Source organism: Eschrichtius robustus, chromosome 12 (assembly GCF_028021215.1).
Source record: "Eschrichtius robustus isolate mEscRob2 chromosome 12, mEscRob2.pri, whole genome shotgun sequence".
Lineage (NCBI taxonomy): Eukaryota > Metazoa > Chordata > Mammalia > Artiodactyla > Eschrichtiidae > Eschrichtius > Eschrichtius robustus.
The window spans coordinates 94,259,248-94,381,143 of NC_090835.1; the positions used below are offsets into that span (position 1 = coordinate 94,259,248).

Consider the following 121,896-nt stretch of genomic DNA (forward strand, 5'->3'; position numbering starts at 1 on the left):
GAGAGATTTTGTTATCTCTTTGCACCAAAAAAGTCATCTCTCATAGCTTTTAACAGAAGGCCCAGCCAGCTTTTTCTCCTTCTTCTCCCCCATCCCATCTTTTTCTCTCTGGTCTATGCAACTGACCACACTCTGAAATGCACCTACTATGCTTTCCTTTCCTCTATACCCCTCAGCAACCACACTTTTAAGTTTAGAGGATCTTTCTTTCTGACCCTAAACTCAATTATGACGTTCTCCTCCATCCCTATACATACATGCTTAACAAAAATCAAGCTAGCCACCATGTAAGTACCAGAATTATAGCTCTTTACACTAATTTATAATTGACAAAGTGTTCCCATCCAACAGGTAACGGGAGGAAAATGAGATGCAGTAAATTACTGAGGTCACAGGACTAACTGGCAGCAGGATTCAGACCCAAATACAGACCCCTGGCTCCCAGCAACCCAAGGACTGTTCTGAAAACTACGGAAGAAGAACCTGAAGACCAGAATGACACTGCCATGGAAATGCCCTAAGGCCCCACACCTACACCTCCAGGCCCACAGACCTCCCATGGGGACCAAAGGCAAATCATATCTACAGCCAGCACTGGTGCCCTCACTTTCACTGGGGTTGGGGGAAGGAGATGGAAGATAGAAGTACTGTACTATGTCAGGCCCCGAGATAGCCCCTGATTTAAGGGGACCTTAAATACTTAAGACACATCCCACCCTGAGCAGAACAGGACCCAGAGTACCATTTCCACATCCAGATTCAACCTTGAAAAACCATGAGATAGGGGAAGAAAGAAGAGCTCTAGAAAGCAAAAAATTGGGGCAGTAAAACCATGTTCTTGATTCCAGATTTCTTAATCCTCCCTGAGGACAGCTCACGCAAAAGAGCATTCTAGGCTGTTGTGAAAGAAGGGGAACCACCACATTATTTTCGGGTTTTTCACTGAAATCCCCTACTATGATTTAACCATACACCCACCAACATCCATTCCTCCCATTAGACCATCCCTACTAGGGCTTCCTCTTTGGCCCACAACAGAGCTGCCTTGCCCGTCCTGGGCCAGCCCCTCCTCACACCACACAGTAAAGCCTTTGTAAGAGCTGGCACTCCTTCCCGGCTGGGGAGAGCCCAAGACCTGGGAAGAGATTCTCTGCCCTAAACCAAGAAGGAAACACCTGAACACCTTTCAGCCCTGAGTGCTTCACCATGGAGGAGGAGGTGGTAAAGGGGAATAGGAGAATTGGAAAGAGTTATTGAGAAGGGCCACCCATTTCTGAGAGTGCAGTCCTGTCAGTGGCTCCTCTTAAAACTCTTTTCCAGGGGCTTCCCTGGTGGCGCAGTGGTTGAGAATCTACCTGCTAATGCAGGGGACACGGGTTCGAGCTCTGATCTGGGAAGATCCCACATGCCGTGGAGCAACTAGGCCCGTGAGCCACAACTACTGAGCCTGCGCCATCTGGAGCCTGTGCTCCGCAACAGGAGACGCCGCGACAGTGAGAGGCCCGCGCACCGCGATGAAGAGTGGCCCCCACTTGCCACAATTAGAGAAAGCCCTCGCACAGAAATTAAGACCCAACACAGCCAAAAATAAATAAAAATTAAAAAAAAAAAAAGTAAAATCAATCTCCAAAATATTAAAGAAAAAAAAAAAAAAAAAACTCTTCCACATCCATGTGAAATGCTTTCATCTGACATCTGGGCAAGTGGCCCCAGCTCTCTAGGGCACCCCCGTGCCCACACTACCCTCCCCTGTTATACTGCATACCTAGAGATAACTTCCACACAGGCATCCAAAGGCAGAAAAAGAAGCAGGCCCGAAGCTTATTCAATTAAGATCATATCCAGAAGCCTTGTCAGCACAAAGGTGAGGTTGTGGTCGCTGCTGCCCTGGGACAACAGCTGCGCTTTAGCGGTTTCTTTCTGCATGGCCTACCGCTGCCTTGGCATAACCTTGCTTCCAAAGGCCCGTATAGGCACCGGATAGACATATATGTACCCATGTACACCGGTATACATATATTTATATACATTTCTGTGTATATATTCACATATATACATACAGCGTCGGCTCTCGGTATCCTCTGGGGACTGGTTCCAGGACACACACGAATACGAACTCGTGGACGCACAAGTCCCTTACATAAAATGACCGTGGACGCACAAGTCCCTTACATAAAATGACCGTACCGTCTCCCGGTTCCGCCCCCGAGGGTTCCGCCCCCGCGGGTTCCGCCTCCCACTGATCCGAAATTGACGCGTAATCCTTCAAGTGTGTGACTAAATGGGACTACAAAGGAAAAGAAAAATAACAATACACTATACTTCTGTTAAACTTTCTACCTTTATCAAAAACTTTTACACCTATTACGGTATTGTTTCATTCCTAACTCATGAGGTAGATTGGACAGATGTTATTAGGAACCGTATTTCACAGATAAGAAGATTAAACTTCAAATACAGTATGTTAGTTTGAGTCATAACTAGAATCCAGGTTGAATGACATCCATGTCAGCCTGCACCAAACAGATATTGCTTAGTAACTGTACAATTAAATATGGTGCAGTTTGAGATATAAAATTCCATGTTTTATTGATATAAACCCATTTTAAGAATTATTGTTGCTGATAATACCCCCTGCAGATCACTTTTTATCTCTAGAATTAAAATTGGAGTAGAAGTGAGCAAAAATTATTTGGATACTACCTATCCTAAAAGAGCCATTTGATCTATTACTCTTAACCCTACCTGCATGTTAGGAATCAACTAAGGATCTTTTTAAAAATATCAGTGCCTGGGCTTCACAACACTGAGCATTTGAAGTAGACTATCTGGGGATGGACAGAGCAAAGCAAGTTTTTAAAGCTCCTTGTTGGAAGTTAATATGCAACCACAAACTTAGTTGGCACAGGAGTACACAATGGCAACCAACGCCAGATCATTTTGTACATTTTGTGCATGTACATGTCCCAGGTCTATAATCCAAATGTCCCCAGGTTTACCGGCTATTCAGAGTCACCCTTTTCGTCAATACTCAAATAAAATGACTCGAGCTACCATCTAACATAGGCTGAGAAATCCAATCACCTCCCTGATATTTTTAAGGAGTCTAGGAACCATGTTCTCTTGGTTCATATCACTACAAATTCCTGCTGTTGCTGGTTTCTCAGTCCTACTTACCATCTTGCTTTCTGAAAATGCTGACCTTTTTCCTCATTCTATCCCCTCACCTTTGGCCACCACCTTCCTGCCTCCTTTCAACACCCAAAGCAACTGTATCGCTACTACTTCATGGAACAAGCCTTTACTAAAAGCTTAGTTTCAATAGAAGAACACTACCAATCCTAAAGAAAAACATATCACCGGGTATTAGGCATTACAGTTCTTGAAGTTTCTCCATCCTGTCACAGGGGATTCCTGCTGGCTGGATTTTTTCCCTTAGCCAACAACAATTTATTATGTTACCATATTCAACCAGACTTTTCTATCATCCTTTGTCTTCTCTCAGTCCCAGGGGTTCTCACCATTTTTCTACCAAGCTACCACCCAAGCAAGCTCACATTCACTTAATTATTTTTAAATTTTAACCGAAATGATCCATCCAGTATTTTTTTTTAATTTATTTATTTTATTTATTTATTCTTGGCTGCATTGGGTCTTCGCCACTGCGCGTGGTCTCTTCTCTAGTTGCAGCGAGCAGGGGCCACTCCTCGCCGCGGTGCACGGGCCTCCCATTGCGGTGGCCTTTCTTGCTGCAGAGCACGGGCTCGAGGCGCACGGGCCTCAGTAGTTGTGGCACGTGGGCTCAGTAGTTGTGGCTCGCGGGCTCTAGAGCGCAGGCTCAGTAGTTGTGGCACACGGGCCTAGCCGCTCTGCGGCATGCGGGATCCTCCCGGATCAGGGCTCAAACCCAGGTCTCCCGCATTGGCAGGCGCACTCCCAATCACTGCGCCACCAGGGAAGCCCTATCCAGTATTTTCCTAAACAAAAAATTCATTACAGGGCTTCCCTGGTGGCGCAGTGGTTAAGAATCTGCCTGCCAATGCAGGGCACACGGGTTCAACCCCTGGTTTGGGAAGATCCCACATGCCGCGGAGCAACTAAGCCCGTGAGCCACAATTACTGAGCCTGCGCGTCTGGAGCCTGTGCTCTGCAACGGGAGAGGCAGCGACAGTGAGAGGCCCGCGCACTGCAATGAAGAGCGGCCCCGGGGTTCCCCGGTGGCGCAGTGGTTGAGAATCTGCCTGCCAATGCAGGGCACACGGGTTCGAGCCCTGGTCTGGGAAGTTCCCACATGCCGCGGAGCAACTGGGCCCGTGAGCCACAACTACTGAGCCTGCGCGTCTGGAGCCTGTGCTCTGCAACAAGAGAGTCCGTGGTAATGAGAGGCCCGCGCACCGCGATGAAGAGTGGCCCCCACTTGCCGCAACTAGAGAAAGCCCTCACACAGAAACGAAGACCCAATACAGCCATAAAAAAATAAATAAAATAAATTAAAAAAAAAAAAAAAAAAGAATGGCCCCAGCTCGCCGCAACTAGAGAAAGCCCTCGCACAGAAGCGAAGACCTAACACAGCCAAAAAATAAGTAAATAAAAAATTAATTAATTAATTAATTATTTAAAAAAAAAAAAAATTCATTACCTTTAACACCTGGCAGAAGCTTTGAAGTTACTGTTTTTCTTTGATTTGTCACAGACTGAGTTTGTAGACTGTGATCCCTTCCCTCACCACTTTCTTATGTATATATTTATATATGTAATTTATAGGTGTGTGTGTGTGTATATATATATGCATATATATATACACATATATATGGGTATATATATATGCATATATATGTATGTGTGTATATGTATATATATGTATATGCATATATATGTGTGTATGTATATGCATATATATATACGTATATATGGGTGTATATATGTGTATATGTGTGTGTGTATATATATATATATATATGTGGCAGGCAATCATTGGCTGTCATGTGGAAGACTGGTTAGAACCTTAGGAAACAAGGGACATGACAGGCAAGTTTTGGAGAGTCCATAGGGAAGAGACAACTCTAAAACATGTGGAGACATCTTGAGAGAATTAGGCAATTTCAAGGAGCAGCCAGAAAAGGCTAACTGGTGGGCCAAAGGTGAAGTGCTTGAGCGCTGAACCATCAGAGAATGTCCCAAGGCCAATTTCATTTAAGGCAACCTAAGAGCTTTCCTCAAGCAATCAAAAATATTTACCAGGAGGGGATCTACACTCCCAGGGAAGCTGTGCAGTGCCAGACAATGAGCTGGGTACTTTTATCACAAGCCTTCAAGATAGGGTATGATGGAATTCTTTGGCCAAGTTGCCTTCCAGACATCCCATCTATCTCCAAATTACAAAATCTTCCTCATCGGTTTTTGGTAACGAAGGAAGGCAGCCTCCTACTCATGACCTGCAGGGTATTAACTAGCAAACCTGGCAATTCTGGACTGTATGTAGTAATATCTATTGCACCGTTTGGCAGAGTACATAACCAAATCAGGACGATTTCAGAAACAGGGTATCTTGCCATGAGGGATGACCTAGAATTGGGGAACTACAAGAGAACTAAAAAAGTAATCTAATTCACCTCTTCACGACATAAAGGAACTTGGGTCTTTTGGATGCTCTTGGATTCTTAGTTGCAGAGTTGAGGCAACTTGTCTCCTGGTTTCCTGTTGTGGGATATTTTGTGAACATACAAGCTGTCATAAAGTGTATCTTTAATTAACCTTTATTCTCCGTAATAGTAGAAGAAGCCTTAAGATGTGAAATGAACTATATTTCAATAACAAAATCATGATGGAAAAGAAGTATGTTTCCTGACACAAGTGCCATTTCCTTTCTGGCTACGCTGCCATCTTCTTCTCTCTTTCTCCCTGATACCACATCCATCTACCCACCCCCACCCTACCCAATATATATCGCAATGCCTGAAAACAGAGCCTCTCTTCTGACAACTGCCCGTGAAAACTGCCTAGAAAAAGGCAATGATTCAGTCTGACCCCAGGATGAATTAATAACAAAACACAGAGCCCTGAACAAAACATGGCCTTAGTTTTGTTGACTTAAGAGATTTTATCCCAGCATATTTTCTAAACTTTATCACCTCTAGATCTGCTACTTGCTCTGCTAAAAATGTGAAAAAAGGTAAATCAGTGCCAACCTTACCTATTAAACCATAAACATAAAATTTCCAGCATTTTGATAAAATACTAGGCAATCCTCCAAGGAAGTTTATCTCAAACACACACACACACACACACACGCGCACGCACGCACACACAAAAAAGTATAAACTTTCCAAGCTGGGCACAGTGAAAACTGACAGTGAATTGAGTGGGAGTCAGGAGGCCTAGATATAGTGTCAGCTCTTTTGCTGACTGACATAAGACACCATCCCAGTGGGCCTTGCTTTCCTTACCTGAGATCAAGAACCAGAACAAGAATCCCTAAAGTTCCTCCATCCACAAGTTTCTTTGACTCCATATAATCATACAGATATCCTCTGTGATATCCTGAGTGATGTGACTTAGGTTGGGTCATCAAAAAGGATGGACATGCCTCCCTGGGTTACCTTGGCAAAGCATATTAAGAAACTGAATGTTGATAAGAAAAACTAATGTTGAAAATTAGGGTCACCCTACTTGCCCAGGAGCCTGCTTTACTTGGAAGGAAAACCTCAGAAGCTCAGTGGCCGTGGGTCATTACTGAGGCTGTGGGATTCTTTCCTCACAACCCAAGTGTTGTCTTGCCCAGCACATCAGGGGCCTCTTCTAATACTGGCTCAGAGGGCACTAACCCCCTACACTCTGTTTTCCTTAAAATTTTCTTTATAAACATTTAATTACATCCCACCCCTGCTTATCTTAAATGAATGTACCAGGCATGGCTCCTCTTGGTCCATAGCCAGAAAAATAAGGAGACAAACAATTCATGGCTACTTTATGTCTTTCTGAGCAAGGAAGAAGCGGCAGAAGAGAAGACTCAAATAGGAAGATGGCATTGGAAATAATGGAAGAACCAAAGGGGGGAAAAAAGTACTCATAACTTCTGGCTATTCCTAAGTCAGGAATAGGTCGTCAATTGGGAAGGAACCAAGCAGTGGCCTCTCTACTATTTATATGTCAGATTAATTAGGGAAGCTGATGGGTAAGTTGTATGATTTGCCTAATAGAGTATACACTTCTCAAGTGCATGCATTCAAGAGGCCCTAATACTCAACACATAAATTGGTGCGTGGCATTCTGGCAGCCTTCCAACATGCCTCAACTTCAGATATGACAAAAATGTTGAAATCAGTGAGGCCTTAAAGAAGTGACCACATCACTGATAGTAGAATATTTAGGATGCATTCTTGCTATAACAAAGCTCAAAGGTGGCAGAGGAGGCCGAAGTTCTGTTGTGTTTTTCCCTTTCTCCCTTTCATCTCAGAACTTGAGCATACAGAGTGTTGTGGACAGAATGTTTGTGTCCCCCGCCCCGTAAATTTATATGTTGAAGCCATAACTCCCAATGTGATGTTATTTGGAGGTGGGGTATTTGGGAGATACTTAGGTTTAGATGAGGGCACGAGGATGGGGCTCCCATGATGGGATTAATGTCCTTATAAGAAAGGGAAAAGAGATCAGCACTCTCTCAAAGAGGTCATGTGAGTGACAGCAGCCTACAAGCCAAGAGAAGAGGCCACAGAATGAAACTTACTTTGCCAAGACCTTGATCTTGGACTTCCCAGCCTCCAGGACTATGAGAAATACATTTCTAGTGTTTGACCCCCCCCGAGTCTGTGGTATTTCTTTATGGGAGCCCAAGCTGACAAATACACCAAGACCCAGAAGTCACAGGCCTTCAATTAAATTCTTTACCAAGGCTTTGGTGCATGACATAGTGCATGGGATGTCTTGAAGCCTGAGTTTAATCAACACCACAAATCAGGTCAAATAAATCCCAAGGGTTGCAGGTTACTGAGTAGAGTTTTCCAGAAAAACAGACCTCTGCTGCCTCCTCATTCCTCTGTCTAATTTCCAACGTGGAGTTTCCTTCACAGACCATGAGGCAGATCTGGATTCCTCTGACGAATCTGACCATTTGGCTTTTCTGTAGCATTCCATTCAGCACTGAGTTACACACCATCATGGACTTTTCATGTTTTTGTTTTGTGCCTTAAATGTCTCTTCTCCCTGAAGATCAATTATAAGCACCTAAGTGCAGAGACCACATCTCATTTGGTTTCAGCCTCCACAAAGTCCAGCACGATACTTAGTATGTAATAGGGAATCAGTATGTCTTGGATTTATTGGTCAAATAAAGAGTAACAATTTTTGTGGTCAGGCAAAGAGCAGTAATTTGCTACAGGCCTCACCTGTGTCAAGAAAAGCCCTGCCGGGGCTTCCCTGGTGGTGCAGTGGTTAAGAATCCACCTGCCAATGCAGGGGACATGGGTTCAAGCCCTGGTCCAGGAAGATCCCACATGCCGCAGAACAACGAAGCCTGTGCGCCACAACTACTGAGCCTGTGCTCTAGAGCCCGCAAGCCACAACTACTGAGCCCACGTGCCACAACTACTGAAGCCCATGCGCCTGGAGCCTATGCTCCTCAACAAGAGAAGCCAAAGCAATGAGAAGCCCGCGCACCGCAACAAAGAGTAGCTCCCGCTCACCACAAGTAGAGAAAGCCCGCGTGCAGCAACGAAGACCCAACGCAGCCAGAAATAAATAAATTAAATAAATAAATAAATTTATAACAACAAAAAAAGAAAAGACCTGCCATCTTTTACAGACAAGATACAGAGCTTTGCTCTTACTCAGCATCGCACCTAATAGCAATAATTGCTCATATTTGCCTGGCACTTCATAGCATACAAAGTGCCTTCAAAAAGATTGATTCCTACAGGTTTCTTCCCACAAACCTGGCAAACATGATCCTCATATCAGAGCCTCTCCTGTCAGGGTGAATGGAATTGTAAAATCCATCTCATTAAATACCACCTATCTCTCTCCAATCCTCTCAACCAAATCTAGCAATATTTCCATGATTAAAGTAAAAGCGTGAGGCTTTAAAAGTTCTATTTACTCACAGATAGGAGTCATGAGAGAAAGTCTCTATACATGACCTGGACAAGGAAAATAATTTAAAAAGCAGACATAATCAGTTTCCTCACGCTCAAAACTCCCTCTTGATTGAGGGCTGACTGGAGCCCTTTGTCCCTAGGAAGGTAGAAGAAGCAGAATCTACCCTGCCGTGGAACCCTACACATGAGTGAAAGGTTCTTGGAGATAGGTAAATGGTTTACCTATTTCTTTTATGAACAATAGAACCAGACAGCCTTTAGGGGAAAAATAAATCATAAAAGGGTAACATTGTATTTTTAGCCAGAGGGGTGTATGCAAAAGAGGAAAGACTTGCCAAAATTCCTTTGTCCAATGTTACAAACAAATCTCCAATTTGTTACCCCCAATGAGTGCTTTCACTAAGCAGGCCACCCCCAAATTGGAGATTCAGGATCAGCATTTTTTTTTTTAAACTAAACAAATAGAACAGATTACTTCAACAGAAAACAGAGCACCTCACAGTCAGAAAGTAAGAATTGCTTCAGAAAACTTTTGAACTTTTATATGTAAAACTGCACTAGATCTTCTTGTCAAATATATTTCTTACTACAGTGCTGAACAAAAAAATGTTTGAAAGTTTTGCCCTAGCTGTAGCAAGGTTGCTGGTGGAGTAGTACTGTTTGCGCTCTCTTTTTTCCTGGTATTAGCCCAATAAAAGAACAGTATTGTTTGTTTTCTGATAGAGGAGCACTTGCCCTGGGAGCAGCCGGGCAGGGTGGCGTAAGCCCTGGATTCTGGCCTATGAATCATGGCTGCATCATTGCCCAGTAGATAGGCCTTAGGCAAGTTACTTCACCTCTCAGAGTCTTTCTTCATCATTCTATAGGGATACCTGCTATTTCCTTCAAGAGTCTCAAAAAGTAATGAATATATTGCCTACAAAGTACCTAGCAAAGTACCTACAAAGATATTCAATAAATGTGACTTCCTGCCCTGTCCACTCTTCCCACCCCACCCCACCCCTTCTGTAGTGCTGTAGGGATGGCCTCTGCGTTTCCCCACTTTTCTTAGGCGGGGCTCTGTTGATCCTGAAAAGTGCTACCAAACAATCCAACCGAGTCATCTCCAGAAGCAGTCACTGACTCAAAATGAGGCGAACGCATAATTCACTCAAAGTGTTCGGAAACACATGTCTCAAAGAATATGTGAAACAAGACCTCCAGAAGGACTGTTATTTGTCTTGGCTTGCACAGAGTAAAGGTCTAAGAGAACTGTTTTGTTAGATGAATGGTTTCAGTGCCTTCAGGGGCTCTGAAAAACATCAGTTTCATATTCTAAGCAATAAAAACGACTTCTGTATCTCCTCCAACTGACTCCACATTCCTTGTAATCAGGTGGTTTCCACAGCACCCAGGAAGGACTCTCAATTAATATTAACTAGGGAAGAACAGACCAGGAAAAACTCTACTCTTCTCCTTTTCTGGCTTAGCCATTTCACTCTGAAAGGTCAGAGGCCTCATCTGTTCCTATGGAAACCCCCCAGTGAGAATCCAACCCGATTTAGCCTCTTTCCAACACTCAGTGAGATGTTAACTTTTCCTAACTATGAAAGATTAACTGTCCCAAATTCCAATACCTTGAGGGAAGCAAGTTAATCATAGGTGGCCTCCTGCTGTGTCACCCATCCCAACAGAGTTTTCGCAGCTGTATTTCCTCTCAGAACCTTCTAGTTGCTCCTCAGCAAGAACACTGTCTGTTCTCACCGCCGCTGTCTTTCCCTGGCTCTCTCTCCCCATGTCAGTTCTTTCCTGAAACCTTCCCCAGGTCTCTTGTCAGAATACTTCTACTTGTCTTTGCATCGCTTTGCTAGTTTGTTTATACCTTCCCCAGATCCCTTACTACATTGGGATGTGTGTTACAATGACTTGAAAAGATGCCCATCCTCCCCCATAGACACTGAGCACCTTCAGAACGTGGACTGTGTCTCAACTGTTATCACCCCTCCCCTGAGCTCCATTCATAACACAGTGCCTGACCCATCATGCACATTCATCGCAGGTTGTTGAACTGGCTTGACCAGAGTTCTCTGTACCGCTTCAGTTGCTCATTTGTGCCTAAAACCAAGTCCTGGGGACTTCTTTCTTCTCCGTAATATCAGGAGAGAACATTTTAAGACATGAAAGAAACAGAAGGGCCAGAGAAGAAAGGAAGCTAGAGACAAAACCAAAAAAACTTCCTTCTGTAACATTCATAGCTGTACTTCACGGCTCTGTCTGCCACATCTGCCCATTTGCCCATTCACCACCTCCTCAACTATGCTTGAGAGACTGGCTTTACCTGAAAATCAGCTCCCTCACACTGGAGCTTTCAAAGGCTTCCTGGATTGCTAATGAGAATAACACTGCATTTCAATTTAGGGTCCTTTTTACCATAATCTCAAAGCATTTTCTAGCTAAAGAACCAAACTTGATTAAATCACACGTTCAATTTGCCTCCCAGCCACATTCCTAACATTCAGGTCTTTGGAGGCAGGCTAAGCTGAGACCCTGCAGAAGGAGAGGGTGTCCTGCAAAATCGTGACTGCCCGCTCGGCTCTCTCCGTGCATCTACCCTTCCTCTGGTCACTCACAGGCTGGCCTTGCAGCTGCTACTGTCACCAATGTAATGCATGATGTTGCCCGGGAAGCAATGCTGGGAACCTTTTTGCAGCGGCTGGAACAATGTTTCTGACATATGTTCCCATGGCCATAACAATGACAAGGCTCCTTACAACTCGCTTTCTTCCCTTGCAGGTTTGGAGAATGCTCTTTGTGAGGCCTGGCTGAGTCACAGATGGACACAGGGCTCAGGACTGCCCCCCTCCCATCCCTCCCCACCAGGATGCCTAAGGCATTTGCATATGGTGAATCCTCCTGCCAGGCTCTTTACAAAAGCAAAAGAAAGGCATTGTTTTCCTTTCAGGGCCAGGTGGCTTTGACGATTAGTTTGTTCCATTAACAAGAGCAGCCCGAGGAGATTAGACAGAAAGGCCAGTTTCCCTCCACAATGATTTCACCCAGTGCTTATTTGAAGAGGCTCAGTAGCCCAGGGGCTCTGTGGCTACATCCGATTTCAATCTGGCCAGCACTCTGCACTTCTCAAAGGAGGTAGGAACCAAGGCTTTAAACTAGTTATAGACCTTTGCAGAGATCCCACCCTGGCTTGTGCAGCTAGGATAATATCTGGGGATTGTCACCTCTATTAGGGTTAATATATCTGGAAAAATACACAATACAGCCCAGACCCCCACATACAAGTCCTCAAAAACCAAGGCACAGGGATATGTTTATTCATATCCATCATGGTTATGGCCCAGCTACTGAACTAGAAGCCCAGAAGTCATTCTGGCTGCTTCACTTTTCCCCATATCTAGTGGGTGAACTCTATCTAAATGGCTCTCTTCCTCTTCCTCTCTTCTCCAACCTGTTGTTGCTAAGCTCTATGCAGCTGGTTGCATTAAGTTTGTTGCTTTTCTTCCTGCCTCTCCCTGAACCTCCTTCCACAAATCTGTCAGAATAATTTTTCTAACGTTCAAGTCCAATTCCATCACTCCCTTGCTCAAAATTCTTCAGCAATGCCCATTTGACTTGGAGATAAAAGCTGACTGCTTCAGGTGGCTTCAGGATTTGGTTCTTCCCTACTTGTTCATCCACCCTTATATCCCAGCTTCTCCCTAGACTCCAGTGACTCTAAATGGCTTTGGGCTCAGCATCCCTGCTAGGCTCTTACATACCTCCAAAGGTGCTCTTTTCCCTAGAATGCATCTACTCTCTGGTTTGTTCCCAGTGCTCAAGACCGTCAAATATTCCATTAACTTACCTAATTTCATTCTGCTCCCCATGACCAAACCAGGACACGTTAGTCCATTCTTATCTATGTTGTTTCCTTAATCGGTCAAGGTTAGCAGAAGTTTGAGAAGTTCATTTTGCCCACTCCACCATCCCCAAACAAGAAAACCTTAAGGGATATCCCACAGGGTGGAATCTAAGAGTAAAGATGACCAGGTGGCAGGCAGAACAGAGGCAAAGAGGAACTGGGTCCTTGGTAACTTTGAGTGACTGAGTAAAGCCTGTCTGGAGCCTACTTCATATCTGGACTTTTCAAGTTCGTCAGCCAGTAAATTCCCTGTATTGTTTAAGACTGTTTGAAGGCTGTTCCATCTATTACAATGCAGAGAACCTTATCTGATACAGCAGAAATGAAGAGTATTATCTTTGAAAGAAGCAGCTTTCCTTAGAATAAATGATAAAATAATATGAAACCAAGGGAGTTCAGCAAATGCAGCATTGAATAGAGTCAAGAAGCTTGAATTCTGGACTTCCCTGGTGGTTCAGTTAAGACTCCATGCTCCCAATGCAGGGGGCAGGGGTTTGATCCCTGGTCTGGGAACTAAGATCCAGCATGCTGCATGGTGCGGCCAAAAAAAAAAAAAATCTTGAATTCTAAATAAAAATTTGCCCACAACTTCTAGGGGCCCTAATTTCTTATGCTTTATTCTTCTATCTATAAATTGAGTCTATTCCTACCAACTCTTTCCTTATTTTATAACACAGTTGATACTAATGAAGCCTTGGAAGATGTTTTAGTCTGTTCTGGCTGCTATAACAAAATACCATAGATTGGGTGACTTATAAACAACAGAAATTTATTTCTCAACATTCCTCAGGCTGGAGGTCCTAGATCAGGGTACCAACATGGTAGGGTTCTGGTGAAAGCTCTCTTCCATGTTGCAGACTGCCAACTTCTAGCTGTGACTTCACATGGTAGTGTGGGGGTGGGGGGGATCAGGCTAACTCTCTGAGGTCTCTTTTATAAGGGCACTAATCCCATTCATGAGGGCTCCACCCTCATGACCTAATCACTTTCCAAAGGCCCCACCTCCAAATACCTTCACCTTGGGCGTTAGGTTTCCAACATATGAATTTCAATACATGAATTCAGACCATAGTGAAAGAGTTCTTCTGTTCCTTTGTATATACATTTAGTCATTAAAAAAAAAAAGACAAAAAAATCTTTTAGTGGGTACTTACTATTTGCTTGGCAGTAGGTATTTATATACGTAGAAAAACCTGAGACATCCTCTAGGCTAGGGTTTGGCAAACTCCAGCTCACAGGATAAATCTGGCCCCACTTGCTGTTTTTGTAAATAAAGTTTTATTGGAACACAGCTGCACCTATGTGTTTACATAATGTCTGTGGCTACTTTCACACTGCAACAGCAGAGTCGAGAAGTTGCCACAGAGAACATAGACCTGCAAAGCCTAAAATATTTACTATCTGGCTCTTGACAGAAAAAGTTTGCCAACCTCTGCTCCAGGCTATTCACCACTGCTAAAACTCTGGTTACAATAAACCTCCCTTTTCTGAAGAGCCATAGTGAAGTATACTCCACCAACTTTTGTGTAACACAGTCCCAAATATCAAATTACACTCCTCCCAAAAAAAGCATGGGGGAGAAAGAAAAAAATGTTTTTAAACATACATTCAGTTGAATGCATTTTGAGTTTCCAGAATTAATTGGTACCGCAAATGAGATGCAGACCCCGTGAATCATCATTAGGATCCTCCTTGAGAGATGGGCAAAAACCACCCCAGCTGGTGTCAATGAAAAACCAAGTGTAGACAATATGACTCAGTAACAAAGAAGAGAGGTTTGTTTCTCCTCCATCCTTTCCCCTGGTGTAGTTTACTTCTCAGAACAATGATTTGATTTCAAGGAACTAGCCCAAGACTAGAAAAGAAATGTAAACCCCAGTCCATTTCTGAGTATGAATGCAAAAGCTGAAATCTAGAAATTAGGCCCCTGGTTTAATTTTTTCTGTATTGGTCTATGGTGACCCACAGGTAAGCTTCTAGCCTAAATATCCCCCTTTTCATTATGCAATAGAGGCTTTTTCCAAGCTCTTTTCAGATGCTAGAGGGATTAACCACATAATCACTAACATTGTTATACAGTGGAATAGAAATAGCAGACTACTGAATCCAACAAATACCTGTATGAATTTGTTTTGGCACTTATAATGTATGCAATATAGAAGAATATATTCCTCTTCTCTGAACCGTGATTGCCTCAACAGTATGCAGACACTAACTCGCAGAACTGTTAGAGAACACGTGTGTGGTCACACATGAAAGTATCTAACACAGTTGCAGGCACAGAGCTGTTTTCCAATAAATGTGGCTTTCTTTCCTCTTCCTTTCAACCTTCTATACCTCAGAAAATAAAAAGCATACCCTAATTTGAACAACAGAATCACAACCTCCTACTATTTTGAGTCTTTCCTGTGTTAAAGGAAAAACAGAAGTTAAAAGTTGAGAGATATAAAGAGATTTAATTGTGTTCTGGGATTTTCTCGCCCTAACCCCACCATTACCTCCTCTCCCAACCCCAAGATTAAACATGAGAATAGGTTTCTATTTCTAAATGAACAGAATGCTGCAGGCATCAATCAGTAGTAACCACTAATGGAAACTTGGTCACTAGTACCTACTCCAAGGCTGACAGGTTTGGATCTAATTGGCAGTCTGCTTTAGAGTAGCCAAAGAATATACACATCTGTGTGTGTCATACACATCACAGATCAAAGTAGAGGCAAACTTGCTAGTGGCCACGGGGCTTTGATTGCCAAAATTAGGTAGGCAGATCTGTGGGTTTTGTTTAGGGACAGGTAAATGCTCACTAGCTTATTTAGAGAAAACCTCTAGAAGACCCTGATTCAGCTAGTATGGACCCGAAACATGAAGGTACAAGAAAAAGCATTCAGAGTAGCTGGCCACTTGGGTGGTCAGAAGGAGAGACCAGCTTATGTTCATCCTGCCACCACGTACGTTGGAAATTAATATTCTCTTCTGGGCTTCCATGTAATGAGTGACTTAGGCTTTTCAGTAAGAAATATGCCTCAGTCTCAAGCTCAGAAATGTCAACTATACCTAAAAACACTCAAATCCATTATTTGTAGGAGAAAACAAAATTTCTCCTTTTACTAAAAACCAACAAAAAGAATGCTTTTTTCTAATTCCAGCATTATGCAGAAATACCTATCCACCAGAATTTAAATGATAAATGCTCCCATTGAATATTGTTAATCTTTTTAGTGTCATAGCCTCCTAAAAATTATGGAAACCTCTTTCCAGAAAAATATATATGCAACACAATTTTACACACAATTTCAGTACTGACAGACTTCCTGAGGACCTCCCAGGGACCCTCTTGGGCTCTATACTTCCTAGATTAAAGATTACTGTATTAAATCTATTAAACAGAAGAACAAAACCATTTGCCAAATGATAGTTTACCACTATAGGTCTGTCATTACTTCTAAGTTATGACAGTCATAGCCAATTGCCCATTCCTACAAGGACCTCCAGCTCACCAATCAAAAATTACTGCCTATCTAATATCATCCACTGTGAGAACCCATAGGAATATCTGATCATTTAATTCACTCATCTAAATATGAACAGACTACTAAGAAACATCAAACATTTGAGAGAAGTCTGCAGCACAAAAGAAGTAAACTATGGTAAACTTTTTTAAAAGTACAGTTCTGACTAGTATCCTTAGAGAGATTAGAATAGATATTACATCTATAACAGGATGTTCTGCAAAAGGAGAATATGAACATAAAAAATAATTACTGGAGATTAAAAATATGATTGCTAAGATACACAATAAAATAGAACAGTTGAATAGAACAGTTGAACGGAAGTCTCCCATAAAGGAGAACAAAAAGATGGAAAACATGAGAGGAAAGGTAAAACATGCAGGATTAAAACAGAGGATTTAATATATAATAGGAGTTTAATAAGAGAAAATGGAGGCAAAGAAATAACAGAAGGAAATTTCCTAGGGCTTAAGAAGAAAACATGTCTTCACATTGAAAAGATTTACCAACTAAGAAGGAGGAAGGAAAAGGACTCATAACTCTAAACATTACTGTGAAAGTTAAGAACGGCGAAAGATAAATCCCCTACAGATTAAGATATGGAATTAATATCTTTAGAATTCTGAGGGAAAAGCATTTACAATCTAAAATTCAATACTCAGCCAAACTCTCTATTGTGAGGGAAGACTAAAAAAATTTCAGACAAGGAAGGACTAAGTAAGTTTGCCTCCCACACATTTTAGTTGAAGATTTACTCCAGCAAAACAAAGGGATTAACCAAGAAAAAGAAGACAAGAGACCCAGGAAATAGTAGATCAGAACCAGGAATAACAAAAGATGTCTCAGCATGACAGCTATGGAGCTGGCCTAAAAGTATAAGTTGAGGCAGGAAGAAGTGGTGATCTGGGAGGGAAGTCACTGAGGGAAGAGTACACACCATAGAATAGACAGGATTTGAGAAGAGGAAGTACCTGAATATACGATAAAATTCACAAGTGCAATAAAAAACATACAAAATATACTCAGGGAAAAGCAGAAAGTTATATAACAAAGTCATGCACCAATAGAAAGGAAATTAACCAGTTAGAACAGTACCTTGATGGATTCTGTAACAAAGAACAGAATAAGTCTCAAGTAAAATACAGAATGATTTAAATGACTCTTAAATGAATGATTTAAATGAATGACTCTTAAATGAATGAATTAACCAGTTAGAACAGTACCTTGATGGATTCTGTAACAAAGAACAGAATAAGTCTCAAGTAAAATACAGAATGATTTAAATGACTCTTAATGACTCTTAAAAGTGATAATGATCTAATGATAGATACATGTTTCTTTTATCAATTAGAGAAAGAAAAGGCAATCAGAAACTCCAGGATAAACAAAAACTATGCAAAAAAGGTATGGAAAATGTAGGATTTTTAACAATTAGTGAGTATAGGAAAGAACAATCCATTTGAGCATTCTCCTTTAAGTGGTTCTTTTATTAAGGAAATATAATCATACCACACAGCTTGACTCTATAAAGAAAATAAGTATTTATAAAAATGAAAATATTTACTAGGTTTCAATTTTTAGAAACAATCTCTTGAAAGTGTAAACATAAAAGACAAAATAAAAAATAAATGTCTTGAAATGTATTGATAATAATAAAAATAACAGTAACAACAAATATTTAATGAGAATTTACTATGTATCAGATACTGAACTTAGAATCAGCCTCTATTCCTATCTTTTAGGTAGAAAAAGTAAGGCATAGTGAGGTTGTATCACTTGCCCAAGGTCATGCAGATAGTAATGTGTGGGTCAAACCTCCAGATACTCTGGCTTTAGAGGCAGAGTTCTTGCCACGATACTATCCTTTCTCCTTTGTTTTTACTAAAAACATTAAAAGTACCACTGATAGATTTTACAAATTAAAACTGGGAGAGGGTGAGGAGAAAAGGAGGAAGGAAGGATTAAGGATGTTAACAGCCTTTTTTACAAAGTAGGGAGTCAAGATACAGTCTAGTGGATGGGAAAGGAAATGGAGGTTTTAATTCTTAAGCTTGTAAAGGTAACCAAGAAAGGAATTAAAAGTAATGATGTAACAATATTGGGAGGAGGTAGGAAGGATAGGAGGGAGTTTGTGTAAGTGAGCTAAATCCTCATAACTAGTAGCAAGAAATCAATTCATATTGTGGTTATATTAAAAGGAACTTCCCAAACAAGAATTTGTGGTGTATACATACTATTTAGACTTATAGAGGCACCACTAGATGAACACAGAACCAAACTGATTAAAGGTTGCCTGGGGAGTGGACTAAAGATGGAAAGAGGTCAGAGGCTCTGTTGTTATTACGCTATTGTATTTTTAAATTTTATGTTAATAATATATGCTAACATGTATTAAAATATGAATCTTATTTTGACTTAAATAAAATAGTTTTAAAAACACATAAGCAAAAGCCACCAGAAATACAAGGGAATTGATAAAAATGAGAGCATGGGGGAGAGGGAAACGAATACCTTCCTCTCATGTAGATAAAGTAGACTAATAGCAAACAAAGATAAAACAGAATTGTATAATAGCATTAATAAGCAAGATTTGATATTTATATATCAAACTTTGTACCCTTCAGAAGAAGAAGATGGTGACATAGGAGGCTCCTGAACCTACTTCCTTTCACAGACACAGCAAATGTACAACTACACACAGAGCAATTCCCTCTGAAAGAAATCTAGAAATGAGCTGATCAACTCCTGTGCACCCGGCAAACAAGAAAACACCCACACGGAAATGGGTAGGAAAGGCTGAGATATATTCTCACCGTAAACCCCACCCCTGGCATAGTGACATACAATTGAGGAGGAATGCACAACTCCCAGCTTCTCTCTGAGGAATCAGTTTGGACCAAACATCTAGCACCTCAACTTTTAGAACTAGGACTTTCACCTGAAGGATGACCCCCAAAATACCTAGCTCTGAGAGCCAGTGAGGTTTGTGTCCACAAGACCCACAAGACTATAGTAAACAAAGAAATAGGTTTTTTTGCTTTTGTTTTTGGCAGCGCCATGAGGCATGTGGGATCTTAGTTCCCCAATCACGGATTGGACCTGCACCCCCTGCATTGGAAGCACAGAGTCTTAACCACTGGACCACCAGGGAAGTCCCCAAAGAAATAGTTCTTAAGTGGCATTTATTAAAATATTTTGGATGCTATCAAAGTTGTATTGAAAGGAAAAATCATACCTTTAAATGCTTTTATAGCTAAACAAGAAAGAACGAAAATAAGTGAAGCATTTAACACAAGAAGTAAATAAAATTAAAAAATTAAGTAGAGAAAATATAATAAATATTTAAAATAAATTAATGAATTAGAAAGCAAAATAAAATTAATAAATCCAATAGCTGTTTGAAAAAACTAAGAAAACAGACAAATATCTGGCTATTAAGAAAAAGCAAACAAACAAAAAACCCCCCAAAAAACAAAAACAAACAAACAAAAAGAAACAACTGAGAGGAAACCAGATAAAAGCATCATTCTGAGAATCAGAGATTGTTTTTAATTATAAAAGATGTCTCTATATCACTCAATTCTTCACCCTCTCAATACAACAAAACTATTAACAATTGATTTACATATACCAATGTCTATGGAAGAAATTAGGAAAACTGTCCAAGCATACCTCCAAGTTTTACTTTTCCTTCCCGAGCATCAGTTGATCAGCATGCAAGAACTATGGGGGGACTGCTGAGCCTGCGCTCTAGAGCCCGCGAGCCACAACTACTGAGCCCACGTGCCACAACTACTGAAGCCTGGGCGCCTAGAGCCTGTGCTCCACAACAAGAGAAGCCACCGCAATGAGAAGCCTGTGCACCGCAGGGAAGAGTAGACCCCACTAGCTGCAACTAGAGAAAGCCCACGCACAGCAACGGAGACCCAATGCAGCCAAAAATAAATAAATAAATTTATAAAAAAAAAAAAAAGAACGATGGGGGTGGGGGTGGGTGGCGGAGGCTGAGCTCTCCTGCTATTTGTTATAGGGATGGCCATGTTGGTCTCTGATCATTATATGCAGCTGTTCCTTTTTTTCCTCCTGAAATAATGGGTATTGATTAACAAACCACCAAACTGGCCAGATTTCAGTGTTCTTCCCCTCTCCTCCCTGGCGTCTGTGTTCAGCTGTAGTAAGCAGAGCTCCAACAGCTACTGTGTTCGATGTACAGAGAGCAAAAGATTTCCATGGGCAAAGGGCAAAAGAATATTCTAATGAGAATGGGTTAATCATCCTTTGTAAAATAGAATCACTGAGCTAAGTGATATTGCTACAAGCTTTAGTCCTTCACATACAATAAATACTAAAGTATATAACATAAGATTACATCAGTTTATCTTATTATCAGACAGAGCGGCAGCTAAGAAAGGGGAAAGACACACCTCACTGCACTTTCAAAGGGAATTCCTTTCCAAGTAAATGAAAACAACATGGTCAATTAACTTCCTCAAAGGACTTTCAGAACTCAGCTCCATTTCCGGTCTTTGTCAAGCTGGTTGTGTACTTTGTGTTTCCAGCTTTCCCTAAAAAAGGAGAAGGTAGTTTGGTTGAAAGCATTTCTTAAACCCTAATGAATTCATTAATGTAAGAAACTCTCCTGTGCTCTCTACTTTCTAATGAATTACCTAAAGTTATAAAACCAAGTAGAAACATATCCCCCATACAATTTTTCTACATTCGGTCTGGCTCTCTCATCATGCCCTATGAGTAATTTTATTTATTCTCCGTTTTATTTCAAAAACGATTTAAGGGAAAATCCTATGAGTAAGCCTCACATTAATATAACCTTTTCTAAACTGGCTCTAGGTAAAAACTGATAGCAATTGTACGGAGGCTTTAAGATTCAATGTAGTAATAATGTTCAACTAAGAAAATGATAGTGTAATACTTTTTAAAAGTACTTATTTTGTAGGTGATATAACCACCAAAATGCTACCGTTATATTTATATATATATATATAAACATATATATATATATGTATATATATATATATAAAACAAACTGCCATATATGTGTGTGTATAGACATTTTTCTCATTTGTTTTTTTTTCCTTTCTCTGAACCAGGTCTTCATTAAATGAAAACTCTAGACTAGTGCAGTGTCCCCCTAACTAATCATGCTACTTCCAGCTTTCCCCCTTGGAATTCAACCAGCACAGTGCTGTTAGATTAACCTGCTAAAGTGTACCTTTGCACATATCACCCTTCAAGCTCAGAACTGTTACTCAGCTCCCCAATGTGATAAGAACCCACCAACTCCTGAGCCTGGCACCCAAGAGTCCCTTTTTCCTCGTCATTTTCTGGCTTTCCTCTGTTCTACAAGTGCTTTGTTTCAGCTTAATTAGGCTAGTTATCAATCCTCAAGCCACCTTGTTCTCATCATGCCCCCTCTCCGTAATGCCCTTGTCTGCTTCTTTGCAATCACAATCCTAACAACCTTTCAAAGCCCTGATCCAGTACTGTATCTGTAAAGCTCTAACCAAAAAGTTTCAGCAATATCTATCCTCCTCCACATGCTCCTAACACATACCTCAGCCACTCACCTGGCATCTATCAGGCATGACCTGATATGGTTATTCATCTTTCTATAGCCCGATGTGTTCTTTCTCCTAAACCAGACTAAGTCACTTTAGGCAACTAATTTCCACACATGTGTTTGTACAAAGACGGCACTGAATACTTGCTTCATAATGAGAATGGTAACCTAATAGACTTGCCTTCTTCAGTGTGTTCAGCTACAGATGGGCCATGTCCTGGAGGAAACAAGGCAAAGGTGAAGCATCTTTAAGAAGTGAATTTTACTTAGGTAATTTACAATGTTATCTTTAAAATGAAATCAAAATAATAAGGACCAGATTATAATTTTAGATGAATGTTAAAGACAAAATTAAAAAACAAAACAGGAGATGTCAAAAAGTTTCTAGTCCTCAGCAGTTCACTTGGGGCAATGCTTTCAGGTCATTCTCTTCCTTCCAAGGGTGATTTCATGTTCTTATATCAGTTGAGGATGTTTATGTGGAAACATTCGAGAAATACCCTGTAGATTATAAATGAGCAGTAAGGAAAGAATACAATCATTTCCCTTTACTTCCCCATTTTTATTTTAAGATGCAATCAACACACATTTTTGTTTTCATTAAAATGGGTAATAGAAATTAAACCTGAAGATTTGTTTAAGTCTTTATTTTACTTGCTTGGTTATGATATATTTGTGACATCAGATTTAAATATTAGAAATGAGTTTTAGTGTGACCATTCTTTTTTTTTTTTTTAATGTTTTGCTTATCTCTTAAATTTTTATTTATTTATTTATTTATTTATTTATTTATGGCTGTGTTGGGTCTTCGTTTCTGTGCGAGGGCTTTCTCCAGTTGTGGCAAGTGGGGGCCACTCTTCATCGCAGTGCGCGGGCCTCTCACTATCACGGCCTCTCTTTGTTGCGGAGCACAGGCTCCAGACGCGCAGGCTCAGTAATTGTGGCTCACGGGCCCAGCTGCTCCGCGGCATGTGGGATCTTCCGGGACCAGGGCTCGAACCCGTGTCCCCTGCATTGGCAGGCGGATTCTCAACCACTGCACCACCAGGGAAGCCCCAGTGTGACCATTCTTAAAATTAAATCTCAAATGTTTAAAAGTCAAAATTTTAAAGCATTTTTTGAATATTGATTTAGCTTTTGATTTTTAGTTTACTGTTTTTGAAATCCAGAAGTAGTTTTGTGTTCTACTTTTGAAAATAAAATTTATTAAGTCTGAATAAAAATTTCTTTGTTCCTAAGTAGATGTGCCCATCCATCCACCTATCTGTCTACTACACGCACACACACACACACACACACACACACACACACACACTAGATATATAGATAGGTAAATATACTATCATATAAACTATCCTATAACACATCCATTAACACATGTACATATGTGCCGTAAATTTAATTCAATTCACAGAACATGCCATGTGTACAGGAAACATAGAGATAAATTAATCAATACCAAGCAACTGAATGTTAAAAAGACTCCTCAGACTGATGCACTCAGAATAAATAGTCCATTGTGTGTTTAAAATAAGGATACTGAGGTTCTGATGTTTTTAATATAAGTACTAGAGGAAACACATCCCTGAAAATTCCCCAAACAACTTTTGCTGTCTTTTCAGCCATCAAGAGCTGTAAACAAACCAAAGTTCAACCATTGTTCTTTGAATTTTCTTATTTTAAATAAACTTGTAGTGTATTTCACATGCTTCTGGAATTATCTATAATTTTGTGCCTGGAAGCTTCTTCCAGTAATTACCAGTTCCTTGTCTAATAAGGAGAATTTCCCTTTTGTGTACTATTCTCATGTATATGAGGCTCACAATGGGTGCTAGTAATCTTTTCCATCTTACACAAAAGGTTAGATTTGAAGTGGACCTAGAAAATAATCACTTCCAATTTTCAAGATGAGGAAACTGAGGCCAAGATAAATTGTAAAATGTCCAAAGCCAAAAGGAACTAGTAGAGGTCTCACACCTCCCTCTAGTCTTCCATTTCTAGTCAGAAAAATGGCCATTCTACTTTAAAACATCTAAAGTGTCTGGTCAGGGTCTGTATTCCTGCATTGGGGCAGGAAAATGGAAGAGGTGATGACCTTGACTTTCAGGGCAGGTCCTTCAACAACATGCAGCAACTGGTTAACTGAAATCCAGTGCTTTATTGGTCTGACCTGGGTGGAAACACCATCCTGTACTTTAAGTCAACTCTTGAAAGGAGTTGTCCTTCCTGAATCCAACACAAGATTCAGTCCAATCCTGAATCTTCTGAAGGTTTTTCAGAAAGATGAGATCAGGTTTTCTTCTAAGCCCATGTGGAAAAATCTGTCTCACGTAAAGACCAAGCAGACCTCTCAAGGACGCCAGCCAGAAGCAGGGTTACTGTTAAAACCTTGGCCATGCTAGGCTTAACTGAAAATTCAGATCAGCAGTTCCCTTGTAGAAAGCTAGATATTGCTTTCAACTCTTCCCTGAGTTTGTGATTTCTTCTAGTTGATACTATCACGTCTGCAAACTGCTTGGCTTCAAGGGGCAGGGAAACAGAAGGGCAAAAAGTTAAATTTCCTACTGAAAATGACAAACATGTTCCCATTGGCCACTTTATAATTTAAAATTATGGAAGTCAGAAAGATGCAGCCGAAGAGGATGTCAAAGAGATCTGAATTATAAGAAGGACTCGATGTGGCCTGAAGATGGAGGGCACCACACAGAAGGCATGAGAACGAACTGAATTCTGCCAACAACCAGTGAGCCTGGAAGAGAACCCCGAGCCCTAAATTAAAATACACTTGGGCCAACACCTTGATCTTTAGCCCAGTGACAGCCTGAGCTGAGAACCCAACTACATCATGCCAAACTTCTGATGTACAGAAACTGAGATTAATGAATGTGTTGCTTTAAGCCACTATTTTAAAGATTAAAATAATGCTAAGAGGCCCTTAGCTGGCTCATGCAAGATGTGGGTTCAAATTCTAGCTTTGCCACCAACCCGCTTTATGAACTTGTGCCATGTCACCTAGCCCCTGAGTCTCAGCTCCCATCTGTAAATCGGGGGAGGGGCATATTAATAGCTACTTCCCAGAATAGTATGAAGAGCCAATGGAAATGTGATTCAAAGTACTTTGCACACCATAAGAAATCTTGTAAATGCAAGTTTTTACCATAAACCTCCCCCAAGAAAAATTTTTGTGCTTTTATGAACGCATTTCTTTCTCCACATATCCTCCATTTTAATGGAGCATAAAATTAGCTACATGCTTGTGAAATATTTGTGAAAAAGTGACATGAAGGAATATTTTAAATCTAAAAAGACAACATATTTACTGAGGAGGTCATTCCTACCTCACACACATTCACAAGCTTGAAATATATTTTGGGGACCCCCCCCCGTTAGTTTTCTTTTCTCCTTTGGAAAGAGTGTCTGACTACAAACCCATCACCCACACTCACAGCCACAGCACACACAGTACAATGGCTCCCCCTCCTCTCCCCTCCTAACAAAGAACACTTAGAAGCACTTTGACATTCATGATCTCATCCTATCCTCCTAAGCCTGAGTTAAAATGCACAAAATGACACCATGTGATAAATGGCTGGCCCCAAACCACACCAGCAGTCACAAGCAAAGCCAGGCCTGGAACTGAAGCCATTTATTACAAGCTGGCTGTCTGTCCCCCAACCCCACACCACCTGGATTAGCAGAAGGCAGGGAGAACAGAGGACGTCGCCTGCTGGTTCTGTGCCTGGGGTGACACAGATTTACCAACACTCTCCCAACTTTGCTCACGTGCCCTTGTGGTGCCAAAGTCCTAGGGCCAGGCTGGAATTTGGGACACACCATGCAGGGCAGTGTGTGGATTTCTGGACTTGTTTGCTTTTAGTGAAGCAAACTGGCTTGACTTCAAAAAAATCAGTCCAGGCTGATGAATAATCAGATGTCTCACAACTCACCTCGAGAAAATCTTCATGTTTGTTTTATCTAAATATGTTCAATAGCATTAATGTCAACCACCCATCCACTCCCCCCAAAAGAAAATATACCCCCTCAAATCATGACAGGTCAGTAAGGAACCACAGGATACAATGGCTAACATTAGACTTAATCTGCTTCTCATCAAAAGCCTGAATCCTAGTTTTAACACACAGAAAAAGGAAAGCTCATAAAACTGAAAGACAAAGTTTATGCAGAAAATGGAATTCAAAGCACGTCTTTATACAGATCAGAAATTCATTAATTTCATTATTTAGAGCCTCTTTTCTTGCTTTTGAAACTGCCAATCGACTGATTTAATTCTAGGCCACAAATACACTTTAGAGTACAAGTTAGTAATGTTAATAGGGAAGAATTTGGATCTGAGTTAATCACATTGAGTCTTGATTGTAAACATTAAAAGGAACTGATGACAATGGACCTCGTATTTGTGGGGAAGAGGTAAACACTTTGGCTTTTGGAGTAAGTACATGGACGCAGCTATAATTCTAGTTCCAATATTAGCAAATCAGATACACACCCCTGCATTACTTCTCTAAGGAATCACCGTCTCCTGTCTCCTGCCCTTCTCTAGATGAACCCCAAGGAGTGACTGGGGTCGATCTCAGGGGGTGGCCCTTTGCCCTAGGCATGTTGTCAGACACACCAAAACACAGACTCTAAATGATTATTTGAAATAACACATTCTCTTATACATACCTTCATTGATGCAGGCAATTGGAAGAGGAGGACATTTTCTTGGGACTCACAGACCTGAGAGTAAAGGCAAGCTCAGAATTACTAGCTGGTGTTTTTTTTTTTGGCCACGCTGCTTGTAGGATCTCAGTTGCCTGACCAGGGATTAAACCCGAGCCACAGCAGTAAAAAGCCCACAATCCTAACCACTAGGTCACCAGGGAACTCCTGTGGCATTCTTTTTCTATCTGTCACTTATAAATAGTATGACCCCTGGCAGGACATGTACACAAAACTATTGCTTTCTCTATGAAGTAGATCCAATATCTGCCCCACTTATTTCATAATATTGTTCTCAAAAGTTCTTTAAAAAGCATACACAAAAATATATAAATAAAACATACTATAGTTACTATTAAATTATTCAAAGAAATTCATTTCTTTCTCATAATGTAGAGCTGGATACTATCTTTAGGGTCTAAAAAAAACCTAGATTTATTATCTAACAAATGAAAATAATTGAATTACAGGAAAACCTAATTATAATTCCCTCCAAACTCACTAGATTCATAATTTACATTGCAATGAGTTTGTTGGTTAGGGGATTAATTAAAATCACTGCTGTATAAAATGGTTCATTCAATAATTCTTTGGAAATGCAAATTCAAGTTCAGCAAATAATAAGCACACTTTAAAAATGAAATAATGTTGACATTCTAGGAGACGATTAAGCAAATTAAGAAATGATAACCCAAAAATGTTTTTAAATGATCTTATTGATTTCCTCCAAACTGAATGCTTAGAAAATGAAATTTGAATTATAAGTCAATTGTAAACCTTTGTGCTCAGGTATCATATTAGAAGCAAATAACATTCAGCAAAAAGGCATCAACACCAGTATAGGAATGTGAGTTTCCAGTTTTGCAGAGACACAAGTCCTAGTTGTTAACCAACTTCTGGCACTCAACTTCAGGCGTGTCCTGCCTTGAATACTAATCAAATGGAAATGACCTGAAGTTAACCCTCTACCTGTAAATCCTTTCTTTAAAAATCATAACAAGGAAACACATTCCTCTAACACACTTTTGGGAGGTTAAAACTGACCTTAGAGCGCACGGAGCTCAACACGTATTTTACAGAACTGATAGCTCTGATGCCTGGCAGCATTTTTTACTAGGATGACCAAAGACCTAAATTATTGGTTATTTTTCTGGATAATGATCAATGCCTGTGCATTGGCAGTGTGAAGTATCACACACACAACAGAAAGTCTGCAACAAGTGAAGGCATCACACTTGCTCCTATTTCTTCTAAGAAACAAGGTAGCAAGAGTTACTTCCATATATGGTATTGCAGATTAGGTTACTTTTTTGTCAGTTCCGAACCTAAGATTTAATAATGACTTGGTTGGCTCCTGGATGATAAAATTGAACATGTCTAAAAACATGCAGCATAACAAAAAATAACACACTTGATTTCCTGCTCCACATTTATTGGGGCCAGAGAGACGAAAACAGCTATTTTCCTCTCAAATACTTGGAAAAATATAATACTACAGCAATTTCTTAAATACATAACAAAACTTTCTGGATCATGAATCAACATGAGATGTAACAGCCTATAGATATCAACAGTAACAGCTTTATAAAATGTCATTCATCGAAGGCATTCTGAAACTATCTTTAAAGCTACACATATACACAAATTCTATACACATAAAGGCATCCATTCATGAACAGAAAGTCTTTTAGAAGCACTGCGTAGGGAAGGCTAAAGTAATACATATCTAGATTCTGTATAGTTTTTAAGAGACAATTGGGGTTCTAAGAAATGGTGATTTACATTCAAATAAACATGTAGATTTTCAAACCTGAATAGGTGAGATTTTTGTGATGCCAGCGACAAGAAAATCCACACTGTGCATTGTTGGTTTTTCAAAGGCCTCTTTCAAACTAGAGATTTCAAGTCAGGAGCAAACATCCATGGCATGAACAAATAGGATGCCTAAGATTCTAAAACTTGTTTCCATGTGGTTTTCCTCTTCACCTCCCTGCCTAATAACAATGGGAAAAATCCCTAGAAGGGGCAACAGCTAAACGTTATGGAATTACATCCAATAGCTTTTCTGGATGGTGAGTTATCCCATCCAGATTACAATGTGGCGAAGGATTTATTTAATTTCTATTTCAAATGGACTACACTACTTCAAACAAAACGATCTTCTGCCACAACATCCAAAGATAATTACATAGACCCATATTTCTTCCTAGGACGGACAGAGAATCACTAGGGAAGGACAGAGCTGACAAAGAGAGGAAGGCGACAAGGGTAAACCCTTTCTCTGGCCAGTTATACAAAATGAAAACATCAGTCTCTGTTATCAAAGTTGCCAGCTTTCCCCATTATAAACACAATCTCTAGACTGGCTTGCATCTCACCCTTTGATGCACTGGAAATATATGTGGGTTTTAACCAACCAACCTGCTCCTGTTGATTCCGACAATCTCACACAGGCCAAATCGTTGAGCGCTTTAAGGAAGAAGTCACCAGTTTTCAGGCACTTTTCAACATTTAAAAACTTAAATCCAGTTATTTTCAGCTATTCTCTACTTCAGTTCTTTTTTAAAATTATTTTACGTTATATATATTTTTTGGCTGTACTGCATGGCTTGCGGGATCTTAGTTCCCTGACTAGGGATCAAACCCGTGTCCCTTGCAGTGGAAACACGTAGTCTTAACCACTGGACCACCAGGGAAGTCCCTCTAAATCCAGTTATTTTAAATCTATTTGACAAACACTTCCCACTCCCCACAAAAAAGTAAGCTAATTCTTTTATAGTATCTCAATGAGAAGACATAGTCCTTCAATTTGTCAAGGAAATAGCATAGATGCTTTCTTCCACTTTTACTCCAAATTCAGGAGCTCTGCCTCAGATAACATAGAATTTTAGGTTACTTGAAATCAGCCCCTGTTTAAAGATTCTTTGTGGAACCCAGCTTGAAGACTATTAATATGGGGGAGTACATTGCCATGACTGACATTCTTGGTACAAAAATTCAATTTCAGTTGAGTTCCTGTGATCCCCTGAGCAGTTATAAATGCCCTGTACTATAATAAGGCAGTGTAAGAAAAAGCAAGTTACTCAAATATATATCCATTTATATTTGTACTAATATGAAATACAGTGCTAGAAGAAGAGATTGATTTTTTTTTTCCTGAAGTGTTTAGAGTTTCAAAGGAAAATAAAGACACTTAATATTGAGAAATTCCTAATGAATAATTTAAAATATTTTGGGGTTGGTGGCCATTCAAAAGTTTTCCCAGAGTTCTCATCTACGTTCTATACAAACAGTAAATTAAAATGTACACAACCAATAGATGTACTATACATATATCAGATATCAATATGTACATGTGAATTAGTTTCTTAAATATACACATGCCCACTTAGAATACAATCCATTACATAAGCAAAGCATCGTTCTTTAATAACAGGTCCAGGATAGCAGCAATTTAATAGTCTAGTTACCCAGTTACCTCAGAAAATAGGTCCTGATAGGTCCTGATGTGGTACCCCTAGCTTCAAGGAGAGCAGTCCACTAACATTTAATATGGTTCTCACGAAGCACCAGGTTACTTTGCTAATGGCAACTATAGTAAAAGTTACTGTCTTTTCAAAACTCATTTATTCAAAATCTGACTAATAGTATAATGGGAAAAATAAGCCACAATGAGGTGATACAAACCCAAACTATTTAAGATATATAAAGCATTTATATTTTGTTTCTCAGATATTTTTGTTGTTTTATCAGTGCCCTGTACATACAAAAAGTACTCTGATTGCCCTAACAGATGCTGAAAGAGCAAAACTTTGCTGCTGGGAAGAGAGCTGCTCTGAATTGTGTTTGAAAATACTTAAACAACTTGATTATCAATTAGCGTTTTTACAAACTGGGATGGCACATTGTACTATTTTAAAAGAGTTATATTTATGAGTCAAAACCTTCAGGTAACTTATGAACTTGTAACCAAAATTTACATATATAATATGCAAAAGATATTTAGGTTGATTTATAATAAACCATATTAGTCCCAGAAGAATAGCTTTTAAGTAAACATTTATTTTGTGTGTACTACTGGGTAAATCCATTCATGCCCAATGAATAGAAACTCTAGGTAGGCAGCAAGTTATACAGATTCTAGATATACCTATGGACTTTAATATTCACTCTCGGTGTGTACTTGCAGGTCCAATTCTAAATCTGTTGGGTGCATGAACAGAGAGCTCAAGAAAGGTCCCTGATACCTATGATGATGATTTTGAATCTCTGCCACTTTACCCATACTTCATATAAAACAATCCTGTAGACCACAGCTACCAGCTGTAAGAAAAGTTTATCATCCAGGGGAGAGATACTAAATTAGACCAGATTGTTTTACCTGCTGCAGCCCTTTTCCTGGGAAGGGACAACTCCCTCTGCATAGCAGTTTCTCCTGCTTGACACTGAGACCACACAGGAGAAACCTATTGTGTTTCCACCAAGTTCCTGGGGAATCAGCACACCCTGTAACTGGCAGAGGCAGAACCGCCATACCAGCTCCTAAGATAGGCAGCTCTCTTATAATTCTTACAAGAATTACAATTCTTACAAGAATTTCCCCTTAAACAGCCTGATTCTTCCCCTCCTACAGGAGGTTTTCCTCATGCTTCTCATGATGGTCAAATCAACACAACAGACTCTGGCTTCTCAGTTAGCATGTGTGTTGTCATAACTGGCAGCACATTTATTACACCAAGTGTTCATTCAGGCTCCTTGAATGTGGCTGGAAGTTGAACGGTCCAGCAGGATCCTTCAGACGATAGCATGATGATGTGTTAGTTCCTCCCCATCAACCCCAAAGCTTCCCAACACGCTCCACAGGCATGGCCTGGACTGCTGAACTCGGTTCTCTTCACACAGGAACACACGCACCAGCGCTTGGCCTTTTTGGATGCCAAAGGTGGGCAGGCAAGTTCAAAGTCTGGACACAGAGGCACTTCCAAAGTTTGGCAAGGAAGGGGAGGCGAGTTCACTAAGTGGGGCTTTATCACTGTGCTGTCTCGTATAACCCAGACATCTGTGGCACATGGATACGAACGGAGATCTTTAGGTTGTGGATGGGTCATGCTTTTTCTTCTTGCCCCGACAGGACTTGCAGACGCAACAGATTATACATGGGGAAGCCAGGAGCAGCAAGGGTGAAGTCACCAAGGCAATGATGCCCAACCCCACAAGAATCCCGACCACCTGGAAATGTAGAAGAAAAGACTATTTCAGCAGTTCAATCTTCCTATGTGTACACTCTACCATCAGCTGTGGACTGTTTGTGTCCCCCCCCCCTGCAAATTCATAGGTTGAAACCCTAATCCCCAATATGATGATGTTTGGAAATGGGGGCCTTTGGTAGGTAATTAGGACATGAGGGTGGTGTCCTCATGATGGGATTAGTGCCCTTATAAAAAGAGACAGCAGAGAGCTTACTTCTTCTCTCTCCATTCTCTGCCATGTGAGGACACAGTGAGAAGATGGCCATCTGTAAACCATGAAGAGGGTCCTCACCAGAACCCAACCACACTGGCACCCTGATCTCAGACTTCCAGTCTTCAGAACCGTGAGAAATAAATTTGTGGTTTGAGCCGCCCAGTCTAGGGTATTTTGTTATAGCAGCTCGAACTAAGACACCATCTCAGGCACATAAAGCAGTTACAATTATGGGGCCTTCTAGCCAGTGCCCAGCAATGGTCTGAACTGGATATAAATCAGGGAGATACCAAGGACTAAAGTGAAGGTGAGAAGGACAAAGCAAATGCTAACTCAGGCTCTGGCGCAAGCCCAGTGGGATCATGAATTGTTGGCGTTGGCTCCCTCTCTACCTGTTTCTTCAACAGTCTTAGAGGGATGTTAATAATGGTTACTAGGCTATGAACACTGACTCCCTCAAAAGGAACACGACCATAAATAAATAAATAAATAAATAAATAAATAAATTTAAAAAACACTATTAAAAATAAACCAGGACTCCCTCTGAACCTGCCACGTAAACACACAATGATATGTACAGAGGGATCTAAGCCCCAGCAGGGGCTCATGGGATTTTATTTTATTTTAAAAAATTTATTTATTTTATTTATTTTTGGCTGCATTTGGTCTTCGTTGTTGCACGCGGGCTTTCTCTAGTTGTGTCAAGCGGGGGCTACCCTTCTTTGCAGTGCGTGGGTTTCTCACTGCGGTGGCTTCCCTTGTTGCAGAGCACAGGCTCTAGGCGCGCGGGCTTCAGTAGTTGTGGCTCGCGGGCTCTAGAGCACAGGCTCAGTAGTTGTGGCACGCGGGCTTAGTTGCTCCGCGGCATGTGGGATCTTCCTGGACCAGGGTTCGAACCTGTGTCCCCTGCATTGGCAGGCGGACAATGTGTGCCACCAGGGAAGTCCGGCTCATGGGATTTTAGAGCCCTGCCTTTCATAGCAAATATGCCTCAAAGGGCTTTGGGAAGGTCATTCTCTCCGTTTTTTCAGGAAGAACGAGCATTCGTCTTCGTTCTGCTGGTCACTGTTAATTACTTGGCTGCTCTGTCACCCTGCCCCTCCACCTCTCCTCTAGGAGACTGTGCTCATGAATTAACTTCAGGCACCAGAAGTTCCCCAGAACCTCTCAGGCTGGGTTGGGTAAGTAGGGAATGGAGTGGGGAGGATGAGTAGGTGGGCTTTTTAACCCCTCCTAAGTCTGGTTTCTCTCACGCTCCTTTTAAGGTCAGGGTACCTGTGTTCGGTTCCACATCACTGAGGCTCTCGAGTGGCCGAGCTTATTCCGACACGGCCCTTTGTCATAATGTCTGAGGAAAATGTCATTCTGAAAAGCAAAGAGAGGTTTCGGTAAACATGCACTTTTGAGTTGAGAAACGGATACTAACCCCATCAGATCACCTCACTGGAAGCAAAGGCTCTTTCTGGTGATATTAACGACGGCCTGTAGGAACTCCAAGCTGACAATCCTTAGACAGTATCTTAGTAATTTTACAAATCATCGAGTGAAAACAGATGATAGTCCTTGAGACTCCATTGATTCTAAACAAGATGAACGACCAGACCAATTATCTTTGAAAGGTAGCTCTAGCAGAGGTGCAGTACGGAATGAGAGGACCACGAATGAGGCAGCTAAAAGGCTTCGTAGTCAACCAGCTGAGATAAAATGCCAGTGGCTGAGATGGAGAAGAGGTAAATACAGCCATGAAGAATTAAGAAGGTAACTAACTAGACGGGGAAACAGGGAGAAGAAATCACAGATGAGGGAGAAGCACTGGGTAGAAGACTTTACTGAGGGAAGTGACAACATAGAGATGTATTTTGTTGGGAAGATGATGACCACAGTTTGGACGTGTTGAACTTGAGAGATACTTGAGACATTTAAGCAGTACTGTTCAAAAGACAGCTGATTACATAGATCTGGATTTGGGGAAAAAGACTTGGGAAGCAATGTCCTTGGGTTGAAGAAACCACAGAAGTAGATGAGATTACCCAGAGGGCGTAGACTGAGAAGTGAAGAGGTTATTGAACACAAACATGTAAGAGAGGGCCAAGGAAAAACCTGGAAAGGAAACTGAGCAGTGGCCAGAAACAAAGAAGGGAAATCAGAAGAGATGGTATCACTGGAACGGAGGTGGTTGAGATGTCAAAGGCAGCGGAGAATCCAGGTAAGATGAGGAATGAAGTATCCATTGGATTTTACCCAAAAGGAATCTCTCACAGTCTTGGAAGAATACAGTCAGGGTGTGTCTAGGCGGCAATCTGAGTCACTGCAATGACTGCTGTGTCAACGGCTAGAGGCGATTATGCTTTTTTGAGTCTTGGCTTCTAAAGGAAGGAGAGAAATAGAATGGCAGTAAGGGAAAGATGTAGGCTTGAGAAAAGTGTTACTCGTTTTTAAATGGGATACAGTTGAATGTATGGGTAGGTTAGAGAGCAGAGAATGGAAGCTGAAGTCACAGGAGAGAGAAGATATAAATGAAGGGGACAAGTCTCTGAGGTTCCCAAAGCAGAGGATGAAGACTATCTCATCCTCTGAAACAGCAGAGATGAGAATCAAGGCAGAAACAAACCCAACTCCCCACAGCAAAACTCAAAATCACTCTTTTTGGTGTCTGTCTGAGGCTTGGCTTTTGGATAATCACCCTTCTCCTAGACCCATGCTCTAAAACTTTCCTATAAACAAAGATCAACACCACCATCTGACGTGGAACACTTGTCTACAGGAAAACATCATTATCCACAAGCCAATGCCCCCTGGCTAAAACTGAGAAAAATGAAACCTCAAAACACAATGACCAGAAGAAGATGCTGTGTATCTAGCAATTTCACATCTGTAGCATTTTACTCGTGTACCAGAACAGCACAAGTGACAGAACACTGTGTTCTTTGCAACAACATACCCAAAACATATTTCAGCCAAAGGATCTGGCACACATGTTTATTCCCTTACTCTCTTGCCTCCTAAAGAGAACCTCATGGGTTCAGCCTCCTAGTGGATATGAATCCAATTACTGTTTTGGTTAAACCTGAAGGAAATCAAAAAAGATTTCTTTCATTTATAAAGCATGAGGGGTGTACAATCATGAGTCATACCCTCACCCAGAGTATCATTCATTCGGAATTAGGAGAGGTCTCAAATATCAAACATAATTGTAATTCAAGGGGTTATCATAAATAGGATTTTTTTTAAAGAATGAAAACATGTCTTTCAACCTGACCTGCTAGGCTTCTAGAGTCTGAAATGTCAACTTTCTCCTCCCCAGTGCATACCTCTTCCTGAAATCCTGACATCAAGCTGATTAAGATTCTTACTCATAGATGTCAGCCTAAACAACTTATCTAATTTTCAGTTAAAAATCAGGCATGTGGCGGCCAGCATGCATGCCATGTTAACTGCACTCACTCACTGAGTGTGTATAATACTAAAGCACTACACAAATGGCCCATGAAATTAAAGCAAACTAAGCAATTAAAATGAAAAGCTGAGAAAAGAACGGCCACCCATCCAACCATGACTGAGGGCTTACACTGATATGAACATATCTTATAGGTCCAAATTGCCAAAATAGGGAATATCTATAAACAACTTATGCCACCCCAAACTGTAAAACACTAGAATTGAAAAAACTCTCACCAATCCTTCACATCACCTTTTAACTGTGAGGGTACCATTAGCCTCAGCACTGGACTGAATGGAGCTGCACCTGAATTTGAGAAGACACACTTCATGAATGGCGGGGGAAAAGAATTAGATGAGACCCCTTTATGTGGGAAGGGAACTCTGAGAAAGCAGTAACGATCCCGCTGTCACGCCAATGAATGAGATAGTAATTAAGAGATACCATTGATTTGAATGGCTTTTTTCCTTAAATTCAAAAAGAAAAAAAACAATCTAATCGTGGTAGGCAGAATAACTGCTCCTCTAAAGATGCCAATGGCCTATTCCCCATAACTTGTGAGTATGTTACCTTACATGGCAGAAGGGATTTTGCAAGTGTGATTCACGACCCTGAGACGGGGGAGATTATCCTGCATTATCCAGATGGGCCCAACCTGATCACATGGATCCTTAAAGGCAGAGAAGTTTTCCCAGCTTGTTGGAGGGAATCACTCTGGAAGTTAAGACCATGGAAGAAGGGTCAGCGAGATGTGAGGATGCTGCCTTTGAAGGTGGAAAAAGGAGCCAAAAGCCAAGGAATGCAGGCAGCCTCTAGAAGCTAAAATAGGCAAAGACATGCATCCTCTCCTAGAGCCACCAGAAAGAATGCAGTCCTGAGGACACCTTGATTTTCATCCAGTGAGATCCATATCAGACTTCCAATGGACAGAACTAATGACAATAAATTCGGGTTGCTTTAGGCCACAAGTTTGTGATAGTTGGTTACAAAAGCAATATAAAACTACTACACTAATAGTCCTTTACATAATAAAATGAGACAATGCCCCCAAAGAAGGAAATGTCCCTAAAACAAAAGCTTGCCTTTAAAGTTAAGGTGACACACCCAAGGTAATCAAAGAGACGTATCTCAAGTAGCAGGCTCAGGATGTCTCATTAAGAAACATAAATTTCTTTGGCGAACAAGAACAGGCTCAATATTTAAAAAGGAAAGCCCATCAGATACTGGCTGTCGCACAGATACAGGAGGGAGAAGGACCACACGGGGAGACTCTTCCAGGTGGAACTTACGTCCAAGTTCTGGAGGCAGTACCAGCAAAACGTGTGCTTGCAGTTCTTACACATCATCTGAGCACAGCCTTCGTTGCGTTCAATATAAACCCGGCACACTGGGCATTGCTTAATGGGGGCTTCTGCCTCCGTCATGAAGAGGGTCCTAGAAACAAAATGAATGAGAAATTATAGGGGAGGGATGGAGGACGCTGCCTGATCTTTTAAAAAGCAAGGGCCGCAAGGTGTGCACTAACCAGAGCTATGGGAAAAGTGGGCTGAATATAATTAATTAATTAGCTAAATATGCTCTTCTAGACTCAACTCTATGGTCATCAACTGAATTCCCAGGGCTCCTATTGGGTAGGGAGTGAACTCTTTTCTATCAGTGCTTGATTCCCCATCCCAGGGGAAGGGTGCGGGTAACAGTAGGAGAGATGCCGCTTATTTGTTGTTCAGATAACTCAAAACAAAGAAGAACCTTAATTTATTTATCTTTGGCTTTGAGTGAATTACATAATTGTATTTTCCACAGCTGACTGAATTCATTGTTTTGCCAAATTAGTCTTTCATTCTCTGAGCACACCCTGTCTGAATAAAAAGTACAAGAAGTCTGCCACACAGTGGAAAAAACAGCTCAGGATCGAACGTGGGGGGGGGGGGTGGTGGAGGGGTAGAGATCATCTATCTAATGATCTGTGCAAATAAACAAACGGAGGGGATTGAAGGGAGTCAATCATCAATTCTTTCAAATAAATGCCCAATATCATTGAAAAGACCTGCTCCAAATAGATGAATAGGCCAGCAAGGCTCACAGGCTCAAGGGGCATAGAAAATCAGTAGAACAAACTGAGGTGGAGGGAGGCCTGGGTGAGCCAGAGTACTGGGTGGCATTTTAGCTACTGTTCATCAAAACCACCACCGAGCACATGGAAACGTCAGTTTCACAAAGTGTGCTCAAACCTATGACTGGATTTGGTGCTCATAATCACCCTACACAGCAGGGGGACGGCCACCATTTTCATTCCTCCTTTTTTTTTTTTTTTTTTTTTTCAAATAGAGAAATAGACTCATAGAGGCTGAATGACTTGCATGAAGTCACAGATACCAAGTGACAATGTCAGAACTCAATCCATCTCTCCTCTAGGATCTTTACATTGTCCTGTGATTCCCCGGGGACCTTGCTGCGTGGCAGTGAAAATGTAGCAGGTACTGGCTAAGCGGGCACATGCCTGCCACGTGTGTTAGCTCTTTTTCTCCTCTTGATGTGTTTGGTCTGCAGTTCAAGCACAGCATCACAGCCAGGTAGCGTTTCTGCTCCTGGAGAGTGGCCCTCCACACTCCGAGGGTGCTGGGTGATCAAGCCAACTGGACGGTAACACTGGTATTTCTGATCTTGCTGATGCAAAACAGCCACAGCCTCAAGCAAAGCAAGGGATCAAACACAATGGTCTCTCACTCTGGGCCCTGCTGCTGCCATAAAAACCCTCCGTCCTAGAAGGGACAGAGTGCATTGCTTCTCATCATAACAAAACCTCAACCTCAGCACTGTTTTTTCAGAGCACAACGTACTGAAAGATAAGCTCTCTTTCTCTAGTACACACGAATTTTAGCAGCGTACTACACTGAACGGCTGTTGTTTCTACTTCTGTGTTCCTTTTGATATGATTGGCACACCTCACAAGCTGGCAGTTGAGTCAGGGAAGAAAATCATTTCTGCACCTCTTCGCAAGCAGGAAGAATGAGGTGTATCAATTGTAGGTGGTCACGGTACCTAAGCAAACGGCTGTGGACAAAAGTCATGACTTCCTATGGAGAACCAAGGGACCACATGCCTCCTACCTAAAAAGAAATCAAAGCTCATATAGACTCTAACTTCAGCCGTATCTGGAAGATTCTCTGGCAGTAAATAACTAAAATCCCTTTAGACATGCTTATTTGGTTATTCTTTGTTAATAACTTACCAATTCTGAGACACTTCTCAGGAAAGCTCTGCAGGGAAATAACTTACCTTGAAATTTCATCACAATATAACTCCTTCTCCAAGCAACATATCTCTAAGAACACTAGTGAATAATCCCAAGACGAAGTTTCCTTTCTTACCCGTGCTCTGTTGGCAGGACGCTAGGCTGACTGTCTCTGCAGGAGACCTCTGCATGCCAAGCATCCTTGCAGCACGAGCAGAACTTCAGGTGGCAAGAAGGGCACTCCACGAGCACGGGCTGTCCTGGCTCACTTGATGCGATGGGGCATACTGTCTGACAGTCTGCGACAGGACACCACGTTCTGTAGGGGTCCAGGTGAACTTCTAAAGCGTAAAGAAAGAAAATGTGGTGGTCTATCTATCTTTCATTCAAGCTTGAGGCTTTGCTTTCTCTCCTACATTTATTCTCTTTTATAGGCCGACACTTATGGAAGCTTAGTACAACCAACGGCGATGATTTCTACTATTGGTCTTCACAGTGGATCCAGACCTACAAGGTCACCCAGCCCTGACACACTTCCCAAAGTACGTACTCATGGAATAGGCCACCACTGCCCTTATGAACAGATAAGGAGGCTTCTTACTAATCAAAATGCACAACTGTTTTGGAATATTTCTCACCTTTCAGCATTCGAAACAGGCAAAAAGCTCAAGTCCCTTCTACAATTATTTTGGATACCATCTTGGAGAAAAATTGGACATGAAGAACCAACCAAAACAAAAGAGAAAATGTCCACAAAAGATTTTGTCCTTTCAGGCACTGAGAAATAGGTAGTGAGGTTTCTTCTGTTGTTTAGAGAGAAATTAAAGAAGAAGAATCAAATAGTTTTAGGACCAAACAGTGTCTGGTGTGGCTCAGCCAAGAAGTCAGATTAGCTGTCAATTTGGATATTCTGTTGCCCTGCCAATGTGCTAGTGAGGGACGATTTGTAAAAGACCCACATGCTCTAAAAACAAAAGGTAGGGACCTTCACAGGCCATAAAATGATCATCATACACCACACTGGCTAGATCCACGTGGCATGCAGAAAAGAAGATATGGTTTGGGAGGTGTGCAACTGTCTTTCTATGGGAGTGTTTACAAATCTTGTTCAGTTTTCCATTTTCTAGTCAATAACAGACTCCATATTCTTGCCATATAACATAACCTTTAGTGGAAAATATCATGTGGAAAATGATGTTATTTAAGAGGTAGAGTAGCCCTTTTTTCTCTGAACCAACGTATTTTGCAAATTTTGAACTGATGAGATTCTAGTTTCAAATCTCTTAAGGCTTGCGATTCTTGGAAATTTCCATGCCGAAAGCAAAAAAAAAAAAAAACCCAAAGAGTGGTGCAAAAACAAAATGAAAGTATTAAGTATGAGCTTAATTTTAAAGGTAATAATTTTACAAATTCAGTATCAGGGGGTAAAAAAGTCTGAAATCTTCCAGGAAACACTGTCTCCAATAATGTTTCATCTAGAAAATGCAACAATTGGACCTATGCTTATTATAGGTTTTCATTCAAAAAGAGCATCCTTAAACATATTTTCTTATCTAATAATTCTGGGGGGCAGGAATTAGAGAATGATGGGCCAAATATAATCAGAGAAGGGAAGCTTATGATTCACAGGTCCTCAGACTCCGAGAGGTGAACCCCTCTAAGATACCCAAAATTTTGGGACAGGATGATTAAAAAGTTAAGGGAACACTGACACACGTATGCTCCAAGATCTTGACCTTTGATTTCCACACCATTTATGTTTTCTCCAAACTCTTTAAACTGCTTTGCAAATACTAAGCCCAAAGAAATGAAGTCTGGCATGTAACTTAGCACTAAGGATTCCCACCTTAAGTATCTACTTACCATTCTAAATCACAGGTCTTTTAAAAGTTTGATGATAAAGGAGGGAAAGGAAAGGAAAATTAAGAGATATTATAAAATTTATAGCATCCCTACTGATCACCTTAAAAAGATTCAAGTACACTAGATTCATGTGCACACTAAAATCACACTAACATCAGTCCTGGTGTTGAAAGTATGTGATGATCTATATTAGACCACAGATCCCCATCCACCTCAATCAGGGCTCTCTACATCTGAAAAGATGTCGACTTGGCAAAACATGGACTTCTACATATAGCACTTTCAAAACTAAACCTCTTTTATGAAGTGTCACTTATAAGGGCAATGATGAAAAATGTTTCTAACATTAAAATGAATAATAATTACCCCTTCTAGAATCCTACTTCCTCTCTATACCTAACATTCATTCACTTCCTATCTCATCTTAATCCTTGGGTGAGTGATCCACATTCTCTGATTCCCATTCTTATCCCCTCATATCCTCCTTAAGTCTTTAAAACAAAGATTTTACTCCCAACACATTAAATAAACTGCTCTCTGAAAGGTACAACTGACACCCCTCTAGTCACATCCAACAAATGTTTCTCAATCCATCTTTTATCTGATACTCTTCTTGTAACTCTATCTAAGGCACTGGCCTCTCTGTTTTCTTCCCACAATCTTCCTTTCCCCTTTATCATCAATACTGCTTCCTTTGCTCCAACGACGGATGGTATCTAAGACTTAGTCCTAGATTTTACTTATTTATAGAGCTCACGCCATGGCTAAGCCTCAACTCTCATTTTAATTTGGACTATTCCAAATTTCTTCCTCAGGTCTGACCTCTTGTGATGATAAGACTGAAAATTAGACAAATGTCTATTATTCATTGTTCATTCAACAAATGATCAATTTCAACTACTTACTGGACACCCTGTGTATAGAGGCTTTGCTGCTGAGAAATCTCACAGTATGAAAAGGGAAAGAGATGTTTAAATACAATGTAAAAAGTAATAATAATACGCTATGTAATAACTGACAAAACATCTCACAAGATAACAAAAATAAAACTATTAACAAATATCCGTGAACAGATCTTAGGGGACGGAAGTAAGAAAGTTTTTAAAATATAGAAACATTCTTATATACAGAATGTTTTTTATGCTTTTTTGTCCAAGCATCCACAATTAAAGTTTCCCCTTTTAATCAGCTCTAAAATCAGAAGGTAAAACTAGTCCCTCCTAATCACAATACAAAGCAGGTGACACATGCTGAGATGAAACACAACGAGATTAAGTTAGAAAGAGCTAAAGCATCACATAAACAGAGATTTAATGGGGCTTCCCTGGTGGCGCAGTGGTTGAGCATCTGCCTGCCAATGCAGGGGACACGGGTTCGAGCCCTGGTCTGGGAAGATCCCACATGCCGCGGAGCAACTGGGTCCGTGAGGCACAATTACTGAGCCTGCGCGTCTGGAGCCTGTGCTCCGCAACAAGAGAGGCCGCGACAGTGAGAGGCCCGCGCACCGCGACGAAGAGTGGCCCCCGCTCGCCGCAACTGGAGAAAGCCCTCGCACAGAAACGAAGACCCAACACAGCCACAAATAAATAAATAAATAAATAAAAATGTAAAAATGACTAATACTCTTAAAAAAAAAAAAAAAAAAAAAAAAGAAATCCCTGGAATAGCAATTCTGTAGGCAGCCAGAGTTTACAAGGTGTAAAAGTGAAAGAAGAGTCTCCTTCCAGGTATTAGGATAAAGGTTCTGCACTTAAAGGAAACACTGAGCAAGGATACTGGCAGTCACCTCCGGAAGTGGGTTCTTGCCAGTTCACAAGAACCCACTACATCTCTTTCCAACGCCACGTTCAGCGACATCACATTGGCTGCTGGAAATCAGCCACAGTGGAAGTATTTACACCACGGAAATTGGTAAGCACTGTAAATCAAAGCCTTCCCCGCCCCCCTAAAATCTGTTTACAATACATCACTGAAAGCAAGCCAAACTGAGAATGAACACATAAATATATAAAACCAACTCCAGCGCAGACAAGTATGGAGCACCGTGTGGGAACGTGAAGGACAGAACTCACGCAGCACAAAAAGAAGTCAAAACTATAATAGAAGGGATGGTTCTTTCAACCAGATTTGCTGATCAACTTTTCCCACTTCCTGAACATCCTATATACAGACAGGTATTTATCCCAGAAGTCACATTCACAAATGTCTACATCTCCTTCTGAAGAGTCTTAGTATTTGGTTATATATTCTAGCCTACTATTCATTAACTGCTTCTTGCATATCTGTCTGGGATCTTCAACTCCAGGGAGAGCTACCCTAGAGGACAGGCTTAGGTTCCACTTAGAAACACAGCACGTCACAAGGAGGTGTTTCTGGGTCTCCCTAGCAGGCTTCCAAGCCCCCTCACTAGGCCAATCAGCACCATCAGATGGGATGCATTCAGTATATTCCCCTCCTTCCCAGCGGATCACAAAATTTCCCTTTATAAATGCAGGGGGCTTGGGGAGAAAACGAAGACCAGATATCTACTAATTTAAACCAGTGACTTCTCTCACACAGGGCCCCCTTCTCCCATCAGCCTCCCTTTTAAGTAATTTCAATAAAAAGAAAGCCCTGCTAGTTAGAATCACATGATTAAAGCCTGGAGAAATGTCTGTCCATACAGGAGGTACCCACAGTAGCAATACAATATCTTTTGTTTATGGAACATTTGTTTTGGGGCACAGATTTTTTTTTTTTTACACAGGTACTTGAGCTTGTCCTACAACTTTTAAATACTGCTCTGCTTATGTAAAAGATACTTGCCAAAAAAGGTGTGTTATTATTGCCTTCTTGATAAACCATTAAAGGCAGAGTAAATGACTATTCTGGTGGGTAGGAGGGTAGGGGATGGGGTGGGGGCAATCTAGCCAGATTCATTAAAGTCCTCTCAGTTTATATTTCTATGTTAAAGTAAGGAGAGAAGTAAGTTAGCAAGGAGTTAGGGAATGAGTATTCAAAGGAGTAGTGACTCAATTTCTCTTACTGGATGTACAGACGGGACTGCAGAGATTTCTCCCTTATAGTCAAATAGCCACACGCTGCAGAAATTCATGATGGACATTTCTGAATGAAAAGAAAAGGTACATTGGTGTCTCTGGGCCTGAAGACACGAAGAATACTTAATTTGTTTTTCTCTCTGCCTTCTCTGTTTTTGATTCATGACAGAGACCACGCAGCTCAAATGCACACTTTCTACTCTTTCAACTGGGTGACTACAGTATTAATTTGGTTAGAATTGGGAAAGATAAGCCTTTGGGACTGTTACATTTGTAAGAACCAGATGATACCGAGCAAACATCACTTCTGTTTTTGAGGGTTTTTTATAGCTGTGCATTTTAAAAAATCACATTTAAGTCTATAAGTGAGAACCATGAATAAGCAGCCAACCTACACATGGTTTTTGGTCTGAAAGATTTCCAACTTTTATCCAAATAATGCAAAAGAAGGGATTTACACATGTAATAAGGCAGTCCAGTCTTACAAGGAGCTAAGTAAGCAGAGGGGAGAGTCACAGGAAATAATCTGGGGATAGTCATCAAGGGTCTGATCGCAGATTATGATAAGGCCTAAACGTGATGAGAAGCAGGCCATTTTGATCAGGGGAGTGCTGTGATATGACTTCCACTTTCAGAAGATTATTCTGGCTACTGTAGGAAAAATATGTGGTAGCAGAACAAAGTGGCAGCACAGAGATCTAGTAAGACGCTATTGTAGTTATCTAATCCAAGATCATACATCTAATCCAAGATGATATATGTTAGAAGTGGAAGTACTAAAAATGCGGAGCATAGTTTGAAGGTGAAACTGTCAAGATTTCCTGGTAGAGATGCAGTTGGATGTAGTCATCCAGTTGACAACTACTGACCTAGACACGTACCTAGAACATAGCATTCATTGAATAAATGAGTGAAGCAACATAACAGAAGTGTAAGAAATAGTATCTGTAGATTAATTCCCTATGGTAATAAAAGATAACAAAAGCATCTATGGCAAGGTTCTGTATTGTTCAGCCCTGCGTCTAGACATTTTTAGAGAACAGACACAACTCTTCAGAGAGATATTTGTATAGGGCATCTTGGAGTCTCTTGGAGAAGAGCTCCTCACAACAGAACAGGGATTTAGACATACAAGTCTGGCCAGGGTTACACTGAAAAGGGATCTGAATACAATATGGCATCTGTCCTTCACATTATCCTTCAGCCTGGCTCCCAGAAAAGCAGCTACAAGTAAAAGTCCAAAGAAGCTAAAAGAGTTGTCTTGCTTTTTTAAAATTATTAACATTCCAATGTGCCATTAAGAGCACCATTTTGCTTCATATACCTCAGGTAACAGAGTATACCACAAGCGGGGCCTAGAAGCCAGAGTGGTAAAAAGGTGAAAAAAGCTGAAGAGCCATCAGAAACTGGCAGCCTCGGCAGCTAACAGGACTTCCCAGAAGCCAAGCCAAAAAGGAACAGATTAATGGATACCAGGTGGTAGACAAATCGCTATCATACGAGCAAGAGCTGTCTTCTCCTCCACACCAATTATCTGAGAGGAGTTTGAAGCGCAGGAGAGCCCCTGGGGTGAATGGAGGACTTTCTAAAACACTTTTTACTACTATTACTGTGAATTCAATTCTACCTCCTGGCTTTGGGCTCAGAAAACACAGTTATTATGTAGATAAACAAAACGCACATTATCCAAAACATTTAAGGTTCAGTTTCTTCCTCCTTCCAATTTCTATTCCAAAGATGAAAAAAAAAAAAAATGAACTGATGCATATTCAAATAATTTCTTCTCTATCAGCAGTGATGAAAGCTTTCTGCAGCTTTGAGATGGGGCAAAGCTCAGAAACCTAGAAAAAGAGAACAGTACCCTCAACACTTTAATATGGACATGATTGAGAAGTGATTAATTGTAACATACTTACATCAGAGATAGATGAAGTCACAGACTTGAACTGGAATCTACTTATGAAAATTAGAATTGATTACTGAAGTAAAGCCCCGTGACTATTTGATCTTCAGATTCTGCTTCTTCATGTAAATTACATAAGGCAGGAAATGCTATTTAAAACTATTTTCTACTTCTATACTCTGACAATTATTAGGACATAGACACATGCCAAGAAAATAAAATCGTCATGAAACCTACAGACCACATCTGACCCCAATAACTGTTTTCAGCTTTAAAAAACTAAACTCCAGACCCTTGGTTTTCCCACCTGGAACTAGATATGTGAAGCTTACTTTTTATTCGGCTAGATATTTTCTCAGCTAACACAAGTTGTTTTTCTGCCATCTTCTACCATTGTGAGGCTATACCAAAAAAGACATTGAAGGCATGTTTATTATTGTGGGAAATGCCATGCACTCAAGCTAATTTAATTATCAGCTGAGTTAAATCAAACTGTTTTAACTTTTACGACCCACTGCATTTTTAATTATGATAAAATTAATTTGCTTTCTACTATCTCAAAGAACAAAGGTCTTCTGCAGATAGTTAAAATGCAATTAAACTAAACTGATTGGAATTAACATCTGCTACAGTAAACATACCCAAACAGAGGTGGCCATCAGCAGAGGGGTTGCTCTCAAGATAGTTGATGAGAACCACAGCATTTCAAACTTGGAAACAACTTTTTTTTTTTTTTTAATTTTATTTACTTATTTATTTATGGCTGTGTTGGGTCTTCGTTTCTGTGCGAGGGCTTTCTCTAGTTGCGGCAAGCGGGGGCCACTCTTCATCGCGGTGCGCGGGCCTCTCACTATCGCGGCCTCTCTTGTTGCGGAGCACAGGCTCCAGACGCGCAGGCTCAGTAGTTGTGGCTCACGGGCCTAGTTGCTCCGCGGCATGTGGGATCTTCCCAGACCAGGGCTCGAACCCGTGTCCCCTGCATTGGCAGGCAGATTCTCAACCACTGCGCCACCAGGGAAGCCTGGAAACAACTTCTGAGGTTATCTCGTCTAACACTGTTATACTGAGACCAACAGAAGTTAGGAGTCTGCATAACACATGGTTAGTGAGTACGTGACGGGATCAGGCCTTCTTACTCCTAGGATACCATTATTTATGTAAAAACATAATCATGTTATTAAATAGATTTTAATCCCCCCATCACCATGGGAATCTTTTCCCTTTGAAGCAGCAACTTTGAATGCTCCATCTCAGCAAGTCACAATCTCCTTGGAGGTGTTCAGAGAAGGTGGATTGATGCTTTGAGTAAGAATATACTGTATGAAGGAAACTGATATGATAGGTGGGGTAAGGAATTTGCCTTGATTATCAAGTTTCTATACAACTCTCTAGAAGCTAGGACAATAAGGAAGGAAACACACTGAAAAAGATTTGAACTAAGATGAAAAGAAATCAGAGCGATATTGTTGTGCACTCACTCCAAGACATGATCTGGATTCTGGAAGATTCTTTCTTAGTTTAGTTTAGAAAACTGGGGACAAGATTTGGGGGTGGTAGTGATGAATAACAACAAGAAGAATAACAATAATGGCAGTAATAATTTATTGAATGCACACTGTGACATACACGATATTAACTCATTTATTCTCTACAGCAGCTCTGGGACCATCATTCCATTACTAGCCCCATTTTATAGATGAGGAAATGGACTTGCAGAGAGGAAGAGGAAAACACTTATGAACACTGTGCCTCTTATTCAGGTCCCTTTAGAAATCTCACCCAACCTGCTAATAAATGTCTTTTCTTGCAGACACTTCAGTTTTTCAGAGGAGAGCTGTAACATCTAGAGGGTGCTGTGTTAGGTTTAAAACTGATCAACAAAAAAGAACGGGATGGTAAAGTTGAAGAAGCGTGAAGCCAAGGAGAAAGTGTTACCATCTGAAAGCACAGAATAGCTTGGGAAGGAAACCCTAGACTTAGTCATACATTTATCACAAAACACCAGAAAATCAGGCTTAAAAAGAAAACACACACACACAGATGATAAGAATGAGCTTGTGATCAGAAACTATGAAAAGGAAGGTGACTAATGACAGATGGGAGGTGTTAAAAAATAAAACTGAACTGATGATAAAGTCATTTAGTATCACCCAGTCTTAAAAAGTAAAAACACTAAAAGAAACCAAATAGCTACACAGGGAGCTCTGGTGAGATAAGACCTTAATAATTAGATAGAAATGATGGAGTGGGAGCATTTCACCAAGGGCAAATGCAAGAGCAAGATGAAATTTGAAGAGCCGTCTCATAAATGTTAAGGCTCAAAATGAAAGGAGGCTTTTGTAGGGACTTCCCTAGTGGCGCAGTGGTTAAGAATCTGCCTGCCAATGCAGGGGACATGGGTTCGATCCCTGGTCCGGGAAGATCCCACATGCCACGGAGCAACTAAGCCCGTGCGCCACAACTACAGAGCCCGCGCACCTAGAGCTCGTGCTCCACAACAAGAGAAGCCACTGCAGTGAGAAGCCCACGCACCACAATGAAGAGTAGCCCCCCTTGCCCGCGCACAGCAGCGAAGACCCAACACAGCCAAAAATAAATAAATTAATTAATTAATTAAAAAAAAAAAGAAAGGAGGCTTTTGTGAAAAATGCTGAGAACAAAAGAGCTTTCAAAGAAAAATGGAACCATAGCTTGAAGCCACATCTGGAATTGCACCTGGCACACACAGATACTCAGTACATAAATAAGTACATATTGAATACATGAGTGAATACAGTAGGATTAACGGATGATAACAGGAAAATAAATTCCTATGGTATTCACTTTTTTTATGAAGAAGAACAATAATGGCACTCAAACCATTTGTAAGAGTCTCTAACCACTTGGTAATTATACAAATATCCAAGAACAGACACATTCACCTACCAAGGAACTGAAGCAACTTGCAGTTACAGTAAGTAAAAAGGATCACGAAAATTAGAAAAAACTCTTAAGGACTAGAGATGCATAATCTTAACCCAGCTTTCCAAAAAACTAATTTGAAAAAGTAGGTTCTGGAAGCAAGAGACAAACAAAATTCTAGCCTTAATAATCAGACATGTGCTTTGAGAACCAGAAGAAAGTAAAGCAATAATCACTAACACATGCCAAACTCAGTATTCCCTTTTCTTTGTTAATATTGGAAGACAGACACAGAAAACCCACAAACACAGCAGTAGCCAATGGAAAAATCGCAGATGGATGAAAAGTGGATTCACAGAATAACCAATCAATGCCAAGTGACACTTCTCTGCTTTGTGTAAACAGAATGGTGATTTGGGGCCATTTCTGTTCAAAAGATTTTCCCCACAAAGATGCAGATGAAAACAAAGACACAGAAGACAAGCTAATCATATATGTAACATAATGTAGAAGAAAACTAAAACACTGGATGACAAACTAAAAACTAAAAAAGAACTTGGTAGGCAATAAGAATTGGACAAAACTAATGATAATGTTTCTTACTAAGATATAGAGCTGCCACTAATCTGATTCTACCTTTTTTTCAGAGTAAAAACAATCTCTCCAATTCTATCTGAGTCCAGCCAATGAGTTTTAGTTTCCACCAGTTAGTCATTTAACCCATTCATAATATTAGTATTTAATACATCTCAAGATCCCCTCTTAAAGAGTTCCACTAAAATATTTTCATGACATAGACCTCAAAGTCACCTAGCTGGTAAGTGTTGAGTTAGAGGTGAATATGAAGTCTATTATGTAAAACGGAGGTATACGATTTAGATAAAGATTATCCCTATCAAGTAAACTGCATTTACTTAATTCTTACTTGGAATTAAGAATTATTCTTACTTGGAATGTTATTAAACTTATTCTTACTTGGAATGTCTATTTTCTAATAATAATTATTTATAATGGATGCTGAGGAAGAATTACGTGAGTACAAATTGCCTTCCAAAATCGCCTAAGATCAAAACGTCTCTGGGTCTCAGTTTCCTTTTTTATAAAATGAGGAAGTTGAACCAAATCGTCATCAGATTTAACAAACTTCCAAATTTAAAATATTCCCATACGGGACTACCCTGGTGGTGCAGTGGTTAAGAATCCGCCTGCCAATGCAGGGGACACGGGTTCGAGCCCTGGTCCAGGAAGATCCCACATGCCACAGGGCAACTAAGCCCATGTGCCACAACTACTGAGCCTGCACTCTAGAGCCCGCGAGCCACAGCGACTGAGCCCACGCGCCGCAACTACTGATGCCTGTGCGCTCTAGGGCCCACGTGCCGTGCCTAGAGCCCGCGTGCTGCAACTACTGAAGCCTGCGCGCCTAGAGCCCGTGCTCTGCAACAAGAGAAGCCACCACAATGAGAAGCCTGCACACCACAACAAAGAGTAGCCTCCACTCACCGCAACTAGAGAAAGCCCACATGCAGCAACAAAGACCCAATGCAGCCAAAAAAATTTTTTAAATAAAAAATAAATTAAAAAATACTTCCATCCTTTACAATAGTATAAATGTCTAATTAAATTACAGAGTTTTACAGTTTGGCAGTTCCTCAAAAACTAAGCATAGAATTGCCGTATGACCCAGTAATTCCACTGCTAGCTACATACCCAAAAGAATTGAAAGCAGGGATTGTACCCCGATGTTCACTGTAGCATTATTCGCAATAGCCAAAAGGTGGAAACAAGCCAAGTGTCCATCAACAGATGAATGGATAAACAAAATGTGGTATATGTACACAATGGAATATTATTTAGCCATAAAAAGAAGTTCTGATACATGCTACAACGTGGATGAACCTTCAAAACATTATACTAAGTGAAATAAGCCAGACACAAAAGGAAAATACTGTATGATTCCACTTATATGAAATGTCTAGACTGTGCAAATTCACAGAACAGAAAGTAGATTAGAGGTTATCAGGGACTGGGAGAAGAGGGGCATGTAAAATTATTGTTTAATTGTTACAGGGTTTCTGCTTGGGGTGATAAAAGTTTAGCAAGTGGATGGTGGTGATGGCTGCACAACATTGTGAACGTTCTTAATGCCATTGAATTGTACACCTAAGATGGTGAAGTGGTAAATTTTATGTTGTATTTATTTTACAATAAAAAATAAAAAATTATAGAATTCAAAAAATTTTATAGATGAGGAAGCTTGGACACACCTATGTGGTCCTAGGCAAGTCTCAATCTCTCCAATTTTCAGTTTCTTCATCTATAAAATATGAATAATAAAATCAGTTGTCAATTCATGGGATCTGTATGGGGCATCTGCCTAGAACTTGCGAGGAAAAAATAAATTCCATGTATGAGTAAAACTATTTGATCTATAATGCATCAGAGATATGGAAGACCACCTATAAAAAAGACTGACTCCAAAACCTGCTTAACTTGTAACCAGACTGAATATATTATCACATCTAATGAAGAAATAAGCCAGTCAGAAGTAGGGTTGAAAACAAGAACCTCGAAAAGTCCAAGTCACAAGGCAAAGTGTGGTAGCATCTATCCAAGCACTATCCGGGGGAGAGTAAGAGTCCTGGCCAATAATCTTCCATGTGCATCTTGCATATGACAAGGCTATTCCTATTGTAAAGATGGATATGGCACTTACCTGCATATTGCTAAGCCAAAGAAGCCAATCTGAGAAGGCTACATACTGTTTGATTGCAATTATATAACATTCTGGAAAGGGCAAAATTATGAAGACAGTAAAAAGATCAGTGGTTGCCAGGGGTTAAGGGGGAGAAAGGGACAAACAGGCAGAGCACAGAGGATTTTCAGGGCAGTGAAACTACTCTGTATGATACTGTATTGGTAGATACATATCATCATAAATTTTTCCAAACTCACAGAATGTACAATACCAAAAAAAAAAATGGATGTGGCCAATTAATTTCAAGTGTTCTAATCCCATTGACAACAAGACAATCATAACATCTATTTCAATATGAGGATATCTCCTAGAGAATGTTATGATTATCTCATCTTAGAAAAAAGGGAATAGAAGCAGAACATTGAATATACTTTATTAGCATTTTTATTACCAACAACTTAATATTTTGAACACTGAGACACAGGAAGTACTCAAGGAAGTGTTTTACATGTATTAATTCATTTAATCCTCATCTGAACCCCGTGGTATAGGGACTATTAATATCCACATTTTACAGGTGAAAAATTGAGGTACAGAAATTAAGGTCACACAGCTAGTAAGGGGTGGAGCCTGCATTCCCACACAGGCTCTTAGCCACTATTTTTAGAATATACTAAAAATTTATATTCATCAGTGAGAACCAACTCACAGAAAGTTTTAATTCCTGGTACTATTAGAATCTATCTAATTAATTGCAAAAGACATTTTATTTAACAAAATGTTTGTAAACAATGAGGAATAAGGCCTGCTACTGACAAGATGGGGCAATGGGTGGGTGGGGAGGAGGTCGATGGTCTGGAGGAGAGATGCATCTGGGGCAAGGGAACCCTATAAATGGGCTGAGACCTGGTTACTGAGTGGGACTGGTGAGATTGACAGGTCTCACTATTTAAGAAGTCTGAAAATCCAGCCTAACTCCTTTGACTTTCTCCAGGTAAGATCCCTCAAATCATGGCACTGCTACCAGCCACACCCATCCACGGGGTTAATGCCTATGTTCCAGCAGTAATTTATTTTTATAATGGAGGATATAGGGATGATAAAGTGGGAAAATGGCAGGGCAGATGTTTGATACCCTTCATCAGCATCTGATGTTATGATGCTCAACCTAATCAGCCCATGTGGATGGATTAGGGAGGGCCAATATAAACTACCCATCATTAATTCCTCTAGTTAGCTCAGAATCTACACAGGACAGTGTAGATGGTGTATCAGGCTATGTCTTCATCCGTTAAACCTAAAATTCATTTGACTCTTCTGGTTCTGATTCTATGTTCGACAACATCCTTTTTGCATCTTCCTATATGGCAAAAATGTAATTCAAGTAATGTAGTCCAAGAATTTTTAAATAAATTCCATATATCAGTCTTATAAATTTAGCTAAATGATATACCCATGAGAGATGAATCTGCTTTTGGCTTGCTGAAAAAAAATAAGCCTATGAGACTGAACCAAACTTTGGTCAAAGGTAGTGAATGCCATCCTGTGATTCTCCTGCAAATATTCCTATTCTTACCCCCTTTATGCGCCACATGCTCTTCTTTCTTTTTTCATGTAAGAATTATCTGTCAGGGTAATTGCAAAAACTAAATGAGATAAATTGTTTACCAAATTTACTGGCACATTAAAAAAAAAGTTCATTTTTTCCCCTACCCTCTTACCTCTAGACTTTATTAATCCAGATTAAAAAGCTAGCAATCAGAAAACTGTACATTCATGCTAGATTAGACTTTATTTTATATACTAAACGAGGCCTATGAGTTCCAGGGGAAACTATTTTCTTCTACTTCTCAGATATGGAAAAGTACACCAAAAAATAATTCCTACAGATAAAAAGGCAGTACAAATAGAAAAGCTATATAAATTACCCCAAGTCTAAAGTCAGAAAGAAAATTAGTCCAATACATTGGAAATAGCATTAGAATGATTACTCAGCCGTCACTGTGATTGAACAAGAACAAACGGTGACTACTACAATAAGCAGTGAAAATGTTTGGGTGGATGAATGTTTTGAAGTGATCTTCAAGAGCAGGGAAATTGGTGGTAAAACCCATTTTGAGGGTCACTTTCTTTGTCGTACTGTTATTGTGAAACTACCCAACTTTTGCAGAACTTCTCTCACGTGAGCCCAATTAAAAATACAAAACAACCAACATAAGGAAAGTTCTGTTTCCTGCCAGTCTGCTTTTTTTTTTTTTTCCTGGCTGTGGCTGAGAAAGTTGAAATTTTATGTTGCGATTACCGTTTGTCTTTTTCTGAGTACCCTGGTGGCTTTTCTGACAGCTCACAGCTGCCTTAACCTTCCACACAGGTTAGTGTAAAGAGGACACATGTAAAACCACATTCACCATCAGGATAAAAAGAAGAGTGTGTACTTACCTCGTTCAGATTTTAACCGCTGATAAAGCTGAAACTGATCCACAGATACCAAACAGGCAATCTGAAACCAGAGACATTTAAAAGATGAGATTTCAGTCATCACAGAGCCCTGAGTTACCAGTCTTTTTATGATCCCTTTTTCTTGTTTGGCTTACTGTATCCTCTCTATACCAGCTATCCACAAACCTCTTTCCTTATACTGTTCATGCAGTAACAGAAGCAGCAATTCCCGAATCATCCCCAGTCCTCTGCCATGGCTAGGATTCGCTGCTCAAGGCATCAGTTACAGAACTCAGTGATCACCTCCTGTTCTTTTATCAGCATCTAACAAGACCAGACAACCAAATTTTTGGACTTCCCAAATTATCTGTGCACGTATACAAATGATGCTCCTCTTCTCTTTTAAGACATTTTTAAAAGATTATAGTTCTACTGGGCATCATTCTTTAAACAAAGCCTGAAGATTCAAGTGTAGGGAGTGGCTGGGGTGACTAACAACAAAAAAGATTATAGTTCTAATCTAAGAACTAAGACTAAGTTAAGAAAAGCTAAGACTAAGATCAGGTAGATACTGTCTCAGGAATAATGAGAACTTCATTAATCACCTAGGAAAGAGTACTTTCTAAGCAACAGAAAAATCATTTCTTCTGACCAAAATCACCTCACGGGGCCTTTGGTGATCATTCATTGCCATCCATGCCCTGGTAGAAAAGAAATGCCTGACATATTTCTTGTGGCTAGACTCCCACTTCCATTTCAGATGCCACTAGGAAAAAACACTGATTCACATCTAACTAAATGACATTTCAAATTAATAATTTTTAAATTGCATTTCAAAGGCAGATGCAGGAAAAGCTAACTGCTCTTAAACTGGCATTCTAAAAATAATAATTCCACTGACGTCAACATATAAATATATTGACATTGCTTAAAAGACCTATAACTGAGAAAATCAAAGGACTTTAGATTAGGTTTTCAGACATTCAGCAAGTTGATAAAGGACACAGTCTTAGCCTTGGCAATTCCAGCTGTAAAACATGACATATTTTTGGCATAAAATATATCTAGATGAAAGTTCTTGCAACTAATGGAAGGAAGTCTGCTTTGAGAAAACCCTTAAAAATGAGGCATCTAAAATGGTATTTAACAAATATATTTTAAAAGGGAATGAAAACCTAATTCTCCTCCTCACAAAAAAATTCAACTTGTTTATTTTGCAAATGAATTAAACTAAGTTAGCTAAAATGCATGAAGAACCACAAAACGGGCAAGTTCAGTCTTCTATGTGCCAAGTAAAATCTCCTAAAACGTAAATTTAATTATAACATTTTTTCCAGTTGGGGGGAAAATGTTGCATTTTCATCTGGCACCTTAAATAAAAGCTCCTTAGCAATCACTGGAAAAAAAAATGATGGTTAATTTTACATGATGCGTATTTTACCATAATTTTTTTAAAAGTATGGTTAGGCTTTTCTCATACTGAAAGCCAGTTTTGTTTCATCTGTTATAATACTATCTGGACATCTTTCCTGAAAGACAAAGTTATCTCAATAAAATGCAGAGTTGGAGAGAGAAGGTACAGGCTCGTGAAGAGATCGGAGGCATTAAGAATCAGAGTATAATTCTTGACTTAGTCACTGATTCACTGCAGGTGGAGGACAAATAATCTAATACTACATTAACTTTTGGGCCAAAAGTACTTGGGGAATGATGTCATCTGGGCCCGAGAGACCTCAGTGATATTCTAGAAATCTATTTTTAACAACACGCCACCCCCCCCAAAAGAAGCTACTTGAGGTCTTTGATTCTATGGGACAGTCTTGTACTCTAACTGCCACCACCTAAAATAGTTTCTGGACTGATGAAGACCTCTTCAAACCCCTGAAAGGCAACCCCTAAAAACTATGATTTTTTTCAATGACAAGCAATTTATATAACAGCTAAGTCCAACAGAGTTGATGGAAGACAAAGCAAACAGGAGATATTTTAGACACAGATGAAATTCTAATGAGAAAAATGACAGAAATGAATGCAGTAAAAAGTCAACAATGATAGTGATGAAAGTTAATTTTAAATTAGAAAGATAAATTTCATCTGAGGACACATTACTGCCAAAAGGGAAGTCAGAGGTCTCTAACTTTTTTGTCTCTTACTCTACCTTGTATCTCCTACTTATTATTTTATAGCTCAAAGGTTTGTATGGAATTAGGTCTTAATATGGTATAGCAATTTTTCTATTGAAATGTGTGATCACAAAAAGTTAGTTCCATCACTTCTCACTCTGTTTGATCCTTTTGGAATAAAGTTAACACAAAACACACCAGTCTATTCTCCAGCCCCTACCTCCTGGACTTCTTTTCCATAAACTCATTGAGAGTCTATTACGGGCAAAGCATTGGCTGGAAGCTTGGGATACAAAAGAGGAAGGAGATACCAAAGCTGCCTTCAAGAAACTTAAGTTACTCAGGAGGGAATATGTACACATAAGTTTAGAAAAAGATCTATTCCTTGATCTTATCATTTTTTAGATTTCATACATTATAGGTAATTTTCTGAAATATTTTTACATACTTTGACTTTAGATGAGAGAAAGCTGAACCCAGTTTAAAAAAAAAAAAAAAAAAAAGCTGATCCAGAGTATTAAATTCCTGGTTCAGTTGCTATTTAGAGCTAAGTCACTATTGCTCAAGGTCTTTACAATTATAAAATTGAAATAAATGTGTTAGGATGAGTACTGAAGGTTCAATCAGGCCACAGGTTAAGGGGCTACTGCTTAGAAAAAAGAAACAAATCAAAAGGACACTAAGATTGATTGCAAAACTGAAAATCCTAGAGAATAATAAAAGAGATTATATATAATGAGGTGTCTTATGTATTCAATTATCCTCTTCCTGCCAACAAACAAATTCCAAATCATTCAAAACCACACCAAGACACTCCTTTTAAACCTTTTTATTTTGAAATAATTTTAGACTTACAAAAAGTTGCAAAAAATTGTATAAAGTTCCTAAATGCCATTCCCCCAACTTCTTCTAATGGGAACACCTTACATAACCATAGTTAATTATTAAAATAATAAAATTTACATTGATACAAAATAATTAATCTGTAGGCCATATTCAAACTTCACAAATTGTCCCACTAATGTCTTTTTTTTTTTTTTTTTCAGTCCAAGATCCAATTCAGGATACCACCTTGCATTTAGTTGCCACGTCTCCTTAGCCTTCTCCAGTCTATGGAAGTTCCTCAGTCTGTTTTTGGCTCTTATGACCTTGACATGTTTGAAGAGTCCAGGCCACTTATTTTGTACAATGTTCTCCAATGTGGGTTTGTCTGATGCCTTCTCATGATTAGGTTGAGGTTGTGCATTTTTAGCAAGAATATCACAGAAGTGATGTTGCGTCATCAGCAGATACATGAGGACAACCTGTCTCATTACTGTCGATGTTAACTTTTTAACTTGATTAAGGTGATATCTGCCAGATTTCTCTACCCTTTGTAACCAGGAAGTATCTTGTAGTGAGATATTTTGAGATTCTGCAAATACACTGTTTTTCATCATACGTTTTCCCACTAATTTTTGTATCTATCAATAATTCTTGCCTATAATAATTATCACTGTGTTATTTGCTTAATAATGATTTTCTATTTCCATCATTCATTTCCGCATTTATTAATTAGAATTCTATTATAAGTAAGAGTTGTCCCTTACCCCTCATGTATTTGTTTATTCATTTATTTATTTAGGTCGCTATAGACTAACAAGGCTTATTTTATTCAGTGAGTTCTAATCCATTACTAACCAGACTCATATTCAAACAACAGGAACAAAAATTTCTAAGTATTTTCTCAACTATTGAGAGAACACCCCCCCCTCAAATCAACTACTAAAAAATCCTGAACTTGATTTAAAGTGATTTTTCGTTATTTCTCCTTTGAAATTTGTACTAATCTACCTGTTAAACAAAAATTTTCCTCTCCTCCTATCCAAAGACCACGTTTTCTCCTCATCACTATTGAAACTTTCCAAAAAGAAAAAAATTTTTCATTCAAAGAGAAGGCAAATTCAGTTTCATTTTAATAGAACAAAAACAATAATATCAGAATAATAACAACAAAAGGCTACTAATTACCTGCAATCACTGTCTTTTTTGTTGTTGTTGTTAAAAATGAACCTGGGGGTATTTATTCAATACCCAGTTCCTACTCTGATGAAAGTCTTCACTTTTTCACCCCCCTCCACCTATAGCAGAGCATAGGCAGGGAATTCAGAATATATGTATATGTGGGGTGCTGGAACTATTATATATAGCAGTTAATTGGATATAGCTAAAATCCACAAATGAGAAGAAACAAAAAGGCACACCCTTGTGGACCATTACTAACTATGACCATAATATTTGAGCAGACTTCACCACCTACGTTGACACTAACCCTACAAAAACCAAAGGAAAAAAAAGAGCAGACAGGGAAGCCTGCTTGCCAGAGAAGCATTAATGCTAAGAGTACAGTGTGTTCTCATTATATTGATAAATACAATATATGCTGTCTTTTAGTTAGAAAAATAAAATGGTTAAAACACAAAAGCTAGGGATTGGCTTTCATGTACGTACTACCCATCAAGGTCTGGAAAGCCAGGACAGAAGAGGGAAAAAATAGGCTGGACTTTACTTAGGTTTGATCCTTTAAGTCATACTTCTGCTATGGTTGCTCTTAAAAATTAAAGGAACAGGCTGAACATAGAATACAAAAGATCAGTAGATCTGGAGATGAAGCTGACCACAGAAACTGATCATTACAGCACGTCAAGGTTTTGGCAATTTTTGAAGGGCTGCGACTTGCAAAAATACTGGTGAGAGAAATAGTACTGGCCTTATGGATAAGTGCCCTATCACACTAACACAGAAACTAAGAATGTTTCCTATCACAACCCAGAAAATAAGAACTGGCCCATCCACCCATTCATCCATCTGACTGTAATAAACCAAGCTCACACTAGCTATCAAATCCTAGCTGAAAAAACAAGAGGGCATCATTGTCTGAGAGCCGGAAGGTAGGGCTCATTGGGGAAGCAAAAGATGGAGGAGACCTGGAATTCCAGGGCCAGGAATCTTTCAGAAAGGGCTGCTTTTGCTCTTCTTTTTCCACCTGTTCTGCAGAGGCCTCAGTACATCTTCCCACATCATCCCCCGCCTCTCTCCCTCAGCCCATCAATGAGTAAAAGGGATATGCCCACGTGCACATCCACGTGACACATTCACCCCACCGCTGCTGAGTCTTCTTATATTTGCCTTCACTTAAAGGACAAGTTTAGGAACATTACTCTCCACTTATATGCAGTTTTAAAAAAATTTATATAGCCATACCTTTTTTTTTTTAAATTAATTAATTTATTTATTTTTGGCTGCATTGGGTCCTCGCTGCTGCGTGCAGGCCCTCAAACAACGTTTTAAATATATTTTAAATATGTTCTAAGACAAAATTCAGCTTGGAATCTCAAAAACGTCTATTAACTCCAGCATGGCAGATTCCTTTATCCTGTGCCACCCCAAAGTTTTATTCTTCTCCAGCCAACAGGGATCCCAGCCAAAGGTTGTTTATAGACGTGTTCAGTCCCTTCCCATTCAGGTCCTTAAACTACAGGAACATCGATATGGCCACTTGCCTGGGCATCCTCATTTTTCCTCTGCCCCAGCTTCATACTCAGATAATGGGGAGAAAAAGGAGTTAAGTGAAAAGATGGCAAGTGGAGACAGTGCTAAAGGGTGATTTGGGGGGAACAACTGGATCTCTTATAATTCCAGCAGGCTTTACGTAAGCCACCCTAAACAAACACGTGATATGAGTAAAAACTGTGTTTATTTTGCAAATATAACTTCAAATTTCTTGGCACTCCACTCCTCCATCCCCCCATCCCAGTCCTTCCACAGTGCCCCACCCTAAATCCCTTCCTATAGCAATTCTGGAGCCCCCGTTCTTGACAAGAACAGCTGCACCCATTCATCCTCTGGGTGTGCGCTGTGGCACCAGCAGTAAAGGCAGGTCGTGTCAGTGCCCCAGGACTTGGAAGGAGGATTGGTGGGTGAGAAGCTGTTCCCTGCCATCCACTGCCAGCTGGCAAGGGGTAGAAGTTCAACTTCTCAGGCCGTGTAATGGTAGGTATGTGCTCCACTTAACATTTTTTTTTAAAATATGTATTTTTAAAATTTATTTTTGGCTGCGTTGGGTTTTCGTTGCTGCGTGCGGGTTTTCTCTAGTTGCAGCGAGTGGGAGCTACTCTTCGTTGCAGCGCACGGGCTCTAGGGTGCGCGGGCTTCAGTAGTTGTGGCGCGTGGGCTCAGTAGTTGTAGCTCTCGGGCTCTAGAGCGCAGGCTCAGTAGTTGTGGCGCACAGGCTTAGTTGCTCCGCGGCATGTGGGATCTTGCCGGACCATGGATTGAACCCGTGTCGCCTGCACTGGCAGGTGGATTCTTAACCACTGCGCCACCAGGGAAGTCCCTCGCCACTCAAATTTGACATGGCCCAGACAAATGGGTCAGGTTCTCCCTGTGGTGGTATGTTACTTCCCTAACACAGTAAGGAAACTGCTTAAATGAGTAATCACCTTTTTAACAGGGCTACTAACTTCAAGCAAAGGCCTTGCCTGAAGAAATGCTATCAGAACCAACCATCTGTGTCCTGCCTTTCATAATTCCATGTTGGACAAGATTCCTGGATCAAGTGCATTCGAAACGCTGCTGAGCAACAGCTGAAAGTACCAGATGACGCAAGAAAGGTCTTCCTTTTGCCCGGGTCCCAGTAATTGCGCCTCTAGGACACAAGTCCTCCAGTCACTGACTCCCGCCAGCTTCCACGACGTTGAAGGGAAGCTGCCTTTTCTGCTGTTTCTTACGTAAACAGTATTTGGGTTGAATGAAGCTGATGAAGCTACTCCTGATAAACAGAAGTGAAGGGGCAGAGCCACAACTGAGCTAATTTGGAAGCATTACAGCTCGCAGGAGACACACATATGAAGCACAGTCAACTTTGTGAGCTAGACCTACATAGGAAAGCATTCAGAGGAAAGAGCTTAAATTCCTGGTGTCCTCTGAAGATGAAAAATTTTATACTTACGTGCATTTTGTAAGACAACGAACGGTGAAGAACCATGTATTGTACTATAAATAGCTTCAGCACAAAGGGAACCTCAGCCTTAACCAGAATTATCCTTGACAAGCAAAGTATATTTATGTGTTACCTATAAAAATAAACACTTTTTTAAATGACGGAAGAAGCAGTCATAGAGACAGAATCCAGTCAAGCACAATGTGGATAAGCCCCATTGTGATATACTCAATAATATCTAGATTAAGAGATATGTGATATAATAATAATAACTGTATATGAGAAAAGCTTGATGTCAAGTCAGAAAGGGAGATGGTACAGCCCAAGCTCATGTGTGTAAGGAATAGTCCCATATAAACTGTCAAAGCCACCAATAGCTCCATTATAACCTACTCATTTCTCAGTTCAAAAATGAGAGACAATCACCACCACCACCACATTTTTTTACTCTGAAAAAAAATATAGGGCAAGTTAATTAAGAACATTTGATTACTGTAACTCACGCCCATCTTCAGTCAGGCTCTTAGCCAGACCTATGAGTACAGAAATGGTCCTTTAATGTCCTGGAGTGTCTCTTACTTACCTAATGGGAAACAGACTTTGGAGAATGTAAGAAGTACCATAGTTTAGTTTGGAGTATGTTTTCGTTCTGTTTTTCAAATATCCTTTTGTCATTTTTAAGAGCCATTATGGGTTTATTTGCTTTTAATGCAGCCTAAAAGTAAAATTGTTTTTAGAGTAAAGCTGGGTAAATGGAATCAGCATTAGGGAAGTGTGAATGAGCATGTGAACAGAGGGAAAAGAAAGGATTAAGAAGAAGAGAACTATGGGGGAAGATGACCAGGGAATGTCTATACTAAGAAAACCAGGAAAGTTAGACTCTGTTCTAGAGATCTCTCAGACAAACCATGGCCTGTCTTCATTCATTTGTACAACATTAGCCCTAACATTTGATATCCAAAGTGTCAATGGCTAATGGTTACCATTCATTCAAAGTCTAGAACGCCACTATGTAATGAGCTTTCTGCAAAGATGGAAATGTTCTGTTCTGTGCTGTCTAACCTGCTAGCCACTAGCCACATGTAGCTACTGAGTACTTAAAATGTGATCAGTGCAAACAAAGGAATGAATCTCTAATTTTAATTTTAGTTAGATGTAAATAGACACCTGTAGGCTTATCTAGAAGAGAGACTGGGATTAATTTCAAAGGCTTGTTTAGAAACGTCACTTCATTTATGTTTAATAGATTTTGCATACATGAATTAAATAAGATTCCATGGCAGACACAGCTCTTGCTGGCTGTTCCATCTCACACCTTTTGCTCTTATAATTATCTGGCTCTTTATCAGTTCAGTGTCTCCCTGCTAGATCAGAAGCTCCAGGAGGACAGCACTGGGACTGTCTTATTCACCTCTCTGTCCTGGCCCGGAACAGGGCCTGGCGCATTGTACACTCAGTAAAAAAAGGAAGCATACTCCCTGGAAGGCTTATGTATAGAAAGATGCTCCTGCAAATCTAGGTCTCATTTTAAAAACCACTTCCAAGTTGCACAGATCAATAGTATTCTTGGTAGATAACCTAATTTTTCCCCATTTTAATTTCCTCTACCCATTACTCACACAAAAGTAAACATTTCTCACCACAGGATGTACATATTCAATATTGCCTTTTTATTTTAAAAATTCAATTTATTTCATGATTTTCCTAAAATGAACAACTTCTAAACCCTTATGTATTCCTTTTATTCTTCCCCCCAAAACACTTCAAGCTCAATTGCACCACTTACCCGATATTTCATAAGCTAAACACAGGGCGCCCAGATGCAGATTGGTTAAAAATGGTCTATAACATCTTTCTAGCTGCTTTGCTTACAAAGCAAAGGATATATATGTAAAGCATATATATTTGTATACAAAGCATATGTGTGTGTATGTATCATGTTTACATACACATATTCATACACACACAGGAACATATACACATACATACATATCCACACACCTATATATCTACACACATATATGCACTCTATTGGGCTTTCAACTGTCAAGTCCTTTATCATGCATTCTATTTATCTACCTAGTTCTACTCTTAAAGCCACGTAATTTGTCAGAAAGAACTGGATTGGAATTCTAGCTCTTCTGCTTTTTAGATATGCACTCTTGGGCAAATTACTTAGACACTCTGGGCTTCAGTTTTATAAGTTTGTTGAAAGGATTAGATGGTATACTGGCTAAGAAAGCAACTACATGAACACAGACAAGATTTAAAGTGAGCAGGGCCTGAAGGTTAAAAGCAGATTTAAGGGCAAGCTACTAATCAGGGATTGAAAAAACAAAGGAAAGAGATACATCACAGTCTTAATACAGTGGAAGAACTCACTCAAAAAAGACATTTCTATGCCTGATAAATATTGAATGAAAGGCCTTTCTCTGCTCTTTGGAAATGGTTCAACTCAGGCTACCTTTGCAGAATCACAGTAATTTATATTATCTGTAACTATGGCTAATCTGTCACCTGTTTATCTGACTATTCAGATAAGGCCACGGCTATTCAGCCTCCAAACCTCACACTTGGTAAATTTCTAGCACCTTAGCCTATTCTAGAGCTTCTTCAACACTCAGAGGGCATTTAGAAATAGAACCAAAGTAAATAACAGCTTTAACAGTTTCTATAAAGAATCCAAGGTATGTAGCAATAAAGTACTCCTTTAAAAAGTTAACCTCTGTATTTTGTTTCTAGACTCCCTGGCAGAGAAGTACATAAAGAGTCAAGATCCTAGGAAATCATGTCAACAGGAAAGAGGGAAAAATCAGTGCAGTCATCCATACCTCAGCTTCCTGTAGGGTCCCGTGGTTTAGGCACACCATGTCTGGGCAAGTGATGGGAGACCCACATCCTTCTCGGATTGCCAGCTGCATGTACTGTTTCAGACACTAGGAGTTAAGAAGAAAAAAGACAGATAATTACCCACCACATTACAGAAGCACCAAGGTTATATAACCGCCACTGCCTCTTCTTCCTTAATTGGCAGACCTGGGGCTCTTGTACTCAGGAAACATAAGTTATCATGAGTGTGAATACTAAGAGCCATCACTCTGGAAAGAATGCAGAGACAGGTAATTAATTATGTATGACTTCATCCTAAGAATACTGAGTTTATCCAAGGCAACAAGTCAATGCCTGTATGCTCACACATTTTATCCACCATAGATTGGGAAAGGGAGATATGTTCTTTCGCACTAATGGCAAAAGCCTTCTTTGTACTTTTTTTTTTTTTTAAGTTACATGACTTCCCGGTTCCATTTTTACCCAGTGGTCCTCTCCCTCAAAATTTGCCGGGAAGTAGAACTCTGTGACCCTCGTGCTGAGCTTGCCCATCAGTATCAAAATAAGATTAAGGCACTGGCTCACCTATGAATACTCTCAATAGCAAATACACCTGGAAGAAGAAGTGTCAAAGACAATTTGGGAGAATGAGACCTTCCCAGAACTATAGGCCTTGGTAGATGCTATGATGAGGAAGTTTGAGGAGAACCCGGGGAGAGAAAAAATTAGATAGGAGATAAGAAATCCAGAGAGGGGGGATTAACCAAGATGGCGGAGTAGAAGGACGTGCTCTCACTCCCTCTTGTGAGAGCACCAGAATCACAACTGTCTGCTGGACAATCATTGACAGGAAGACCCTGGACTTCACCAAGGAGGATACCCCACGTCCAAGGACAGAGGAGAAGCCACAGTGAGACGGTAGGAGGGGCGCAATCAGAGTAAAATCTAATCCCGTAACTGCTGGGTGGGTGACTCACAGACTGGCGAACACTTATACCACAGAAGTCCACCCACTGGAGTGAAGGTTCTGAGCCCCACGTCAGGCTTCCCAACCTGGGGGTCCGGCAACGGGAGGAGGAATTCCCAGTGAATCAGACTTTGAAGCCTAGTGGGAATTGATTGCAGGACTTCGACAGGACTGGGGGAAACAGAGACCCCACTCTTTGAGGGCACACACAAAGTAGTGTGCGCGTCGGGACCCAGGGGAAGGAGCAGTGACCCTGGGGGAGACTGAACCAGACCTACCTGCTGGTGTTGGGGGGTCTCCTGCAGAGGCGGGGGGTGGCTCTGTTTCACTGTGGGGACAAGGACTCTGGCAGCGGAGGTTCTGGGAAGTGCTCCTTGGCGTGAGCCCTCCCAGAGTCTGCCATTAACCCCACCAAAGAGCCCAGGTAGGCTCCAGTGTTGGGTTGCCTCAGGCCAAACAACCAACAGGGAGGGAACCCAGCCCCACCCATCAACCGTCAAGTGGATTAAAGTTTTACTGAGCTCTGACCGCCACAGCAACAGTCAGCTCTACCCACCACCAGAGCCTCCCATCAAGCCTCTTAGATAGCCTCAACCACCAAAGGGCAGACAGCAGAAGCAAGAAAAACTACAATCCTGCAGCCTGTGGACCAAAAACCACAGTTACAGAAAGATAGACAAGATGAAAAGGCAGAGGGCTATGTACCAGATGAAGGAACAAGAAAAAACCCCAGAAAAACAACTAAATGAAGTGGAGATAGGCAACCTTCCAGAAAAAGAATTCAGAATAATGATAGTGAAGATGATCCAGGACCTCGGAATAAGAATGGAGGCAAAGATTGAGAAGATGCAAGAAATGATTAACAAAGACCTCGAAGAATTAAAGAACAAACAAACAGAGATGACCAATACAATAACTGAAATGAAAACTACACTAGAAGGAATCAATAGCAGAATAACTGAGGCAGAAGAACGGATAAGTGACCTGGAAGACAGAATGGTGGAATTCACTGCTGCGGAACAGACTAAAGAAAAAAGAATGAAAAGAAATGAAGACAGCTTAAGAGACCTCTGGGACAACATTAGACGCAACAACATTCGCATTATAGGGGTCCCAGAAGGAGAAGAGAGAGAGAAAGGACCAGAGAAAATATTTGAAGAGATTATAGTCGAAAACTTCCCTAACATGGGAAAGGAAATAGCCACCCAAGTCCAGGAAGCGCAGAGAGTCCCATACAGAATAAACCCAAGGAGAAACACGCCGAGACACATAGTAGTCAAAGTGGCAAAAATGAAAGACAAAGAAAAATTATTGAAAGCAGCAAGGGAAAAACGACAAATAACATACAAGGGAACTCCCATAAGGTTAACAGCTGATTTCTCAGCAGAAACTCTGCAAGCCAGAAGGGAGTGGCATGATATACTTAAAGTGATGAAAGGGAAGAACCTACAACCAAGATTACTCTACCCGGCAAGGATCTCATTTAGATTTGATGGAGAAATCAAAAGCTTTACAGACAAGCAAAAGCTAAGAGAATTCAGCACCACCAAACCAGCTCTACAACAAATGCTAAAGGAACTTCTCTAAGTGGGAAACACAAGAGAAGTAAAGGACCTACAAAAACAAACCCAAAACAATTAAGAAAATGGTCATAGGAACATACATATCGATAATTACCTTAAACGTGAATGGATTAAATGCCCCAACCAAAAGACATAGACTGGCTGAATGGACACAAAAACAAGACCCATATATATGCTGTCTACAAGAGACCCACTTGAGACCTAGGGACACATACAGACTGAAAGTGAGGGGATGGAAAAAGATATTCCATGCAAATGGAAATCAAAAGAAAGCTGGAGTAGCTATACTCATATCAGATAAAATAGACTTTAAAATAAAGAATGTTACAAGAGACAAGGAAGGACACTACATAATGATCCAGGGATCAATCCAAGAAGAAGATATAACAATTATAAACATATATGCACCCAACACAGGAGCACCTCAATACATAAGGCAACTGCTAACAGCTATAAAAGAGGAAATTGACAGTAACACAATCATAGTGGGGGACTTTAACACCTCACTTACACCAATGGACAGATCATCCAAAATGAAAATAAATAAGGAAACAGAAGCTTTAAATGACACAATAGACCAGACAGATTTAATTGATATATATAGGACATTCCATCCAAAAACAGCAGATTACACGTTCTTCTCAAGTGCACACGGAACATTCTCCAGGATAGATCACATCTTGGGTCACAAATCAAGCCTCAGTAAATTTAAGAAAACTGAAATCATATCAAGCATCTTTTCTGACCACAACGCTATGAGATTAGAAATGAATTACAGGGAAAAAAACGTAAAAAAGACAAACACATGGAGGCTAAACAATACGTTACTAAATAACCAAGAGATCACTGAAGAAATCAAAGAGGAAATTAAAAAATACCTAGAGACAAATGACAATGAAAACACGACGACCCAAAACCTATGGGATGCAGCGAAAGCAGTTCTAAGAGGGAAGTTTATAGCTATACAAGCCTACCTAAAGAAACAAGAAAAATCTCAAATAAACAATCTAAACTTACACCTAAAGAAACTAGAGAAAGAAGAACCAACAAAACCCAAAGTTAGCAGAAGGAAAGAAATCATAAAGATCAGAGCAGAAATAAATGAAATAGAAAAAAAGAAAACAATAGCAAAGATCAATAACACTAAAAGTTGGTTCTTTGAGAAGATAAACAAAATTGATAAGCCATTAGCCCGACTCATCAAGAAAAAGAGGGAGAGGACTCAAATCAATAAAATCAGAAATGAAAAAGGAGAAGTTACAACAGACACTGCAGAAATACAAAGCATCCTAAGAGACTACTACAAGCAACTTTATGCCAATAAAATGGACAACCTGGAAGAAATGGACAAATTTTTAGAAAGGTATAACCTTCCAAGACTGAACCAGGAAGAAACAGAAAATATGAACAGACCAATCACAAGTAATGAAATTGAAACTGTGATTAAAAATCTTCCAACAAACAAAAGTCCAGGACCAGATGGCTTCACAGGTGAATTCTATCAAACATTTAGAGAAGAGCTAACACCTATCCTTCTCAAACTCTTCCAAAAAATTGCAGAGGAAGGAACACTCCCAAACTCATTCTATGAGGCCACCATCACCCTGATACCAAAACCAGACAAAGACACTACAAAAAAAGAAAATTACAGACCAATATCACTGATGAATATAGATGCAAAAATCCTCAACAAAATACTAGCAAACAGAATCCAACAACACATTAAAAGGATCATACACCACGATCAAGTGGGATTTATCCCAGGGATGCAAGGATTCTTCAATATACGCAAATCAATCAATGTGATACACCATATTAACAAATTGAAGAATAAAAACCATATGATCATCTCAATAGAGGCAGAAAAAGCTTTTGACAAAATTCAACACCCATTTATGATAAAAACTCTCCAGAAAGTGGGCATAGAGGGAACCTACCTCAACATAATAAAGGCCATATATGACAAACCCACAGCAAACATCATTCTCAATGGTGAAAAACTGAAAGCATTTCCTCTAAGATCAGGAATGAGACAAGGATGTCCACTCTCACCACTATTATTCAACATAGTTCTGGAAGTCCTAGCCACGGCAATCAGAGAAGAAAAAGAAATAAAAGGAATACAAATTGGAAAAGAAGAAGTAAAACTGTCACTGTTTGTGGGTGACATGATACTATACATAGAGAATCCTAAAACTGCCACCAGAAAACTGCTAGAGCTAATTAATGAATATGGTAAAGTTGCAGGATACAAAATTAATGCACAGAAATCTCTTGCATTCCTATACACTAATGATGAAAAATCTGAAAGAGAAATTATGGAAACACTCCCATTTACCATTGCAACAAAAAGAATAAAATACCTAGGAATAAACCTACCTAGGGAGACAAAAGAACTGTATGCAGAAAACTATAAGACACTGATGAAAGAAATTAAAGATGATACCAACAGATGGAGAGATATACCATGTTCTTGGATTGGAAGAATCAACATTGTGAAAATGAGTATACTACCCAAAGCAATCTACAGATTCAATGCAATCCCTATCAAATTACCAATGGCATTTTTTACGGAGCTAGAACAAATCATCTTAAAATTTGTATGGAGACACAAAAGACCCCGAATAGCCAAAGAAGTCTTGAGGCAAAAAAATGGAGCTGGAGGAATCAGACTCCCTGACTTCAGACTCTACTACAAAGCTACAGTAATCAAGACAATATGGTACTGGCACAAAAACAGAAACAGAGATCAATGGAACAAGATAGAAAGCCCAGAGATTAACCCACGCACCTATGGTCAACTAATCTATGACAAAGGAGGCAAGGATATACAATGGAGAAAAGACAGTCTCTTCAATAAGTGGTGCTGGGAAAACTGGATAGCTACATGTAAAAGAATGAAATTAGAATACTCCCTAACACCACACACAAAAATAAACTCAAAATGGATTAGAGACCTAAATATAAGACTGGACACTATAAAACTCTTAGAGGAAATCATAGGAAGAACACTCTTTGACATAAATCACAGCAAGATCTTTTTTGATCCACCTCCTAGAGTAATGGAAATAAAAACAAAAATAAACAAATGGGACCTAATGAAACTTCAAAGCTTTTGCACAGCAAAGGAAACCATAAACAAGACGAAAAGACAACCCTCAGAATGGGAGAAAATATTTGCAAACGAATCAACGGACAAAGGATTAATCTCCAAAATATACAAACAGCTCATTCAGCTCAATATTAAAGAAACAAACACCCCAATCCAAAAATGGGCAGAAGACCTAAATAGACATTTCTCCAAAGAAGACGTACAGGTGGCCACGAAGCACATGAAAAGATGCTCAACATCACTAATTATTAGAGAAATGCAAATCAAAACTACAATGAGGTATCACCTCACTCCTGTTAGAATGGGCATCATCAGAAAATCTACAAACAACAAATGCTGGAGAGGGTGTGGAGAAAAGGGAACCCTCTTGCACTGTTGGTGGGAATGTAAATTGATACAGCCACTATGGAGAACAATATGGAGGTTCCTTAAAAAACTAAAAATAGAATTACCATATGACCCAGCAATCCCACTACTGGGCATATACCCAGAGAAAACCGTAATTCAAAAAGACACATGCACCCGAATGTTCATTGCAGCACTATTTACAATAGCCAGGTCATGGAAGCAACCTAAATGCCCATCGACAGACGAATGGATAAAGAAGAAGTGGTACATATATACAATGGAATATTACTCAGCCATAAAAAGGAACGAAACTGAGTCATTTGTTGAGAAGTGGATGGATCTAGAGACTGTCATACAGAGTGAAGTAAGTCAGAAAGAGAAAAACAAATATCGTATATTAATGCATGTATGTGGAACCTAGAAAAATGGTACAGATGAGCCAGTTTGCAGGGCAGAAGTTGAGACACAGATGTAGAGAATGGACATATGGACACCAAGGGGGGAAAACTGCGGTGGGGTGGGGATGGTGGTGTGCTGAATTGGGCGATTGGGATTGACATGTATACACTGATGTGTATAAAATTGATGCCTAATAAGAACCTGCAGTATAAAACAACAAACAAAACAACTAATACTAAACTTGCATTGGGTTATTTGTATGGAAATATGTTAATATAAATGTTTCAGACATTACATGAAATTTCTAAAAATCTTATATTTGTATTAAACTATCACAATTGTATTATTTCAGAAAAACAATCATGTATTTATCTGATTGAAGTTACTGTTACAATGTACTAATGAATTAATGACTAAGGCAAACCATTTAAACCATATTTTTAACTCTGTAAGTACTTAAAAATTCCCTTTTCCAAGGAGTCAGTTTTTTATCACAGAAAAAACTAGAAAATAATCTAAATATCCAAAATAGAAAAATGCGTCAATAAATTATACTAAATTCATGCAATAGAATGCTGAAGAATCAAGAAAAATATTTTCAAATGATGTTTAAAGACATGGGAAAATGCTTAAGATTTAGTATGAATTGGGGAATAAAAGATGATTTAGTGTGAATTGGGGAATAAAAGATGATTTAGTGTGAATTGGGGAATAAAAGATGATTTAGTGTGAATTGGGGAATGAAGGATGATTTAGTGTGAATTGGGGAATGAAGGATGATTTAGTGTGAATTGGGGAATGAAAGACGATTTAGTGTGAATTGGGGAATGAAAGATGATTTAGTGTGAATTGGAGAATAAATAATATCTGAGAACAGAGCCCTCTTAAGTCACTCTGCCCCTACAATTGACCACGTGTAGATATATTTTAACTTTCACTTTTTTGCTCAAGAGAAGAGTGAACAATCACTTGCTCTAGGAGTTACTACGCCAGACAAGGTCTCCAGTACGAGGAAGAATGATAAGAAAGCAGTAGCAAGGAAATGTGGGGAAGAACTTCAATGTACAGGCAAAACTCGAGAGGAACTGCAAAAGTGGCTCAAGAAAAATAGTGTCACACTAAGGGACAAATAAATGAGTAAATGATGTGAAGCCTTGTCCAGCCAGCTCTGCCCCTGAGGACCTCTCGGCCTTCCAACTGCCACACAGATTCCAGCGTTCCTGCCTTGATCTCTCCCAGCTGCCACTTGAAACTGATGCAGAAAGAGTGAAAATGTATGGTCTCTAGGCTCAAAGGGAAGATATCTGAGAAGAACAAAGTGAACAGCATAATGAGCGTCAAATCCCAATATCTGGGCTCTAGCCTCAGTGCCACTCTATCAGGTGACAATGGGAACATTACCTAAACCATGACCCCGACTTGCCTCCCTTAATTTTTAAAATGGGGACAATAATACCTGTTACGGCTACTTCACAGGGTTTAAAACACTCATACGCACAAACACAAAGCTAAAATTTTGTACATGGAAGCCCTTCGGAAGTGTGCAAAATGCAGAATATTTAGTCATATTTCTACTGCATTTCACCTGGTCTCAGACTTCCAAAAACTTTGTGGAGAAATGTTAATCCTTTAGCCTTCTAAGATAATTCTTTCTCCACTCCCTTCAGGAAACCCGTTAAACCACTTGTGGTAGAGAAGCTCCATAAACAGAGCAGATATTTATAAGAGAACATCACACACACCTCTATTCAAGCCTCTCTGTAGAACTATTTATTTGCATCTATAGAAAAGGCTTAGAGTTAAAGAGGAACTAAAGAGACTATGTGAGTCTTTATAGGCAAAAAAATTCATCTCAACTTATACTGCAAATTTGTAAAGCTGAAATCTAAGCTTTCCCAAGAGTTTATAATGTATGTCCTATTTGCTAATGTAATGCTCTTAGATACACTGCAACCAGGATACATAAACCCAGTGAATTTTGAAGCTTCCCACAAAGACTCTCCTGACCACAATATTATCTGACCTGTGCTTTTAGGAGAGGAGTTAGAGGTGCATACACTGACTACAGGGTCTAAGTATATGACCTTTTTTTTTTTTTTTTTTTTAAATTCTGAAAAACACTGGTTCAAAATAGAGATTTGTAAGTGCACGTTGCTAAGTGATGCTACAGCACAGGCACTTGACACTCCCTCACTACGGGCATGCATTTCTATTCAAAGGCAAAGAGGGAAAACAACCAGCCATGTTACTGCCTCTTACTGAATTTTCAAGTAACTTAGGTTCATTATATGTCTTCTATTAGCTTTCACAAAAATTTAATCTCAAACCCTCCCTCTCTTCTTTAGTACCTCTGGCTAAAGCACAAAAGAACCATAAGCATTCACACGAACCCCTGTGTACGTTACACAAACTAAACCTACGTACAATGGTTAACAATTCTGGGAGAAATGGCATCTAGCTTGTAAATAAAGACAGAAACACAGAAAGAGAAAAAAGAAAACTACCGTCATTTAGTCACATTAAAAAAGAATCACATTCCATTAAGCAACAGCATTAAACAAATGTCTAACTATGCAATTTTCATAGCAGCTAACAAATTCTAAGGGAAATGTTTCAAAAATTGAACTTTTCAGAAAACTTTTTTTTTCACATCTTTATTGGAGTATAAATGGTTTACAATGTTGTGTTAATTTCTGCTGTACAACAAAGAGAATCAGCTATATGTATACATATATCCCCATAACCCCTCCCTCCCACCCTCCCTATCCCACCCCTCTAGGTGGTCACAAAGCACCGAGCTGATCTCCCTGTGCTATGCAGCCGCTTCCCACTAGCCATCCATTTTACATTTGGTAGTGTATATACGTCAATGTTAGTCTCTCACTTCATCCCAGCTTCCCCTTCCTGCGTCTTTATTCCTGCCCCGATGACCCAAAAAATAATGAAACAATTTTTTCTTTTAAATCGCCAATATTCCATTTAGTTTGATAGAACATAGAAACATCTTTAGGTCATTAAGGGTCGGTCATGTATAATAATGATTTTTCCTCAAAATCATTCCACAGCCCTCAAGGATTCAGATGGGATCTAACCAAGGATTTAACCATCAAACACCTGGTGAACCAGATGACGTGTCTCTTCCAACCCTGAGAGCCTATGAATTATGTACAGTGGAGTCTTCCCAGAAAGGGGTTTCTTCTAGGCCCCTTTCAGGGATGTTATCTTCCAGTTGACCAAAGGGCATTCTTCATTAGGTATTCTCATCTATTAGGTGGACAAGGCAAAAAGGGCTACAACATTCAGACAAAGCTCCTATGTATCCACCACAAGAATTACACACACACACACACACACCCCCCAATATATTTACTACACAATTGCTCATTCTCTGTTACTAGATTATAGCTTTCTTAAAGGTTTTTTCTAAGAAAAAAAAAAGCATCACAATGAATAGTTGATGGAACTGGATTCTAATGATCAAGATTGAAGTACAAGCTCTAAAAGTCTCCTCTGCATCTTGGGCAAGTCATTAACCTCTCTCGCTGCAGCACTCACAATTATAAGATGGGACAATACCACCTGCCTAACCTACTCTCAGGGAAATGGAGAATCCTCCCTGAGGATAAATACATGAAAATACTCTGAAAAGTGAAAGAGGCATGCAAATGTAAAGAAGAAGAGGATGAAATAGAAGTCTCTGAACTTCAGGCAGGCACGCAGAAATGAAAGCCCCAAAAGAGACGTGACCCCAAGAGGGTGGGGAGGGGAGGTAAGAGGACAGTAGGCATTGTTGGGAGAAGAGAGGTAATGAGTGCCATTAACTGAAAGTTTAAATTGAGTCCCAGGATCATGGACACTTCTAGGTGCCGGTGCTGGGGTTCTGAGGTCAAATAAAAACTGGCAGCCCACATGGCTTGAAGCTGAGTTGGTGGACCTATTGACCTAGGGTTTCTCATCCCTAGCTCAGCCATGGGTGGGAAAGAAGGTGATGAGGGGGAAGTACTTGAGGCCAAAATCTAGACAGGCCTTGAGTAAGTGTCTGTTTTGCTTTTTATCATTCCTAGTACAATGCTGTACACTAAAATGGATATTTAATAAAATGCAGACTAACACTTCTCGGCCTTGGTACACAATTACATCACAATGTCTCAAGTGTGTTCTAAATAACATCTCTTATTGAAGCCAATATTCTGTTTACTCCAGTTCAGACTATGATGTGTGTACATGATCCAAGAATAATGCCTTCTTTGTTGGATGCCGTTGAGCTAAATTATTAGTACAACTCAAGATGGTATCTCTTCCAATTCAAAAAGCCTTTTAACACACCCAAAGTATCCTGGCTTGGAAACATATAATGGGTTCAAAAAAATTCAAATAAATCAACAACCCATAGCTAAGCAGTAAGTTGTTTCCTGGTATAGCATGATCCTAAAACTTTTTTCTTACAAAACCCCTTTCAGAAACCTTGACTTTTCACAAATACGATATTCCTAGTGACGGGGATCACCTTCATACCCCTTTGCCAACCACACAGGACATCAGAGGACTGATAGGAAAACCTGGTACCAGATGACTACAAAGAAGCCCCAAATCAAACAATAAACCATAACTAATGTTAAAAAGAGACCTTAGTTTTACATTTCTCATCCTTAAGCTTCTCTTATTCGAGAAAGTCTTCCTTGCCTTGGACCCCAGTCTGATGCAATGCCCAGACTGTCTGCTCTCACAGCACCTTGATAACCAGCTAGCACAGTACTTTTCAAACTGGGTGCAAAGGTGCATTCTTGGGAGCTCCCAAGTTCTCCATGGCTAGGTTTTCCCCCCCCCCATTTTATGTTTATTTAATGGTATTAATAAAAGCAGAGAACACCCATTTCCACTCAATGTCAACGCTCACACTTGTGCTGGTGGGGCAGGCCTGTTTTGCCAAGCAGGAATGCTTTCATTGTCACAGGCTGATGAAAAAACAATGGAAGTATCTGGGCCAAGTGAAAGCTGTACAAATCAAGATTTTTAGTGATTTCAACACAGAAAAGTGGCAAGATCACTGAATTACCACTTGTTCACTGGAACACACCAAACTCAGAGCCTAACTGTTAAAAGTCGTTTAGTGGAAACTAAACATCGCCCATCACATTAATGTTAACTTAAATTTTATTGGTCTATAATTTTAGTTAATATTCAGCTTATGCATTTATTCTGATGTTCTTGTTGTTTGAGATAGAAGTTTAATGTGCTTATCCCTTGTATTATGTTTTATCAGTTTAAATGAGTTTAAAATTATTTTTATTTTAGCCTATCTCAATATTGGGGTTCAAATTATTTTCCCCTTCAAAAGGAATCCCTACAAATCCATCAAAAGGAGGAGAACAGTGTGATTCTCAACGGCAGTGGGGCTGGTAGTATGGCATTTTCCCTTGAGGATGTATTAGAATATCAAGCCCTCCAAAGAGAATTTTATAAACTATACAACCGCCTCCTCTCCTCCAATTCTCCAGAAGACTCGGATTTTCCTCCCTACTTGCCAATATTCCCATCAACACCTTAGGTAACACTAGATGTTAACAACTGAAGCACGTTGTACATGGAAATCATGCAGCGATTATCATCCTACATTGCAGGAGACTGTGAACTTGCGTGTCTCTCCAGTAGCCCAGGAACCCTTCAAGGTCTGGATCCTGTCTTACTCCTCTTCATATCCTCTGGAAACACCCATCACAGAAGCTGGTACGTGGTAGACACTCAGACATCTGTGGGAGCTGGAAGCATGAATCTACCACCTACCAGCTTTGCGGCAAAAACTCCTTCTGCTCCAATCACTGAAACATAAACCCACCCCACCCGCAGCATTCCTCTCTTCTCTTCTCCTTTGACACATATGAGCCGATACCACCTTCCAGGGCCAACTCCACTGTTTCCTAGTTCCCATTCCCTGCTGACTTTCAGGAAATTTACCCTATTGATCATCTATTTTCTTTCCTATGTCTTGAATATTTCCCCATGTATTGGGTTCTTCTCCAGCAGTTAAACATGCCTAAAAATATCCTACTTAAAGAAAAACAATAATAAAGCAGCAAAGAAAAATAGCCCTCCCTTACTCCTCTTGCTGGCTGTACACTGCCTTCTTCATTCCTCTCTTCAGTTAAGTGTGTGAAAGAGCTGTCTGCCCTCACCTCCTTCACCAGCCCCATCCCCATTCCTCCCCTACAGTTTCACTGAAGTGGGTGCCAAAGCCAGCAGCCACCTCCATGTCACTACATCCATACACATTTTCTTTCTTCCTGACCTCTCGGCGGTCTAAGACCCAATGAACCACCCTTACTTTCTTGGAACTTTCTCCTCCCTTGCCTTCAGAATTCCACACTTCTCTGAGTTTCATTCTTCCTCTCTGGCCATTCCTCCTCAATCCCTTTTACTTCCTCTACTCAATTTTTAAATGCTGGAATTTCAGGATGGGATCAAAACTCTTTTCTTTTCACACTTTCTTTTTGGTCACCTCATTAACTAGATATAACTAGTTATTTATTTGGTCCACTGCCTATTTGTTCTCAGGTCCATTCCCCACTTCCTGCTCTGCTCCATAACGCAGAGAATGTATTTCCCGGGTACCAGGGAGACTTGGCCAATGGGAGGCATTACTGAAAAACCAGAGGGTGGGAGGAGGGAAGGAGCCTGGGCATTTCCACCTCCACCCCTTTGCTTTCTGTACTGACCTCCGACAGTGGCTGCATCTCCTGCTCCTCCTGGACAGGACCCTTCTCCGTGGCTCTAGCTCCCACAATGACTCTAGCTCTCACCAGATACCCTAACTCCTATTCTAGTAATACCTTTTCTTCCTCTTGTCCCCTAGCTTCCAGGGGAGTGCTGCTTCCTGTTGTTGCTAATATCTAGGTGCTTCACTGCCCTATTTGGGTTCTCAGTCCTCCATCACCTTTATAACCAATCACCTGAATGAAACTTCCTGTTTTGAAAGACCAGGAGTGATTTCCATTCTCCTGGTCGAATCTCAACCAATAAATCAATGAATCCCAAATTTACCCTTCCAGGCCAGGTCTCTCCACATGTGCTCCAAAGCTGCACATCAAACTGGGTACTTAGCATACTGGGCCCTGAATGGCTCATAGGGACCTCACACTCAAATGCAAAGCTGAATTCATGATCCCCTCCCCCAAATCCAATCCTTGTCCTGTGTCTTCTATCTCTAGGAATGGCATTTCCATCCACGCTGTTGTACAACCCAGAAACCTAGGAATCACCTATGACACCTCTTTCTCTCTTACCCCTATATCCGATAAATGCCTACTACACATCTTCACCTGGTTGTCTTATCACAGCCTCAAACTTGACTTAGCAGAGCTTTGGAATCCGCTTGCCCCATTATATCAACACACATGTTTCCCCACATCCCCAGGCTTCCTATCTCAGTAACTGGAACCAATTACCTACTTGCGGAGCCAAAACAAAAACATCCCTGATTCCTCTCTTCCTCAAACTCCACAACCAAAACAGGTCCCAAATCTAACCACCTCCTACCACACCCACTGCAATTCAAGTCACCATCACTCTTTCAAAGACCCCTGCAAGAGCTTTCTCAGGGGTCTCTTGGCTTCTACTCTATAGGGCAGCCAGAGTGCTCTTTATACATTTTTAAAATAAAAATCATATATTATTTTCCTGCCCCAAACCCTCCAATGAATGTGCACCTCACTTAGATTGCCTCTCAAACTCGCTACCATGCCTCACAAGGTCCTACACGTTCCAACTCCAAGCTACTGCCCCGACCTCATTCCTACCACATTCCTCCCTTATTCTGGGAACACAAGCCTTCTATTTCTCCAACATGCCCAACTTGTTCCTGTCCTAAGGCCTTTCTTGATACTTGCATTTCCTCTCCCTGGGATGCTCTTCCCCCAGATGGCTCACTCTCACTTCATTCAGGGCTCTGCAGAGCACAGAACCCCAAAGAAAAGGATATAAGACAAATATGTTTTTATAGACAAGAAACACTGGAAACTACGAGACCCCCATTGGGAAGGGCAGCTGTGATATTGTGATTTATATTAAGAAAAACATACTTGGTCTTCATCCTTTTTCTAGCACAGAGCTTCTAAAACCCTTGGAATTTCCTAAGTGGTAAGAGAATTGTGTCTTTTGTTATGTTAATGAAATGACTTTTTTTTTTTTTACTTTTTTTAATTGGAGTATAGTTTCTTTACAATATTGTGTTAGTTTATAATGTACAGCAAAGTGAATCAGCTATACGTATACATATGTGCCCTCTTTTTTGGATTTCCTTCTCATTTAGGTCACCAGAGAGCACTGTGTAGAGTTCCCTGTGCTATACTGTAGGTTCTCGTTAGTTACCTATTTTATACATAGTATCAACAGTGTATATATGTCAATCCCAATCTCTCAATTCATTCACCCCACCTTCCCCCTTGGTATCCATACGTTTTTTTTGTTTGTTTGTTTATTTTAATAGAAATTTATTTTTATTATTTATTTATTTATTTATTTAATTCATTGATTTTTGGCTGTGTTGGGTCTTTGTTGCTGCGTGCGGGCTTTCTCTAGTTGCGGCGAGCGGGGGCTACTCTTTGTTGTGGTGCACAGGCTTCTCATTGCAGTGGCTTCTCTTGTTGTGGAGCACGGGCTCTAGGCACACGGGCTTCAGTAGTTGCGGCACACGGGCTCAGTAGTTGTGGCTCACGGGCTCTAGAGCAGAGGCTCAGTAGTTGTGGCACACGGGCTTAGTTGTTCCGCAGCATGTGGGATCTTCCCGGACCAGGGCTCAAACCCGTGTCCCCTGCATTGGCAGGCGGATTCTTAACCACTGCGCCACTATCTCAGGGAAGTCTGGTATCCACACGTTTGTTCTCTAAGTCTGTGTCTCTATTTCTCCTTTGTAAATAAGATCAACTATACAAATTTTTTCAGATATTAACCGATATGCGTTAATATATGATATTTGTTTTTCTCTTTCTGACTTACTTCACTCTGTATGACAGTCTCTAGGTCCATCCATGTCTCTACAAATGACCCAGTTTCATTCCCTTTTATGGCTGAGTAATATTCCATTGTATATATGTACCACATCTTCTTTATCCATTCCTCTGTTGATGGACATTTAGCTTACTTCCATGTCCTGGCTATTGTAAATAGTGCTACAATGAACACTGGGGTGCATATGTCTTTTTGAATTATGGTTTTCTCTGGATATATGCCCAGTAGTGGGATTGTCAGGTCATATGGTAGTTCTATTTTTAGTTTTTTAAGGAACCTCCATACTGTTTTCCATAGTGGCTGTATCCATTTACATCCCCACCAATAATTCATGAAGGTTCCCTTTTCTCCACACCCTCTCCAGCATTTATTGTTTGTAGATTTTTTTGATGATGGCCATTCTGACCAGTGTGAGGTGATACCTCATTGTAGTTTTCATCTGCATTTCTCTAATAATTAGTGATGTTGTGCATCTTTTCATGTGTTTCTTGGCCATCTGTATGTCTTCTTGGGAGAAATGTCTATTTAGGTCTTCCGCCCATTTTTTGATTGGGTTGTTTGTTTTTTTGATATTGAGCTTCATGAGCTGTTTGTATACTTTGGAGAGTAATGAAATGACTTTTGGAATGCCCCCAGGTCACCTAAGGATGGGGGGCTGGTTGCCAGGGGAACCAATGCTATGATTAAAGGATTAGAACTTTCAACTCTCAACCCTCAACTTCCAAGAAGGGGAAAAGGGCTGGAAGTTTAATTGATCACCAGTGGTCAATGATTTAATCAGTTGTGCCTATGTAATGAAGCCTCCATAAAAATCCAAAATGATGGGGTTCAGAAAGCTTCCTGGTTGGTAAATACGTGGAGATTTGGGGAGAGTGGTGAGCTGGGTAGGGCTTGGAAGCTCCATGCCCTTTCCCATACTTTGCCCTATGTATCTCTTCCATCTGGCTATTCCTGAGTTATACTTTTTTATAATAAGCCAGTAATCTAGTAAGTAAAATGCTTCTCTGAGTTCTATGAGCTTCTCTAGCAAATTAACCAAATTCAAGGAGGAGATCGTGGGAACCTCTGATTTACAGCCAATCAGTCAGCAGAACAGTTAACAACCTGGGCTTGAGGCTGGCGTCCGAAGTCTATGGAGGGAGTCGTAGGAATCTATATCTGAGCCAGTGGTCAGAAGCCCAAGTAACAACCTGGGCTTATGACTGGTGTCTGAATTGGGCAGGTGTGTGTGCTGTCGGGGTCGGGGGAGTCTTGCACAACTGAACCCTTAACCTTCGGAATCTAACACCATCTCCAGACTCTGCTGGTATCCGAAAATTGGTTGGTAGTGCGTGGGGAAGGCCCCCACATACACACACACTGGAACAGGGTAGAGAAACCCCAAAGAGTAGCCTTAAGGAGAAGCCCTGGGCAGAAGGAAGAAGGGTGTTTCAACAGGAAGGCAGTGAATTTCAAAGATAACACTCACCAGCCTTACTATTCAAATACGTTACTGAAACTGTTTCTTAAACGTTAATGTCCATTCGAATCACTCAAGGATCCTATTAAAAATGCAGATTCTGATTCAGTAGATCTGGGGTGGGGTCTGAGATTCTGCCCTCCTCATAAGCTCCCAGGTCTTACTGATGCTGCTGGCACACAGAATACACTCTTGAGGAACAAGGTCTAGTAACAAAGACTCTCTACATTGGGTGCTTTATAGAATCACCTGGGGAGCTTTCCAAAAGTCCAACGCCCAGGCCACACCACAGACCGATCAACTCAGAAATTTCAGAGGGAAGGACCAGGCATCAGTATGTTATATATGCATGTATATGTACTGATATATGTACATGTGTATATTATACACATATATACATATATGTATTTTATATATGTATATATGTTTTATTGCTTTTATTCAATGGCTTTTAACATAATCGCAGAGTTGTACAACTATCACACATCGATTTTAGAACATTTCATAATCCCAAAAGAAACCCCATGCCAACTAGTAGTCACTCCCCATTTCCCCCCATATCCTCCCACCCCAGGTTTAGGCAACCACCAGTCTACTTTCTGTCCCTATGGATTTGCCTATTCTGGATATTTCACATAAACTGAATCATACAATATGTGGTCCTTTGTGACTGGCTTCTTTCAATAGTATATACATGTTTTCATTCTTTTAGGTATATACTTAGGAGTGGATGTGGTATACGATAACTCTGTGTTTGTCTTTTGAAGAACTGCTAGGCTATCTTCCAAAGCAACTGTGTCATTTTACATTCCCACCAGCAGAATGAGGGTTCCAATTTTCTTCAAATCCTCACCAGAACTTGTTACTGTCTTTTTTATTCTAGCTATCCTAATGTGTGTAAAGTGGTATCTCACTGTAGTTTTGATTTGCATTTCTCTGATGGCTAATGAATGATTTTGAGCACTTTTTCATGTGCTTATTGATAATCTGTATACCTTCTTTGGCGAAATGTCTATTCAGATCCTTTGCCCATTTTTAATTGTGTTTTTATTATTGAGTTTTAAGAATTCTTTATTTTATTCTACATATGCCCCTTATCAGACATGATTTGCAAATACTTTCTCCCATTCTGTAGGTTATCTTTTTACTTTCTTGATGGCATCCACTGAAGTATAAAGGTATTTAGTTTTGATAGGGTCTAATTTTTTTCCTTTTGTTCATGCTTTGCCTAACCCAAGGTCATTAAATTTTTTCTATTTCCTATATTTTCTTCTAAGATTTTTTTGGCTTTAGCTCTTATAGTTAGGTCTATAATCCATTTTTGAGTTAACGTTTGTCGATGGTGTGAGGAAGCAGTCCAACTTCATTCTTTTGCAAATGGATATCCAGTTGTCTAAGCACCATTTGTTGAAAAACTATTCTGTCCCCTTTGAATTGCCTTGGCACCCTTGATGAAAATCAAGTGACAACATGAGAATTTACTTCTGAACTCTCAATTCTATTCTATTCATCTATCTGTCTATCCTTTTGATGGTATCACACAGTTTTGATTACTATAGCACTGTAGTAAGTTTGAAAGTAGGAAGTGAGTTCTCCAACTTTGTGCTTCTTTTTCAAAATTGTTTTGGCTATTCTAGGTCCATCAAATTTCCATATGAATTTAAGATCAGCTCGTCAATGTCTGCAAAGAAGATGGTTGGGATTTTGATAGGAATTGTGTTGAATCTGTAGATCCGTTTTGGGGAATACTGTCATTTTTAATAATAGTAAGTCTTCTAATCCATGAAATGGGGTATTTAGTCTTCTTGAATTTCTTTCAACAATGTTTTGTAGTTTTCAGAGTATAAGCTTTGTACTTCTTTTTTAAAATTTATTCCCAAGTATTTTATTCCTTTTGATATTATTATAAATAGAATTGTTGTCTTAATGCCATTATCATATTATTCTTTGCTAGTGCATAGAAATACAATTGGTTTTTGTATTTTGTATTCTGAAACCTTGCTGAACTGGCATCAGTATTTTTAAGCTCTCAAAGTGATTCCAACGTGCAACCAAGTCAGAACCACTAGGTTCAATACCATCCATGCCCTCAGGTCTAATGAAGGAAAATATGTCCATCATCACTGCCTTTATATCATTTTGGAAAATTCATCTTCGTAGGGAATACGTGCATCAACTAGTTCCAGAAGAAATAGTAAAGGAAGTCTAAAGGGGAAATTATGTATGCAAATTTTAAATATATATAAAAATTTAAAGTATCTTGAAACACTTTACCCTAAAATAGTGCTGTTACTTTTTCTGGAAAAGGGTACTCAGATCCACCCCGTAAATTTGAGAACAGTCATTCAATATGGTAGATTAAATCTGGGCCCCAGTTAAAAGTACCTCCAGTTCCCACCAAGCAAGAATGATCAAAAGCTTCTATCCTGATCTCAAGTGATCATGAAACATTTAAGTTAAGAAACTTGGAGAAAGTAATAGCTCTGAAGATAAACCCACTGGAAATGCTGCAGTCCTGTCAGTCCTCACAACGAAGCCAATTAAATCTGCTAACCTGGAAGAACATTTCAATCAGAGCAGGGAGCAGGCACTAGGAGAGCAAAGACCTGCTTCCAACATGAGTAATTCAATAACTCTTCAGTTGACCATTCTGAGGTTTTCCCTTTTGTCTCACCTGTGCTGCCTTTCTTAACAGAGGCAGGCCCCAATTCTGATACTAGTTCCAAAGGGATCCCTCTGTGCCAGATCCCTCCGTGCTATCTTAACGACACAGTACACCCAGAAAAGCAACCAATGGTTCCAGGAGAAAAAAAAAAAAAACAACAAGAAGGCTTGCCAAGTTTACATCCTTCCATTTCCTCCAAAGAAACATTAGACCTCAGAACTGCCAGCCCTCAGCTGGCCCCAGTGTCCCAGCCAACAGGCCCAGGACAGGCAGTGAGAATAAGCACATCCCAGATTAAACATCAGTAGATTCCACTGAACTCATTTATCACTTTCCTCCTCCTCCTCCTGTGTCCCTAAAGAGTCCCTATTTGAACTCTCAAGCAGCCCTTCTGACTCTCTCAGAATGCACACAAGGTCTCAGCAACACAGAAAGGAACAAATCCCAAAATAATAAAGGGTCAAGAAACTCCTTTAGCCATGACGTAAGACTAAGCAAGTTATCTGCATAAAATACAACCATTCAACCAATCTAAGCAAACAACTGGAGAATGCAGTACTTACATTCTACAAGAGAATTCACAGTGAGTATTAAAACTATACCATATAGGACATTCCCTGGCGGTCCAGTGGTTACGACTCTGTGCTTCCACTGCGGGGGGCACGGGTTCGATCCCTGGTCAGGGAACTAAGATCCCTCATGCTGCACAGTGTGGCCAAAAAGCAAAACAAAACAAAACAAAACAAAACTACACAATACAAAGCACAGAAGGATAAATTAAAGGGATGGACAACAGATGTGTGACGAAGCAAGAACAGTAAAAAGTTAATGTTAGAATCTATGAGGTGGTGGGAATATAGATATTCATTGTTAAAATTCTTTTGTCTTGGGCTTCCCTGGTGGTGCAGTATTTAAGAATCCACCTGCCAATGCAGGGGACAAGAGTTCAAGCCCTGGACCAGGAAGATCCCACATGCCACGGAGCAACTAAGCCCGTGTGCCACAACTAAAGACCCAACACAGCCAAAAATAAATAAATAAATAAATAAATTTGTTTTTAAAAAAAATTTCTTTTTTTTTTTGTTTTTTTTTAAAGGATTTTTTTTTTAACATCTTTACTGGAGTATAACTGCTTTACAATCGTGTGTTAGTTTCTGCTTTATAACAAAGTGAATCAGCTATACATATACATATATCCCCATATCTCCTCCCTCTTGCATCTCCCTCCCACCCTCCCTATCCCACCCCTCTAGGTGGACACAAAGCACTGAGCTGATCTCCCTGTGCTATGCGGCTGCTTCCCACTAGCTACCTATTTTACATTTGGTAGTGTATATATGTCCATGCCACTCTCTCACTTCGTCCCAGCTTACCCTTCCCCCTCCCCGTGTCCTCAAGTCCATTCTCTATGTCTGCGTCTTTATTCCTGTCCTGCCCCTAGGTTCTTCAAAGCACATGATAGTGAGCAACTCATATGTACTTCACTCATAGAGTCCTCTGCAAATACTCTGGACCAGTGCATCGGAAACCCCTGGAGGAGGAACTGAAACACAGATCACAGGACCCCATCCCCAGAGTTTCTAATTCAGTAAGTCTAGGGTGGGGCTCAAGAAGTTATAATTCTAACAGGTTCACAGCTGCTCCTGATGCTGCTGGTTTGAGGACCACTGGCCTAGAACTAAAATACTCATTACATGAGAGGCAGGAGAAAGGAGGAGGTGATGGGAATAAGAACATTTGTCGAGCTCCTATGATAGCTATGGTACGCGTCTTAAAATTATCTCGTTTAACCGTCATAGCAACTCTGAGACGGAATTATTCCCACCTCACACAAAGCAGTTTGGTAACTTACCCTAAGTTCCCATGACTGGTAAATATAGGAATTGAGATTTAAACCAAGGTCTAATGGAGACACAGCCTTTGCTTACTTCCCCCCTACCTCACCATGATTTCTGTGTCATTAGAACGAAAGCAGGAGAAAATACTGGAATCTTTATAACTTGAAAACACTACTTTTGTTCCTTCTGAAGGTTACTGACCCCGTAAACCACAGAATTATTCAAAAACTAGACACCATTCCATATTAAAATGACCTGCATTTCAGACCATACCCAGGAAATTTTTACAGCTATAAAATAGTTTTTTCCAGTTGCAGTAAAGATCTCTTTGCTTTCGAGTCCCTCATTCATTAATTACCCTCAGCACACAGGAAGCACTTGGAAACAATTAGAAGACTGACGTCCTCTAGGGAACGCCAGTAACTCCACAAGCATGATGCATGAGGGGGTGAAAGAACACTCACTTTTGAATTAGGAAGGCTGGGTTTGAACCCTGACTTCAGTTTCAACATCTAAATATACACTAAGTGTACTGGAAGCTTCCAGGTGTGTAAAACAGACCTCTTAATCTCTCAGCCCTTGTTTTCCTCAAATAACTTGACTGAGGTCACACAGTTGAAAGTTCATAGCACACCCCTCAATCCCTTCAACCTGGGGCTATGGCCACCAGTGTATTCAGATTATACATATACTCTCTGATCTCCGGAATTCCTTGGATTTTTTAAAATCATTTGCTACTTACGTCTTCTTTGTACTGACTCACCTTTTATGTACATAAAAACCAGTTGTCAATTTTGCATTAGAAAGGCCATTGTCCAGCTTTAGAAACTTTTAGGATTACAAAAACCTAATATGGGCCTCATCCATTGTTCATGCTAACAAATGAAATTTAGGGAGCACATACTACGACGTGCTAGGCAGTACATTATGTATTTTCACAGAGATTGTTCTTATTTCATCCAAACTACCCTATGATTCAGGAATTAAGAGTATGGATCTTGGGCAAGCAACTTAACTCTGCACTGGTTTCTTGATCTGTAAAACTGCAGGGTAAGAGTAAATGGGGGAAAAAATAATTCTCTTACAATATAAATATTACATAGTAGGTACTCAAATGCTCTTGCTTGTCCTTCCTTGATTTCCTTTTTTTAAGGTAAATAAAGAGAGGGTCAAAAAGATTGAATTAAAACCCTACATTCACTTGGCTAATAACTCACAACCACTTTCCAGAAGAGGCAAACCAAAAGGACCCCCTTACTGGGGGTGGGAAATGATTCAAAACCACTGAGGCATTCGGTTAACACAGAGCTATTTACTTCCATAGAAACGGGGCACTGACTGTGTCCAGCCTGATTCCAAGAGGTTCCATGCATATCTGAAATCCATATCCTAACCAAACTTTGATTAACTTAAATGTTCAGAAAATGGTGTTTTAGAGTTAATTGAATTTTCTAGTTAACTCACAACCTTTTCGGCTGCCACTTGTCTAAATTTTTAAGTTTCTTTTCCTACTTAGTAACATCTTGTCGCTGAACACAGAGTTTTTGTGTGTGTGTGATAACGCATCTCCCACCACCTTAGGCCCACCGCTATGAGCGTTATTTTTTCATTCATTCATGTCTCCTATGTGTATACTTTTCCAGACAGGGCCCATTTTTCTAATTTGACAGCACTGTGAATACCAAGGTATAAAATCAGCTGAAACTATACTGGCACTGGACGAGCCACATATTTTTTAAAGATAGATTCATGAAATGTTTGTTTTGCTGCAATTAACTTCCTCCTTTAAAAGAGGAAGCATGGATTAAACAATGAGATAGTATGTTCTTTTCACATATCAGATTAGACTAGGTGAAAATGTGGAGAATACCCAGAGTGTCAAAGAAGGGGTTTTTTGGGGCTTCCCTGGTGGCGCAGTGGTTGAGAATCTGCCTGCCAATGCAGGGGACACGGGTTCGAGCCCTGGTCTGGGAAGATCCCACATGCCGCAGAGCAACTGGGCCCGTGAGCCACAACTACTGAGCCTGCACGTCTGGAGCCTGTGCTCCGCAACAAGAGAGGCCGTGATAGTGAGAGGCCCACGCACCGCGATGAAGAGTGGCCCCCGCTCGCCACAACTAGAGAAAGCCCTCGCACAGAAACGAAGACCCAACACAGCCAAAATAAATAAATAAATTTATTAAAAAAAAAAAAAAAAGAAGGGGTTTTTTCCTACACCATTGGTGGGAATGTAAACTGACACAACAGTTTGGAAAGGCAACGTGGCAACACGTGATGATTTAAAATGTACACACCTTTTAATTAGGCAATTCCACTTCTAGAAATTTATCTCAGATATATTTTCATATTTATGTAAGTACAAAAATGTTTATTTATAATAGCAAAAACTGGCCCATCATTAGGAGGGACCTAGTTCAATAAATTTTGATACGGCCATACCATAGAACATTATGCAGCACTTAAAAAGGAAGGTAGGTCTGTATATTATTATATAGAAACATGTCCACAAAACACTAGGTTCAATTTGTAAAACTCAAGTTACAGATCCCATTTCTCTATTACGTGATGTGTATGAATATGTATCCATCCATGTGTTTCTATATATTAACACAGAAAAAGAGTCTAGAAGGGGGTACAGGTGAACTGTTCATATAATCAATACTTTGAAAGGTTTTTAACTTTGTTTTAAAACCAGCACATGTCACATTTAAGATTAAAAATTAATTTTTAATTTAAAAAGAAGAGAACAAGGAAAAATGGAATAGAAGACAATAAGTAACTGAGATTTCACTATATTTCTAATTAAATTCTCTACCGCCATCAGCATATGTGAAACTGGTCACCAAAACCTTTGCATTTAGCTGAGGTCTAAGACTGAAAGCAATTCTGAGTTGACAACTGAAGGGAAGAGAGAATTCAGCCAAGTAGCTTTTTCTTCTCACTCTTCTGTTGGGGGCCTTCATTTGCCTGTTGGCTTCCTATTTCTACAAAGAGATAAAAGAGGAACAAAAATCTTCCACATGTCACACTGAAATTACTGCAAACTTTGAAGAAGTACTTGAAGTTAACTGGAGTAGCCATCTGGTCCTGGCATAGTTGCCCCTGCCTGTCCCAGTACTTTTGGAAACTGGCAATTAGGTGAATGATTTGCTTGGGATGGCTGATTGGGCCTCAAAACATGAGCACACAAATCCAAAAAACTGTTATACTAGTAAACAGGCAACTACTGTATATCTACTTCATGATCTTCAAAAATAGAGATATTTTTTAATGACTGATTTGGGTCATGATATGGATGAAATAAGTTAAAGTACTTAGAATGATGCCTTGCACTAAGTTGGGTAAGTGCTTGCCGCTATTATTATGACAACAACAATGATCATTAATGATACCTAATTACCTTCCTGGCTTTCTGCCCTCAGTGAACTTCAAGTCTAGGTGGAAAAATAAAATGGATCTATGCCAAACAGCTAGAGTACAAGACAATACAGATATTTGTATGAAATCTTTTAAATCAGATTTTAAATGCTAAATGCTTTCAGAGAAAAGATGTTCATTTTACACTCAGGTAACATAACTCAAATGTTACCAGGGTAAGAACCATGTTTGAGCTTTTCATCAACAAATCCTCCCCAATCTAGTGTTCTGCTTGTCAAAATAAGTATTTGTTGAATAATGAGCAGAGGTATGCCCTGACCAAGCAATGAGACATCATTAGAAATTGAGCAGGGGGAATAAAAAAGAAAGAAAAGAGGACGATTCTAGGAAGAAGTAAAGACCTGGAGGTATGAGATACCTCACACACAAGAAGTAGCAGAAGGTGATTTGGGTAAACACTGTGCAACGGTTCCTAGAGGAACTTGAATGTTAGCACTAAGGAATATGATTCAAATAGGATCACGTGAATCCCTAATAATGGCAGTGGCATTATGACAGCAACATTTAAAGAAATCTGACAGTAGTATCCAAATGGATAGGAAGGAGGAGAAATTGGGGACATGAAAATAATTTAAATACTCCATACCTCAAAAGTACAGTCTACCATGATAAATATAGCATATGTTGACCAGGGTGTTCTCTGAGCTCTACCCACCCCCCCTCCTTCATCCTACTCCAGTTTTGTGCACTTTCAGACCATTCTCAACCCTATGCCAAAGCCATCCTCCCCACCCCACACCCAAACAAAGCCTTCCAGTGCCTCCATAATGCTCTTTAACATGGCATACAAGACCCTGCTTGCCTTTCCAGCCTCCTGCCCAAGAACACCCATACTTCCAACAACATGTTCCAGGGATGTCTTTCAGTGGAGTTCCTCAGTAGACCTCTCCTCCTTGGTTCCGTGCCTCACACATGGCTGCCCCTCCTCCCTGTAGCACGTCCATCAATCAATCTCCTATTCATCTTTTGGCCTTATCCCCTCAGGAGACCTTCCCTGACCTCCTCAAGTCTAGTTTAAGTGGGTTCCCATATGAATCCACAGTACACTGTACTTCCTCTATCAGTGGATCTGCTTCCCACGTGAGAGCTGGACTGATTATACCTTATGCAGACAATTAGCACAGTGGCTGGTACACAGTAGTACCAAATGGAAGAGTAGAATCAGGACTTAGATGGGGATAGACTTAGAGGAAATTGGAATAAAGGTGATACTTCAAAAGAATAAACTTTGGTGACTCAGTGGATGGAAGGGAAAGTTCTCTCATTGGACACCCACTTTTGCCCACTCTCTGGTCATGATTTGCATGTTTGGCCAGCCTATCACATTCTGCTATGTGGTTCAAAGAATTAAGCACTGGCAAGGTATGCTTTAAAAAAACAGACATATAAGTGCAGATTACCAACATACTATCTGTTTATAACCTTCTCTGTGAAAAAGAAATTAAATCTTGGTCCATTTTCTAGAACCACCCTGCTACCCTGATACCATATGCTTTTCTAAAAGAAAGTAGAAAAGCCTGAAGTACTTGTTCAACCAATGATCAAAGTCAAGAATGTTGTGCAAATGAAGCTTGTTCCAAAAGAATTGTGTCAACTGAACCAGGGGAAGGGGGAACAAATTTATTAACATTCCCACATTGGACAGAGCCCTGTGGGTGAATTTTTAATGAGTAACCTTGTCCTTGCCCTCTAACAGAAAGATAACCTTCATTCAAATAATATAGGGCTAGTGAGTAGAATAAAAATTTGATTTCAACCAATTTTATTCTAGAGAATAGAACTCATACTAATAAGCAGAATTTATATAGAAACAGGTTTCAAATCAATGCAGAAGAAAAAGATAATTTAGAATTAGAATTTCCAATAACTGAATAGCTAGTGTTATGTTATGTCCCAATCCTGGATGTTTTCAAGCAAAATCTAGATGATCACACCAAAACCAGTAGAGCTACACATGCTAGCTGTATTCCAGGCACTGTACTACATGCTTTATCTAGATCTTCTCTCTAACCTTAAAGAATGATTTATTATTATCCCTAAATTATATAAAAGAAAATGAAGACTCAGACTATCCAAAGACATAAATGGCTACCACCTGCTGGTCCAAGCCACTATCATTTCTGGCCTGGATTATCATATTTACCTTCTAACTAGTCTCCATGCTTTCACCCCTGCCCCTGTAGTACATCCTCTACACAGCTGGCAGGGTGATTGTGATGGTTAATTTTATGTGTTAACTTGACTAGGCCATGGGATACCTGGGTATTTGGTTAAACATTATTTCTAGGTGTGTCTGTGAGGGTGTTTCCAGATGAGATTAGCATCCAAGTTGATAGACTGAGTAGAGCAGATCCACCTGCCCCGCAACCCACCATGTAGATGGGCCTCATCTAATCAGTTGAGGGCCTGAATAGAACAAAAAGGTGGAGGAAGGGAGAGTTCACTCTCTCTGGTTGACTGTATGAGCTGGAACATTGGTCTTCTCCTGCCCTCAGACTGGAACTTACATCACTGGCTCTCCTCATTCTCAGGCCTTCAGACTCAGAGTGGAACCACACCACTGGTTCTGATGAGTCTCTAGCTTACAGACAGTGGGTCATGAGACTTCACCTCCATAACTGCATGAGCCAATTCCTTATAATAAATCTAAGAGAAAACAGAATCCTAATAATAAACAGAACCGATAAAAGATATGTATGTGTGTATATATATGTATGTATATATATGCTCTTACATATATACACATACATACATATGCATATATATACATATACGTAAGAGCATGTGTATACACACATACATACATATTTTTATTGGTTCTGTTTCTCTGGAGAACACTTATTAATACAGTGATCCATTTAAAACAACATTAGATCCAAAAAAAAACCATAAAAAATAAAATAAAAAGGGGAAAAAAAAATTACATCATGTTACACTGTGGGTTAAAACCCTCCAAAGGTTTCTGTTCTCACATCAACCTAATGTCGAAATTCTTACCATAGCCTGCAAGGTCCTACCCACAAACACCACTATCTCTCTGACCTCATGTCTGATCTCCCTACATACACACACACACACACACACACACACACACACACACACGCACACGCACATACACATGCATGCACACGCACACTGGCCTCCTTGCTGTATCTGAACATATCAAGCACACTTCCAGCTTAGGACCTTTGCTTCCCTCTACCTAAAACTCTCTTCTCCCAGGCATCTATACAGTTTGTCCCCCATGTTCTTCAGGTCTCTGCTTAAATACAGTCAACCCTCTGTATCCATGGGGTGGGCGGGTTGGTTGGTTCCAGCACCCCCACCAGATAACAAAATCCACTGATGCTCGAGTCCCTTATATAATACAGCATAGTACAGTCGGCCTTCCACATTCCTCAGTTCTGCATCCGCAGATACAGAGGGCTAACTATAACACCTTGTCAGTGAGACTTCCCTGACCATCTAAAGCAAAATAGAAACCCCCTCTCCTTTAGCTTTCCCTATCCCCTTCCGCCTGCTTTGTTTTTCTTCAGAGCTCATATCATCATCTGACTTCTGTATTTACTTGTTAGTGTCTGTGTCTTGCACTAACCTGTGACCTATTTGAAAACCAGACCTTGATCTGATTATTTATGACTGTATCTTCACCATCAGAACTGTGCATGGCACAATAAATCTTTGCTGAATAAATGAAGCCCAGACAACCAGATTTGAAATCTATTCTCTTAAATGTCAAGCCATTCTGGCATCCAGGAAAGGAACTTCTTTCACTAGGAAGGCAGGGGCATTAGGTCTAAGGTCCCTTCCAATTCTAGGACTATGATGTCATGACACCATCATTAGGGCCTTAAGAGCATGGTTCTCTCTGCTGCTCTTTCCTTTGACCACATTTTACCACTTTCCTTGAATAAGTAAGTGGTAAGCATTAGGCAATGGATGAGATCATAGGTCCAGGAAGCCAGCTCCTCCTTAAGTCATCTCTAATCCATTTCTCACGCTACTACAGTTTGCTCTTATTTCTCAGATGCTATCTGACCTGCAGCCACTCAGTTGTCAGTGGAAAAAGAGAGTATCAAAATTTGTGTTTTTAAACCAGTGGCTTGACTGCCAAATATACAAGTCATCATAGTTTTATCATTAAAACTCCAATCAAGCGTAAGCAGCAAGAATATTGAGGTCATTTACAAATAAACAAAGACAAAGATAAATTTACCAACTCACCATTGATCATCCGAGATAAAGTTAAGGGAAAGCATAAAACCAACCTTGCAAGACAGTATATTTTAGTACCAGAAACCAACAGACCAAGAGAGGGCTCTGAACTGGCAGAATTTACTTCTGTCTATTTAGTACTACTAGAAGACATGGGAATCCAGGGAGCTGGAGATTTTAAAACTTCAGGAAAGGCTGGCAGGTCACATGACCAGGAGAGGGGATGGAAAATTTTCCCATAACATTGCTGGAGTAAGATGCCTCATTATTTCCTGCAGTTCCACAGAGTTCTCAGTAAAAGGTACTTAAAATGATACTAGATTAAACATATCAAGCCAGTAAGTAATTATATTACTATATTCTTATTGGGGGTCAGCAGCTCTTAAACGTTAGCTTGAGACACTTCCATCTGAATCTTTTACATCCACCAGAAATGTGCTCATCTATTGACTTTCCAAGTTGTGTTGGTTTTTGGTTTTTCCTGTAAGTCCTACTGCTAGGTCTTCGGTTGAAACACGCAGCCATTAGCCACTCTTTGGACAAATCCAACAGAGAAATTTCTCTTTCTCAACCCTAACTGCTAATCTGTGGGTGTCTCAGAATACTAGTGAGTTGAAATCACCCATATAACCACCTTTTTTTTTTTTTAACATCTTTATTGGAGTATAATTGCTTTACAATGTTGTGTTAGTTTCTGCTGTATTACAAAGTGAATCAGCGATATGTATACATATATCCCCATATCTCCTCCCTCTTGTGTCTCCGTCCCACCCTCCCTATCCCACCCCTCTAGGTGGTCACAAAGCACCAAGCTGATCTCCCTGTGCTATGCGGCTGCTTCCCACTAGCTATCTATTTTACATTTGGTAGTGTATATATGTCTATGCCACTCTCTCACTTTGTCCCAGCTTACCGTTCCCCCTCCCCATGTCAATTCCATTCTCTACGTCTGCATATTTATTCCTGTCCTGCCCCTAGGTTCTTCAGAACCATTTTATTTTTTTTTTAGATTCCATAAATATGTGTTAGCATATGGTATTTGTTTTTCTCTTTCTGACTTACTTCGCTCTGTATGACAGTCTCTAGGTCTTTCCACCTCACTACAAATAACTCAGTTTCATTTCTTTTTATGGCTGACTAATATTCCACTGTATATATGTGCCACATCTTCTTTATCATTCATCTGTCGATGGACACTTAGGTTGCTTCCATGTCCTGGCTATTGTAAATAGAGCTGCAATGAACATTGTGGTCCATGACTCTTTTTGAATTATGGTTTTCTCAGGGTATATGCCCAGTAGTGGGATTGCTGGGTCGTAAGGTAGTTCTATTTTTAATTTTTTAAGGAACCTCTATACTGTTCTCCATAGTGGCTGTATCAATTTACATTCCCACCAGCAGTGCAAGAGGGTTCCCTTTTCTCCACACCCTCTCCAGCATGTATTGTTTGTAGATTTTTTGATGATGGCCATTCTGACAGGTGTAAGGTGTTACCTCACTGTAGTTTTGATGTGCATTTCTCTAATGATTAGTGATGTTGAGCATCCTTTCATGTGTTTGTTGGCAATCTGTATATCTTCTTTGGAGAAATGTCTATGTAGGTCTTCTTTCCATTTTTGGATTGTATAACCACATTTTTATAAAAGGCTAATGAGGAAGCAAGTCAAGTCTTTACAGGACTTCCTTCCTCTAAAACATTTTTGAAAAACAGAACAGCCCAGCATACTGACAGAACTTAGGAAAGAGGGAATAATAATGTTAACTTACTAGGGGTTTGGGACTGTGCTAGTTGCTGTACGGGGATTCTCATTTGATGCTTCCTACAACACTCTAAGATAGATACTACTATCCACTACCCCCCCTTCATCCTACAGGTGAGAAACTAAGTTTCACAGAAGCCAAAGAACTTGCCTAAAGTTATACACCAGTAAACAGCAAAGCCTGAAAACGAGCCTGGGTCTTCCTAGCTCTGCATCTGCACTTTTAACCACTATGAGTGCGACACTGGAAGGGAAGAATGGAGGTGGGAATAGAAAAATGACATTCCTTCCTCCTTATGTAGATATCGGTTAGAATCCAGGAAAGAACCACTGCAGGTTCTTTGCTTCATCTGAAAGTTACCAATCCGTGTGGGTGCACATGTATGTTTGGATGTACTCAGAAACATACACGACGTATGCACGCACACACACTGAAAATCTTCCCACACTGTAAATGTCTCCCAGGCTATATGTGGGCCTTGCTTAAAGGTCACCCAACAGGCCCCAAGGAAAAGAAGGGCTTGGTCTAAAAAGCTTTATATTTCCTCTCACTTTTTCAAACACTGGAAAATCCATTTGGCTCAGAGAAATGAATAGTAAAAGGAGTTCTAACTACTTAGAGCCAACAAAACGTAATGGAAAAAAGGCAAGAATATGGCTGGACTTTATTTTCTTTTTGCTCAGCACATCCTGTCTTTAATCTGAATGGTAAATAGGCCATGCCAACATACTAACTCTTTTTAGGTGAAATTATCTAGGTTATGAAAACAAGCAACAACTGTGTTTTCATTATTCTTTAATTCGTGGCTGACAGAAATAGCTTCCAAAATAAATCAGAGAGGCAAATATCGCTCACAAGGGAGAAACCCACAAATTTTCCCTCCTTTGATAATGGATTTTTGTGAATTTTTTTTCTTTCCCTTGAATTATAATTGTGTGGTATTATCTTAAAGAGTGTGTTGCAAAAGCTAGAAAGGGGGAATTTGAATTTTCATATTTGCATTATTTAAATCCATGGGGGAGGGTGGGGAGAGAGAGAGAGACTTTTTCCATATTATTAATTAGTAGACTAATGTCCCTGAGATATTTAACTTTCAAGTACAACAAGTAATTTTACAACACCTCTCTCTGTAACCCCACAATATCAACTTCTTTGGCTCCGTGATGCACCTAATGATTCATGACTTAAGTCATGCTAGTGAGAGCTCCACCCATTTTTGTCCGTATATTTAGCTTCCTTTGCTTCATACTATACTTTCTTCTCTATGTTAAATCTGAGCAAACAGTCTAACAGAAACCATCTTCTCAAATAGAACATGGTAAAGCTTCTTCTTCTTTTTTTTTTTTTTATTATTATTTATGGCTGTGTTGGGTCTTCGTTTCTGTGCGAGGGCTTTCTCTAGTTGTGGCAAGCAGGGGCCACTCTTCATCGCGGTGCGCGGGCCTCTCACTATCGCGGCCTCTCTTGTTGTGGAGCACAGGCTCCAGACGCGCAGGCTCAGTAATTGTGGCTCACGGGCCCAGTTGCTCCGCGGCATGTGGGATCTTGCCAAACCAGGGCTCGAACCCGTGTCCCCTGCATTGGCAGGCAGATTCTCAACCACTGCGCTACCAGGGAAGCCCGGTAAAGCTTCTTTTAACAAGAAACTAGATACATCGATGGATTATTTGAAGCAACATCTGTCCCCTTCCTTTCTCTGGATGTCATTTAAATCAAGAATTACATCCATGGGGTAAGTCAAAGCGGCATTCTTCCATGCACTGGTTGTGGGGAAATTAATAGGTATTCCACTCAAGAAAAAAGGTGGCATTGGTCAAACGGAAATGCTTCATCAGGAGAAGGTCAACAGGGTCCCTTTGCTTTCTTTCTAACCACAAGATTTCACAGAGTCTCTAAAATGCAATTATGCTTTACATGCCTCCAAGAGAGGACTAGAAAACATACACGTTTCCAAGCTAATTTGACTTGGAAACAGAGCTGGAGGGTCATGGAACACCCCTGGGTTAGGGAACACCTGCTTAAGCGCCAGGTCTGAGCTGGCCAACAGCCAGTGGTCCAGTCAGACACTGTCCATCCTGTACTCTCCAAGCACACTGATCACACTGTTTCTTAGGGAAAACAGGACAAGGACAGAATGTATAAAGAGCTTTATTGAACTGATGAAAATATACAAGTATAGCACCATCTCTAGCAGGAGAACCATTACATTTGGACATTCTCCTCATGGGAGGGGGAAGAGGGAACTATCTTAGCAAAACCATTTTAAATATATGGCATGCACAAGAAGGGTCTCCCAGCCAATAATTGGAAGATGTCATCCAATCATACTTAAAATTGGGAATTAGTAGTATATAGCCTATTAAAAAATGTCACAGGTTTCTTTTCAGCCTTGAAAACACAAAACACATTTAGTATCTTTAATTCGAACGCAAATTAAAATCTGGGGGGATCAGACACATTTTTAACTGGTATTTTTAACTGGTTTTTAACATCAGTAACCCTCAGATACATTTTTAAACTGGTTTTTAAAAAGAAGAAATAAGAGCTCTAACAGAAATGTTAGAATAGTATTTCAGGTGAGTCTGGTATCAACTGCAAATTTATAGACACTAATGTAATCAAACACATACAGCTTACTATTTTGGCAGATCATAGAAAATGAGGTATTGGGAAGCCAGGGAAGGTTAATGTTTACAGCAATGAAAAGTTCCCAAGTTGGAGGGATACCAAAAATACCAAGCCATTTGTCTTTCTGCTTTTGAGTACTCCCCAACAATGAGGAAGTATGAATCTAAATGGCAGAATAATCTAATTGCAGACCTACTAGAGAATGGACTTGAGGATATGGGGAGGGGGAAGGGTAAGCTGTGACAAAGTGAGAGAGTGGCATGGACATATATACACTACCAAATGTAAAATAGATAGCTAGTGGGAAGCAACCGCATAGCACAGGGAGATCAGCTCTGTGCTTTGTGACCACCTAGAGGGGTGAGATAGGGAGGGTGGGAGGGAGGGAGATGCAAGAGGGAAGAGATATGGGAACATATGTATATGTATAACTGAGTTACTTTGTTATAAAGCAGAAACTAACACACCATTGTAAAGCAATTATACCCCAATAAAGATGTTAAAAAAAAAAAGAGGAAATTAAAAAAAAAAAAGAAGAAGAATCTAATTGTATTAACTCCTGCCCCCACACTGTTGAAGGAGAACTAAGAAGCAGTTGTGCTGTCTTTAACAGGAAACTAAGATCTATGGAAACAGTAATATGGCAGTGGCAGCAATCTGTGACTATGAAACACAGCCTTTGCTTGTTTGTGTATTCTTTATCCAACGTTGACGCACAAATTTGAATTCTGCTCTTTGAGATCTCATTGCAAAAAGTGAATTCCATATCCTGCTTTGAAACATCATTAACCCTCAGACAAAAATTTCCACTCTGGCTTTAACCAAATGTTGCTTCTGACTCATTTGTTTCAAGGATTAGCAAAGGTCCGAAAGCGATGTGAGAAAGTCAAAGAAAACAGTTTTGAAGCACAGCACTCAGAAACAAAGTAAGACCAAAGGAAACTGAAGCTGCCCTGTGATGACAAGGCCATTTCCTTACTTCCTGCCAAGTAACACACGCTGACAAGATGAGGAAGAACCAGCATAAACATCACTTACTGAAGCCTCCTTCTGTCCACCCAACTATCAGTGTAACATCCTGGTCCCCACACTCCTAACCTCCTGCTCTGCTTTTTTTCTAAGCCCCTATTACCCACTAGTATGTAACTTACCTATTTAGTATGCTAATTATTTATTATGTAACTCCTTTGATAGCATATAAGTTCCTAAGAGCAAGGATCTATGCTGGGTTTTGTTTCTTTAACTGATAAATCGCAGTGCCTAGAACAATTCCTGGGACAAACAAATGCTGCTCACTAGATATCTGTTGAATAAATGGATAAATGATACTATTCTTTGCCATCTTTGGATCCTACAGTTGAAAACATAAGGAAAGGATTTTAGTCACTTTCCTTTTTACCTAAAAATTATTCCCACCCTTCTCTCTACCCTAATCCTCAATCCAAAAGAATTTAAGAAAATTGATATAAACTAGCTAGAAAATGTGTCATGTTAGTTAAATTAACTTAGAAAAAAAGAGATGGAGTAAAATTTATTTCACCTTAACTGTTTTTTTTAAAAAAGTATGCTTAGTAAAATGTCTTTTTATAAATTATTCCAGTATTTCCTAAATGATTTCTTTCTCCTTACTCCCGTTGATTTAAGCACTGATCACTGTATCTAAACTGGTCAATTTCCTTCACAAGTCAGGGGTATTAAACCCACATTTGGCTGGTGATTATTATACTTATTGTATAATAAATATTAACAGTCTGCCCATACAAGGCCTACCAAAGCAAAGATAAACAGTGACTACTGTAATTTAGGCATAAGGCCCTCCCCTCTACCACGCTGAAATGCCCAGCACTCTTCCTAGCTGACTCTTAATCCATCCTTAGTTTAAAAGTGTAGCTAATTCAAACACACAGGAGAGAGGTAGGTACCATAAATAGAGGAAAGATCATTTATTTCTGGGCCTATGAATACAGGCCCAGAGTAGCTATATCTTACTACTTTTTCATTTTTTCATGAAAAATTTACCAATTTGTTATTTGAAATTTCTCAATTGGGGATGCAAACAAAAATGTGTTGAGGCCCGATGTGGCCCACAGGCATCAGTTTACAATCTCTTGTTTAAGGCCTCAGGTCAGAGAGCACTGCCACCAGGAATGCCCCTCCCACTCCTAAAGTGGGTGAGGCACTCCTGTGGTATGTTACGTCTAGCCATCCCTGATTTCACCAAACTCTTGTATAGTTCCTGCAACGTGTCCATCTTTTCTGTGGGGAGTATTTTACTTATCTTTATATTCCCAACATCAAGTGCCTAGCACAGAGTAGGAGCTCAAAAAATGCTTTAATAAATGAAAATTTGAACAAGACCACCTGGTTCACGCTTCTAGGAGTCCCCGTGAACCCATGAGTCCATTTCCTATCTTTATTCTTTAACCAACCAACCTTCAGGGATACATGCAATCAAGGTCATGGGCCTTGATACCAAGTGCCAAACTAAAAGAGACAAGCCCACCCCTGAAGATCTATAGGGTTATATTTGTTATGAGGAATAAGCAGCATTCGGCATATTGTGAAAATAGGAAAAAAAATTTAAAAAGGAAATTCGACAAAGTAAAACAGTTGTATACCATGTGCTTTGTAGGAGATGAGCAAGTACACGAAGGAAAATTCAACAAATTGCTACCTGATTTCTCCATCATTCAAAACACTTGATGAGCTTCTTACAGATGGTAGTTAACCAAGGCATGTTTAAAATGTCTATTTTGTTCCTTAGCTAGAGCTTTAAGAACAGAAAGATGCTGCTTATTCAACCAATAATTAAACTTCATATACGTATTACACTTTGCCTAAACCCCAGTAAATATCGGGTTTACTATTCAAGATAGTATTTGGAATCATATCCAAATGTGGAATCGCTCTCCCAAGCAGAATCATATTGTAGCAAACTTTGGCTTCTCGGTAAGTCACAGAAGTATATCCTGTATTTTTACAATTCTTCCCTTTGTATTTTCTCATGATGAAATCATCAGGGTAAACTTACAGCTGTGCAAAAGATGCACCGGCATTCCTGGAGCGTGGTCATCTTGTCCAGAGACTGTTCACACAGGCAGAGTTTGCAAGTGACGAGGGGGGCCAGAGCTAGGTCTCCAGGTGTGGGATTTTCGGCAGCGGTCATGGTGAGATAGTGGAGCCTACCAACTGAGCCCATCAGCCTGTCTTCAGTGTTCTTCAGTCTCCTCAATCCCTACAGAAAGGCCCAAAGCAGAAAATATTATATCCATTGATACAGCTATTGTTTAACCAACACATCTGGGCACCAGCAGGGCAAATCCTCACCCTCAATGATCTAAGTGTACAGCAAATGCATTTCTGGAACCATGGATTAGAGAGCTTATCACCTTGGCAACCTATTCCTAGAGTCCTGAAATGTAAGGTGACCTCATTGTCCTGACTCATATCAAGTCAACTATGGAAATTAAAAGACTACTATGAACAAACACACCATTTAGGAGTCGCATTGCTATGACCAATTCAACAGATTCAAAAAATACTTAAAAAGAGAATGTCACTCAAAAAGTTAAACATAGAATTACCATATGACCCAGAAATGTCACTTCTGGGTGTACACCCAAAAGAATTCAAAGCAGGGACTCAAACAGATACTTGCACACCAATGTTCATAGTAGCATCATTCAAAACAGTCAAAAGGTGGGAACGATCCAAATGTCCATCACCGGATGAATGGATAAACAAAATGTGATATAAATGTACAATGGAAATACTATTCAGCTTTAAGAAGGAATGAAATTCTGACACATGCTACAACACGGATGAACCTTGAAGACATTATGCTAAGTGAAATAAGCCAGACACAAAAGGGCAAATATTGTATGATTCCATTTATATGAGGTACGTAGAACAGTCAAATTCACAAAGACAGAAAGTAGAAAGGTGATTACCAAGAGCTGGAGGAAGGGCAAATGGAGAGTTATCACTTAATGAGTACAGAGTTTCTGGCACGATGAAAAAGTTCTAGAAATGGATAGTGTGATGGTTGGACAACATTGTGAATGTACTTAATACCACTGAATTACAGTTAAAATGGTTGAAATGATAAATTTTGTTATGTATATTTTACTCCAATAAAAAAAATTTCAGGGCTTCTCTCATGGCTCAGTGATTAAGAATCCACCTGCCAATGCAGGGGACACGGGTTCGAGCCCTGGTCTGGGAAGATCCCACGTGCCGCAGAGCAACTAAGCCCGTGCACCACTACTACTGAGTCTGTGCTCTGGAGCCCACAAGCCACAACTACTGACCCGTGTGCCACAGCTACTGAGCCCACACGCCACAGCTACTGAAGACCGCACGCCTAGTGTCTGTGCTCCACAACAAGAGAAGCCACCTCAACGAGAAGCCCGCACACCGCAATGAAGAGTAGCCCCCGCTCGCCACAACTAGAGAAAGCCTGCACACAGCAACGAAGACCCAACACAATTAAAAATAAATAAATTAATTTAAAAAACATTTCAATAAGGTGTCAGTTTTAATTGTGTTCCTTCACATGCATTATTTCATTTAATGTTTTGCAACCACAATGATTATTTCCTTCATTTTATAGATGAATTGAGGTCCTGAGAAGTTAAGTAATCTGCCAAAGTTCTCAGAGCTTATACACGGCACAGCTAAACTCAAACCTCCATCTTCTGAGGCCAAGTCCAGTGCCTGGTCCATTACACAAGAACTGCCTCACAAATGGATACTATGTGGAGGGATGTAGCAGGGAGAGAGAGATATAGGAAGAGGGAGGGAAAGAGAGAAAGAGAGAGAGGTGAATTCCATGACTACAGTTATCATAAGATCACTGAAGAATAAAATTTGTCTCTACACATAGCATGACTATAGGAAAGGATATTTCTACACCGAAAAATAAAAATTATAACCGAAGCCCTTCCACTAGATTGTTTTTATTCAGAATATCTTTAAAAGAGGTAAGATAATTGTGAAAATAATTTCCCTACATATCCATAGTTTATATCACATCAAGAAATTTCATGTTCTGATTAAATAAAAGCAAAATCCTTAAGTTCTACTATTTTAACAGACTATGGCCAATTCTAATAAATTTGGCCATAGAAATAATTGTATCCTCTCCCCCCAAAAGAACCAGACTCTCTTCCTCCCAATTTTTGGGCAAAAGAAATTATTTTACATATTCAGAATTGGTTATACAGCCCCACAGCGACTTAAGTCTCCATATATTAGTACAAAAGTACTAAAACACGGGAGAAAAAAACAGATTAGATTAGAAAGAAAAAAATCTATGAGATCTAACTGCACTAACTTTCTTAGTGTCACATCAGAAAGAGTCAACAGTTTCTAACTCCAGTGACCTGAAGTGTTTACGGTTTATCACCTACTCCTTAAGTAGTAGTAAAAGACTTGATCAAAAATAAATTAAATAGGAAGCTAACCAATGACTGGCTTCCAATATGATAGATATTTCTCGGGAAAAGACCATATGGTTCAAGACACAGTGTTCTTATTCAATTAACTATTGACGATCTATCATCCAAGAGCAAATTAAATTCAAATCAACCTGCACATCAAATCCAGGATTTTAAAGTTTAAAGAAAAAAAATCCCTTTAGGGTCAATTAGGGGTAAAAGTGAATGATTTTACTTCTCCCCTGTTCCCAGTTTATACTTAACACAACTATCGCCTGTTTTCTTCTCCAAGACTCCCCCGTTGATAACACACATCACCTTATCGAAAACGTCTTTTCACCTGTCTTTTCATCTCTATTTTCCCAACACTGCTCATACAGCATATTCTGAGTTATTTTCCCCCTCAAAAAGAGAAATCCCGAGTCACACAAGAAGAAGAAATGTAGCCAGTAAATGCTTCCTGTGTAGGGAAGATGGGAAATGACACAGGCCAGAAACATCCCACACCACAAATGTCAATTACACTAACAGCCCATTTGGAGGAAGCTGTCGAGAATAGATAAATCCTGTTGTCCCAGCCTAGGCAAGAGAGCAAGGTGTTCTTCAAGAAAGTCATTTTTTTCTCACAGTCTCAATCTATTTTTTAGAAGGGGACATTTAACAGGCCGATGTACTTGAAAAACAAAGACATAATGGGATACTTCTTAAAAGGTTATCTCTTTGAAATAGTCTTCTTTTGAAGGCAGGGCGAGAAGTTGTGTGAATCAAGGCCATCTGAAACGTAATCTTGTCCCTTGCCATATACATAAGGTTTTACTCAGTTTGTGAGTTACATGCCTATAGGCTATGAAATCAAAGTTGTAAAAATATAAAAATATCTATCACCTCCAAAAGTTTCCTCCTGCCCCCTTTATTTATCATTGTTTTGTGTGTGCGTGATTAAGAGCACTTAACATAAGATCTACCCTTGGCGGGACTTCCCCAGTGGTGCAGCAGTTAAGAATTCGCCTGCCAATGCAGGGGACACGGGTTCGAACCCTGGTCCAGGAAGATCCCACATGCCTCGGAGCAACTAAGGCCCCGTGCGCCACAACTACTGAGCCTGCGCTCTAGAGCCCACGAGCCGCAACTACTGAAGCCCGCAGGCCTAGAGCCCATGCCCCGCAACAAGAGAAGCCACCTTAGTGAGAAGCCTGCACACCGGGACGAAGAGCAGCCCCCACTTGACGCCAACTAGTGAAAGCCTGCGCACAACGAAGACCCAACACAGCCAAAAATAACTAAAATAAATAAATTTAAAAAAAAAGAAAAAGATCTACCCTTGGCAAATTTTTAAGTATACAATACAGTATTGTTAACCACAGGCACCATGCTATTCCACAGGTGTATACTTACTTCTCAACTCGTCAAATTCTATACATTAAATATGTACACTTCTTGGTCTGTCAATCGTACCTCAATAAAGTGGCTTAAAATTTATACATATAAATGTAAACTATATATATTATATATATAAATATATTCTTATAACATAAAAACTTTTTACGAAGCAGAGACCAATTTTGTTTAAAAAAAAATTCCAAGCATTCCAATCAAGGCAGAACTTGTGACTGAGACAGAGGAAAGAAGTCACATATTTCATCTCTTTGAGAGGTGAACAATCCAAAATAATTCTTCAAAAAGAAGTGATTTATGTTTCTGTCTACCAGAACCCAAGTTCCCCAAAGTGATGGCTTTTGAATATTTTTAAAGCAGTGGAATTTTATAAAAACAAAATCTTAAGCACCCTGCCACTGGATAAAAGAGATAAGGTAGACTAGTGCCAGTTGAAACAACACTGGGAGACCCTGTCCAGGTACCCTTGACCTTTCCTTCAGCAGCCTCCCAGGCACCATCATGGAAGCTGAAGGCTTCACCACGCACAGTTCGAAAACCAGCCCTTTGGTTTTCACTCTGGGCAAAATCAGTAATGAATGTTTTAGAAATAAATGACACACAGAAGCACTTCATAGAAAAAGAGTATCAAACAAGAAATCTGTTCACCATTGATTCATTAGAAATTGAGCTCTTCAAGCAATAGTCAGGGGAATCCCGAAGTCCTCTAAATGAATCTCCCCCACACTTGAGATGTCTGTGAATGGCTCCAAGGTGTCCTAGTGTTTCTTCATTTATGTCTTATTAAGATTCACTGGTCTCGGGCTTCCCTGGTGGCGCAGTGCTTAAGAATCTGCCTGCCAATGCAGGGGACATGGGTTCAAGCCCTGGTCCAGGAAGATCCCACATGCCACGGGGCAACTAAGCCCATGAGCTACAACTACTGAGCCCGCACTCTAGAGCCCACAAGCCACAACTACTGAAGCCCGCGCACCTAGAGCCCGTGCTCTGCAACAAGAGAAGCCACCGCAATGAGAAGCCCGCACACCACAACGAAGACCAGCCCCCGCTCGCCGCAACTAGAGAAAGCTCGCGTGCAGCAACAGAGACCCAACACAGCCATAAATAAACAAATAATAAATTAATTAAAAAAAAAAAATTCACTCCTCTCTACAACATGAAACCACCACTGGCAGAACTATCCCCCCGCCCAAACTACTAAACTAAATGGCATGAAGCATAGAGGGGTGGCCAGAAGACCAACCACACACTCGCAGTTCCTCCTGACCTGCTCACGGAACCAACATCCTCGTAGGTACACTGACAATACACACACTCCCCTCCAGGTTTCCAGAAAAGTCTTCCTTCCAGAAAGCCAGTAACTCATTCTTACTGGCTTGCTCAACTTGTTTTGCCTCATACTTCACATTTTACCTAAAATAAGAAAGTGACTTGAATATTCCATCCTCCTGCTTGATTTAAAATGGTAACAATTATAATTACTTTTACAGTTATTACAAGTGTGACTGAGCCTCTTTTTGGATGTCAAGAACCCAATGAGAAAAGAATTTCGGTAGAGAATGTAAGAGCCATGTTGGAAAGAAGAAAAACGTGACAAGCTGACTTCAAGTTCAAATGTTCTAAAGTTGGTGGCAGGGTTGAGGGTGGAGTGGTGATGGCAGGCTTCACCCAGATTATAGAAGTCTCACTTGCTTAACTATAAGTAACCACATAAGAGGACAGATTGGCTGGGGCATGCACGGAAGGAAAGCCACTCGAAAACATCTGATCTTACACTAAATTACCAGGAAAGGGGAATCAGCAGTTCTGCCTAGTCTCTGAGTGTCTCTTACCCTACAAAGTATTCATTATATGAGAAGCAACCACCTTCTGATAGGAAAGAACAGGACACTTTTTCCCTCTTGTGTTTTCATTAGAATTGCCAAAGAAAGGAATACTTCAGAAACGGTGCTGGAAAGCTCAGGATGTATAAGGAATTTTCATATTCTGCTGGCGGCCTGAAAAAACAATCTGCTCCAAAAACGCAGTGGGTGAGAGAGCCAACATTCAAAGTATTTTTAACTAATGTAGTTTATATCCGTTTCACTACCCAAAATCATAGCTGTTATTCCACTGCACAAAGATAACGTGATTGGAGAGGATAATGTTTTACTAGGATACTTGTCTAATTATTTAGGAATTTTTACACCATCTGTAAAAACTTTAAGATTTAGATAAATTGGTAAAGCACAATTAAAGGGACTAAGAGAAAAAGAAAGTTAATACAATGAAACAGCTGGATGTTACTTATGTAATAGAAATATTAATTTATGTAAAAATCCAGTTGATCTGTGGTGAGGGGTCTTAATTCCAGGCCATGATATGAAAGTCTAAGAGTTACTCAAGAACAAGGGACAAAACAGAAGAGGAGACACATGAATGTTCTCAAAATGTTTACATGCCCATGCAAGACACTGAGTCATCCCTGCAAAGTATTCATAAAAGGTATGAATGCTTCACAGTGACAGGGAGTTAACAAAGGGAAGCGTTTTCAGGAAGGGTAGGTGGTGGGGAAGGTAGGGCTGAAGTGCTGCCTGTATAATGGAGAGAGATTCTCAGGAAGCAGAGCAGAGATACTCTAGCAGAGCAGAAAGAAACAGTAATCCAAAGGTCCCATCTCTGCCTTGTTAGGAAAGCCCTCCCAATATCAACTAAGACTGACATGTCAGGCAGCCAGCTCAACACAATCCAAAAATTAATATTTTGTTGACCTTGGCATTTGTACCCAATGCAATGATTTATTTCACTGCTGGTTCATGTTCTTGACAAAAGCTATTAGTGACTCAAATGGTACTGACTGAACCTAATAAAGTGCTGACCATCATCAGCCATTAGCCACTTGCTGAAGTTCTACCCTAATACAGTTTGGAATGGAAGGTAGACCAGCTGGCTGGTAGAGTACCAAGGGCTATGGACATTGGTGGTAAGTGAGGCAAGGGCTTATGCAAACCTCCATACTGGCCAGTGTTGTGGTTCTACTCCCTTATTACATCTTTGACCCACTCTCTGGCCATTCATCTGGCCACTCAGGGACAAGATGAACCAGTGCACAACCAGTAATATCAGAAAAACAGTTCTAATCCATGCCTTGAGAGGGCAAGAACAAATGGGAACACAGGCAGCCTCACTAGTAATCACAGACATGGAATGACTGTGTATATTCACAGACATGGAATGACTCAAGTATATTTTATGTCTATTTAATTGCTTTGTAAAAGAATGAGTAGATGCATGGCATCACACATAAGATACCTCATCATTATTTGAAAACAATAAAATATATTAGAAACTATTTTCTAGTACAGTCGTCCCTAAATATCCATGGGGGATTGGTTTCAGGACCCCTGGCAGATACCGAAATCCTCAGATGCTCAAATTCCTTTTATAAAATGGCCTAATACAGTTGGCCCTCCGCACCCGCGGCTTCTGCATCTGCAGGTTTCACCAACCACGATGCAGGACCCACCAATATGAAGGGCTGACTGCAAAAACAAACCCAAGAAATGCTTAATTCTTAGCAATAATGGAGGTAAATATTCACCTACTCAGGCTTTGTGAGGTGGTAGCATTGCTGCAAAACACTGTTTATCACTGTGATAGGAAAGGGAACTTCGGTTTTCTTCCCCACTGTTTCACAGCTTCATTCAGGGGAAATCAAGAGATGAAAAAATATTCAGTCTAAAATTCTTTTAGTTTTAACATCTTCATCTCAACAGGTTCCAGGATGTCAATAAGATTATATCTCTGTAACTTGGAGACCTGGTTTCTTCTAAAAATGGAACTGATATGCAAATATATCGCTACTAATTTTTTTGTGGGTGAAAAGGACAGACACTCCCTTAGGAGGGGAATCTTAAACATTACCAAAAACTGTTTTCTAGGCAGTCTCTTTGCTATTTGAAATTATGTAATGAATAAAGCCCATTATTTTAATAAGATCTATTTTTTCTAGCTTTATTGAGATATAATTAATACAAAAAATTGTGTAAGTTTAATGTATACAATGTAATGATTTGATATAGATATATTTTGTGAAATGATTACCATAATAAGGTTAGTTAACACTTCCATCACCTCAGTTACCATTTTTTTAAGATGAGGACAATCAGATCTAATTTTTATATTTTTTCCTACAAAGTACATAGGAGAAATATATGGAAAGATATATGAGATCATGACCAACAAAGTACATGATATTGTGATAAGCTAACTCTAAACCTTACAGAGTACAGGGCATCTGGGATGTCAAGTTTTAACATTTACAAAACACCTATCCTTCTTCTAAAAAGCTCATTTCTTTTTTCTTGCCTTCTTTCTGTATTCTCATTACCACTGTGAGTTAAGGCCCAGGAGGCGGAAAACCATTCCCAGCTTTCCTAACAATAAAAACTTATCAAAGAAGGTAGGAGTGAATATGAGAATAACAGCTCAATGATATTTTGGGCATTGTAATTTTACATTCATCATTGTAGGTCCCTCCTCAACACCACCGCTGTGCCCTGCCCACCTCTTATTTAATCAGTGGGTCCCTTGCCTCCCACAATTATTCATACAGCCCTGCTGAATAATTGCCTTCCCCCTGCCTGGCATAACAACAAAGCTCAGAGGCAGGAAGGAACACCACTTACAGGCAGGTCAGACAATGATGTAATTAACAAATCAAGGAGAAGTGTTATTTCAGAAAGCCCCATAGAGCACGAGACAGGCTGATTTCCTGGGTCATGACACTACCAAGAAACTACAGTGGCTAAAGAACGAATATCTAAACCAAAATGTTTTCCCCAAATGAATAAAAGTATGTATAAATATTACCCTCTCCTGTGAAAGTTAAAAGTTGTATACAGACATTTTATAGACAGAAATTTAAAACCAGTTTGGGAAAAGAACTCCTCCATCCCACACTAAGCAAGGTGCAGGGTGTGTATTTTTGTACATCTTTGCCAAATGAGTTTCTCAAGGAATCAAATACAGAAAAATGCAAAACGCAGAAAATAAGGTCAACCCCCAAAGAATTGAATTCCATACGTTAGGTGCTATGGATGTAAAGGTGATTAAACATAGTCCCCACTTATAAAGCGTAAACTGGTTGAGGAGGTTGTCAACAGACAGGTTCATATAATCATACACAGGACAATTTGTGGGTTTATAGCTTCAGCCACAAGTCCAACAAAAAAGAGAAATGAGGTGGTCTTGCTCTATCTTCCCAAGAAAGACAAAGAACCAGTTGACTTAAGGTCTGAGACTCAAACTCATGACTGCAGAAGAATTAGAAACCACTGAGACATAGCTTTCAAAGCATGTTCTTTAATAGATACCACAAGCCATGTGATCAGAAGTATCCCCAGCTATGAATAAGAGAAGTGTATTTCACTTATATTGTTTTGTTTTCAATTCAAGGAAGGGAGCCAATCACAGATGAGAAGTTTCTCATTTCATGTTGCGAAAGCATTGATCACTTTCACTCTCTTTAATGTATAGTTTTCCATTTTCTAATAACTACTACGGTATAACACTTTGGGTTTAGGACTATTCACCCACCAAGTAAATAGCAAATGCCAATGTTAATAAAAATAAAATGTTAGTGCAAGACGTCCCACATATGCCTAAAGGTGAAAAAACAAATTTTAAATTAAAATAATTAAATAAATTAACTTAGATGCTCTTATGCCTCTTTAAATTACTTAACACTCAGGTGACATCAGGGAAACATTATCAAAAAAAAAAAGCCCAAAAAACAAAAACATAATTGAAAGGACAAACATCAAAGTATTTTTCATTCTCAGGTAAAACAACATGAATTAAACATTACTATTCTAGTCCAAAGTCACTTTCACTTCCAAGCTTATTCAAATTCTTTCAGGACAGAGTCTACATCTTATACATCTTTATATCCTCAGCCTCTAATCACTCAATACCACAGTAGATAACTTCTCTAATGTACATGGAGGAGAAGAAATATTCAGGGCCTGATTCTCATCTGGATTCGTTTCCAGCAATTCAAAAGCTGAAAATATTGATAATCTGTTATAGCTAAGGCACTTCAATAAATTAAGGCAGGCATCCCTGAAAAAAAGTCTAAGTACTCAAGAGCAGTGGCTGCAGATACCTGCTCCCCAAAGCTCAGCTTGGCCCAGTTCCCATCTCCGAAATAATCAGTTGCACAAAGTAGGTTTAGTCCCCAAACTGTCTGGACTTTGTTCCTCCACCAACATCTGGGTTCAACATGATTCCTGACCTCTACCTCAAACTAGAGATTTCAAACACTAAGAACCTCACTCAACAGGAAAGTAATATCATAAGTCAAGGCCAGGGGAAACACAGAAGCCAGGACCAGCAGAAACAGTAAGAGCAATGATTCTGAGGTCCTTAAAAATGTTCCTAAACATCTAAAATATTGAAACAACTTTTCAAAAAGGAAAACTTAAATATAAATTTCTCAGATTAAAATATTTGTATTATTCAAGAGAAAGATAGTTTCCAGAAAGCTAAATGGTCTTACCATTTAAATAAAATGAGCTTTTCTCTTTCTGATAGAGCATACTTTCCTCTCTGCTGTAGGGTTTGGCTCTGAAAACCTGGATCATAATCTGGGAGACCCAAAAACTAATTATTATGTTTAAAAAAAGACACGTCTTAAACTGACCTAGTTTGGAAGCCTGGATGCCTTTAAATTGCCAATGAACTGAAACCATTCATGAGAATGGGGCTTTTGAATGCTGAGAATGTTCTTTGGGGCTCAGCACAAAGATATTTGGCATAGATGACTGTAAATATTTGTAAAACTCTGGGTAAATGGACAGTGTTTGACCACACTCAGAACTCACGTCCAGCTCAGTACTGAAGGAGTAAGTTATCTAGGGTGATTGGTTTGGGGGCGGGGCAGGGAGGGGGTGGCGGTTGGTTGAGGGGTTTTTTTTCTCTCTGTTTTAAATAAAAAGCCAAGCAATTCAATTCGGCTACTTGACATCTTTTTACATTTTCTATACCTTGAATTTGTTTACTCATCAAGACAGTTCCAATTTATTTTCTTTCCCACTTTCCTAACTTTACGCGCAGCACAAAGAATAAAATCCCAGTCACAGGTGTGCAAAAGGGAAGGCAGGAGTTTTATGAAAATGTGGCCTTGGACTTCCTAATACAATTCTCTCCACGTGGCCTTGTGGATCTGCTATAGATGTCTTTCTTTTTCTCCCTCTCTCTCCTCTTCAAGATAGCTTCAGAAATACTGAAGGGACTGTTACCCATGAAAAGGACTAGGGTCGAAAAGGGAGGACAGAGGAAGGAGACGTGAAAGGGACTGGCGACCAAGAGGCTCATCTCAGTGAAAGCTACAGCAGCCAGAAACTTCAATTAGCCAGCAACTCATTGAAAACTGGTTGGGTTCCTTTTGCCTCTTACCCACACCCTAAAAACTGAGTCATTTCAAAGTTCATTTATTTTGCTTCTGGGACTAGACACCCGCAATCGGCTGCTTCAGAAACGTTAGATACATTGTTCTTTAATTCATACCTGGCAACGTTCAAATAAACCTCCAGAAATGCCAATTCAGAAGAACACTGCTAGTCCTATTGTGAGCCCCAGCTAATGTTTTGAAAAGATATGTGCTGCAGACAGAAATAAGAAAGCGAGGCTGTAGTGCAAGCGTGAAGACAGAGAACATTTTTCCAGAAGGGGGAAATCATTTCTGAGAAATCCAAATGTGAGAAGTATATGCTTCAGGGGTAGACTTACAGCAGAATCCCTGAAACTAGTAAGAAAAACAAAAGGTACCCTGGAAGGGGTAAGCTAAAGATACCTTTAGTCTGCTGATACAGGAATCGGTTTCATTTTAACTTAAACTTGAGAACAGCAGTATAAGATCAGAGTTTCACCCTGTTCTATCAGCAGTTACACGACAAAATAAACAGCATAATATACGACCAAGATCCCACAGATAATAAAACATCTTATCCATATCTAGGTATGTCAACGTATTGCTGTGCATTTCCAAATAGCAGAAGGCAAACATCTGAGATTATGCCAAGTTTGGTCTCCGCTGAAGACACTGCGAGGTTTGATCTAATCTGGAATTTTGCAATACATTCTGCAGAGACTGTTTTATTAGAAATTAAACTCGTTTCTTTTTACCTTTACAAAGGTATCTATTTTTTAAGGTTAACAGGTGTTTCAGGCATTCAGAACGAATTCAGTTCTGTACGTTTTAAGCACTGGAGGCAGAAAATAAAGCTAAAAACCGTGGTATCAGAGTTAGTCTCCCGTCCTTTCTTCTTTTCTTAGTCCAACCCCACTGCTGTCTTGCAATGCCTGCAGCGTTTTAAAAGCTCGCTAAACCCACCTGGCAGGAGAGCTACGTTCCTCCCGGCCGCCGGGCTTCTCAGCAGACTCCCTCGCGCTCACCGCCTGCCGGGGCTGCTCGCACCCCGGGGAGGAGGAGTTGGTCCATTCTCTCCCTCTGCCGCCGCCGAGCTCTGCCGCTGACAGCTTCGTGCTCTGCAGGACTGCACCGGGGCTCGGGCTCCCAGACCTACTGGGCCGGAGGAGGAGGAGTACCTGTAACCGCCTCCTGCCTCGGGGCACAGCTGCGATGCCCGGGAACGTTGCAGAGCGTGGGGCGCCGCACGCCAGCAGCGGCCCCGGGAGCCGCGCGTTTATTTATACAGGAAGCTCAGGCGCGGCACTTCCTACTTCCCATCTGGGTCGCTCTTCAACTGCAGGTGATGGTCTTAACCCTGTCTGAACCCGGCTGCCAGTGCGTCCGAGCAGTCCCGCCCTCCTGCACTCGCTCCACTTAGCAGGACCTCTCTCTTGTCCTTCTTGGACGGCTGCTGCAGAAGTGCCGAGCAGGGTGGCCAGCAGCAGCCCCTAGTGTCCTTCCTTCTGCCCAGACAGGGGCACTTCACCTACTGGCTCTCAGAACTTGCCGCTTCTCTGCACGCGTCCTCCCAGGACGCCTGCCTCCCTCCTTCCCAGCTCTTTAAGTCTCTTGCTTCTACTTCTAACAACCCAGACCTGCCTTCCCACCTTGCCAGAAAACTGTTTCTGTAGAAACACTTCCCATGCACGTCTTATCGAAAACACCATGTACTTGATTTGTCCTTTTGCGTCTAATGATAAAATTAGATCGCAGGCAAATCAAATCAGGACAGTCTCAGTTTACCTCATATAATACAGGCACACTTTTATGAAACAATGATTTTGCTGGAAGTGCTTTGTCGACAAAGTATGTGGGGAACTGCTCAGTAACCTAACGGGTTGTACTCCAGCTAAAGAAAATGTAACAAAGTAATTCAGAAACTGTGGGGTACTAGGATGCGCCTTCCTCACTCCAAAACCTCAGACACTTAGTCTGTGTGATGTTTATAACACATTACATACCTACTCACGCCCTACACCCCCCAAAGGTCACAATCACAGCCCCAACTCTGTTGAACATTCCGATTTAGAAACATGGCTCTTCCGATCGGGAATCTTTCTGTGCTCACTCTGCACCCTCACTCTACTTTTGCAACCACAGTCAGGAACGTGCTTCCTAAAAGGAAGGGACTCGCAGCCCTTTGTGGAAGGAATCTGAGCATGCCAGTGAAGTATCAGCAGTAGGCACAGTGCCAAAGGACACAAGCAAACTGCTTCTCGGCTCTCCATGCTGAAGAAAACCTCGAGGTCAAAGCCAAGTGCCGAAGCACACAGTGTATCTCTGTGTATGATGGTAGGACGGGCAGGAGGACCAGTCCACTAGTGCGGGAGGAAGGGAAGGAGGACAAGGGAGATAAGATGGTAAGAGAACATACAGTGGGGACCCAAAATAATAGAACTGAAGGATATTTGAGCTCGACAAGTCCTTCTAGCTAGTTTAGTCCAGACACCTAACTTTAAAGATGAGGAAACTTATGTCCAGGGAGATTTAAGTGGTCGGCTTGAACCAGACAGGGGCAGAGCTGGAACGACACCTAAAGCTGTGTTAGATGAGAAAGGTATTTGTTAATGAAAACCACCCCACGGATGTCTAACTTCAAATTTAACAGTAGCTTAGGTTCTGGGATAAACAATCTCAAGATATTTTCTTGGTGTAGTGACCATTGTGGATGGACAGGAATCAGGAAAGATAAACAAAGCACCTTCTAAGAGGTTACTTTATTCATTAGTGTCAATACAAAACTTTGGTGCCTTAAACCAAAGTTCAACAGAGTCCACTTTTTCAATTACCATGCAATGAAGTTACAATCTCTTGTCAACAGGATAAGGGAAGAAGCTACTGCTAATATGAATGAAAACATGGGTTAAGCAATAATCATGCTGCCTGTTGCTGCAAATGGCAGATAAGAAGAAAAATATATTGTATAATTAAATAATATCAGCACTGATTATTTTCAAGTTTATAAAATCTGCATGCAAATTTTAATAGGACTAAATAAACATGTAGAACACTATAGTATTACGTGAACAACTCTTTCAGATCTGGAATAAAATATGGAAGAAACAATTTAACCAAGGAGGTGAAAGATCTGTATACTGAAACCATAAGACACTGATGAAAGAAATTGAAGACAGAAATAAGTAGAAAGACATTCCATGCTCATGGACTGGAAGAATTAATATTGTAAAGATGTCCACCCTACCCAAAGCAATCTATAAATTCAATGCAATCCTATCAAAATTTCAATGGCATTTTTCACAGAAATAGGACAAACAATCCCAAAATTTGTATGGAACCACAAAATACCCCAGATAGCCAAAGCAATCTTGTGAAGAACAAAGCTGGAGGAATCACACTTCCTGATTTCAAACTATATTACAAAGCTATGGTAATCAAAACTCTTTCAGATCTGCCTAACGAATCCACAGTGTGCATCATCCTCTCAAGCATGTATTGATCTCCTCCCAGAGAAGCTGCTTGATGTTAGGAAGACAGACATAAGTTGGACACGGCCCCTGTCCTCAAAGAGCTCTCAGTCCAGGGAAGGAGTCAGACAAGCAAATCAATTATCAGGATACTATGGTGTGTATGTATGTGATACAATAGACCGAAACATGATGTGCTTTGGGAGCACAGAGAAGAATTTAACTAAAGGAAAGGGGTTGGTAAAAAGAATCAAGGAAGGCTTCCCTGAGAAAGTGACTTAAAGCTGATACTTCAAGAAGCCAAGTGGGGAAGGTGGAAAAAGGTGAACCAGTCAGAGGCAAGAGCCACTGCAAATGGCTAGAGATGTCAGACTTTAGGTGACACTTTTCATAATTCAGACAGAGCAGATGCATTCAGAATTAAAGAATGAGGGCTTGAACTAACATAGTGGCAACTGGCATGAAAAGGAAATGAACAAATGGAGAGAGATCTCAGAAACAGAATTAATGGGACCTGATACCTGATTGGATGTAGGGAATGAGGGAGAAAGAAGAGCCCAGGCTGCTGGTACCACTAATTGAGAGTGAGAATAAAGGAGGAGCAGCATAAGCAAAATGATTCCATTAAATATTGCAGAATCTGAGGTGTCTCTGGGACATATAGAAGACTTATCTAGTAGGCTGTCAACAGAGAGAGATCTGGAGTGGAGGGTCTTTTAGGAATTACCACCATTTAGGTGGTGACCACGGATGAGATTACCAAGAGCTGAGGTCACCCACAAAAGGTAGCAAGCTGTAGAGGGACAAAGGGGCTTTCGACCCATACACACTCTATCATCCACCAATTATTACGTAACCTTAAACAAGTTATTTAACATACCCAAGACTCAGTTTGTTCATGCATAAAATAGGAATGATGATATTCATCTCATAGGTTGTTGTGAGGCTCAATGAGAGGTTTGTAAAGTAGCTAGCACAGTGTCTGATGGCACTATATGAGTTGTGAAGGTAAGGAAGTGAATGTCACCTCTAGAATTGTGCAGTACACAACCTGCTCAGCTGTACAGCATGGCCCTGGCCTGATACACAAAAGAAACTCAATCAGCGTTGTTCACCTTAGAAGGAAGGGAAAAGGAGAGAAAAAAAGAAAAGAAAGGGATCAGAAAAGAGAACCCAAAGGAACACCAGTATTTATTTAAAATGTAGGTAAAAGAGGAGCCCTCATATAAGCCTAAGAAGGAACTGCTTCTCTCAGACTACAGAAGCAGATGTAACATTTGATATCTCAGACTGAGAAGTAAAATCCAGTCACCTCAATCTACAAAAATATTTTTTTATCTTTCTGAGCAATGATAGACATAATATAACAAATTGTTCACCAGAGATTGCAGTCATGTTGACTTCATCACAATAGAGAATTTCCTAATCTGAATCACAGACCTTCCTAAAGAAAAGGCAAACAAAATCTTGGCATTAATGGTAAATAATCCAAACCATAGGAATTGTATTAACTTGTAACATACCTAAAGTCATGTAAAAGCAAGATCAAGATGAATCTAATGCATACTTATATAGCCAAAAAGCAAATATAGAAATATAATTACTAGATTACTAGATATGTATATGTAAGATACTTATGTAATATATGCCATATTATATAATATGTAACACGTAACAGATTATATATATATATAACACACTGTAGTCCTACATAAGAAGGAAATCAACAATGGAATTTCTTTTTGGAAAATTACTCTCATTAATTAATATAAAGAAATATCAAGATTCATTCTGATGCCACTGAAATTACTCTTCTCATCTACATTAGTATATGTTAGTAACACACATCTTAGACTTGACATCTTAATTACATCCTGCGATAAAACATTAAAAAAATTTTTTTTAATGATTTGTTGAGTTTCAAGAAATCAGATGAAAGAACACAAGTATTGGGAAACCAGCTTCTGCAGTAGGTGCAGTTCTCTCTCCATGGGAAAAGATTTAAGGCAAAGGTCATGGTATTCTGCCAGTGACAATTTGGTCATTTCTCATTTCCAAAGAGCTACCATTTCATTCACATTTTTCTGTTGGATCTAATGGGACTCATCTTATACATACATTCAACATTTATTGAGGGTATTCAGTATAGAACTAAGACTAAGACACAATACAAAAATCAGACTAAGAACATCACAAAATAATATAAAAGAAACTATGCCAGAGATTCGTTCAGGGTGGCATGACAGTCAAACTACATGGAAAGTCAAAATATGACCCAGAAATGATCACCCACCTACATCTGACTTGATAACAAAAGTTTTCAAAACTTTTGGAAACATATCATTTTGGTTTATTTCATGCATACAAGAGCATCTCAACGTCTCACAGAGCAAGTCAAAACCAGCTGGGACCCAATAAGAAAAACCTGACCAGAATGGTCATCATCAAAAAGTCTACAAACAATAAATGCTGGAGAGGGTGTGGAGAAAAAGGAACCCTTCTACACTGTTGGTAGGAATGTAAATTGGTACAACCACTACGGAGAACAGTATGGAGGTTCCTTAAAAAACTAAAAGTAGAACTACCATATGATCCAGCAATCCCACTCCTGGGCATATATCCAGAGAAAACTATAATTCAAAAAGATACATGCACCCCAGTGTTCACTGCAGCACTATTTACAATAGCCAGGACATGGAAGCAACCTAAATGTCCATTGATAGGTGAATGGATAAAGAAGATGTGGTACATATATAGAATGGAATATAAAAAAGAATGAAATAATGCCATTTGCAGCAACATGGATGGACCTAGAGATTATCATACTAAGTAAGTCAGACAGAGAAATACAAATATCATTTATATGTGGTGGAATCTAAAAAAGATGATGTAAGTGAACTTATTTACAAAACAGAAACAGACTCACAGACTTCAAAAACAAACTTATGGTTACCAAAAGGGAAAGGTGGGGGAGAGGGGATAAATTAGGAGGTTGGGATTAACATATACACACTACTGTATATAAGATAGATAATCAACAAGGACCTACTGTAATAGCACAGGGAACTCTACTCAATATTCTGTAATAACCTATATGGGAAAAGAATCTGAAAATGAATGGATATATGTATAACTGAAACACTTTGCTGTACACCTGAAACTAACACAACATTGTAAATCAACTATACCCCAATATAAAATAAAAATTAAATTAAAAAAAAATTTTTTAAAAGAAAAACCTGACCAGAATAATCTCAAACTGCCATTGCCATCATTCCACACAAGAGCCCATCATGACCCGAGGTGGAGGGCTGAACAACAAGACTCCTAACATCCTACATATAACACCACTAGCAAGCTGGGGTTATGGACCGATGAGAAAATGGAATTCAGCACTCTTGTTCATCACCTAACTCTAGAAAAAAATGACTGTGTTAGCCCTGAACTTAAATTCTCCACTAGAAAGTCAGATGAAATCATCTTGAGAATCCTTATGTTTGCAAAGTTTACATTAATCCTTCTATTAAAATTACCATCTCCTCCAAATTCTTGCATATCAGACAATCAATGAAAAAATTCCCCAATGTTCCCATAAATCATCAGCCCAGCCAATGTACCAATTGGTTTGTAGAAAATGAAGGACTCAGTGCTGTGTACCCATATCCTATAGATAAAAGGACTCAGCTGAAATAAAAGTCCAACTATTTCTTGCCTTAAATCATGAGAAACTTCATTCTTGGAATTAAGATTCCAATCTACAAGGATCAAATTACCCATACATGGGAATATTATAAATGTTGATTTTTCCAGTGGGACTTTATTTTGAAAGGCACCTTAAAAAGTTAAGTCTTCTCTATGATGTAGTTGGCTGATTCCCTTCTTTTCCTGCCTTCTCCCTTTCCTTCATCTCCTCCCTCTTCCTGAAAAACAGTGAATCATAAAGTCCCCAGTGAAACCAGGAGCCAAAGAGAGCTAACAAATTCTATCATCTGCAACAGATCAAAGAAACCAAAGTTAAGGGCATGGAAGCGAGGGCTCCGTGAATGCTGGTTGAAGAAATGCACATACCTTGAAAGGCAGGCATCCTATTCTGAATCCCAGGAGAGAAAAAAAAAAAAAAATCCCCTCCTGGGAAAGTCGATTTCCCTTCCATATCTACCACGCTCCACCTAAAGTCCTCCATAACCTCCTCAGAGGGTCATCGGAGGGTCGGCTGTTGTTTCAGTATAGTGCCCTCACAGCACATGCCACAGTCCAGCCCTCACAGAGCACCTCAGGGACTTTTGTAGATATTATCAATTGCAGCAAAAACCAGACTCTGTGCAACAATGCCTGCATCCCGAACAAAATGAAATCTCAGAGAGCCTTCTTACAAACCAGTGTTCCTTTAGTGGATCCTTCTCTTTCCCCTTGGCCTCTGGAGAGGAATCATACTCAGATTAAATATACAAAGATCAGTTTAAATAAGCAATAATTGCAATCATGCTCCACGGTGTTACAAAGTGCCTTTTTCCACGAGTCCCACAATCATTTTAATATATTCCTGACCCACAAAACTATACTTATCTCATGAAAGTCACTGTTACTAGTTGCAAATAGTTAATGATCTCATAAGGCCAGTAATAAAGAAAATAATCTTCTGCCCAGAGTGTCTCTATTCAGATCATGGGTCTTTCCTTCCTCCTCTAACTCAGGTCCCTTTATTCCCCAACCATGGAACTTAACACAGCACTCAAATTATTGATGTGTCTATCTCCCTGAGTAGTCTGTGAGAGCAGTGTCATAATATTTTTCCCACTTTCTACTCACATCATGTACCAAAGTTAACAGCCTATGGTGTCTTCTAAACGTTTCCTCTGTGCTCATTTCATCACACTGATGTTTGCTAAACACACACACACACATACACACACACACACACACACACACAATTTATCTTAGCTCTGTGAATTGTCTATTCATAGTCTTCATTTTGCTTTAGGGTAGTTCATATTTTTCCTATTTACAAGAGCTCTTTGTAAATTATAGACATTAACACTTTGCCTGCAATATAGTTTTAAAATACTTTTTTCCAGACATAGCTGATTTCTATTGATTTATTTTATGTTACTATTTCCAGGAAATGGTTTTGGATGGTATATATTCTGATATACCTTCCTTTTCTCATAGAGCTTCTGGCATTTCCAGTCTTGATTAAAGAGGTCTCCCAAGGTTTAGATTGTACATGTGGGCTTCCCCAGATTCTTGTGAGATTTTGGGGTTTTTTAATGTCTTTAATCCATCAAGGAATTATCTTTAAATAGTATATGACGATTATTGTTATACTTTAACCAGATAGAGAATTACCTATAAGCAGAACAATTTATTAGGTAACCAGGATTTTCCCACTGAATTGGGCTGCAACATGTATCAAATATTCAGTTTTCCATATTTTGAATGATCTGTTCCTGAACCTATTCTCTTCCAATAATCGATTTGCTGATTCCAAGGCCAAAGCTATTTTGAAGTAGTTCTTCAAAGACACAAAACATTTCTAAAATCTGATTGACAGTGGACGGCAAAAAAGAGAAAACACATACTGTACACTGAAGGATTTTTTTATATTCAACATCAGCTTCACCATAAAAATGTTGTAGTTCAACTACTTAGTGAATGTAGAAAAATATTTGTAAAATTTGGCAATGATTTCTATTTCTATTGCAGTTTGCTTGAAAGAAATATTGAGTTATATGTGCAGTTATTTGTGCAAATTTCTCTCCGTGGATTTCTTATTTTAGTAATTCCACTGTATGTATTCTGACATTGTGTGCCACCAAAATCCTTATTGGTATTTTAAAAAATAAATCATTTTCAGTGGCTGCCTGGGGCTGAATGTTAAAGTGTGGACTGGCTGCAAAGGGAGCACCCTTTGCAGTTTTGGGGTGACAGAAGTGTTCTAAAGCTGGATGGTAGTGATGGTTGTACAACTGTATAAATTTGCTACAAGTTTTCCAATTGCAAACTTAAAATGGGTGAAATTTTGGTATATAAAGTCTACCTCAATAAAGCTGTTTTAAAAGTAATTTTATTTTTGATGATAGTTTTAAAACAAATTTACAATAGAATTCACAATAATATTGACTATTTAAATTTCAGTAGAATAACTATTCTAAAGCTTTACTTTGATTCCATGAATTATATGAAAATAATTAAACCATTCAGGTAAAAAGTTTAACTGAATTTCTATTTGAGGAATCTGATAATATTTATATAAATCTTACATAGTCTGTGAAAATTCCTCTTTTGCTAATGGGGCCAACAGATTAACAGCTATTACTTCACTTTTCTACATGCATAAGAAAACTTAACATTGAAAATGGGTGGAATAGTTTTAGAAGAGTCATTTGATCTAAACGAAAAGCCATGCTTCACAGAATGAAATATAATGACACCTTTTGTGACTGCATGTGTTAAATCATGGTCTCTGGGCAAAGTATTCTTTTTTTTTTTTTTTTAACATCAGCTCATTTTCTGCCAAAGGGGATTATCCCAAAATAAATTTTAAAGTTTTAAACAATAAAATAAATAGCTATCGATTTGTACCCTACAAAAATGACAAAACTGCTGTACCAGGAGCAGTCAGACTTTCTACACTTCCCACTGACCTCACCAGTGGTCAGCGTGGCAGCTTCCTGCTTTTCACCGGTCACAGTGGGGAGCATGGCATAACTGGTCTACCAAGTAGCTGAGAGGGTTAGCAACATCAAGAACTTCTCCCCACCACCATGAAGACTGGAATGAGTTAGTTGTTCTCAGCCACCAGTGTTAGAATGCATTTCATTTTCTCAGTAAGTGCTTTGCATGCTGCTCTTCAAAGGGAGGTATAAGTTAACTTGCACTTGGACAGAACTGGGGGTAAAAACAGGGTTATACTACCATCTTTCACATTTAAGCCTGTGCTAAAGTAAAAGCACTCTTTTCAACAGATACATCTCACATGCTATTAGAGGAGACCATACAGTAAAACCTGATGTTATAAGGTGGAGGCTTACTATCTCATCTTATTTTAGTTCATTTTAAGA

The 121,896-nt window shown here is 39.9% G+C and overlaps 1 protein-coding gene across 1 annotated transcript; it reads right to left on the reverse strand.

Moving 5' to 3' along the window:
* Window positions 1-31,401: 31,401 nt before the first annotated feature.
* RNF144B (ring finger protein 144B) lies at window positions 31,402-112,403 on the reverse strand. Its single transcript, XM_068558363.1, has 8 exons — window positions 112,332-112,403; window positions 100,156-100,359; window positions 63,711-63,815; window positions 53,776-53,836; window positions 39,070-39,274; window positions 36,988-37,132; window positions 33,535-33,624; window positions 31,402-32,025 (listed from the first exon to the last, which is right to left on the reverse strand). Exons 2-8 carry the CDS (start codon window positions 100,321-100,323, stop codon window positions 31,885-31,887), a joined length of 915 nt encoding a protein of 304 aa, XP_068414464.1. The 5' UTR covers window positions 100,324-100,359; window positions 112,332-112,403; the 3' UTR covers window positions 31,402-31,884.
* Window positions 112,404-121,896: the final 9,493 nt, after the last annotated feature.

Coding starts and splice junctions, on each gene's coding strand:
- RNF144B (XM_068558363.1), bottom strand. CDS start 100,323: ATGGGCTCAGTTGGTAGGCTCCACTATCTCACCATGACCGCTGCCGAA. Junction 53,837..63,710: donor GGACCCTACAGGAAGCTGAG/GTATGGATGACT, acceptor CTCTGGTTTCAG/ATTGCCTGTTTGGTATCTGT. Junction 39,275..53,775: donor GCGGTTAAAATCTGAACGAG/GTAAGTACACAC, acceptor TTTACGCTTTAG/AAGTTCACCTGGACCCCTAC.